The sequence below is a fragment of the Bos indicus genome, chromosome 27 (genome assembly GCF_029378745.1).
Source record: "Bos indicus isolate NIAB-ARS_2022 breed Sahiwal x Tharparkar chromosome 27, NIAB-ARS_B.indTharparkar_mat_pri_1.0, whole genome shotgun sequence".
Lineage (NCBI taxonomy): Eukaryota > Metazoa > Chordata > Mammalia > Artiodactyla > Bovidae > Bos > Bos indicus.
The window spans coordinates 35072710-35216888 of record NC_091786.1 but is presented as its reverse complement, the minus strand read 5'-3'; the positions used below and the strand labels follow the sequence as shown (position 1 = coordinate 35216888).

Genomic DNA, 144179 nt, shown 5'->3' with positions numbered 1-144179 from the left:
ATGCCTGGAGAAGGGAATGACAACCCACTCCAGTATTCTTTCCTGGTAAATTCCGTGGACAGAGGAGCCTGGCAGCCTACAGTCTATGGGGTTACAAAGACTCGAACATGACTGAGACACTAACAAAGTTCTAAAATAAATTATTTGCCTACAGGTTGGATTTTCTGGAAGTTTTAGTAAGAGAATGTCATAATTATTATCATAAAATGAAACCAGATATTATAGAGGTAGACATTTTGAAAATTATCCATAGAAATTGTTATCATAAAACTTCAAAATGTTTCCCTTTATAATCAAAGGAGAATAGAAGTGTGAATGGAAAATATTGCCTGCCCTATCAGCAAACAAAGGATGGTGAGGCCATCCAGCCCTCAGCCCTTGCGACTGCCAATGGTGAGCCTTGAGGGGACTCAGGATGGAGGCAAAACAGGCTGCCCAATGCCAAGCCCTCAGTTTCTGCAGTCATGCCCAGCTGTGCACCCTGCAGGGACTCAGGATGGGAAAGAACAGGATACAGGTTCCAGATAGCTGGTTTACAGATCAAAGGAATAATTTCAATGAGCCCAGACTCCTGCATCTTCCTCCATATAGAAGAGTTCCAAATTCCTTAACTAGAGAACATGGGGGGAAATGATAACATGTTTTTATGGAAGACTGACCTCCTTGGGACTTTTGATCTTGTAAAGGGAACAAGCATGCATGCATGTGTGCTCGGTCATGTCCAGCCTTTTGTGACCCCTTGGACTGTAGCCATCCAAGCTCCTCTGTCCGTGGAATTTTGCAGGGAAGAATACTGGAGTAGGGAGCCATTTCCTCCTCCAGGAGATCTTCCTGACCCAGGGATCAAACCTGTGTTTCCAGCGTCTCCTACATTGCAGGCGGATTCTTTACTACCTGAGCCAATGGGAATGAGATGTTTGGTTTTCTTTAATGAACAGTCATCTTTTGATGATCCAACTGCCTGGTTTTTGCTGCAAAAGCTCCTATATATCCTGGCTCCTTCCCTACCTCTTTGGAGCAGTCCCTCAGAGCTAGGTAAGTGTCTTGGGCTTAAGCCCTCAGAAAGTCTGCCTAATAAAACATAATTCTCAACTTACTTTTAGGTTGTGATTTTTTTTTCCCAGTTGACAGAAGCGTTCCTCATTTTCTCATCAGCCTTGGGGATCCTTCTGTGGAAAATTTTGAGAGGCATTAACCTAAGAGTAGAGGACAGACTCCCAGCCTGGTACCCAAAACTGTGAATAAGGCGGTCTCAATATTCCTCTTCGAATTTTTTCCACTGCCCTTGTGAGTGAAATCTGATCACCAGCCAGCCATGCACCTGCTCACTGGATTGTCACATCATACTCTACACAGGCCTCAACCAGCTCCTCCCAGGACTCTCTTTCTTCTTCTTCACTTAAGGTTCTCCCAAGTCAGCTCCATTCCCTGGGCTCAGCAGTAAAGAATCCACCTGCCAGTGCAGGAGACATGGGTTCGATCCCTGGATCGGGAAGATAACCATGGAGAATAAAATGGCAACCCAGTCCAGTATTCTTGCCTGGGAAATCCCATGGGAAGAGGAGCCTGGCAGGGCTACAGTCCACAGAGCCACAAAGAGTCAGACACGACTTAGTGACTAAACAGCAGCCTCTAGTCCCTTGGTTATCCTCTCTTCTACTCCGTGTCTATATATATATTTTCCCACATTGTTTGCAATTAGTGGCAAAATACATTACCTAGGTAAAATACACACAGCTTCTCATTGTCATCCTATTTACTGTCTTCCCAGTTTAGCCTGAATATCCCCAGAGGGGAAGACTTTTAATACTCTTCTTGACTCCCGATACACCACCAAACGCTTTGGAACATTGATGACAATACGTGGACAGCAATTTAGAAATCATTAAACTGAGTTTCTCCTTTTATAGATTAGAAAATAGAGACCAAAGATAGAAACAAATGGAAAGATCTGGAGGATAAGATAGAAGAGTGAGTTTCATTGAATGTCTCTCCTTTACTTCTGGTAGGGATTACTTTTACATGAAGTCTTACAGCAACTGAGAGAGAAAGAGAGAGAGGTTTCACTATAGCCTGTGACATATAGGTTAGGTCAGAAATATGGAATTTTGTCTAATAGAACGATTGCTTCATTCTGGCCTCTAGGGACCTTTCCTGTAGATCTGAAAGAAGTTCTGGTATTTCCTGAAAGCAGGAGGCATTGCATTCTTCACTCATCTCTCCCAAGCACATTTGGCCTTTCATTTTTAGCGTGGATTTGTATCTGTCTGGAGTTCTACCCATTCTGATGCAATGCCATTCACGCCCATCCTTTGAAACTTTCTCTACACTCATTTCCCGAGAGCCTTACGTCACCACTACCTGTGTTTGTTCAGGCGTGTCAAGCCTCTTTAGCTGGGGGGATGTCATTTGAGAGGTCGGCGGAGGGTGAGCGTTGAGAGCAGTGAGGATGCTGGAGACTGCAAATGAGACCTGTGGCTATTGCTACACAGCTTGAGAGAGGGGAAGGTGAGACGAGGGGAAAGAATTCCTTCCTCATTCTCTTTAGAAGAATAATAGCATTGGTGTATTATATTGGTATACACAATAATAGCATTGCTATATATGCCTATTGGTATATGCACCCTGTATTCTTCAGCTCATTGAATCCTCATAACAATCCTATAAGAGAGAAACTGGGGCCCAGAAAAGTTAGAACTCACCGAAGTAAGCCAGCAGAATAGCTGTCACCACCTGTATTTGAGCCCAGGAAGTCTGGAGCTATGCTTCCACCCTTGATACTGTTCATAGTAAATCTGAGGTTCTTTCTTTATCATGAAGAAATAAATAACATGAATAAATAAAATCAATTTAGAAGTTTAAGATGTAAGAAAATGTGTAGTCACTGAAGCTTAAAGTGGTAAAGGCAAAATTTATTACTGATTTAAATTATTTCTGTGCCCTGAACTGGTCATATATATATACACAACTTTGGAGAACTTTTGGAGAAGAAATTCATCTGTCAAAGCAAGTCACAGTTGAAGCATTTACCCAAGTCAAAAACTCGAATATTCCTGGCTCACCTAAGTAGACAGTATAAGAACCTTGTGGAAAGATAGACTATTCATCAATAAAAGAAACCTCAGATGATTGCTCATGAGTGAAGTTCCACATGTACCAAACATCAAGTATGAACTGTACTCCTTAAATGACCCAGATTCATATACCTTGCGTTTACATTTCCTGCAAGAAAGAGATTCTCAAGGAAGGAGTAGCAGGCAACCTGATGAAAGTTGATGTTTTCTGACCTGTAAGATGGATAGGATGTGAGTGAGGCCAAGACCTAGAAAAGGAACAGCCCAGCAGAAGACACTGCCAGGAATCCAGGGAAGATTTGGCACTCAGAGTAGATGGGAAAAAACATGGCCATGAAAGATGCATCGGAAATCTAGGACTGACCAGAAGTGAAAGTTGAAAAAAGGAGAAGTGAAAAATGACCCCAAGTTGGCAACCAGGGATGGAGTGTCAGTGACAGGAATAAGCTAGCGTGGGGCTGCGTGGACTGCGGGAGCTCTGAGGCTCGGAACTGTGAGCAAGTCATCTTTGTACCCCAGTTACCATCACTGAGTGATTTCCCAGTAAAAACTGAGTGTGAGAACGAAAGAATGAACTTGAAATCTTCTTTCTTGAGAAAGAGGAATCACTTTTAGGGGAAGGTGATGTGCTCAGTTTTGTGAAAGGACTTTGAGGCAAGAAGCATGTATTTCAGGCTGACGTACCACAGACTAGGTGGCTAAAAGGACAGACATCTGTTTTCTTACAGTTCTCGAAGGCAGAACTCCAAGAGCCAGGCGTTGACAGGTTTGGTTTCTTTGGAAGCCTCAGAAGGAAATGGCAACCCACTCCAGTGTTCTTGCCTGGAGAATCCCAGGGACGGGGGAGCCTGGTGGGCTGCCGCCTATGGGGTCGCACAGAGTTGGACACGACTGATGTGACTTAGCAGCAGCAGCTGCAGCAGCAGTCCTTGGGTTCAGAGGCTCGTCTTCTCCCTGCGTCTTTGCAAGTTCTTCCCTCTGTGTTGGTCTGTGTCCTAATTTCCTCTTTTTATAAGAATATCAGTCATACGGTATTAGAAAAACATCCATATGTATAAGAACACCACCCTCAGGACTTCATTTTACCGTAATTATCACTTTAAATGCCCTGTATCTAAATGCAGTCACATTCTGAAGGTATTGGAGGTTAAGAGAGACGGCTACCCCCACACATATTCCACAAGAATCTGGGAATTTAAGATTATAACCTGGGGAAGAGGACCAAGCTGAAGAGTGATTTGAAGAACATAAGAGTGGATTAATATATACAATAGAACATTACTCAGCTATAAAATAAAATGAAATAATGCCATTTGCAGCAACATGGATGGACCCAGAGATTATTTATACCAAGTGATGTAAGTCAAAGAAAAATATGGAATCTAAAAAAAAAAAGATACAAATGATTTTGTTACATGATAGAAAGGGTTTTATAATATAAATAAAATGTAATAATAAAGGTTATTTTACATTTTACAAAACTGTCTATGATTTATGGACTTTAAAAGCATCTTTTTTCCTGCCATGCTGTGCAGTGTGAAGGATCTTAGTTCCTGACCAGGAAGTGAACATACTTTCACTGCAGTGGAAGCATGGAGCCCTAACCATTGGGTCTCCAAGTGAAAGTCACTCAGTAGTGTCTGACTCTTTGTGAAACCATGGACTATACAGTCCTTGGGATTCTCCAGGCCAGGATACTGGAGTGGGTAGCCTTTCGCTTCTCCAGGGGATCTTCCCAACCCAGGGATCAAACCCAGGTATCCTGCATTGCAAGTGGATTCTTTACCAGCTAAGCCACAAAGGAAGCCCAAGAATACTGGAGTGGGTAGCCTATCCCTTCCCCAGTGGATCTTCTAGACCCAGGAATTGAACTGGGGTCTCCTGCATTGCAGGCAGATTCTTTACCAGCTGAGCTACCAGGGAAGCCCAGTTCAGTTCAGTTGCTCAGTCGTGTCCGACTCTTTGCAACCCCATGAACTGCAGCACACCAGGCCTCCCTGTCCATCACCAACTCCTAGAGTTCACCCAAACCCATGTCCATCGAGTTGGTGATGCCATCCAACTGTCTCATCCTCTGTCATCCCCTTCTCCTCCTGCCCTCAATCTTTCCCAGCACCAGGGTCTTTTCAAATGAGTCAGCTCTTCGCATCAGGTGGCCAAAGTATTGGAGTTTCAGCTTCAGCATCAGTCCTTCCAATGAATACCCAGGACTGATCTCCTTTAAGATGGACTGGTTGGATCTCCTTGCAGTCCAAGGAAGTCCCAAAACCATCTTTAAAGCCATTTCTAGTTGCGTTTTATTATAATCTGAAAAATTTTTTCCATATGATATTCTTTGAAATTTGTTGAGATTTGTCTTAAAGATAATAACATAATCTTCATTTGCAAATGTTCTATATGCTCTATAGCTTTGGCTTATAGTATTATAACTATGACAACTTCATCAGGTTTGCTAGTTATGCTATTCAAATTGTCCATATGCTCACTGAATTTTTTCTTTTGTAGATTAATCATTTACTGATGAACTCATGTTCAACTTTCTAACTATATAAAAAAAGGGTGGATGACACCATGAGACATATAGTCTTTCACATCAACCTGCTTGTAATAGAAAATATATGTGTGGGTGTATATATATGAATAAACATAGGAGTTTCTCAGATAAGATTTGGGATCCACTGAATCTAGGTGGGTCCAGGAAATAACTCAGAGAATGAGCTAAGTAATTACTAAACTCACAGTTTAAACAGTGTCTATCAGAGGAGTTCCCAACCTCTGCCCCGCTGCGTGGATTTCAGGACCATTACTCAGTCAAGCTACACCATGTTCCCAGGAAAAGACTCATAAAGCAAATGGATGCAGTGAGTTCCTGGACTACAAGAGAGATTTAGGTATGTGACTGCCACCTGAAATATTACTGGAACAAGACCGGCACTACTTTCTCCAAAGACCAATTTGTGGGGTTGTTGCCTCTCACAATCAAAGGCTTCCCAGGTTGTCCTAGTGCTAAAGAATCCACCTGCCAATACAGAAGACATAGGAGATGCAGGTTCAATCTCTGGGTCTAGACGATGCCCTGGAGTAGAAAATGGCAACCCACTCCACTATTCTCACCTGGAAAATTCCATGGACAGAGGAGCCTGGCAGATTACAGTCCACACAGTTACAAAGAGTCAGACTGAGTGACTGAGCACAGGCATACGCACAAAATCAGAGGCAGCTTGTAGTCTCTTCCATTCTGATGTCTTTCACTTTCCTCTCTGTTCTAATATGGCATTTGTAGAATGGAATCTGGTAGAATTGTACCAGCAGTGTTCTCCCAGCAACTAGCTCTCAGATTTGTGTCAGTCATGGCTGTTATCATGATGCCAGTGTTACAAAGTTACGATCAGTGATTTCTAGATTGGCTTAGTGATGAGGAAGAAAGGGGAAAAAGAGAAAAACCATAGTGGCATGCTGCTACCAGGAGAAGTTATAATGTTGATTTTCCTGTTTGAAGCAGTGCTGTTCCTTGGTCATGGTCTCAGGAAGGTGTAGGAATTAAATGTAAAATAAATACTCTGTAAAGGCTTCTCCTTACACAAGAGACCTTAAACAAAGACCTACAAACATGGCTTATTTTTTTGCATAATCTGGCCCTTGCTGACCTCTCCTGGACACCCCTGGCTTCTCAGCCCTAAATAGAGATGCTCCTGTCATCACCTGTCCCCCACCCCAGCCCATCCCATCTTACCAACTTCTACCATTCTGGAGATTTCAGCTCCAATATGATGTCACATATACTGTGAACAGACTCCTTGGAAAAGACCCTGATTCTAGGAAAGATTGAAGGCAGGAGGAGAAGGGGACAACAGAGGATGAGATGGTTGGATGGCATCACCGACTCAATGGTCATGAGTGTGAGCAAGCTCCAGAAGTTGATGATGGAGAGGGAAGCCTGGCGTGCTGCAGTCCACGGGGTCGCAAATAGTCGGACACAATTGAGCGACTGAACTGAACTGATGATGCCACAGTTGAAAGTCATACCAAGTAAGGTCCTTCTGCTTATATCCTTTTAGAACCCAAAGTTAATTTTCCTTCTTAGCTCTTGTTAAATATGACTGTTTGTTTAATACCTAGCAACTTCACAAGACCAGAAGCTCCACAAAGGACAGACATATTTACACTCTTGACCAATCTTTTCCCAGTGTCTAGATCAGTGCAGAATCTAACGACCACGGAATAAACACATAATTAGTGCAACTATTTCTTTGCCTGTAGGTATTTGATTTGTCTTTTTAGAATCTCAGGTTTGTATGTTTATTTTTAATAGAAAGTAGCACGAAATGGTGGAAAGACCACAGGTTATGGAACTAGACACATGAGTTGATATTGAACCACTAGATTTTATTTGTCTAGATTCAGATGAGAGAAATACCAGTAGTTGATAATCAGTTCTCATTCTCTTTGACCTTTTTGTTTTTAAAAAATACAGTTTATTTTTAAAGAGCCATATATGTACTTTTTTAAAAAATTTTATTTTATTTTTAAACTTTACATAATTGTATTAGTTTTGCCAAATATCAAAATGAATCCGCCACAGGTATACATGTGTTCCCCATCCTGAACCCTCCTCCCTCCTCCCTCCCAATACCATCCCTCTGGGTCGTCCCAGTGCACTAGCCCCAAGCATCCAGTATCGTGCATCGAACTTGGACTGGCAACTCGTTTCTTACATGATATTTTACATGTTTCCATGTCATTCTCCCAAATCTTCCCACCCTCTCCTTCTCCCACAGAGTCCATAAGACTGTTCTATACATCAGTGTCTCTTTTGCTGTCTCGTACACCGGGTTATTGTTACCATCTTTCTAAATTCCATATATATGCGTTAGTATACTATATTTATGTTTTTCCTTCTGGCTTACTTCACTCTGTATAATAGGCTCCAGTTTCATCCACCTCATTAGAACTGATTCAAATGTATTCTTTTTAATGGCTGAGTAATACTCCATTGTGTATATGTACCACAGCTTTCTTATCCATTCATCTGCTGATGGACATCTAGGTTGCTTCCATGTCCTGGCTATTATAAACAGTGCTGTGATGAACATTGGGGTACACGTGTCTCTTTCCCTTCTGGTTTCCTCAGTGTGTATGCCCAGCAGTGGGATTGCTGGATCATAAGGCAGTTCTATTTCCAGTTTTTTAAGGAATCTCCACACTGTTCTCCATAGTGGCTGTACTAGTTTGCATTCCCACCAACAGTGTAAGAGGGTTCCCTTTTCTCTACACCCTCTCCAGCATTTATTATTTGTAGACTTTTGGATCACAGCCATTCTGACTGGTGTGAAATGGTACCTCATAGTGGTTTTGATTTGCATTTCTCTGATAATGAGTGATGTTGAGCATCTTTTCATGTGTTTGTTTAAAGAGCCATATATGTACTTTTTTAAAGCATTCTGTTTTTTTAAAAGTCTTTATTGAATTTATTACAGTACTGCTTCTGTTTTATTTTTTTGTTTTTGTTGTTTTTGTTGTTGTTTTGCTTTGTTTTGTTTTTGCCCACAAGACTTGTGGCATCTAAATCCCTCAACCAGGGATGGAACCTGCATCGTCTGCATTGGAAGGTGACATCTTAACCACTGGACCACAAGGGAAGTCCCTGACCTTTTGACTGAGCATTCACTTTTACTTGAAATTATCCCCTTGGCTTTGTCGTCTCACTATCTTATATTCTCTTAAATATCTAACATTTCCTCAGTTTTCTTTCCTTTGTCCCCAGAATTCCATTCTGTGTTGTCTTTGCACTGGGCATCCTTTATACAGAGATCTCATTTTCCCTTGTAGTTTTAACATCCCTAATTTTCAACTGCCTCATTGATACCTTCATGAGAACACAATAAAAGGTATTGCAGTTAACCCCAGAACAATGCTCTATAGCTATTTGCCCATCACTTGTAATTCTGTATAGTTTGAAGCTTTAGGTAAACTTTTAGTGAATTACTTGTATTTTATTCCTAATTGCTATAGAAAATGTATTTTGCACAGTACTAATACAGGCTCACTTACTTTGTAACAAGGACAATTCCTGTGTGTTCAATATATAACATCTATTACAAAAATAAACATCTGATGTTTCGCTGAATTATCTCAGAGATCACAGATCTCTTCTAAATCATCCATTGGATTTTCTCAGGGTAAATACTCTTGAATCAGATAGTTAGACAACTTTTCAGGGCACTCAAATCCATAGGGAGGGAAGGATGTATTCTAAAAATAATTCCAATATAAGAAATGTCATCCGGACATATTTCTGTGTTATGGAAGACATCCCCAAACTTACTAAAACTCTCTGAAATGCAATAGCCTTTCTTGATGGGGAGGATAAAGAATTGACTGATAATGATCCAGCAAAAATCAAATATGCCATTCATCAAAGAGAAATGATTTTTATTTTGTTTGAGTAACTTCTGCTAAGTCAAGGCATTTTCTTTGATAAAAAATGTTAGTTACACTTTGAGCTTCACATTGCAAGCTTTGCAGTGAGCCAAAAGTTATAAGTAAATATGTTTTTAAGTTATTCTGTAGCCCTAGAGAGCAAGAAAGACAAAAACTAAACAGGCCACTGCTGTGGAGGGCACAGTTGGACACCTTAGGCACAGAGACTTGACATCCAAGGTACTCTGTGCTGTGCTGTGCTTAGTCACTCAGTTGTGTCCGACTCTTTGAGACTCTATGGACTGTAGTCCGCCAGGCTCCTCTGTCCATGGGGATTCTCCAGACAAGAATACTGGAGTGGGTTGCCATGCCCTCCTGCAGGTGATCTTCCCAATCGAGGTCTCCTGCATTGCAGGCGAATTTTTTTACCATCAGAGCACCACCAAAGCCCAAGAATACTGGAATGGGTAGCCCATCCCTTCTTCAGATGAACTTCCTGACCCAGGAATCGAACAGGGGTCTCCTGCATAGCAGGAGTATTCTTTACCAAGCTGAGCTACCAGGGAAGCCCCCAAGGTACCTGGCCCAACAATTTCCCCCTGTCGTCTCTAAGATCAGCTGCTACATGGAAATACCTGGAGACCAGGTAAATAAGAAGGCAAAATTTTTACTACGGCTCCTCTAAACACCTACACACCTAAAGTCATAAGACTAGATTTAAGCTAGACAAATACTAGAAAAACAGTTGTCTTCAAGGTTGAAACCTAACTTTTTTTCTAAATAGAAAAAAAAGAAAAAGAAGGAAAAGAAAAGAGAGAAAGAAATATTGAAAACAAGTTATACTTAATACTACCCCAAATCAGAAATCAGCTGTCCAACATAGTTACATACTGAGAACTTGGAAGCAAAGCCTCTGTGTAACTGTAAAGGAAGGTGCCTCCACTGAGATTCAACCACTTGACTTGTACACAAACCTTTTGGGCATTTATTCAAACCTATTTATTGTTATTTTATACCATATTAAATACGTTTTCATATTTGAAAGCTGAGCCAATATCAGTTTAAAATACAGACCTTAGGATAAAGTCAGGTCTCAGTTTCAAAAATGACGTAACTCATTTGAACCTATTTGACAGACAAAAGGAAAAACTACACCAAATCAGTCGTATCCCAAATAACACAGAACATGTGATATTAGGGAACAGACAGGGATCTTATCCTGAAACACAGGTGCTGAGGAAGCAATGTATGATAAACAGCATAACATATGATAAACAGGCCTGCCCATGATTAGGGAGGCCTGGTGTGCTGCAGTCCATGGGGTCGCAAAGAGTCGGGCACGACCGACTGACTGACTGAACTGAACTGCCCATCATAAGACACCAAGAAAAATTAAATGTAGAATCTTCTGTGAAAAAAGAGTGCAATTTAAAATTTTTATTTAAGATGAATGCAATTCGAAGTTTGGTGTTTAAAGAAGTCTTCAATAGGTCATAAGTTTGTCTGTGCTTTCCCAAGCACATCCTCTGCCCTCCGGTCTATAATGTTGGAGCCAGGGTTTCCCTTGCCATTTTACTTCTGATGAGCATCTGACAGTGGGAAGCAGTGGGAGACAGAATGGAAGAGGAAGGAAGAAGACAATTCTTCCTGTTTCCAGTGCCCATTAGCTTTGTTCAAGCAGCAACAATCATTGGTTGCAGCCTATTGATGCTCTTAGCACTCCTGGTGCCTGCCTCTGCTGGGTTCTTCCTCAATAACCAATTCACAAACTAGCACAATTAAGTGGCTGCTGTCCTGTTTCATTTGGGGATGACTTCTTGTGCAGCAATAGTAACCAGAACACCAGAGTCTTTTCTTTCTTCCCTTCTTTTTCTTCTTCCTTACCTTTTTCTCTCTTTTTGGCCACACCATGCATGGCATGTGGCGTGTGGTTTCCCAACCAGGGATCAGACACACAGTGCCTGCAGTAGAAGCATGGAGTCTTAACCACTGGACCACAAGGTAAGTCCCTCAGGACACCAGATCTTCAAAACTTGTCCTTCACAGAAGGTGCTCAAGTAATATTTTATTGAATAAAAGAATACATGCTGAGAAACTAGATGGCAGAATCTGGGGGCAGTACACCAATGGTATTCTCCACTTACTCCCAAAGTTTGCTTTACTTTGGCCCTAGAACGAAGAATCAATCCAGGAAACAGTTCAGAAGTCAAATTCCACTATACAAAGTAAGTTTTTTTTCTTTTCTTTTCTTTTTAATAAAGAGGAAGGCATTTGTCTTATCTTATGGCTGAGTATGCATACTTCTTAAATAATTCCCACATTTCTTATACTTTCTTATCCTATCACCTCAAATTTGCTTTTATTCTCCTCCATTCCCAAGACTAGGCTCGATTTTCATGCTATTTGAAGAATTTCTAGAAACTGGTGCTAATGAAGTGCTTATGCGATCTCATCATCCTGGAATTAGTAGTCTTCTGAAGGCTGATTATTAAACAAGCTTTCATTTTTAGTTGATTAGCATCAATATTCCAGATGAAACTCAGATTTTACATATTCACGTGAATAACAGCAGGGGGCACACCTAGCTCCCAGGTCTTGTTTTATAATATCTTTCTCCATCCAAAGAAACAAAAGGTCCCCGGAGAAATGGCTGATTGTTGGATTAAGGCAGGAAATGTATAAGATGAGTCTGGGTCATCTTACAGTTTCAGAAAGTAAACAACTGCTCAGAAGTTAAAAAGTCCAAACTGACGGAGGGATGTTGAAGGAAGATGAATGCAAAAGCAAAGAACTCCCAACAGGCACAGCTAGAGCAGTTTGAGCAGCAGAATAAATGCTGTAGTGCCTGTGTGCTTAGTCACTCAGTCATGTCCTGCTGTTTGCAACCCCATGGGCGATAGCCCGTCAGGCTCCTCTGTCCATGAAATTCTCCAAGCAAATACTGGAGCGGGTTGCCGTTTCCTCCTCTGGGGATCTTCCTGACCCTGGGGACTGAATCCACATCTCCTTTGTCTCTTGCATTACAGACAGATTCTTTACCACTGAGCCATCAGGGAAACCCCAAATAAAGTTGTATTGGATTATAATCAAAAAGTATAAAATAAATGTCCATGAATTCATACTTATTTAAATAAGTGGGTGGATAAATAAATAAATGGAGAGAATAGATGTTTCCTGTGCAGAGAAATTTCAAACACTAAGATAGATACCCCACCAACAAGCAATGTACTATACCTCCCGGTCCTTATGTGTGGTTTTCACAGAGCAATTTATTTCCAAGGAGGATAGTACAGAAAGAGATAGGAAAAAAAAAAAAAAGTAACTCGACAATGGTGAAAGAAATTAAAAAAATTAGTAAATAGAAAGAGATCCTATGTTCATGGATAGGAAGAATTAATACTGTTAAAATGGCAACACTACCAAAAGCTATCTATAATTTCAGTATGAACACTATCAAGCTTCCAGTGTCGTTTTCAACAGAAATGAAATAAATAAATAAATAAAAGCACTTCTAAAATGTATACCCTGAGCAGTAAAGAAATCCTGAGAAAGAAGAACAAAGGAGGAGGCATCACGTTTCCAGATTTCAAGCTATACTACAAAGTTATATTAATTAAAACAGTGTGGTACTGGCATAAAACCTGACAAATAGACCAATAGAACAGAATTGAATGCTTAGAAATAAACCCAAGTATGTAATCAACTAATATTTGATGAGAGAGCCAAGAATATTCAGTGGGAAATGACAGTCCTTCGATAAATGGGACTGGGAAAATTGGATATTCACATGTAAAAGAATGAACCTTAAAACCTGCCTTATACCACTTGTGAAAAGATAATCTACAGAATGGGAAGAAGTATTTGTAAACCATATTTCTGAATTGTAAACCATATTTGTAAACCATATATCTGATAAGTGATTAATATCCAAAATATATAAAGGGTTGACACAACTTAATAGCAAACAGCAACAACAAGAAAATGCCTAATTAAAGAATGAGCAAAGGACCTGAATAGACATTTTTACAAAGAAGATATACAAATGACTAACAGGTACATGAAAGAATGATGCTCAACATCACTAATTATTAGGGAAATGCAAATTAAAACCACAATAAGATATCACCTCCTGATTTTTAGAATGGCCATTATCTAAAAGACAAGAGATAATAAATGTTGAGATGGATATAGAGAAAATAGAGTCCTTGTACAGTTGGTGGGAATGTAAGTTGTGAAGCCACTGTGTAAGACAACATGGGTGTTCCTTAACAAATTAAAAATAGAGCTAGCATATGATCCAGCAATTCTACTTCTGGGAATATATCCAAAGGAAAGAAAAACATTGACTGGAAAAGATATGTGCACCCTCATATTTGCCACAATAGCTAAGACACAGAAATCATCTAAGTGTCCATCAATGAATGACTGGATAAAGAATATGTAATGTAATATTTTTCAGTCATTAAAAAAAATGAGAAAATCCTACTGTTTGTGACAATGCAAATTAACTTTGAGAACATTATGCTAAATGAAATAATTCAAAGGGACAGAGATGAATATTGGTATGTTAGGACTTTTATGTGAATCTTAAACAAAAACATAGAAAAAGATATCAGATTTGTGATTACCAGAGGTGTAGGGGTAGTGAAGAAAGGGAGGGTTGGAGAAGGTGGTCAAAAACTACAAATTTCCAGCTATAAGGTAAGTACTAAGGGTGTAATATACCACATGATAACTACAGTTAACACTCCTGACTGATACGTAGAAAAACTGTTAAGAGAATAGATCCTGAAGTTCCTATAACATAGAGAAAAAAGTCTTCTCTTTCCTCTTTCCTTTTTATTGTACTTACATGAGTTAGTGGATGCTAACTAAGTCTACTGAGAGAACATTTAATAATACATGCAAATCAAGCCATCATTCTGTACACAGGAACTTTAGGCAGGGATATATCTCAATTGTTTCTCAATAAAACTGGAAGAGAAAAAGAATAACTTTAGAACAAAGAAACTGGCATCCACTACTTGTGTGTGTGTGTGTCACTCAGTCGTGTCCAACTCTTTGCGACCACATGGACTGTAGCCCGCCAGTGTCCTCTGTCCATGGAATTTTCCAGACAAGAATACTGGAGTGGGTTGTCACTTCCTTCTCCAGGGGATCTTCCCAATCTAGGGATCGAACCTGGGTCTCCTGCATTGCAGGTGGATGCTTTACCATCTGCGCTATGAGGGAAGTCCAGTTGGTCAAGATTAATTTAACATCAGCATCATATTCACATGATACTTTGTACCCTCAACATGATATGATGAGAAGGACACTTTATCTCCACCATCTTTCCAGGAATTAGTCCAGCCTGTTGGAGACTGGACTATTCAATACAATGAATATCCAGCATGAGATCCTGGAATAGTAAAAGGAGATGAGGGAAAAGCTGAGGATGTCTGAATTAAGCATTTTCCATAATTAATAAAAATGTATCAATATCAGCTCATTAATTGTGACAGAGGCAGCATACCAATAAAATATCATAACCATAATGGAAAACAGGTTGGAGTCAATGGGACTTGTTTGTACTACCATCATAATAATTTTGTAACTCTAAAACTGTTCTGAAATAAAAAAGCTTATTTTAAAAAGGGTTCAAATAAAAAGATGTTGACAAAAGTTTTGATAACATAAAAAATAAATGTTGACAAAACTCAAAAGAGTATCTTCACCATGTGCACAGCTGTCTTGCTGACTGTCTTCTCGATGACTAGGTTTGCGAGTTGAGAATCTATATGTGTCTACTCAGCAAGGGTAACATTAAAATCCTGCCAGGTTTGGTGATGAATAGTCTGGAGGCTGCCATAGCTAGCCTGTTCCAAGAATTTAGAAAAAGGAACTTAGTTATCTGCCCACTCTTCTTCATTAAGTTTAATTTATGGACCGTGGGTTTCAGTAAAGTGAAATTTTGAAAACAACAGCAAATTGTTCTACAGGAAAGGGATGACATGGGGCTTCAGCCCACGATGCTCAGAAACAAAGGGGAAATACAATTACTGAAAGAGAATAAGGGCATTGCATTGTTGAGAAGGCCCAGCACAGAATAAATACACCTAACTATCCCCACCTCTTCCCACTTAGTCCAGTCCAAAGAGTAACCTCAAATGTACTAGACTTTAATGCTTGCATTAAGCTTTGTAAAACAAACAGCAACTAAAAAAAAAAAAAAAGGTTAAAGGAGAAACGTATCATGCAGTTGCAAGAATTCAAATAATTTTTCGATTGTAATATTTAAAATAAACTCCATAAAGAAAGCATAGTAAGTACTAACAGGAAAAGTGTATGCCCCTTTCCAGAAGTGACCTTGAAGACCATCTTTGTATCACTTGAGCCATATGTCTCTATTAGAGGACTGGAAAAATAAATGAAGACCTCATAACTGAGGAGGGGTGAAAGTCATCATTCAGTGTGACATTTTCATCATGGAGCTTTATGGCTTTACACTTACTCAGGTCGATTTGCTTAAAAGTAGGGTCCTGAAAATGAATCCAAGTGAACGATCAACTTATTCAACAAATTATTAAATTTATTAAATTTAACAAGTAATTTAATTAATTATGTAACAGTGGTCATGTATGGATGTGAGAGTTGGACTATGAAGAAAGCTAGCGCCAAAGAATTGATGCTTTTGAACTGTGGTGTTGGAGAAGACTCTTGAGAGTCCCTTGGACTGCAAGGAGATCCAACCAGTCCATTCTGAAGATCAGCCCTGGGATTTCTTTGGAAGGAATGATGCTAATGCTGAAACTCCAGTACTTTGGCCACCTCATACGAAGAGTTGACTCACTGGAAAAGACTCTGATGCTGGGAGGGATTGGGGGCAGGAGGAGAAGGGGACAACAGAGGATGAGATGGCTGGATGGCATCACTGACTCGATGGACGTGAGTCTGAGTGAACTCCGGGAGTTGGTGATGGACAGGGAGGCCTGGTGTGCTGCGATTCATAGGGTCGCAAAGAGTCGGACATGACTGCGCGACTGAACTGAACTAAACTGAACTAAACAGTTAAATATTTAATAGTTAATTTAGCAGTTAACTATTCAATAAACTATTTTTCAAAGTTTTCCTTTAACTTGAACCTTTTCCCCTGACTTCCGCAATCCTTTCCAGCAATGCTCACTTGCATCTGCTTCTACTCCAGCCTATTAATTTTTATGAAGGTGGTGGGATTTTCCTTTAATCACTGGCACAGAAAAAGTTATGGCATAGTGCCAGATCCTATAGAAGTGTAAAGTTTCTAATAACCTCTTGGGCTAAGGTAAGTACAGAATCGAAGGCAGTGGCAGGACTTAAATCCACAAAATAAGGAGACTAATAAGCACAAAAGGAAAGGCTTTCCATTGACAAACAAAACGGCAGGAACAGGAACAAGAGACAATGCTGAGGCAAATGCTGGATAGGGGCTGTATGTGAGTGTGTGTGTGTGTGAGTGTGTGTGTGTGTGTGTGCACGTGTGTGCACACGCGCGTGTATATGCTTAGTCACTCAGTTGCGTCTGATTCTTTGCAACGCCACGGACTGTTCCTTGCCAGGCTCTTCTGTCCACGGAATTTTCCAGGCAAGCACACTGAAGCAGGTTACCATGTCCTACCTCAAGGGATCATCTCAACTCAGGGATTGAACTCACGTCTCTTGGGTCTCCTGCATTGGCAGGGGGATTCTTTCCCACTGCACCACTTGGGAAGCCCCAGATAAGGGCTGAAACAATATCAAAACTTTGAAATACTCTCAATAACTGGCAAATAGGATTAAAAAAACCCTGATCTATTGGCGAAATGACTTTTTGCAAATTGACCACTGAGTTCTCTTTTGACAACATTATGCAGTCTCATCATGACACAAAACAGGACTCTCTGGGCTTTACCGAGAAGACATAAGAATTCATTGGGAAATAAATGTTCAAACTGCCATGCACATAATCCTATTTCTGACTTTTCTTCCAAGCTTACCGTATGCCTTGAGTAAGAGCCCAGAGTTGGTGAGTTTCAACATTTCTACCAATTTAAGGAAAGAAGAGGAGAGAGAGGACATTTTCTCAACTTCTGAGTAATATCACCTGACATATAATTAGTGCCTGCTTTTGTTGCTCAAAATGAACCCACTCTGACCCCAGAAACCTCTTTAAAATAATAATGGGACTAATTAGTTACCTATTTTGTTTATAGTCGGGTGTATATATCAATCTCAACCTCCCAATTTATCCCTCCTCCCCTTTTACCCCCTGGTAAACATAAGTGTGTTTTCTGTATCTGAGACTCTACTTCTGTTTTGTAAATAAGTTCACTTGTATTTTTTCAGATTCCACATATAAGCGATATCATGATATTTGTCTTTTTCTATCTGAGTTACGTCACTCATTATTATAATCTCTAGACCCATCCATGTTGCTACAAATGCCATTCTTTTGTTCCTTTTATGGCTGAGTAATATTCCATGGTATATATGTACATCTTCTTTACCCATTCCTCTGTTGATGGACATTTTCATTGCTTCTGTGTCCTGGCTATTGTGAGTAGCACTGCAGTGAACACTGGGGTGCATGTATCTTTTCAAATTATGAAGAAAACTAATAAGGACCTGCTGTATAGCACAGGGAACTCTACTCCTCAATAACAGCCTAGATGGGAAAAGAATCTAAAATAAGAGTCAACATGTATAACTGATTCACTGTGCTATAGCCCTGAAAATAACACAGCATTGTAAATCAACTATACTCCAGTAAAATATTTTTTAAAAAGAATAATGAGATTCTTTAGTTATAAAATCATCCAGGAACTGATAAAGACAGTGAAGGATATGTTAGGAATTTATGTATCACCATCCATACATGTTATAGGCTAAATTCCCACATTTTTAGAATAGTAACATGAAGTCTTATCTTGTTCTACCAACAGGATTCTGTTGGAAAGGAGAAAAGGCTGGAAGGAGATGAGGCAGAAGCAAAAAGAGGGGATGGAAGGACGTTGTGTTCCACTCTTGATACGGCCAGTGGGAGCCCAGCGTTGTGGCCGTGACAAGACATTTTCCCACTTTTTCCCACACTAGTCTCCCCCAGGAATAACCTCATCACTGTTTCCTAAACACACTGTCCTTCATCGGATCTCTCACCACAATTGCCTTTTCATTCTAACTTTCTGAATTCCATCTATTTTCAGGGTCCAGTTGAATGGTCCCTTTCCAAGCATTTCCCACCCAGTCTGGTATCGTCTTCTCTACCCCTTCCATAAAGTGGGTTTAGGAAAGAAACTCGTCTGAATTTTGACCCCGTTTAGTCTGCACAGGGGCTTCCCCAGTGGTTCAGTAGTCAAGGATTCGCCTGCAATGCAGAAACGCAGGAGGCACAGGTTCCATCTCTGGGTCGGGAAGATCCCCTGAAGAGGAAATGGCAACCCACCCCAGTATTCATGCCTGGAAAATTCCATGGACAGAGGAGCCTCACATGCTATAGTCTATGAGGTCGCAAAGAGTTAGACGCAGCTGAAGCGACTGAGCACGCACAGTCTGCATAACTTACTTGGAAACTGAGGAGCAACAAATGGACGGGACGTGATGCTTTTCTGTGTGTGTTATATAGACGTTCACTAAAGTACAATGTCTTGCAAGCCCGTTATGTTTCAACATAAAGGCTGGTTTATGTTGTGAACCACCCTTACAGCTGTGCTGGACGCATGCACACCTGCTCTGTGAACCCCTGCTGGGTGAACGTATAGGTTAATGAATAAAGGAACGCGTGAAAGGGTGCCCTGAGCCAACAGTTGCACATAAATGCAGGAAGCACGAGGATGCACAGCAAAGAATCTGAGCAGGAGCTTTCCCCTGGCCCAGCATGCTCCTTCCCACAGAGTTCTCAGCTTTCTTTAGAGACCTAAACTCAGGGTGTGGGGGGGTTCCCTGGTGACCAGTAGTTAAGAGTCCACCTGCCAGTGCAGGGGACATGGATGTGATCCCTGATCCGGGGAGGTCCCATGTGCTGCAGAGCAACTAAGCAACTAAGGTCATAACTACTGATCCCCTGGTGCTAAAGCCCGTGCTCTGCAACAGGAGAAACCACCGCAGTGAGAACCCAATGAAGCACCGTAATGAAGGGGAGACCCTGTGCACCACAATTAGAGAAAGCTCACATGCAGCAAAGAAGACCCAGCATCGCCATAAATAAATAGAATTAAAAAAAATTAATGTATTTGAAAAACTCAGTTGTTTCGAACTTGTCATGGCAGAGAAAGTGAGAGGACTTCAAAGGAAATATGAATGATTCCATAAACATGGATCCTCACATTAACAGCCCTTTATGGACAATAAAAAGTCACCGGAGGTAAATCTAAAATAAATTTCCTTTCCCAGAGCCCAAGAGAAAAATAACTCTTGAACATCTTTATTTAATTAAGTCTACATTCCTAGGAATGAGGAGCTCAAACGACTTCATTTCCTGTTTATGTAAAAATTTTTTGTCACTGGAAGCAGGGAAAAATATTCATCTTGTTGACCTTCTCATAAAGGTATCACCCACTCACCAATGGCCTATTCTTTCAAAGTATAATTCGTTAATGTCACCACCGGTCACCCAAAGATCAGATAAGGCAAATCTCAGGTTTTCTCTGTGTCCTGCAGTTTCACAAGGGGGAAGATTTCACTTGCCTGATATTTCATCTTGTTCCGTGTCTAAGGGTTTTGGAAAACACACTGTGAAGTTCCACCTGGCGTCTGTGTGAGTGATCCCTGGACTTGGACAGGTTCAGTCTATTTGTTTTACTTTTTCGTCACACCCTGTGGCATTCAGGATCTTAGTTCCCTGACCTCACCCACCTGCATTGGGAGGGGGAGTCTTAACCCCTGAAATGCCAGGGAAGTCCCTGGACAGGTTCAGTTTTCTGAAGCAAATCTGCCTGCCCTGTTAGTGACCTTCTTTGTTGTAAACTGAACCAAGATTAATAACTATTTACATGGCATTTGTTCATTGCCCGCTTTCAGCTGGTAAATGCCAGAACTGTGCATTTGTTCAAACTATACTCTTGTTCTGCCAACGCACTGCAGAGATAGTATCATCCAGAGCTGGCTGTTGTTCCCCCTGACTCCATCCTTCAGAGGACGGGACAGAATGTAATTCGAGTAATTTGCTCAAGACAGGACATTTATAACATGCATCCTTCTGCTTTCTGTGCCCAGAGAGATTACACACTATTTTACCAACATTGTATTTTTGAAGGAATTTGTCTTATCTGTTTTGTTTGGAAATAACTTTATACTTACTCCATGTTTATCATTCTCTCCCTCTTAATGTGTGTATGTAAATTCTTTTTTCAGCCATTTGAGAGTACGTTGCAAAAACAATGCCCTTTTCCCTCATGCTGTATTTCCTAAAAACAAGAGCATTCTCTTATAAATCTAGAGTATGTACAGTTTTCCAAATCAGAAAATTTACATCAGTACATTTATGTTATGTAAACTTCAGGCCTTCGGCAAGTTTTGTCATTTGTCTTACTACTTTATAGCACAAGGATTTTATACTTTTTCTCTGGTCCAGGAGTCAAGGCACGATTAATGTTGCTTTTGATTTCAGTTCAGTTCAGTCGCTCAGCTGTGTCTGACTCTTTGTGACCCCATGGACTGCAGCACTCCAGGCTTCCCTGTCCAGCACCAACTCTAGGGGCTTGCTCAGACTCATGTCCATCAAGTCTGTGATGCCATCCAACCATTTCATTCTCTGCTATCCCCTTCTCTTCCCACCTTCAACCTTTCCCAGCATCAGGGTCTTTTCAAATGAGTCAGCTCTTCGCATCAGGTGGCCAAAGTATTGGAGTTTCAGCTTCAGCATTAGTCCTTCCAAAGAATATTCAGGACTGATTTTCTTTAGGATTGACTGGGTTGATCTCCTTGCAGTTCAAGGGACTCTTAAGAGTCTTCTCCAGCACCACAGTTCAAAAACATCAGTTTTTCAGAGCTCAGATTTCTTTATGGTCCAACTCTCACATCCATACATGACTACTGAAAAAACCATAACTTTGACTAGACAGACCTTTGTTGGCAAAGTAATGCCTCTGCTTTTTAATATGATGTCTAGGTTGGTCATAGTTTTTCTTCCAAGGAACAAGTGCCTTTTAATTTCATAGCTGCAGTTACCATCTGCAGTGATTTTGGAACCAATAAAAATAAAATCTGTCACTGCTTCCATTGTTTCCCCATCTATTTGCCATGAAGTGATGGGACCAGATGCCATAATCTTAGTTTCCTGAATGTTGAGTTTTAAGCCAGCTTTTTCACTCTCCTCTTTCACTTTCATCAAGAGGCTCTTCAGTTCTTCTTAGCTTTCTTCCATAAGGGTGGTGTCATCTGCATATCTGAGGTTATTGATATTTCTCTTGGCAATCTTGATTCCAGCTTTAATTCATCCAGCCAGGAATTTCTCATGATGTACTCTGCATATAAGTTAAATAATCAGGGTGACAATATACAGCCTTGATATACTACTTTCCCAATTTGGAACCAGTTCATTGTTCCATGTCTGGTTCTAACTATTGTTTTTTAACCTGTATATAGATTTCTCAGGAGGCAGGTAAGGTGGTCTGGTATTCCCATCTCTTTAAGAATTTTCAAACTAGATTTAGGAAATGCTTTGGTTTACTTGTGTCTTTATGCTCTATAATTCAAAATAGTTCCTAGCTTCTCATGGTCTTTCATGACTCTAATAGTTTTGAAGAGTAGTGGCTATTTATTTGAAGAATACTCCTTAATTGGGAATTTTCTGAAGCCTCTCTATGTTTAGATTGACAGAACACCCATCAGGAGGTATCTGCTGCTGCTAAGTCACTTTAGTCGTGTCCGTCTCTGTGCGACCCCATAGACGGCAGCCCACCAGGCTCCCCCATCCCTGGGATTATCCAGGCAAGAACACTGGAGTGGGTTCCCACTTCCTTCTCCAATGCATGAAAGTGAAAAGTGAAAGTGAAGTCGCTCAGCTGTGTCCGACTCTTAGCAACCCCATGGACTGCAGCCTACCAGGCTCCTCCATCCATGGGATTCTCCAGGCAAGAATACTGGAGTGGGGTGCCATTGCCTTCTCCAATCAGGAGGTATCTACTTGTCTCATTAATGGTGATGCGAATTTCATTCACTTTGTTAAGGTTTCTCATCAAATTTTCACCCACTGGTTTAGTATCCACTGATGATTCTTGACTAAAACAATTATTACCATGGTGTCAAATAGGGGTTTTCTGACTTTATCATGCCATCTATATTTGTTATTTGCCTTTCTACTTTTGAAAAGGACTTTCCCATAGACCTGGAACTATCACACCATTGTTAATAAGCTATGCTCCAATAAAAAATAAAGAGTTAAAAAAAAGGTTTTCCCCTCGTTTCTTTTTTTTTTCCTCTTGTTTCTTTATTACCAGTGTATGTATTAATATTCATATTTAATATGGATTTGTGACTTCCCATTTTGCGTGTCAAAACCGAATTATTGTTTGACACCCAAATTATGTCAGTTTTGGTTGGAAACTGTCTAAGCAGGCTCCTGCGTCCTTCTGATAATCCCATTATTCTTTGAGCACTTCCTACTTTTTGATATTGTCGACTTAAAAATTAGTCACAGCCTCAAAGTAGAGAGTGTGTTATTGGGTGGGAAAATCTTAGGACTTAGGTAGCCCTGAGATACTGCTCTGAGGAGGTGGGAGAGGGAGTCATATTATATGTGTATGCTCAGTCGTGTCTGATTCTTTGCGACCCCATGGACTGTAGCCCACCAGGCTCCTCTGTCCATGGGGATTCTCCAGGCAAGAATACTGGAGTGGGTTGCCATGCCCTCCTCCAGGGGATCTTCCCAAGCCAGGGATCTAACCCATTTCTCCCCCATTGCTGGCAGATTCTTTACCATCTGAGCCACCAGGGAAGCCCAGGCTATATACAAGTTTGCAACAAAGTGGGCAGGCAGTCTGAACATCAAGTGTTAGACACCCAGTCGTGTCTGACTCTCTTGCAACCTCATGGATTGTAGCCCGCCAGGCTCCTCTGTCCATGGGATTCTCCAGGCCAGAATACTGGAGTGGGTTGCCGTTTCAGTAGAGGATCCTCACAGCCCAGGTATCGAAAGTGGGTTTTATCACACTGCAGGCAAACTCATTACCATTTGAGCCACCAGGGACATCAGAAATTATTTTATGTAAGGAAAACCAGATATCAAGTTAAGGAATTTAGTGTTCTTCTATGTATGGGAAAATACAAGAGTCTGGGATTATTGAAGTCATTCTTTTCATATGCATCTTAGCTATCTGGGGCCAGCATCCTGTTTTTTGATTTCTCACATACTCCCCCACCCCAAGCTCTTCAGCAATCACCATGGAGTCAGGTGGTGTGGGGGGAGAGTGGCATCTGCCAGATCACAGGTACTGTTTTCCCTTTGAGGAGGCTCCATTCATTTTTGGATACATAAAATCTCTGATGTCTGTTACATCCTCATTCTCTGATATGGCAGGAGATTCCATTTCACAGTTTAAAATACCAAACTTATTAAAGATAAGTTTGAAATATATTTTTATACCAAAAAGTAAGGAGGTGCTCAAAGAAGAATGGGATGTATTAGAAGGACACAGGATCCTGCTTGAACAGGTTCCAAGGGGCCTTAGGGGTTTCTCAGGTGGCCCAGTGGTAAAGAATCCACCTGTCAATGTGGGAGATGCAAGAGATGCAATTTTGATTTCTGGGTCAGGAAGATCCCCTGAAGAAGGGAATGGCAACCCACTCCAATATTCTTGCCTGGAAAATTCCATAGACAGAAGGAAACTGATGGGCTGCAATCCATGAGGCTGCTAAGAGTCGAACATGACTGAGCGACTGCACACACAATGCAACATAAGGGAACTTGATGTTTTTATTAGTAAGCAGTACTTAAAATCCAAGATCTGGAGCTAAATGTGCTAATTGGCAATGTAACTGTTCTAAGAAGCTCTCAGTGGACAGAGTTAAGAAAGATGTATGTGTGTGTATACACAAATTTTCATTATATTTATTTAAAAATCTATGCATTACGCTTCAAAAACTGAGTTCTAACCAATAACCTCATTTTCAATCCAAGATATGAGTTCTCTAAATGAAAGTCCTAAAGAATCCCAAGCAAGATAAATGAAACGTTCATTTTTAAAATGTTCAATTCAATTAATATCAATTAGAATTTTTCAGCACATGAATTAGAAACTCAAAATGGAATTTGATACAATGCCTGGAAAAATAAGAATATAATTAGATTTAAAAAAGAAGTTATTTGGGCTTGAAGTTCCATACCCAGGAAAGATATGTACTTTAAGGTTAATAATATGAATAAATCTTTGGCAACTGTGATCAAAAGAGAGGCAAAAATCATGAATAAAAGGGGAATTTTCATGGAACTTGGGACACTATTTCTAAAATTCAAGTGAAAGAGAAATGTGTAAGGATAATTAAGACAGCTTTGAAAAAAAGAGAGAGAGAGAGAGGATTTCTTGTCCTAACAAATATCATGATGTATTATAAGCTTTTAAATATCAAAGCAGTGTGTCAGTTGAACAAATAAACACAAATAGGACAATAGAAAAAAATATCAGAGTCCAGAAGCAGCAATTATGTATACAAGGGAATTTCTTACATGATAAATGCTGTCTTTATATTGAAGAGAAATGCTAAGACATTAGATGGTATTGTAAAAACTAGTCACACATCTGGGAAAATATTAATCAGTAGTTTTCAACATTCACAGAAATACATTTTATATGGATTTTAGACCTTCATGTAAGAAAGTATGCAAATACAAGAAAAAAATGTGAAATAATATATTTACCAACATAGGGCATGGTTGTCCTTAAATTGGGTACATAAAGCAATTGATGTAATGAAAACTATTGAGTTCAATAAAACTTCAAATTTTGTAAGATAAAACACAAGGCAAAAATAAAAGAATTATAAGTCATAGACTATAGGAAATATTGGTTGTAGTACTGTAATAAAAATTATTTTCTCACAAATACAAAAATCAAATAAACAATGTGTAATTCGTAGGAAAACTAGTAATCTATATTAAGAAGAAATTCAAAAGGAGAAAAAAACATAAATGGTCATTAAACATAAAAACAACAACAAAAAAATGTTTAGCCTCTCTAGTAATCAAGAAAAAATGCAAATGAAAATAGAAATGAACATTTTCTGTCCAACAGTATGGCTACACATGAAGTTTGATAATATTGGGTTGACTAAAAATTTTGTTTGGGTTTCCCCATAAGATGTTATGAAAAACTCAAACTTTTTGACCAAACCAGCAGAACATATTGGCAGATCCATGGAAACTGGTTGCCATAGGTGGGACATTGCCATGGCCTTTCTACTGAAAATTTAACAGTATTAAAAGAAAAAAAATGTACATCTTAAGTGTCAGCAATTTCACTTTCAAGAGAATTATTTGCAATGTTCTGATAACATATACAGCGATATCAGTTGCAGATTTATTGTTGTGAGGAAATATTAGAAAAATCCAGTGTCCATCAATATGGGAATTGCTATCAAACACTATATACAGTTAACATGTATCTGTAAGGTATATTGTTTAGTGAAAAACAAAAGCAGATTTCAGAGTGAAATATATAATAATCTACTTCAAGAAGAATTTAACCAATACAAATTTTATGGATCGAACCGATACATGTCAATATACAGAAACTTTTTTAAAGAATACATCTCACACAGTTATAAAACCTGGGAATGGATTAAGGTGTGCATGTGTGTGCCTAGTCGCTCAGCTGTGTCTGACTTTTTGCGACCCTGTGGACTGAAGCCCGCTAGGCTCCTCTGTCCATGGGAATCTCCAGACAAGAATACTGGAATGGGTTGCCATTCCCTCTCCAGATCATCTTCCCAACCCAGGGATTGAACTCAGGTCTCTTGCATTGCAGGTGGATTCTCTATCATCTGAGCCACCAGGGAATCCCCATATATTAAAATATCATAAAGTTTCATTTACCATGTAGCAGATCTTAGTGAAGGTCTGCATTCAAGAAGAAATGAGGGATGGCATCACCCGTAAGAAACTCATACCTCAGTTTAAATGTATTGGTTTTACAGGCTCTCTTGTATTTTTGAGTCCCACACAAGATTCCCCTCCACCACCATCAACTTTCCAAGAATTATTTTGAAATCCATAAGGTTTTTAAAAAGCAAAACCAACAACAAACAATATATGTTGCATATGATTTATTTTCCTTATCCAGATGTTGACAACTTTCCTTTTCCCATCAGAGCTTAAGCTCCACAATGAAGACAGAGACTTTTTTATTTTCACCAATTTATTCCCAAAGCCTAGAAGACAGACAGGTGCACTCATAAAAGTTTGTCTCCCATTTATGAATTTCAAAAGAGATAACCTTGATAAATCATTATCATTATAGTGATAGTCCATATTATTAGTGACCCTGCATCTCTGAGAGATGACAGAATTTCTTTTGTACCCATTTTTTCAGATCATCTGGCTTTCCAAGAACAGCTGGAAATGCCACTTCTCTCAAGAAATCAGTGATAAATCTGTGTCATGGAAAAGAAGGTCCCTTCACATGCATTTCAGGTGCTGTCACTGCCTCTTGTTGAAGGGTTGTTGAGGGCCAGATAAGGCCCATCAGGGGTTACTGGTAGAACAACAAGGAGTCCATAATACATATTTGAAGCCAATCCCAACACACCTTTTGAAAAGAGAAGAGATAATAAAACCAGATATGCAATTTGAAAGCAAGGGCAGTCAGAGTAAATAAAGTAAAATATATACATAAAGAGAAATTTTGATATCCATTTGAAAAAAAAAGATGGTCCCAGTATAATATTCCTTCAGAAAGACATATAAGAACATGATATTTAATACAGATAAAAGCATCCTGACATTTGTTCAAGGGAAAAAACACTGCAGTTTCTTTAATATTTATCTATTGATGACAGGGACACATAGATGCAGCCAGACACTCCATATTTAATGGAGCTTGGCACTGTTCTGAAAGTTAACAACTTAATTGACAAAGCTCTAAAATGATTTTTGTTTGAATTTTATGGTCAAGAGACTCATCTGCTTGGACTAAAGGAGACTGTGTCTATTCAGTTTTTTTGTTGATTTTAAATTTTATATTGGAGAAGGGAAAGGCTACCCACTCCAGTATCCTTGCCTGGAGAATTCCATGGACAGAGGAACCTGGTGGGCTACAGTTCATGGGGTTGCGGCGTCTGACTGAGTGACTAACATTTTCACAATAGATTCACAAGGTTGTGTTAGCTTCAGGTGTACAGCAGAGTTACTCAGTTATACACATACATATATCTATTCTTTTTAAAATTCTTCTCCCATATAGATTTTTACGGAATACTGAGTGGAGTTCCCTGTGCTATAGAGTAGGTCCTTGTTGATTACCTGTTTTATTTATGTGTTGTTATCATTGTTTTTCAATCACTCAGTCTTGTCTGACTCTTTTGTAACCCCATGGACTGCAGCCTGCCAGGTTCCTCTGTCCATAGGATTTTCCAGGCAAGAATACTGGAGTGGGTTGCCATTTCCTTCTTCAGGGGATCTTCCCCACCCAGAGATCAAACCTGAGTGTCCTGCACTGCCGGTTGTCTCCTGCATTGCAGGTGGATTCTGTATCCTGAGTCACCAGGGAAGACTAAGGTTTAATATATAATAATGTGTATATGTTAATCCTCGACTATCTGTTTGTTTTAAATTAACCCTTGTATGATCCAGCTGTTTCTGGGAAAGAAGTGGAACCAAAACCAAAAAAACTTCTTAGTACCTAAAGAGGGTGGAATTCCCTAAGCTTTTTTCATCATCAGTCAGAGAGAATAATGAAAACAAAACTTTTAGAGGACCGCAGAGGACAAAGGTGAAGGGAGCCCAAGCTCTCCCTGGAACCTAATTAAGGAACATTCCAAACATTCCATACTCCCCAGATAGGGGACCTCTAAATATATTCTCCCCTTGGCATTTAGGAATTTCTGCAGACCTCTGCCAACTATGTGTTTCCCATTTTTCCTCTCTCAGAAAAGCAGAACTTAGTCTGATTTCCTGCTCCTCTTCTTCTCCTGTATATTGGCTGCATGTGTTAAGAAAGGTCGGGTGGGTTTGCTTTCTGCCTCCTAAATCTCTGCATCAAGAAGTCCCCAATTTGGACCAGAGGATTTACTGGCTTGATCTCCTTGCTGTCCAAGGGACTCTCAAGAATCTTCTCAGTTCAGTTCAGTCCCTCAGTCGTGTCTGAGTCTTTGCAACCCCATGGACTGCAGCACACTAAGCTTCCCTGTCCATCACCAACTCCCAGAATTGCTCAAACTCATGTCCATCAAGTAGGTGATGCCATCCAACCATCTCATTCTCTGTTGTCCCCTTCTCCTCCTGCTTAAAATGTTTCCCAGCATCAGGGTCTTTCCCAATAAGTCAGTTCTTCGCATCAGGTGGCCAAAATATTGGAGCTTCAACTTCAACATCAGTCCTTTCAGAGAATATTCAAGAATCTTCTACAGCACCGTAATTTCAGAGCATCAATTCCTTGGTGTTCAGTCCTCTTTATGGTCCAGCTCTCACACCTGTACATGACTACTGGGAAAACCATAGCTTTGACTGTAAGGACCTCTGTTGGCAAAGTGATGTCTCTGCTTTTTAATACACTGTCTAGGTTGTCATAGCTTTCCTCCCAAGGAGAAAACATCTTTGAATTTCATGGCTGCAGTCACCATCTGCAATGATTTTGGAAACCAAGAAAATAAAATTTTGCCACTACTTCCAGTTTTTCCCCATCTATTTGCCATAAAGTGATGGGACAGTATGCCATGATCTTAGTTTTATGAGTGCTGAGTTTCAAGCCAGCCTTTTCTCTCCTCTTTCACTCTCATCAAGAGGCTCTATAGTTCCTTTTCACCTTCTGCCATTAGAGTGGTATCATCTTCATGTCTCAGGTTGTTGATATTTCTCCTGTCAATCTTGATTCCAGCTTGTGATTCATATAACCTGGCATTTCACATGATATACTCTGCACAGAAAGTAAATGAGAAATTAAATTAAATATACAGCCTTGACTTACTCCTTTCCCAATTCTGAACCAGTCAATTGTTCCATGTCCAGTTCTAACTGCTGCTTCTTGACCTGCATACAAGTTTCTCAGGAGACAGGTAAGATGGTCTGGTATTCCCATGTCTTTAAGAATTTTCCACATTTGGTTGTATCCATACAGTCAAAGGCTTTAGCATAGTCAACGAAGCAGAAGTAGATATTTTTCTGGAATTTCCTTGCTTTCTCTATGATCCAGCTAGTGTTGACAATTTGATCTCTGGTTCCTCTGCCTTTTCTAAACCCAGCTTGTACGTCTAGAAGTTCTTGGTTCACATACTGCTAAAGCCTAGCTTGAAGGATTTTGAGTATAATCTTACTAGCATGTGAAATTAGTGCAATTGTACCGTGTTTTGAACATTCTTTGGCATTTCCTTCTTTGGGATTGGAATGAAAACTGGCTTTTTCCAGTTCTGTGGCCACTGCTGAGTTTTCCAAATTTGCTGAAGTATTGAGTGCAGCATTTAACAGTATCATCTTTCAGGATTTGAAATAGCTCAGCTCGAATTCCATCATGTCCACTAGCTTTGTCTGTATAATACCTCCTAAGGACCACTTGACTTCACACTCCAGGATGCCCAGCTCTAGCTGGGTGACCATACCATTGTGGTTAGCTGGGGCATTAAGACTTTTTTCGCATAGCTCTTCTGTGTATTCTTACCACCTTTTCTTAATCTCTTCTGCTTCTGTTAGATCCTTATTGTTCCTGTTCTTTATCATGCCCATCCTTGCATGAAATATTCCCTTGATATCTCCAATTTTCATAAAGTGATCTCTAGTCTTTCCCATTCTGTTGCTTTCCTCTTTTTCCCTTTCATGGATCATAATCTTGCCATTGCAGAGGGCTTGCATAATTGAATGTTACCTTTATGGCTATTTTATTTGATTAATTAATTTATTGAATATTTACTCTTGCCAGTGTCAGGTTGTAGTTGCTGCATGCAGGCTTACCTCTAGTTGTGTTCGTAGACTCTAGCTGTGGCATGCCAGGGTGCACTGTGGCGTGTGGGATCTTAGTTCCCTGACCAGGGATCAAACAGGTGTCCCCTGCATTGGAAACCAGATTCTTAACCGCTGGATTACCAGGGAAGTCCCTATAGTTACTTTTTCTTTTTTTTAAGAGACGATCAGAGAGATGTCTTGGGCTTCCCAGGTGGTACTAGTGGTTAAGAATCCACCTATCAATGCAGGAGGTATAAGAGATGAGAGTTCCATCCCAGAATTGGAAAGATCCCCTGGAGCAGGACATAGCAACCCACTCCAGTATTCTCGCCTGGAGAATCCCATGGACAGAGGAACCTGGCGGGCTATAGTCTAGAGGGTCTCACAGAGTGGGATGTGACTGAAGCGACTTAGCAGGGCACACATAGAGTGACGTCTAGGAGAAGTGAATTAGAAGGAGAAAATGCAGGGCATGGCAATCTGTGGGAGCTTTTCTAGGGAAGGACCTGGCAATATGGGATTTAGCTCAAGCTGCTCTGTGACATTTTCACGGTCATCCAAAAATAACTAATTTAGCCTTCTGTGCAGCAGGTCATGTGCACAGGAACTTCCTATAACCCACTGAGCTGGGAAGATGGGGAAAGCAAAACACTAGTCAAATCTCAAAATAACAAGGGTGAGTTCTTGGACTTTTTCTGACTTAACAAGTCTTTGTGGTTCAACATTAGAAAAATGGATTTTCTCTCTTTTCTCACTATCAGCAAGAAATTCTGGGAGACAGGAGTGAACAAAATCTTACTTATACATTCCTCTGCCAGTAATGTCAATAAATTGTTATTAAGTGGAAAAACAAATGTGAAAGGGCTGATAATTAAATGAAATCTGTATCAATAGTTTGGACTAAAGACATACCATTTAGAGTATGTGTAACTAAACTCGTTTCTTGGTAGCCAAGTGGAGGATATCCTATACACACATATGTGTAGGCATTTAGTTCTTTCAGAAGGCTATTGATTCCATCACTTACACACCTCACACTCCCCTATTGTCCAATTCTTGGGGCTTAATTTGGAAACTCATTATCTCTTGCTTAGACAATGTCCATCACTGGCTAATTGGACTACAACTCTCCTCCTTTACCTTGCAATCTGTCTCTTACAGCCCAATGCATGCAAAGCAGACTAAGCTGCTTTCCTACTAAAAAACATTTTCAGTTTCAGATGAAACAATCAACTTTGACTCCTCAGCAGGCTAAAGGAAACTTTATCTGTGTCTACTTACATTGTTCAGTGAAATTTTAACTCATTCTGGGCCATGCACTAAATTTACTGCCTCACTTACTGCTTTTTCTTCAGCATGTTGCAAATGCGTGTGAACTCTGTCACTGGGAATACTATTCCTTTAGCAAAGACCTATCCTGAAGCTGCCCTGTGTGCTCTGTGTTAAGTTGCTTCAGTCGCGTCTGACTCTGCAACCCTACGGACTGTAGCCCCCCGGGCTCCTCTGTCCATGGGGATTCTCCAGGCAAGAACATTGGAGTGGGTTGCCATGCCCTCCTCCAGAGGATCTTCTGGATCCAGGCATCAAACCCTAGTCTCATGTCTCCTGCATTGGCAGGTGGATTCTTTGCCACTAGTGCCATCTGGGACACCTCAAAGGTACCCTACTTAGGACAAGACAGAATGCCAGCCCACTACAGCTATTTATTAAGTGTTTACTATGTCCCAGGCAACGTGCTATATGATACATATATATTCTACTTTTTAATTCCCACAACCACTTGAGACAAATATCATTAAGGGAATTGGACAGTGAAGAAACTGATGCTTAGAGATAAGGAATAAACTCACCTAGCATCACACAGCTATTAATAATAGATCTGAGACGTCACGTAGTCCCTGGGCTGACTCTAAGTCCATTAACCACTATGTGATACTACCTCAGACCAAGCTCAGATGCTAACTCCTGTCTCTTACTACCTTTCTTGGCACCTAGAGGCAAAGTTAGCCATACATTTTGACCAAAATTCTCTTATAGAATGTAATACATTATAGCTATTTGTTACACATCTCTCTCTCTCTAAGTAGACTATGAGTTCTTGAAAGTAGGTAATACATTGTATTAAACTTTGAAATTTCTTTTTGGACATCACCATTGAGTATCCTGGCTAGGCAAGAGAACATAACAAGTGCTTGGGAAAAGAAAAGTGGAGAAAGTGTGAGAGCAGAAGTCTGTTTGCAACACACAGAGAGAAAAAGAAATATGCACAATTTCAAAAAAATTGTACAAACACTATAACTCTCTTTGGATATGAAGACAGTGTTTTATAGAGACACTCTGTGTTCTCAAAGGAAGAAGATGTAATGCAGAGATGAGAAATGACAATATAGGAAGTTACAGAGTTGACACACTTGGGCATTCTTTGACTTGGACTCTTTTAAAAAATATTTATTTTTATTTATTTGTCTGCACTGGGTCATAGGTAGAGCATGCAGGATCTTGGGTTGTGGCATGCGGGATCATTAGGTGCTGCATGTGGAATCTACTTATAGTCCCCTGACCGGGGTTTGAACCTGGACCCCCTACATTGGGAGCACTGAGTCTTAGCACTGGACTCTTTTTATAAATACATTTTTGCAGATGGTATAGCCTTCAATGGTTGCCACTTTAATGGAGTTCTGCTAGTCAAAATCATAAGGAGATTCAAAACAGGTATAAACAAAAGAGTCATGCAGTCATTCCAGTAGTTATGTATGGATGTGAGAATTGGACCATAAAGAAAACTGAACATCAAAGAATTACTGCTTTTGAACTGTGGTGTTGGAAAAGACTCTTGAGAGTCCCTTGGACTACAAGGAGATCAGTCTATCCTAAAGGAAATCAGTCCTGAATATTCATTGGAAGAACTGATGCTGAAGCTGAAGCTCCAATACTTTGGCCACCTGATGCGAAGAACTGACTCCATGGAAAAGATCCTGATGCTGGAAAGATTGGAGGCAGGAGGAGAAGGGGATGACAGAGGACGAAATGGTTGGATGACATCACCGACTCGATGGACATGAGTTTGAGCAAGCTCTGGGAGTTGGTGATGGACAGGGAGGCCTGGCGTGCTGCAGTCCATGGGGTCGCAAAGAGTCAGACACGACTGAGCAACTGACCTAAACTAAACTGAAACAGAAGAGATTGCCAATGAAGCAAGCCAAACAGGAGAACAGAAATTTAAGATTCAGAACTAAGGGTGCCAATAACTTGCAGAGGGAAATAATAATAACATATCGATTCCTAGCAAAGTTTCTTTGGATAAATCATTAGTCAAGAGAGCAATTCAAGTAATTTAAGGATGACATTAGATACCTCAGGAATGTCTGTGTGTGTGTGTCAGTCACTCAGTCATGTCCAACTCTTTGTAACCCCATGGACTGTAGCCTGCCAGGCTTCTCTGTCCATGGAATTCTCCAGGCAAGTGGATTGCCATTCCCTTCTCCAGAAGAACTTCCCAACCCAGGGATCTTCCCAACCCAGGGATCTTCCCAACCCAGGGATCAAACCCTGGTTGCTCAAGGAGTATTTTCACAACTGGAAGTCTTTCCGTCACTGAATTGTTGTTTATTTGCTAACTCACATCCAGCTCTTTGCAACCCCTTGGGTGGCAGTGCACCAGGCTTCCCTGTCCTTCGCTGTCTCCTGCAGCTTGCTCAGACTCATGTCCATTGAGTCAGTGAGGCCATCCAACCATCTCATCCTCTGCCTCCCCTTCTCCTCCCGCCTTCAATCTTTCCCAGCTTCAGGGTCTTTTCCAATGAGTTGGCTCTTTGCATCAGGTGGCCAAAGATTCAGCATCAGTTCTTCCAATGAATATTCAGGGTTGATTTCCTTTAGGATTGACAGGTTGGATCTCCTTGCTGTCCAAGGGACTCTCAAGAGTCTTCTCCAACATTACAGTTCAAAAGCATCAATTCTTCAGTGCTCAGCCTTATTTATGATCCAACTCTCGAAGCCATATATGATTACTGGAAAAATCATAGCTTTGACTATACAGACCTCTGTCGGCAGGGTGATATCTCTGCTTTTTAATATGCTGTCTAGGTTTGTCAGAGCTTTCCTTCCAAGGAGAGAGTCTTTTAATTTTATGGCTGCAGTAGCCATCCACAGTGATTTCTAACCAAGAAAACAAAATCTGTCACTGTTTCCACTTTTCCCCCTTCTGTTTGCCGTGAAATGATGGTACTGGATGCCGTGATCTTAGTTTTTTGAATGTTGACTTTTAAGCCAGCTTTTTCACTCTCCTCTTTCAGCCTCATCAAGAGGATCTTTAGTTCTCTTGGCTTTCTGCCATAAGGGTGGTATCATCTGCATATCTGAGGTTTTTGGTATTTCTCCCAATAATCTTGATTTCAGCTTATGATTGATCCAGCTTGTCATTTTGTATGATGTACTTTGCATTGAAGTTAAATAAGCAGGGTGACAATATACAACCTTGATGTACCCCTTTCCCAGTTTTGAACCAGTCCATTGTTCCATGTTCAATTCTAACTGTTGCTTTTTGATTCACATACAGGTCAAACATCAAGAAGAGAGACTAAATAGAATATTCATTAATTTAAAGACATCCTAGCAGTGAGAGTATGTACCAAAGCACACCTAACATGGAAAGCTAGGGCAGAGGTATCCTCTATACAATTTGCTGAAAGACTCCAACTAGAAAGTTGGCATTTGCTGCAGGCATTGCCTTCTACCTCTATAAGAATTCAATCAAGTGCCTCTGAAGTTGCTGACCTTCAACGCCCCTGAAAGCAATTCAGGGTGGAGAGCAGAAATGAGGCACTCTGTGCTCTGGGAAAAACTGGCAGAACAGGCCTTTAAATAGTCAGATATTTTCAGGAGCTGATTTTATGAGCCCAATTCTTGTATCTCCTCATATCTAGAAAAGCATTAACATCCTTCACAGTGACGACTGTTCGTTGTGACTAACAGGAGGCCTCACGAGAAGAGCAGAAACTTTCTGGAAAAACATGTGCTTGATTGCATGTACTTTCCCTTCACAAAATCACATATATACTGTCCTTTCCCCCTGTCTCTTTGGAGCCGTTTCTCAGAACTATCTGCGGTGTTGTCTCAGGCTGCAGTCCTCATTTTGCCCCAAGGAAAACTTCACCAGCAACTCTCATGTTGTGCACTTTTTTCACGTTGAGAGACAAACCAACAATAAAGCCAGAATCATCTGGTGCATCCACCCAATCTGGTTCCAGGAAATTAACCAAATGTGATAGAAACAGTTAAAAGCAGGAAGCATCTCCAATCCAAATGTTTTCAACCCAGTTCACTTTCAAATAATCATGACTCTACAAGTGAAAAAGAGAAGCAGGAAGATGTCTTTGTTTTGTGCAGACTGGCTTCAGGGGCCATGGAATACCCCCCAAGAAGGCAAATGGCATCACTGTGAGAACCAGACAGCTACTGTAAGTGGTAGGGACCATTTCAGAAGCCCTGGGTTATGCTTGAAAAGGAAATTTTGCTTTGTGGAATTCTCAGCAGGGGGAAAGGCGTCCAAGGTTACGCAGAGCCGGTTGGAGAGAAATATTAGCTGAACATGTGAGGAGAGAGAGAGATGCCTAGAGTCAGCAAACATCCCAGACTTTTCAAAGGAAGCTTTTTTAAAGCTCAATTTGTGCAAACTTTCTCATCTGTTTTGCTACCAAGTAGAGTGAAAAGACGGAGAAGGCAATGGCACCCCACTCCAGTACTCTTGCCTGGAAAATCCCACGGACGGAGGAGCCTGGTAGCCTGCAGTCCATGGGGTCGCTAAGAGTCGGACATGACTGAGCGACTTCACTTGCACTTTTCACTTTCATGCATTGGAGAAGGAAATGGCAACCCACTCCAGTATTCTTGCCTGGAGAATCCCAGGGATGGGGGAGCCTGGTGGGCTGCCGTCTATGGTGTTGCACAGAGTCGGACACAACTGAAGTGACTTAGCACAGTGAAAAGAGGGCTTCCCAGGTGGTGCTAGTGGTAAAGAATCCCTCTGTCAATGCAAGAGATGTGAGACACTGGTTCGATCCCTGGGTCGGGAAGATCCCTTGAAGGAAGGCATGGAAACCCATCCAGTATTCTTGCCTAGAGAATCCCTTGGATGAGGAGCCTGGTCACAAAGACCAGGGTCTTTGTGGGGGTCACACTTCTAGGTCACAAAAACTCAGACCTAACTGGGGTGACTCAGCACACATGCATGCAGAGTGAAATGAAGGCCACCAGCTTTCTTTTCCTAATGCAACACCCAGGAAATCAATTTTATAACTAAAGGAACACCTGTTAGGCATTTTCTGAATTAATACAGTTTGATTTGGTTGATTATGCTTTAACACCAGATTGTAAATGGCTCAATAAAACGTATTTACCGAAGAGGACCCACAATGCACAATCAGTAGGTGCCTGCAGTAAGAGCCAGAGTTTGATGTGCATGTTTAAGAATATGTTGTGGTGGGTAATTTTATCACATTACCGGGTGCATCAGTCTTTCTTCAGAAGAAGAAAAATGTGAATGTTAGGTTGTAAAGGAACTTTTCTAGTTCTCAACCTCCTGCAGCCTCATTAAAATACACACAAACATTTCTGAAGCGTGTTTTCTTGCTGACTTTACTTCCTCATCTCCAACTTATTCTTTTTTTTCAGCTTTTCTTTTATCTTTATTTTATGATAGAGTATAGTTGATTTAGGGCTTCCCAGGTGGCTCAGTGGTAAAACATCTTCCTGTTAATGCAGAAGACATAGGAGATGCATGTTCAATCCCTGGGTGTGGAAGATCCCCTGGAGGAGGGCATGGCAACCCACTCCAGTATTCTTGCCTAGAAAATTTCATGGACAGAGGAGCTTGGCAGGTTACAGTCCATGGAGTCACAAAGAGTCATACATAACTGAGCACAAATGTTTTTACTGTTTGTCCCTTATTTTTTTCTTCTAGAGTTCTTATTAGATACAATTACTTTTATTCTACCTGCCATGACATTCAATCTTTACTTTTTCCATATCCCACTGAGTGATTATTTCCTATAGTACTTGCTGCAGACTATTTTTTCAGCTCACTGATTCTTTAATCATTTGTGTTCAAGATTCGTTATTTAATTGTGTTCAACATGATGTTTAACCAAAATTTTGGACATTTAATTTTGCTGATTATATTTTTGTTTCTTAAAATTAGTTTTGTTTTTCTTTCAGAAAAACATTATTTTTAAAATGTTGCCCTTTATTATAATTTATTATATCTTTAAATCTTTAACAATTTTAAGCATACTTTATGATTTTTCTATTTCTTGTAACTTTTGAAAATTTATTCCTAGTATTACTTTTTAAGCAGATTTCCCCTCAGGATAGATTATTTTCTTGAGTGGTTTGTAATTTTTGTGTGTTCCTATATATTTAGCTGACATATGTGTATGTATGTGTGTGCGTGCGTTTGCATATTTATGCTGGGAGAAAAATCCTCCCAAGTAACAGTTGGTTTAGTTATCTGCTTTAGCTACCTTTCGGGGCCAAAGGTACCTCAGACGGTAAAGCGTCTGCCTACAATGCGGGAGACCTGGGTTAGATCCCTGGGTTGGGAAGATCCCCTGGAGAAGGAAATGGCAGCCCACTCCAGTATTCTTGCCTGGAGAATCCCATGGACTGAGAAGCCTGGTGTACTATAATCCATGGGGTTGCAAAGGGTCAGACGTGACCGAGGGACTTCACTTTCACTTTAGTTATCTACTTAAATCAGGATCTTAGTACATCTTTATGGGACCAATATTTATGCCAGCTTTTCCTCCCATTTTTTCTAGAGCATAGACTGGGGCTTCCATTTCCCAAAGAGCATTTTTCCCCAGTTATATTTCCAGGAAGTAGTCAGGATCTTTGCTCCTTTAAGGATGGATATGTTTTCATTTTCCTTTCAGTCAGTGAGCAGTCAGTCAGTCTTCCCCTGTTCTGGACTTTGTTCAGGAGTCTGAAAGACATACTGCTTTTTCAAACATGCCTGAAGTCAGGAATCCCTTGGCCAGGCAGGCGCCATTGTCCTACCACCAAGATTGACTCATCTCTGCATTGCGTTCCCTCCCGGCCGCCAGAGCGGCACTCAGGTGCTTTGCCTTTGTTGACCCCAACCCCAGCCTCTCCTCCTCTCCCCAGATTTACAGTAAGGCTGCTATTCTCACGTCACTCCAGTCTTCTTTCAGGTTCTCATGCTTTTTCCTTCCTCGAGGTCCTCAGGATGTGGGTTCTTGGGTCTGGAATGCTTTTCCCTCCTTCCTTTGCCCACTAACTCCCACTTAGTTCTCCAATATCCGCTTCACCACACCTTCTTCAGAGATGCCATCTCTGATCTGATGAAGGAACTACAAAACCTATATTTTCATTGTGTATCACACAATGGGCTTTCTTTTTAAAATGTCAGTCCCATTTATTAGGGGAAATGTCTACCTCATGCATCATTATTTACGCAGAGCCCAACATGTATTAGGTACTTAATAAATACATATGGCCAGATGAATGGCAAAATAATTTAATACATAAGATAGCTGACTTCAAAAGTCGAGTTGAACCATTAAACTGCTGATTATCTAGCTTTTCATTTCTAGAAACCCTGCTTTCTCACTGTTACTTTTGAACCTGTCACTTTGACCTTTAATGATGGTCTGGGATGTGCACACCAGAAATCATTCTTAATCTTGTGTTATTCTGATATATATTGTCCTAGAGAGAGCTCTCAGAGGAGCCTAGGGAATAACTTCCGGATTCTGGGACTCTACTGCTCACCAAGGGTGAATCACATTATAAAAGTGAAGAGATGGTGCGTTCCTGGTGGTCCAGTGGTTAAGACTCTGCCTTGCAAAGCCGGGGATGCAGATTGGATCCTTGGTCAGGGAACTAAGATCCCACATGCTGTGGGGCAACTTAGCTCATGGCAACTAAGCCCCAACTACTGAGCTCGAGGGCCACAACTAGAGACTCGATGTGCTGCAACGGAAGATCCCGCATGCTGCTACAAGGCCTGAAACAGCCAAATCAATTCAATAAAGAACTGTTGAAAACCAAAAAAGCTTAAAAGATCACAACGAATTATACTTCAGATCAGCAAGCCCAGGGAGGCTGGGCTGCTACTACTAATACCAACAAAAACATCTTCATGTATTCAGTAGTGCCCATGTATCTGTCATTTTATGTATAATTTCATGCACTTCTTTTATTTCATCCCCTTACTTCAGCTAACTGGGAGTTAAATAGTATGCTGGATGTTTTTGTTTTCAGTGTTACTATCTGAAAAAATGAGGAAAACAATACCAGATGAGACAGCTGAGCTTCAGAGCAGTTGATTGCATGGTAGGATTTGAACAGAGAGGGATCTGACTCAAGGGTTCATGACCCTTGACTTTAGGACGCTGTCCAGAATTCTAATCCAGGTCCTGCCCTAGCTGCCTACACATTCACACAATACATACACGTATGACAAGCATCTAAAAAAGGCGTGCAAAATAAAATTCATATCTTTTGGCAAAACAAGAAGTCAAACAAAGAAAAAGATCTCTGCCCTTTGGCCTCCTCTCTCACCCTACTGCACATCATGTATCCATATTAGGCATCACCAAACCTCACCCTTTGGCAGAAATATTTGCTCAATCATAAAGAGCAACATTCTCCTGCCATCAACAAGACAACTCCTTAAAGATAACATTCCTTCTTGAGCTTGTAAGGAGGGGGTCACATGACCCACCACCATGCTGCTTAGGTCTATATTATGTGAACTGTCAATAATACATCGTTTGATGTACAGCCCTCTGTCTCAGAACACTTACATAATGGGCAGAACAGTTCTCAGAGCCTTCTGAGATGCTCTCGCTGGGTTATAATCCTCAAATTTGGCTCCAGTAAAATTTCTCATTTCTTTCTTAGATCAGTTGATTAATCTTTCGTCCACAGGCTACAACCTAAGGGATATCATAAACTCTCTAACGTATGACTTGTCACATCTGTTACTAAAAGAAGCGTCATCTGGAATTGTGGGAGGAGAGAATCATTTCTAAGTCTCACCACTCTTTGTTCTTCCTCACCTGGCTCTTTTTCAGAGCCTGGAACTATTGACATGCTTCATTGCATGTTGTATATTGCAGCAATATATTACGATTCTGTGCTCAGAAGAGCGAATTTTGAGGGAACGGGGCATTTTCCTTTTGGAGACTTCAGGAAGATATCTAACATTCATTTTCCCTTTCTAAGTGTCTCTACTAAGGTCTGGGAATGGAAAGCCCCATGCTTCCCTGAACGAATATCACAGTTAGCTGGCCCTTCCTGAAGTGAAAGGCACTCTGGTGGAAGAATCACCAGGCTGAGTCACCTGCTATTTGCACTTTCTAAAAGGAAGTAAGTAGCTGCAGACAGAGGGCTGTGGTTTTGATGTGTGATTTTTGGGTTTTTTTTTAATATTGAAGTTGGAGTGACAAAGTGGCCACATATTTCCGCCTTGCAAAGTTATTTCCCAAGAGTTGAACAAAGCTCCCCTTGATTTGTTTCTTACCTTAGAGACTAAGATTTACTAACCTTTCGAGAAAGTTCATTACCCACACATTTTGGTTGTGTGATGGTGATTTCTGGTTCCATCAAACATTGACAGAAAGTAGACCAATGTTTTCTAGAGGCTGAAAGTATTTTTAAACTATTCAACATCGAGTTTGCAGGATGCCCATCTCCAAATAAAATCATGTGTTTTATATTCTGATAACCAAGTACTATGTTTAAATGCCTCATTCCATGAAAGATTCAAGCCATTTGCCAAATGGCAAGGGAAAGTTTTGATAGGAATATAAGATTGAGCTTGTGGGGAGAGTTAGAAGACAGTCTTGTGGGTTATGGGAGAGGGGAATGTGTCTTGGCTAAAAAGCCTGTACAGAAATGAGGCAGGATCTCTGAAAAAACCCTCCCCAGGCTTTACTGGACTAAGGCAGGACTACGGGAAGGGTCACCTTCTGTGTCTCTTCCTCTCCACCCCAAAAGTGTGTCCCAAATTAATGAGATGACTTTGGGAGCCTGTGTCAAGGGGCCACATGAGTCCTGAGTCACCCAGACCTGGGGCTGTGCCTGCAGCAAGGTGGGTGGAGGCCCCTCCACAGCCGCGTTATCTCTGCCTCAGGTCGGGGGGGGTCAGGATGCCCCCAGTTGGTTCAGTCCTGATGTCCCAGCCACCTCACTCATTCCCTTGCTGACTCCTGGACCTGTGAATTCAAAATAACTCACTAAATGCCTATAAGAGTAATAGCCACTATTTTTTTTTTTAACACCACTGTTTAGGTGTTGAGTTCCTAAACTACATTGGTTATAAACACATTGTGTAATTACTGTTGTGTACCTGTTCTGCGTGCTAAGCCACTCAGTCATGTCCGACTCCGTGTGGCACTATGGTATGGACTGCAGGCCACCAGGCTCCTCTGTCCATGGCATTCTCCAGACAAGAATAATGGAATAGGTTGCCATGCCGTCCTCCAGGGAATCTCCCTGACTCAGGGATGGAACACATGTCTCTTATGTCTCCTGTATTGGCAGGAGGATCCTCTATCACTAGAGCCACCTGGGAAGCCCCAGGATGGAAGCCCCATCACACTTAGTTCCTCATTTCAGTTCAGTTCAGTCTCTCAGTTGTGTCTGACTCTTTGCGACCACATGGACTGCAGCACGCCAGGCCTCCCTGTCCATCACCAACTCCCGGAGTTTACCCAAAGTCATGTCCATTGAGTTGGTGATGCCATCCAATCATCTCATCCTCTGTCGTCCCCTTCTCCACCTGCACTCATTCTTTCCCAGCATCAGGGTCTTTTCAAATGAGTCAGCTCTTCACATCAGGTGGCCAAAGTATTGGAGTTTCAGCTTCAACGTCAGTCTTTCCAAGAATATTCAGGACCGATTGCCTTTAGGATGGACTGGTTGGATCTCCTTGCAGTCCAAGAGACTCTCAAGAGTCTTCTCCAGCACCACAGTTCAAAAGCATCAATTCGTCAGCGCTCAGCTTTCTTTACAGTCCAACTCTCACATCCATACATAACTACTGGAAAAACCATAGCCTTGACTAGATGGACCTTTGTTGGCAAAGTAATGTCTCTTCTTTTTAATATGCTGTCTAGGTTGGTCATAACTTTCCTTCCAATGAGTAAACCTCTTTTAATTTCATGGCTGCAGTCACCATCTGCAGTGATTTTGGAGCCCCAAAAAATAAAGTCAGCCACTGTTTCCTCATCTAGTTGCCATGAAGTGATGGGACTGGATGCCACGGTGTTAGTTTTCTGAATGTTGAGCTTTAAGCCACCTTTTTCACTCTCCTCTTTCACTTTCATCAAGAGGCCCTTTAGTTCTTCCTCACTTTCTGCCATAAGAGTTTTGTCATCTGCATATCTGAGGTTATTGATATTTCTCCCGGCAATCTTGATTCCAGCTTGTGCTTCATCCAGTCCAGTCTTTCTCATGATGTACTCTGCATAGAAGTTAAATAAGCAAGGTAACAATATACAGCCTTGACATACTCCTTTTCCTATTTGGAACCAGTCTGTTGTTCCATGTCCAGTTCTAACTGTTGCTTCGTGACCTGCATATAGGTTTCTGAAGAGGCAGGTCAGGTGGTCTGGTATTCCCATCTCTTTCAGAATTTTCCACAGTTTATTGTGATCCACACAGTCAAAGGCTTTGGCATAGTCAATAAAGCAAAAATAGGTGTTTATCTGGAACTCTCTTGCTTTTTCAGTGATCCAGTGGATGTTGGCAATTTGGTGTCTGGTTCCTCTGCCTTTTCTAAAACCAGCTTGAACATCTGGAAGTTCACGGTGCATGTATTGCTGAAGCCTGACTTGCAGAATTTTGAGCATTGCTCTACTAGCGTGTGCTGCTGCTGCGTCGCTTCCATGTGAGATGCGTGTAATTGTGTGGTAGTCTGAGCATTCTTTGGCATTACCTTTCTTTGGGATTGGAATGAAAACTGACCTTTTCCAGTTCTGTGGTTATAGCCTTCTTATTTTAAAGAACAATAAGCTAAGACTTCCCTGGTGGCTCTGGGCTTCTCTGGTGACTCAGATGGTAAAGAATCTGCCTGCAATGCAGGAGACCTGGGCTCGATCCCTGGGTCTGGAAGATACCTTGGAGAATGGAATGGCTACCCACTCCAGTATTCTTGCCTGGAGAATTCCACAGACAGAGGAGCTGGGCAGGCTTCAGTCCATGTGGTCACACAGAGCCGGAGATGACTGAGTGACTTAGAAGCTGAGACTTAAAGAGCAAGATGAGTTGCTTAGTTCTACACAATTAATACGTGGAAGCGCTAGAAGTGGAACCACGTGTCATCTACACTCTCCTTATTCTACATGCCTGCTGGGAAAACAGGATTGACAGGGATTTTGATGAACACTCCCAACAGGAAGAGAACTCTGTCTACTGCAAGATCCTCCATATTCTCCAGTAAAGAAGAAAAGATATGCATTTCCATGTGGAAACTGGTCAAAAACAACGAATGGCAAGAGATCGAGGTTTCAGAATTGACATCAGGGACTCACCTATGTTCACAGTGGCATCTTTCTCAGCAGCCAAAGCTGAGTGCAAAAGCTGTCCCTGAGCTGACGAATAGATAGAGGGATAATCAAAATGTGGTCTGTGCACACAATTGGATATTACTCATCCTTTCTAAGGAAGGGAAGTTTGACAAACGCTCCAGCGTGAGCAAACCTTGCCATGCTAAGAGCAGTAAGTCAGTCATGAAAGAGCAAATACTGGATGATTTCACCCATGTGAGTAATTAAAGTCATAAAGACAGAAAGGACCTGGGTGGGGGAAGAAAATGGGGAGCTATTGTTTAATAGGTACAGTAAGTCCCCTGCATACAAACCTTCAAGTTGTGAACTTTTGAAGTTGCGAACTTTTGAAGTTGCGAACATGCGTTCCGTCAACATTGGGCACGAGTGAGGTTGCAGCTTGCCCTCCTATTGCTGACAACCCATCAGCTCCACCATCTCCCATCTTCTTTCCCCTCCTCAAGTCCATAACTCTTCTTGCCTATTCATTTGATGCCAGTTCTGTACACCAGCTGTTGTCCTGTACTACCGTACTGGTGAAGGAACTGTACAGTAAGATTAAAATTATTTTATTTTTTGCATTCATGTATTATTTGTGTGAAAACTATTATAAACTTTTCACAGTATAGTACTATATAGCCAATTGTATTTGTTGGGTACCTAGGCTAAATTGTTGGACTTACCAACAAGTTTGACTTCTGTACCAAGGTGCTCTCGGTACAGAACTCAGTTGTACATAGGAGACCTTCTGCAGAGAGGTTCAGTTTTGCAAGATGAAAAGAGATCTATGGATTGATGGTGGTGATCATTATACAACAATATACACTTAAAAATGGTTAAGATGGTAAACGTGATGTGTGTATTGTACCATAATTAAAAAAAAAATGAGCTCATATAGCAAAGGCAAAGATCTGGGTTGGTGAGAGGTCTGTGGAGGGGATGGGGGCCCGATGTTGGAGGAGACCCTTGGCAGGAGATAGTTGTGGTCTGTGCTTCTCCAGTTCCAGTAGGGGCTTGGTGCAAAGCCCTAGGACCAGGACAGTCACATCCATGATCAGCTTTCCCTTTGCCAGCAGCCAGGCTGATCTTTCTGTTCTGCCAAACATGATCATACCTTGTCTCTCTAAAACATGACCTTGAGTCCCTATTCCCTCCAGATGAACTCACAGCCCCTAACACAGCTCCAAGATCTGTCGTCGGAACCCCAGGGACCTCTAGTGCTTGCCTTTGCCACCCCTCACTCCCTAACTTCTCACTCCGGCCCTCCTGGACTGTGTTCACATCCTGTCGTCCCTCATTCATTTAGACCTCTGCTGGGCCTGTGCCTACTTCACACCCTCTTTCTCCCCATAGCTCTCTATCAGCCCTTATTGAAACACTCCTCTCCCCATTCACCAGGTTAACTTAAAAAAAAAAAAAAAAGGTTATTTATTTAGTTGCCTCATGGGGTCCGAGTTGCAGCAGACAGGGTCTCTAATCTTCATTGCAGCATGTGGGCTGTTTCAGTTGTGGAACAGGACGCTTAGTTGCAGCATCAGGATCCAGTTCCTGACCAAGGATGAAACCCAGGTCCCCTGTACTGGGAGCACGGAGTCTTAACCACTAGACCACCTGGGAAGTCCCATCACAAGGCTAACCCTTTATCTTCCTCCAGGACTCTGCCTAGACATCACATCTTCCAGGAAGCTTTTCTTGAGCTCCCTTCAGTCAGTTCACTTCAGTTCAGTCGCTCAGTCGTGTCTGACTCTTTGTGACCCCATGGATCGCAGCACACCAGGCCTACCTGTCCATCGCCAACTCCTGGAGTTTACTCAAACTCATATCCATTGAGTCGGTGATGCCATCCAACCATCTCATCCTCTGTCATCCCCTTCCTTTCCTGCTCGCAATCCCTCCCAGCATCAGGGTCTTTTCAAATGAGTCAGCTCTTCGCATCAGGTGGCCAAAATATTGGAGTTTCAGCTTCAACATCAGTCCTTCCAGTGAGCAATCAGAAGTGATTTCTTAAGCCTCCTTTATGCTCCTATTTGCATTCCTATAGCACCTTGTACTTATTCCTTTATGGTGGCTACACTCCCATTATCACTACTCTTCATTAAACTTCCTCTTTTTTTTTTTTTTTTCTATATCCCTCAATAGGTACTAGCTTTGCGAGAACAGGAACATCATTGGTCTTATTCACTTTGCTATCTTTAATGCTTGAGACTTCCCTGGTGGTTCAGTATAGGTCTTGACCTCCAGTATGCAGGCATCTGATAACGTTGGTGGAATAAAGAAATTCAGGGTATAATACTCTTTTCATGTTAGTTTCTCAGTTGTGTCTGACCCTTTGCGACCCCATGGACTGCAGCCCATCAGGCTTCTCTATCCATGGGGTTTTCCAGGCAAGAATACTGGAGTAGACTGCCATGCCTTCCTCCAGGGAATCTTCCCAACCCAGGGATCCTCCCGCATTGCAGTCAGATTCTTTACCATGAGTCAACATTTGGTTCTATGCAAATATCTGCACAAGCACTTTCTCATTTTGCTCTCTTACAACTTCTGCCAGCAAGATGGAACCGATCTCACAGATGTGGTTTCACAGATATGCAGATTGAGATCTCTAAAAATTCAGGCAACCGTGGAGGGCCACAAAGGAAGTGATGGGGTAACCTCTCATTGGAGCCTTTGTTGATGTCGCAAGGCCTCACGTCTTGGCGTCCTCTTTCATATAAAGGAGATTCCTTCTCTCTAGGCATGTCTTCACTGATTTCTCTCCAAATGCAAACACTGTGTCTGTTGACTGCATCTGACACGGCTGATGCCCTACCCCTTGTCTGCATGGCCCACCCCTGAGTCTGCCTGTGGCGCCAATAGACAGCTTCCAGAATGTGGGGAACTTCCCACCTCAAGCCCCTCCAGGAGGGTGGGATGAATCGGGAGATCGGGATTGACATGTATATACTGCTATGTATAAAACAGATAACTAACGAGAACCTACTCTACGGAACACAAAACTCTACTCAATTCTCTGCAGGGACGTACAAGGGAAGAGAATCCAAAAAGAAGGGGATATAAATACATGTATAGGCTTCCCAAGTGGCTCTAGTGGTAAAGAACCTGCCTGCCAATGCAGGAGACGTGAGAGATGTGGTTTGAGCCCTGGGTTGGGAAGATTCCCAGGAGGAGGGCACGGCAACCCGCTTCAGCATTCTGGCCTGGAGAATCCCCATGAATAGAGGAGCCTGGCGGGCTACAGTCCATGGGGTCACAAAGAGTCAGACATGACTGAGGCGACTTAGCATGGCTCAGCATAAATATATATACTTCCTGCTGATTCACTTTGCTGTACTGCAGAAACTAACACATTGTAGAGCAACTATATTGCAATAAAAATTAATTTAAAAATGAAAAGCCCCTCCATGCCTCTTCCCCTCTGCTCTGGGTTTTCCCAGCACGACCTGTACCTGCTCCCCTGCACGCCAGTGCAACCCAGCAGTGTGGGGAGGGGGTTTTGATGACCTGGGAAGCAGTCCCCGATGAATGGGGATGGGGGTTGTTGGATGAGTCACACCACACTCTCTGGCAGCACAGGTATGAGGTAGGTTCCCTCCTCACGGTTCCTCGCAGGGTCTCCATTACTGGGGTGGAGCCCCAGCTTGCTGCAGAGCTGGGCTGCTCAAGAGCACACCTTGGAATGGATTTCCCCCCTCCCTGATCCGCAGTCATCACTCTCTCATTTGTGCACGGAGAGGCACCATCACAGGTAAATTGCTCCCACCCGAGTCTTTGTCTTGGGAACTTCTTTTGGAGAAGATATTGACAAACCCATAACAAGTATGAAAAGCCAGGGAAAGGAGGCCACCCTCCTGCCGTGTTCCCCACCTGCCTCCTCAGCCAATGATCCTTCAGGGTCCCTTTCATTTCCAAGAAGTCTCCCATGCTACCTTGGGCCCTCCCCACTTTGTCCACCAAATGCCAAGCTTGGATAAAACTGTCCTTCCCAATGCTGGGTTCTTATACCTGCTCAGGGCACTGACCTGTGGCAGCCTGGTAACTGGCACAGAGCAAGAAATTTCCAACCTCTGTGCCAGTTCCCTGTGTCCTTTGTTTATCCAAACTGGCTGGAATTACCACCTAGAAGCCGTGAAGGGAGGATAGACATTGCAAATAACCTCGGCCATCACCAGTTCATGAGCTGGGCAGACCGAGCCAGCAGCACGAGACAGGGTTAACTTCCAGAGGTGCACATTTAATTGCAGACAGTCTGTGAACAAGAGTGGAGACTGTACAGGAGAAAAAACCATCCCACACAGCAAAACGCCCAGGAACGGCACACCAACCGCCCCAGGTCAACTCTTGCACAACGAGTTTCTGAAACCCGTTCTCCCAGAGTTGCTGAAATGTTTGTTTGTTCAAGGGGCATTTCTCTAAATTCCAAAGGTCAGTTCCACTGATGCATGTCGGTGCCACCTCTGCCCTGATATGTGTGCTTCTGATTCCAGTCCTCTCAGCTCTCCCCCAGGAGAAGGGTGGCTCCATGCTTAGTGTCCCTGGGCATGACTTAACTCTTTTCCCCTTTCTCTATGACCTTAGCCCGACCCCCAGAATCCTTTCCCACCACCCCATCAGGAAGAACTCACAGGTGCTAAAAAGCAAATATGTTTCACAGGCAGTATGTTGGATCAAACTCTGGGCATCTGAGTAACTTTCTCTTATTTATCTTCATATCCGTTTCCTAAGTAGAGGGTCTGGCACTTAGGAGATGCTCATTAAATTCGCATTGAGTCTGTGGATGCACACAGGAATGGATTAATGAATGTATGCCTAATTCTTTCAGTTTGAAGGATTGAGGCTAATGCGATGCATATCTTTCCTGAATAATTAGCTTTGTGCATAGTGGATGCTCTATAAATGTGAATTAATGGATCAATAATGTGCCTAGAAAAGAATAAATCTCTACGGAAACCAGAGGATCTGCCTCCCACCTTGCTGTTGGTAGATTTTATGCTGTAATCCCTGAGTGAGTGTAGTCTCGTAGAAGTGATTTTTGTGGCAGTTTGCACTCCTGAGGCTGGTAAGACATCATTTGAATTGTGCTTTTGCTTTTGGCATATGCCCTTTTCCCATATTCTGTTTTATATTAGTCTTTTGAGGCATCTAGGAAGAATTAGGTAGTGGGGGAGAAGATCAGGGTTATAATTAGGTTCCAGACAAATTCCATAATTGAGTAAGAGTTTGTCTGTGATCTTAAGTGTAGGCAAATAGTCCCCATGGGCAAGTACCAGCTCTGTTATCTATAGTACACTGTGGGCATGCAATACATTTTATAAGACCATAATAGAGTAATAGGGGCAATCAGTCATTGTTATCTTTATCCATTTCAAGCTGTTTAAAAGCGCTATATCAAATAAAGCTTATTTTTTCACTTTAGAATCATATTGTAGAACTGAGACAAATTTTCCTACTCTCATATAGCACTATTTCCAGAAAGTTGTATAGCTTGAGTCAACATCTCTTATGTAATAATAATAATAATATAATAATAGTGGGGATAGGCACCATCTTTGAGCATTTTCTATATGTTAGTGTGCATACATGAATGCATGCTCCATCATGTCGGACTCTTTGTCATCCAGCAGTCTATATATAGCCTTCCAGGCTTCTCTGTCCATGGGATTTTCCAGGCAAGAATATTGGAGTGGGTTGCCATTTCCTACTCCAGCGGATCTTCCTGACCCAGGGATCAAACCCATGTCTCCTGCATTGGCAGACAGATTCTTTACCACTGAGCTACCTGGGAAGCCTTCTAAGTCTTAGACTCTACTAAACGCTTTATATGCATAATCTTATTTATTCCTTGAATTAAGTTTTTGAAGCATTTGTTATTTTCAGTTTATGTTCAAAGAATGGGAATTTAGAGAGGTAAGTAATTTGATCAGTGTCTTATAGATGGTAAATAGAAGTCTGTTTGATTCACATTCTTTGCTCTTAATTACTTTACTAGCATGCATGAAGGAATACTCTACAGAAGGCTGAAATTAGTACCCTCATTTAAAAAACTGAGACTTGGACTAATAGCAGCTATCTTAAGATGCTATGTTGTAATATAAGTTGTCTCATGTAAAATTTAGGCTGTGTACCTAATAAGTTAGGTACGCTAGCCCCTTTATATAGATGAGAAAATCGGAGCTCCTAAAGGTCGTGTGATTTGCTATAAACAATCAGCAACTAGGTGGTAGAACTCTGACCAACACCCACTCTCTCTGCGCTTGCAGCCAGCTGCACAACACACTGCTTACACTCTACTGCAGCTAATAAGGTGGAAACTCCCAGGGCTAATACAAGTCTACCATTACCTTGTCTGCAAGGCATCTGTTTCCCCCTTCTTATCAGCATCTTGATTTGGCATTATTTGGGAGCAGGGGTTTGGGAGGGATTACCTCTTGTGTCTGGAGTTGGGATAGTGAACCCCATGGTTCTACCTTTTACTAAAGAAACTACAGGGATCAGATTTTACCTTCAGTTGACTCATGTTGACAAAATGCAGACCGACCATCTAACTTGACAATTAGAGTACATTTATTTTTTCCAGGAACTTGAATCTTTTTTATAATTTTTTTAAATTAGAGGATAATTGCTTTACAATATTGTGTTGGTTTTTTCCATACAACAGCATGAATCCACCATAAGTATTCATGTGTCCCCTCCCTCCTGAGCCTCCTTCCCACCCCCCACCCCATCCCATCTCACTTCTCTAGGTTGTCACTTGAATGCTGACGATCTGAGGCAGGTGGTGGAGATATGATTAGAATTTGTTAATCTCAGTCTCTTCCATCAGGTTCTCTTGCTATGAGATTATACTTGTAATTCCCACATCACTCTAACCTCACTCAGGCATAGTCCTGAAGCATAATGAAGAAAGAAAATTCTTTCGTGAGCCAAATTCTAAAAAGTGCATTTCACCACCTTTGCATAGGAGAGAAGGTCAGAGACAAGACCTTCCCTTCATCCTGGGCAGCGGCAGATAGTCAGCTTAGAGGATGAGGATCTTAGAAGAATCCTGATGAAGGAATTGATGACAAGGATGTTTAGAGAAGTATGTGGATGGATCCTGATGAATGGATCCTCATATATACATATTCAGGATAAGTTTCAGCTTACTACAACAGAAAATCTTACAGAACAGTAACTAAACAGGATGCAAAGTCATTTTTCCGTTTGCTTTGTTTTCTGTTCACATGTAAAGAAGTTGTATCTGCGTATGCAGGACTAATAGAACTACTCCATGGCCGTCCTGGTTACTTCCTGGTCCAAGATGTCTGCTGGAACTCCACCTATCATGTCAGAAAGGAAGAAGACAGGAAGACAGAAGCAAAAAATGGAGTACCTCTCAGCTAAGTCAGAAATCTTCCTGAATATTCCATATGGTACTTCCATTTACAACTCTTTGGCCAGAATTTAGTTACATGGCTACGATTAGATACAATGCCAGCTAGAAAGTAGAGCTTTATTTTTTTTAGGTAGATGATTTGATACTCTAAATAAACTCAACCTTCTATTTCATATGCAATATCACCAGCAGTTCAAAGGGGAATCTTAATAATCAGGTGGACAAACATGCTTACAGAAAAACATCTATTTCTGCTTTATTGACTATGCCAAAGTCTTTGTGTGGATTACAATAAACTGTGGAAAATTCTGAAAGAGATGGGAATACCAGACCACCTGACCTGCCTCTTGAGAAACCTATATGCAGGTCAGGAAGCAACAGTTAGAACTAGACGTGGAACAACAGACTGGTTCCAAATAGGAAAAGGAGTACGTCAAGGCTGTATATTGTCACCCTGCTTATTTAACTTCTATGCAGAATACATCATGAGAAACGCTGGGCTGGAGGAAGCACAAGCTGGAATCAAGATTGCTGGGAGAAATATCAATAACCTCAGATATGCAGATGACACCACCCTTATGGCAGAAAGTGAAGAGGAACTCAAAAGCCTCTTGATGAAAGTGAAAGAGGAGAGTGAAAAAGGTGGCTTAAAACTCAACATTCAGAAAACGAAGATCATGGCATCTGGTCCCATCGCTTCATGGGAAATAGATGGGAAAACAGGGAAACAGTGTCAGACTTTATTTTTCTGGGCTCCAAAATCACTGCAGATGGTGACTGCAGCCATGACATTAAAAGACACTTACTCTTTGGAAGGAAAGTTATGACCAACCTAGATAGCATATTCAAAAGCAGAGACATTACTTTGCCAACAAAGGTCCGTCTAGTCAAGGCTATGGTTTTTCCAGGGGTCATGTGTGGATGTGAGAGTTGGACTGTGAAGAAAGCTGAGCACCGAAGAATTAATGCTTTTGAACTATGGTGTTGGAGAAGACTCTTGAGAGTCCCTTGGACTGCAAGGAGATCCAACCAGTCCATTCTAATGGAGATCAGTCCTGGGTGTTATTTGGAAGGAATGATGCTAAAGCTGAAACTCCAATACTTTGGCCACCTCATGTGAAGAATTGACTCATTGGAAAAGACTCTGATGCTGGAAGGAATTGGGGGCAGGAGGAAAAGGGGATGACAGAGGATGAGATGGCTGGATGGCATCACCAACTCAATGGACATGAGTTTGGGTGAACTCTGGGAGTTGGTGATGGACAGGGAGGCCTGGTGTGCTGTGATTCACGGGGTTGCAAAGAGTCGGACACGACTGAGTGACTGAACTGAACTGAAGCCAGGTTGTGTTAAATTTGACTTGTGTTCTTTTTGCTGAATACAGTGATACATTTTACACACACCCCCTCACTACCAAATCCCATCAAGTGCCGCCCTTCTTCATCTGTTGTGAAAATCAGAGTCATCTTTACATTTGGTAAGGAGACACTACACTTTTTCCCCCCACTAATTTTATAGCACTTGCTGAACATATTAATACATGGTTGCCCGGGGCAGAAAGTCACCAAGCCAGGTAAGCACCAGGAGTTTAGTTGGGAATATTAATTTCTTTCATGTAGAGTAGCTTGGGAAAAGGGCTTTCCATAATTATTCAAAATCAGGATCTACAAACTGAATGTTTTGACTCAAAGTGGTTTTTCATGGACTTTCTTTGAAATAGTCCAGTGTTCCTCCTTCAGCCTGAGTCAACTGTTGAAAATGCAGGTGTTTCTCCCTGGCTTTTCTGCGGTCGCCTGTTTGACTCTGGCTCCCAAGAGGACAGAGTAACACAGTATAAAACATGGCCCATTAGTAGTGGGGATTGTACGTGGAGCAGATTTCCTTAGAAGGGAATGTGAACTGAACAGGAAATGACCAACATTGTGAATGTGGCTTTGCCCAGAGGAGCCTGGGAAAGCTTCCAAATCCGCTGACCTGTCTCACTTCTTGATATCGCATCGGCACTCCTTTCCAGTGTAACACATCTTGGGTTTCAGAATGCAAACGTCTGGCTAAAGTACTAATATGGACATGCTCCTTCCATTAGGGTATTTTCTTTTCAAGGGTTACCTGATACTCTGAATGGGGATTCAATCCCATCTGTCTATACATAGATATGATCTGTGTGCTTTCAAGACAAGTAAGAAAAGCAAAGACAATTAAGATGAGACAGAATGTGGATACACTGGTGGGCTTAAATGGGCTGAGGTCACGGAATGAGTGAGACTGTAAAACTTACTTATGAAGCAAAATCAAAGCCAAGGGCATGGTCAGCAGGAGAATCCTGCTTACCTCAAGTTCAGTTCAGTTCAGTCACTCAGTTGTGTGTGACTCTTTGTGACCCCATGGACTGCAGCACACCGGGCTTTCCTGTCCATCACCAACTCCAGGAGCTTGTTCAAACTCATGTCCATGGAGTCAGTGATGCCACTCAACTCATCCTCTATCGTTCCCTTCTCGGCTTGCCTTCAATCTTTCCCAGCATCAGGGTCTTTTCTAATGAGTCAGTTCTTTGCATCAGGTGGCCAAAGTAATAGAATCAAAGCTACAGCATCAGCCCTTCCAGTGAATATTCAGGACTGATTTCCTTTAGGATGGACTGGTTGGATCTCCTTGCAGTCCAAGGGACTCTCAAGAGCCTTCTCTAACACCACATTTCAAAACCATCAGTTACTCAGTGTTCAGCTTTCTTTATGGTCCAACTCTCACATTCACACCTGACTACTGGAAAAACCATAGCTTTGACCAGATGGACCTTTGTTGGCAAAGCAATGTCTCTGATTTTTAATACACTGTCTAGGTTGCTCATAGCTTTTCTTCCAAGGAGCAAGTGTCTTTTAATTTCATGGCTGCAGTAACCATCTGCAGTAATTTTGGAGCCCCCCAAAAATAGAGTCTCTCACTCGTTTCCACTGTTTCCCCATCTATTTGCCATGAAGTGATGGGACCGGATGCCATGATCTTAGTTTTCTAATGTTGAGTTTTAAGCCAGCTTTTTCACTCTCCTCTTTCACCTTCATCAACAGGCTCTTTAGTTCCTCTTCGCCTTCCGCCAGGGAGGGCATGAAATCTTATCTGGAAATCTGTGAGTGTGAAATTCTGTTGATAGCTTTGAGGTCACATCTAGCCAGGTTCACATTCCAGAACAGGTAACACAATGAGGACAAATGGTCACAGACAACAGTTCATTGTGTCTAGGCTCTTTTTTAAAAACATTTAATGTACTTTATTGGCTTAGGTAACAGGAAAGCCCAATGGCAGAGCTCGCCTCAGTGGCTCTGCCTTGGAAGGTGTTTTCTCAGCTGGTTCTCTTGCCCTGCCCTCTCTTTCACGCCCCATCTCTCCCACTCTCGACTCCGCTCCCTGTTTCTGTTGGTTTTGTCCTCAGATTAGACTCTTTAAACAGTCATCCCTAGACAGACTTTCCCATGGATTTCTCTCGGCACCCAGATATCTGAAATAAGAGTCCATTGACCCGGCGGTCCCTTGTTTATCCCTATGGCGAGGGTAACAAAGCACTCTGTTTAAATGTGATGATGTCACCTACTCACCTTGTGAGCAGAAGAATTGGACCTGGGCCCACTGCAATATCTGAAATGGAAAAAAAGCCATTCTCACCTTGACCCTAAAGGACTCAGACGACTGGAAGGTACTCTTACAGGTAAAATGAGCTAGGCGGGTGAGGAATTAGGACTTGGGCATAAAAGCATTTGCATGCTTGAAGGATGGCATAAAAGTAAACATAGATGCAGGAGGGTGGTGCAGACAAGAAGCATTTACTTCAGAGTTTTGTCAGAAAAGATGTGCCTGGGAGGAGACCACACATAGAACAATTTTAACATACAGATGCCACATTGGCATAGCGACATGGAAGGTCAAAGGAGGAAACATGGGAGCTTCTGAATTTCCATGTATCTACACCAGGCTGTCTATGCACTTAGCAGTTGTCCCTGCTGCTGCTAAGTCACTTCAGTTGTGTCTGACTCTGTGCAACCCCATAGATGGCAGCCCATCAGGCTCCCCCACCCCTGGGATTCTCCAAGCAAGAACACTGGATTGGGTTGCCATTTCCTTTTCCAATGCATGAAAGTGAAAAGTGAAAGTGAAGTCGCTCAGTCATGTCGGACTCTTAACAACCCCATGGACTGCAGCCTACCAGGCTCCTCCATCCATGGGATTTTCCAGGCAAAAGTACTGGAGTGGGGTGCCATCAACTTCTAGGGAGTGCTTAAGTGGAGTAAAAGTCATGTAACTCAGGAAGAAATGGAAAATGGATGTGCTAAGCCAATCTGGAATCCTCCTCAGCACTTGAATGAAAAAAATGGAAAATCTGGGCCCTGGAATAGCTTTTGGTGTTGGTGGTTTAGTTGCTAAGTTGTGTCAGATTCTTGCAAGCCCATGGACTGTAGCCTGCCAGGCTCCTCTGTCCATGGGATTATCCAGGCAAGAATATCGGAGTGGTTGGCCATTTCCTTATCTAGGGGATCTTCCCAACCCAGGAATCAAACCTGAGTCTCCTTCATTGCAGGCAGATGCTTTACCAACTGAGCTATGAGGGAAGCCCCAATTCAGTTCAGTTCAGTTGCTCAGTCATGTCTGACTCTTTGAGACCCCCTGGACTGCAGCACGCCAGACCTCCCTGTCCATCACCAACTCAAACCTGGGTCTCCTGAATTGCAGACAGATGATTTACCAACTGAACTATGAGGGAAGCCCCAATAGCTTTTAGCTATATTTAAAACATGAGGAGAAATAGCATAGCAACAGGCCAGGGATATAGCTCATAGAGCAAGTCCTATTAAAATACTTAAGTATTCATAGACTGATGGATGTTTTGAAGCTTTTCATCTGGTAGCAGCACCATAGGCTAAAATATCATTTTATGCCTGAAACTCATGGTCTTTAGATACTAGGAAAAGGACAGAGTTAGTTCTTATGTTTTGAAAGGTGCCCCATAACACTTGCAGTTGATCCACACTCTTCATCTGGCTTTCTGGTAGGATCACAGTGCTTTGAAGACATGCCTTGAGACCACTGTATATGTATAGAGTATAGAGTGTATATAATCTAGTGCTTGACATATAAAATTTGCTCTAAAAATTATCATAAGATGGTTTAGAAGTGAATACTCTAAAGACAGGAATCTGAAGTATGTCCTTGGCTTGGAAGCATAAAATCCAGTGTCTACTGCTTTTATCCCATTCTGAAATCACTAAATGATTTTACTGGCTCTCGATGAAAGATTATATGCTGACTCTGATTGAGTCCCTTAGCTGTAAGCAGCACCCACATCAGACAGCTCTTTGACTGTGTTGCTGAGAATTCCATCTAGCTATCCTTCTGTGCTCAGGACAGGAAATCAGACGTTCTTTCCTCTTTGGACAAAAAAATCAAGGTATATAGCTTTTCAAAAACACTTTTGAAAAGTATTTCAAAACTAACTAATACATTAGGGTTTCAGAAATGAGCACTAAATGAAACCAAGCAGGACCCTGTGGGGCTTCTGGGCACGGAAGCCTTTCAAGCTGTTGCTAATCAGGGAAGGGAGGGGATGCAGAGACAAAGGAGGGGCGCAAGAAACAGCAGTGCAGCCTTGGGGCAGGGTCCTAGCTCCACCCAAGGGACACACAGAATGCTATCTTTGAGTGTTTTTTACAGAACTATCAAACCAGTCAATCCTAAAGGAAATTGGTCCTGAATATTCATTGAAAGGACTAATACTGAAGCTGAAGCTCCAATACTTTGGCCAGCTGATTTGAACTGACTCATTGAAAAAGCCTCTGATGCTGAGAAAGATTGAAGGCAGGAAGAGAAGGGGATGACAGAGGATGAGATGGTTGGATGGCATCACTGACTCAATGGACATGAGTTTGAGCAAGCTGGGAGTTAGTGATGGACAGGGAGGCCTGGCCTGCTGTGGTCCATGGGGTCACAAAGAGTTGAACACAACTGATCAACTGAATTGAACTTAGAGGGTGTCCCTGGTGGCTCAGATGGTAAAGAATCTGCCTGCCAAGAAGGAGACCTGGGTTCGATCCCTGGGTCCGGAAGATCCCCTGGAGGAGGGCATGGCAACCCACTCAAGTATTCTTGCCTGAGGAATCCTCTGGATGGCGGACCCTGGCAGCCACAGTCCGTGGGATGGCAAAGAGTTGGACATTACTGAAAATGAATGGAAGATGTTTCAGAGAGAAGGTCATAGTTTGTTAACCTCAAGGGATGCTTCAGGAGACCACCTGAGGCTGGATAAAAGGGCTATCAGCCTTGTGCACCCAGATCCCTATCAGCAACCTGTCCTTGAACCATTGCTATTATTATATATATTAGTGAAGTCGCTTAGTCGGGTCCTACTCTTTTGCGACCCCAGGACTGTAGCCCGCCAGACTCCTCTGTCCATGGGATTTTCCAGGCAAGGATACTGGAGTAGGTTGCCATTTCCATCTCCAGGGGATCTTCCTGACTCAGGGATAGAACTCTAGTCTCCTGCATTGCAGGCAGACTCTTTACCCTCTGAGCCACCACTGCTATGAATCTCATCACATCCTCCTGGGGTTGGAGGCACATGGTTTTGAGAGGCACCACCCCACCGTGTCCCCCTTTGCCTGGCAAAACATTAAAGCTGTTCTTTTCTGCTTCACCCAAAACTCTGTCTCCAAGATTCAATTTGGCACCGGTGTGCAGAGGCTGAGTCTTTGGCATTATAAAGAAGCCCCAAACCAGATCATCTTCTGCTTTCTCTACCCAGGGCAGCTCTGCTGAAAGCTGGGGAAGATATTTCAAAGCCACATCTGTGGAATTCCTCTGTCCTTGCTTCAATAAAGGGTGACTGATGAGGATCCCTGCCCCTGGGTACATCCCAGAGCTAGGAGGACAGACTGCAAATGTATTTTGTATTACTCCTTCTCTCACCATCGAGAAGTCCTGGAGGCGATTGTGAGGATGGGCATGATGGAGAAGATGCTATATGAGCGGTGATCTTCAGTGAGAACAAAAAGGAACCTCTGCATCCATTTCCTGTTCTCTTTTCTCTCTGTGAGGGGACTTCTGGCGATTGGTGTCGCCATTGCTCCTAGCTTTCCTCTTGCCCTTGTTGCTGGCTTTTTAATGAAAGACTTCCAAAGTGACTGGTGCTGTTTATGGAACATGAATTATAGATGGAGTTGAGTGGCCTGACTCACTGGTGATTGACAGGTGGCTCACTGCAGGGGACTCACTCCCCAAAGCGCTTGGTGCAGAGTCATCAATTAGGGCCATCATCTTTGTGTTTCTGCAACCAAAGCAGCAGACTCTCGGGGATGGACACTGGGACAGGAGAAAGCTACAGAAAGCTGAGGCTAAAGGACTGAGTCTGGTGACCACTTGGGAGGGAAGGAGTTAGACTGGTTTACAGCTCGCTCTTCCTTCAACCTCCCCCAACCCCCAGGCAACATACATCCAGTTTTTGAAATCACTTATCTTTCGTGAAAGAACTATGAAAGAACTACTTCATGAAAGAACCATACAGAGACCATTGCATTTGGAGCCAAAAAACCTGGGTTGAGCTTCCGGTTCAATCAGAGCTTGAAAAGTGAAAATGTTAGTTGCTTAGTCATGTCCAACTCTTTGTGACCCCATCAATTGTAGTCTGCCAGGCTCCTCTGTCCATGTGATTCTCCAGGTAAGAATACTGGAGTAGACTGACATTTCCTTCTCCAGTGGATCTTCCCAACCCAGGGACTGCCTGGGTCTCCTGCACTGCAGGTGGGTTCTTTACTGTGAGCCACCAAGGTAGCTTGATTAACTCCTTTGAGTAGCCTTTTCTTTACTAGCCCAAACTGGGGAAACAGTAGCATTCACCTTACCAGTCTGTGGTCAGATCTCAGTGAAAGAATGTTTGTGAGGGCATATCAGGAATCACACCCGTGTTATCATCATTGTTGTACACCCTGAACACTTCTGACCTAAGCCCTCACAGTGTTAGTACAAATTCAAGTACGATTTGATGGGTTTGAATGTGTATTGAGAGAAAGACTCACAAAGTAATTTGCCCCAAGATACAGATTCTAGAATGATAAGTAGACTCCTGTTTCTGGGAAGGGCATTTTCCCCCTTAGACCAGATGTTCAGACTGTGTTTGCATCACTGGCTGCCTCGAGTGGGCTCCCTCTACAACCTCTCTGAGCTTCTTCATTCATTCCTTCATTCATTCCAAGGATATGGACATGAGGGACACAGAGGTGAATTCATGGGGCTCATAGTGGAGTGGAGGATATGGTCTCAGGTGGCCTTGGCTTGAAGCAGGGCTTGGGTTCTCAGCCAGAGATTGAGAATCCAGTCAATTTGGTGAGAACACCAAATCCTGGCCACTAGACCAGTGGTCAGTGACGAGCCCCAGCCCTTGGGCTTTGCAGAAAAGAATTTCCACAGAGACGGAAGGTAGTGAAGCAAGTAAAGCATTTATTAAGAGGAGAAAGAGTACAGTACCTGTGGATAGGCACATGGCAGACTCAGAGAGAGTCCCTGAGTCACACCCCTGCGGCAGTTTAAATCACTTACATGGGGTACATCTTCCAGGTTTCCTTTGGCAAATCATTTGGTTTGCCTGGTTCATAATCTGTATTTAGCATCTCTCAGGACCTTCCATGTGTGTGTGTGTGTGTACGCATGCCTCTCTTAGACAAGATGGGTTCTACCACAAAGGCCTGTGGGTAGCCTGGCATTAGTTAACATCACTCGCCTTTGACTGCTGTGGAACCTTTCTGTGCATGTGTGGTCGGGGAGGTCTCCTGACTTCGAGCATGTGAAATACGTGGTGGTTTGGGCAGGGCCCAGCCTCCTCCCCCAATTGTCCTGCTATTCTCTTCTTGGAGTTTCAATCACAGGGAATGAACCTCCAATCACTTCACCGGGGGGGCGGGTGGGGAGGAGGGGGGAATCGACCTCCTGCCTCAGAAGCAGCTGTAGAACAGAAAATTACAAGCAAATCCAGCATGAGGGCAAACCCAAGGTGTTAAGCAACACATAGGCTGGTTGAGCGAGGAGGCGGAGAAACAGGAGCTGGTAGCTGATTAAGTCTCTGGGGTTTGTAGGACCTTACCAGGAAGAGACAGGAGGGGAGGTATCCAGGGAGTGTCAGGCTCTCCCACTATGGGGGTGGAATGACTTGGTTAACTATCCTAAATTATGAGGAGTTCAGATAACGTGATTTAAAATAGCAATAACCATGCTGATGTGCTCTGATATTGTTTGGAAAGAGCAGACAGCCATGGTCCAGGGAGGGCTTATTCCATGGAGATGGTGGTCATGGGGGTGGGCAATTTTGGGTAAGAAAAAAAAAATGGGTTTCTCGGGCACCTTTTGCTGTTGAAATAGGATTAATTGGTCTATTATTTCACACGCTATTTTTGATAAATATCGCCTGTGTTTATTGCAAACAGGCAGGGGCTAGCCCAAATGGCAACAGCTTCGAATACGTGTTGATTGACCGCAGAAAGACAGTTAATTCCACATGTACTCAGCACTGACTCATCAACTGCACACTCATCAGAGGATCACTGAATGTTAGAAAAGAAAGAAACCTCACAGAGCCTCCAGCCCAGCTCACTCTCTTCAAGACTGAGGATTCTGAGTTTCAGTGAGGAGGTGTGAACGATCTACAATGGGCAGGCAGAGGAAAGGAACACAACCATCCCACCGTTTCGTTCTATGTTTGTTTGCAGAAGAATCCAGATTTGTATGAAACATTTTTCCAGTGCTCTCTTTTCTCACGAACTTTTTAAAACATTTTATTTGATGTTGGAGTACAGTTAATATACAATGGTGCATTTGCTTCAAGTGTGCTTCCTGGAGGCTCAGTTGATAAAAAATCCACCTGCAATGCAGGAGACCTGGGTTTGATCCCTGGGTTGGAAAGATCCCCTAGAGAAGGGAACTGGCTACCCACTCCGGTATCCTGGCCTGGAGAATTCCATGGACCGTGTAGTCCATGGGGCCACAAAGAGTCGAACGTGACTTTCACCTTTTTTCAAGTGTACAGCAAAGGGATTCAATTACACATGTGAAAGTAAAAGTCACTCAGTTGTGTCTGACTCTTTTTGATGTGATTTCTATGTGATGTTAGCATCACTTAGAAATATGCAAAACCACACAATGTAGCAAATCAACTATATTTCAATAAAAATTAAAAAGAAAAACAAAAAGAAACACACCAAACTAGTTTCAAGTCCCAGAAACAGTCTCCCCTCAGATAAAATCCTGGTTAGTCAGCAGCCTGTTTGGAATTTTGCCATCTGTCTCCTTTCCTGTGTCTTTTGGCCCAAACCATCCTGAATTTTTTAGTATGTCCTTCGTTTAACAGTAGTAATGTTGCTGTTTTTTCTCCTGAAACCTGAATTTGTGTTCTATTTCAGTTGAAACTTACTGATCCAAGAGAATGATCAAAAAGAGCATTTCCCTTTGTAATAAAGACAAACAATTTTATGCAAGTTTTTGGAGAGGGATGGGTAGGCAGGCCTTCAAAACAGCCTTAGACTTTTTTTCTTCATATTCAGATGATAATAAAGAGCTTAAGTTTTCCCCTCCAGAAAGCAAAGCTCTTTTTCATTGAATGTGAGGTGAATTATAGGTTATGTCTCACAGTATCCTTGCTAACAAGAGAAAGAAGAAAATGCCATGAACCAGTGGATCTCAAACTTTAGCTTGTAATGCCACCACCTGGGAACTTGTTAGAAAAGCAAATGTTCAGGTCCACCCTGAAATCTACAAGTCAGAAATTCTGGGAGTCCTCCAATCTGTGTTTTATCAAATAATTCTGATATAAGCCTGAAGTTTGAGATATAGGTTGCTGGAAACTTAAAGAATGCAACCCATTTAAGAATTTACTACTGACTATGAGAACAGGTCGAATTTCTTCCAGTCTGAGAGCTGGTATTTTGATCGAGGCAGGACTGTTTCCGGATCACTGTGGCTGCAAGTTGAAGATAACATATTGTTTAGAGCAGGCTGCCCTGCACAAGCTGAGGAGTAAGTTGCCCGTGTGATGTGATCTTATACTCTGCTCCCATCAGCCTCTGCTCCCCGCATTTGCCTCTCCCCTGCCTGAAATTTCACTAATAATGCTTAATAACTATACTGAAGGACTTAATCCTATTATACCTCAAATTCCTTAGGCAGGTTAATACTTTCATCCTTTATCAGTCTCTTATACAATGGACTGAGTTTTGGATTCCTTCTGGAGGAAAAGTTTTGAGAACCTTGAAAGGCACAGAGAAAATTAGACTATTTAAGGAAGGTACAATAAAAATTTGTTTTCTTGTCTACCTCAAAATGCATACATGGCCTTCTTCTTCTTCTTCTTCTTTTTTTTTTTTTTAACAGAACTCTATTTTTTGCTAGGGGCTTCCCTGGTGGCTCAGAGGATAAAGCATCTGCCTGCGATGTGGGAGACCCGAGTTTAATTCCTGGGTTGGGAAGATCCTCTGGAGAAGGAAATGGCAACCCACTCCAGTACCCTTGCCAGGAAAATCCCATGGACGGTGAAGCCTGGTAGGCAACAGTCCATGGTGTCGCAAAGGGTCAGACACTGCTGAGAGACTTTACTTTCACTTTCACTTTCATGGCTGTTCTGCCTCCATTGTAGCTAAGAAGCCTATGTGATTAAGATATAGTCAGTAGAAAGTAAAAGATATGCAGAAAAATTTTTGGAAGCCTTTTAAAATAAAAACAAAATTGTCTGTATTTCCCCTTATCTTCCCATCACCTGGAAGGCAGATATAAAGGCTGGCGCTCCAGCAGCCATATTAAGTCATGAGGTAGAAGACTCTTACTGAGATGCCAGGGCAGAGAGAGAACAACTTGAGTCATTAGTGACTGATGGGAACCACCTTTCTATTCCCAGATATTTTAAAACATGAGAGATAAACAAGCATCTTTCCTTGGCATTTTCTTTTTTTATTATACAAAATGCAACATTCTCCTGATAGAAGAGATGGCACCAAGACAGGGATGGACAGCACAGAAAGGGGAGATTAGAAGTGTGGAAGCTGGACTTCCCTACTTTACAGCTTAACTAATCCTGTGAAGCAGCAGGATAATACATTCTTTCTTCCAGTTATCCTGCTTCCCGACACACCTATGAGTCCTTAGTGAGTCTTTAGTTCCAGTTTTTTTTTTTTTTTTTTCCTGAAATCTATAGTATCTCCATTTCCCTCAAAGAGTGTTGTAAGGTTTCACAACAACAATGACATGATTTTAGTTACATATTTTAGAACTGGTCATTTTATAGTGTTTAGAATCTAGAATTAGAGACAGTCTTTTATAGTGAACAAGACAGTAATCAAGCAATGTCAGAAAAATATCTCTCTAAGAAGATGACCATGTAATATTATAGAAATTTCTCAGTTTTCCCCATGGCCTTCCTCTGGGGTTCTTAGAGTATAAATTCCCTTCTAGGTGAAGCCTGAAAGGACAGAAATGAGCCGGACTCATCTTGACTCTATGCCTTAGGTTCAGGAATGCATGATTGAAATTTTATACACTACTATGTGTAAAATAGATAACTAATGAGAATCTACACTATAGCACAGGGGACTCTACTCAGTGCTCTGTGGTGACCGAAATGGGAAGGAAATCCCAAAGAGAGAGCATATATATATATATATATATATATACACACACACACACACATATTCACTTTGCTGTACATCAGAACCTAACACAACATTGTAAAGCAACTATACTCCAATAAAATTTTTTTTAAAAAAGAATTTCCGTCTACACTGTTCAATTGTGTGTCTACCAGTCTCTGGAAATTACTGATAGCAACAATCACAGCAGTAAATAGTTTCATAGTGTTTGATCTTTGTAGTTACTGGTCTAAATGATGTATATATATACATTAATATTAGCTCACATAATCATCATACCCTGTAAGGTAAGCATCATTATCAGTCTGAAAATGACCCACAAAAATGTCACAAGTGTATTGACTAGAAGAGCTGGGATTTGTACCCAGACCAGTGACATAGAAAGGAGGATGCTATGAGTAGATGTCTGGGGGCTTCATGCTCTGTGTTGAGAGTGCTAATCCCTAATTTGTGTAATAGTGGCTACAGGGCAGTTTTGCAATGTAGAGTCTACATTTATTGTTTCATTCGTTTCATATCAGGGTTTTTTAATTTTCTGTTTTAATTTCTGTATCGGAAATTAATGGACTAGGGAGATGATAAATAAGGATGCTTTGCGTTTGTTTTCTTTTTAGGCTTGTTTTGTATTTTAGAAGAAGGTTGAAAGTGGTGATGATGAGCAGATGGGTGAGCTGTCACATTGCCTGTTCTTTCTCATGCCTCCGTTCACCAGAACGCTCCCCTTCCAACTATGAATATGACTTCAGGGGTTGCCCTGGTAGGACATCTTTATGCGGACCATCTGTTTGCAAGTATGGACTCCACCACTAACCTCTTCCCATGGCAGGAGTTCCACAGGAGTCACTTACAGGTGAGGATGCAGCGGCTCTGAATGGAGGTGCCTGGGGGAATGAGGACAGAACTATTTACCAGTGATGACATCTGTCTTTCCTTCTAGGTGAAGCCCCAACTAATGTCTTTCTAAGCCCAAGGCAGTGCCTGGCCTTTCCTGTTTGTAGTATTTATGTGCTCTTTCTTTTCGATCTTAAGTTCTGTTACCAATCTTCCTTTCACAATTTGCCAGCATTTAAGCTTCCCTGACAGTAAAGATTCCCAGATAACACTGGTCACTGAGGCAGGAGGAAGATTTCCTCTCCAACTTTTAAAACAACAGGGATCAGTGTTTTTCTTTTTAATAAGGAAAGCTCTAAAAAAGAGGAATACAAGTTATCCACAGCTCTACCACCAAAAATATCCTTGTTAACATTTACAAATAAAATAGGATTCGCTTTTAGACACAGACAGACCTATCAGGATGGATAACTGTGATTCTGTCTGGAGGAAGAGTGATAACCTCTTCCTGGGTGATAACCTCCCAACATTCCTCAGTCCTACCACAAAGAGAGATAATTCTATTTCTTTTATTCATCAGAATACTTTTATTAGTACTCTGTCATTTATGTAGAAAAGTTCGACATTTCTCCCAAGGAAGCAATCAATAATTCCCCAGCAGTCCAGTGGTTAGGGCTCTGCACTTTAAATTAAAATTTTAGAAAATAAGCAGGAATCACACCACTAGAGAGATAATTCTGGAAAACAGAAAGAACATTTGACCCTGGAGATGATTGGGAAGCTACATCTTGCTTAGGCGGGTGCTATCTTGCAGGTCACTGTTGCCCTCTAGTGGTCACAGCGCAGACTTGCAAGCAAAGGTAAAATGCAAAAGTGTTCTGCAATACTTTTCTTTTTATAATGTGCTATTTAATGTTTTGTGTATCATGAAAACTCACGAATCTGCTCAAATTATGACCCCTACTCTCAAGAAAAAAGATATGCCTTCTTATGCAAATTCTGAAAATAATTTTAGGAGATTCACTGATGCCCAGCCACTCAATCATGAACTCTTAAGTTATAGCCTCATGATATTCTTGATAGGGATAATGAAAAAAAAAAAAAAATTACATGTGAAGAAATAAAGAAAACAGAAAAAAAAGCCAGCAAACACACACACACACACACACAACAACTTCAGGTCTGAAGCAATCCCTACCCCTGATTCTGCCAGGGCCTTTCCTTGTAAATGAACATCCACTTGCCATGTCTGCTGCTGCTGCTGCTGCTAAGTCGCTTCAGTCGTGTCTGACTCTGTGCAACCCATAGACGGCAGCCCACCAGGCTTCCCGTCCCTGGGATTCTCCAGGCAAGAACACTGGAGTGGGTTGCCATTTCCTTCTCCAATGCATGAAAGTGAAAAGTGAAAGTGAAGTCACTTAGTCGTGTCTGACTCTTGCCATGTCTACACATATTTAAAAGCAATAAATCAAGAGAGCAAATTATTAAATATAAAGGTGTTCCATCATCACACTTAGGAAAAAAAAAACTTGTGTAATAACCTGGAAGCCCACCTTCAGGTTAAACTTCCCAGACCCCTGAGAATCCTATATGAAAGCTAGAGGCCTGGAGACAGTGGGATTCAGGCATAGCTCTCAATTCCCAGGTCTGCTCTGTTGCACACCTCCGGGGACCATGCCCTCCTGCCCACAACACCCCAGTCTCCTGGCAGAGCACCAGCCGCGTCCCAGCTCTGCAACAAGGAGCCCCTGCTCCCTACACACTTGCTGTGGGCCCAGGGAATGAACAGCACAGGCTCCAGCAGGAGCAACTCCAGGAGAGAGGGCTGTGCAGGTTTCAGAAGCCAGCTTGGGACCATTTATGCAAGGATTCTGGGCCCCGAGTACCCAGAGCAAGATCTAGAAGGTGGTGGTGGTGGTGGAGGTGGCGTGAGCTCTTGCGGGGTTAGTTAGGGTGGCCCGACTGGGTTGCTGCATTCTGTCCTGCTCTCAGCAAAGGGCAAGTTCCATGTCTTGGGAAACCCTTCATTAGGACATAAAAGATCTCACTTTTCAATCTTGTGTTCATAGATTACTGGAAAAGTGAAAAATCCTCATGACAGACCCCCAAACAGGAGCTGAAGGTAATAGTGTTTTCAGTGTCAAATGGATGTGATACAGGATTTCCTGACTGGTCCGCTTGTTAAGACGCTGCCTTCCAGTGCAAATGGGCATGGGTTGGATCCCTGACTGCGGTACTAAGATTACATATACCTCGGGGTGTGGCCACCCTTTTTTAAAAAAACAGATCTAATGTAGATTACCTCTCTTCCATAGTCACAGCCACTGGTCCCCGATGTTGGCAATCGTGGTTTGTGGTCCCCCACTGATGCTCACCCCAGAGACTGCCTTTCACTCCCAAGTTCACAATCTCTCCAACCTTACCTGTGGGTTGACTATGGTGCTTTCTTTGTATGGAGACAGTGCAAGTTTGATTTTTCGCTTTGTGACGATTGCGATCATGTCCGACCCCTTTTGAAAAGTTCGGAAAATTAAATTGAAGACAAGAACACAGTGTTGGTTTATTTAGTCCTGTTCTTAACCACTACTGATGCCAGGGTTAACTAGTCAATTGTTTTATTTAAATAATAGCATTTGTGTAACAGAAAAGTAAAGCCGAATATAAAAATATAATGTCAAGTACAGATTTATGTTTTAATATTCCAATGATAAATTAACAACACTATGTGGATAATTATTGTTTATTTTCATTATTAGTTTTATCACTGTTGTTATTTGTCTGATGAAACACCATAAATCAAACACCATAAATTACAGCGGGGAATGGAATCTAGCTTTCTGAATGACTGCCAATGGCTGGAAGTTAGTTTGAATTTGGCCCCATGGGAAACAGGAGATAACAGAGAGCCAGGCAGAAAAATGTATCCTCCTCTCTCTAATTCATGGAGAGAGGGCTGTGCAGGTTTAAGAGGCCATCTTGGGGCCTTTTATGCAAGAATTCTGGGCTCCAAGTACCCAGAGCATGATCTAGAAGGTGGCTGTAAGGTAAATGGTTGTGGGTTCTTGGGGTGCAACTAGGGTGACCCAAATGGGTTGCCCATTTGGTTCTCTAGATATTTGGTTACCCTGAAGGCCAACCATGCTTGTTCCAGTTCTCCTTTCCTTGTGAGGTGGGAGGTGGCCTGTGAAAGGTCAAAGTGAAGTCTCACGTTATACTGAAAATGCTTCCCCAAAAGACACAGCCCAATCTCCGACTGATACCTTTAGGAAGGAGAAGAAGAAGAAAAAAAAAAACCTAGTTATAGACAATGAAAGGAAAATACATAATCGAGTTTGGTTTGGAATCTGTATACAGCTATAGAACCATGTGAACCAACAGATTTGTGAGTTTACAAAGGAAATGACTTTGCAAAAAAAATAATTTATTTTTGACAATGCTCGTATTCAAGAGCTCAGTTTTTTAATGTTGCTGGCAAACAGATGCTAAACTGCAAAAATTAACTAGCAATGGCATTTCAGAAAGCGATGATATCCGACTTCTTTATTAAGTTTACTGTTAAGTGAACAAAGAAAGAGAAAAACATTTCTTCCATTAGCAAAGCAAATAGAACATCTGCGCACAAGAAAATGAAACACACGATTTGGTGGGTGCAGTCCAGTGTCATGGAAGGAACAACTGGTTTGTAGGTACAGAAAGTTTTCTGTCCCAAATCTTAAACTGGATAAGATCTCCCAGGTTTTAAGCATGCTTTTGTTGTGGTGGTTTTCATTTTGACTTTAACCCCGGTTTGGAAACTACAGAAAGTGAATTAGAGACTCATAGTGAGAAAGGGGAACCCCGTCTCTGAGCTCCGTTGTGCTTGATGTCCTATAAACTGAGAGGTCTTTGTGTTCAGGTTTGACCTGAAGGCAGCTTGGGAATCCTGATGGTGTGAGGCTTGCAAGCCTACAGAGAGAGCCTGACACGTTAGCTCTGCCATCTGCAGGTTTTTCCTTTGTACTTTTTGGTTGTCTTCTTTTAAAATCATCCAAACTTTCAAGTCCTACCCAACTTTTAGGGCACCGTTGCAGCTCTTTCTTCTGTAGAAGGTGAAGAAAACTAAGTCTTGCCCTGGATAAATGCATCATTTTGAATAAAACAGTGACTAATCCCTCATGCCCCAATTGTGCTTAGTTGCTCAGTCCTGGCCAACTCTTCGCCACCCCATGGACTGTATAGCCTGCCAGGCTTCTCTGTCCATGGGGATTCTCTAGGCAAGAATACCAGCGTGGGTAGCTTTTCCCTTTACCAGGGGATCTTCCCAACCCAGGGATCAAACCCAGGTCTCCCGCATTGCAGGCGGTTTCTTAACTGTCTGGGCCAGCAGGGAAGCCCTAAGGCTTTGTCTAAACAAAGACACTCATTTTTCAAAAATAAAAAATAAAACTGTCATGACAAAAATAAATAACCAACTCCCCCGCCCCACCCCCCGGAGACAAAACTTCCTATAGTCTGAAAGCCTGAATCTTTAAATTCTTGGAAAAATTACTAAACTCATCCTAGCTGGACAAGAGCAGAGGATAGAAGGGACTCCGTGCTTCCTTGTCACCAACAGTGGTGGGTGGTGGGGGCCCCCAGGGAGAAGGTGAATCTACAGGGTTTTGGACTTAACACCTTGTTCCTCCTTCTCAGGTTTGGTAAAGAAACCGATACAGGAAGAAAGACTTGTCCTACATTCTCAGCCTCAGAGCAGTGGGATTTTATCACTATTAAGAGAGACAGTGGTTCCTTTGCACATGGATCCCCAGCATAATGAGCTTTCAGATGTGAACGAGGTCAGCTTTTTCTGGGTGGGCCTCCTTGATTTTCCTGGTGGCATCTGCCCCTTCACTACTTCACCCCTTCCCTGCCTCTCTTAGAGGATGGCTCAACTTTGTGACATTTTTTTTACCTCCTCTCCGTCATTACAGAGGAAGATTCTTCCGCTAGTGAAGAGCATGGGGAGAGTATGTGTTAGACTCCATAATTTCTCAAAGAAGTTTGGGATGACTAATTTAATTGATCCCTTTGGCCAGATGCCCAGATATTTGGTCAAACACTACTTTATGGATGTTTCTGTGAGGGTGTTGGGGATGAAACGAACACTTAGGTCTGTGGACTTGGAGTAAAACGGGTTGCCCAACCCTAGGTGAGGCGGGTGTGTGCTAACTTGCCTCTTTGTGACCCCATGCCCTGTAACACACCAGGCTCCTCTGTCCATGGGATTCTCCAGGCAAGAATACTGGAGTGAGTTGCCACGCCCTCCTCCAGGGGATCTTCCCGACTCAGGAACTGAGCCTGTGTCTCTCACATCTCCTGCATTGGCAGGCAGGTTCTTTGCCACTAGTGCCACCTGGGAAGCCCCACCTTAGGTGGGTGGGTCTCATCTAATCAGGTGAAGGCCTGAATAGAACCAAAAGGCTCATCCTCCCATGAGAAGGAAAGAATTCTCCAGCACACAGCTTTCAGACTTGAACCACAGCATTGGCTCTCCCTGGGTCTTCCTCTTGGGATAGGTATGGATGTAGATGTAGGTACAGACATAAGTATAGACACATACAGATACAGAGAGAGTGTCTGAGCCTACATGTCAAGCCTATACTTTGACTTTTTCTTCAAGCTTGTGCTAACATCCTCATACCATCATCATCACATCATTTCAATCATACAATAAGTCATTTTCGCCCACTAATGTGGACACCCTTTATCTTTAGAATTCTTGGGGGGAAATGTGTTCTTTTTTGTTATGGAAGCTTTGTTTTCTCTACTCTGCCATAAAGCTGAAAATGGAACTCACTTGGCTATAGACATCAAACCTTGAACATGAATTAGGAGTTGGTTCCTTGGCAAAGAAACTCTTTGGTTTGCACTGATTTCATCCTTGTATAATGAAAACAAACAAAACATTCTGAAAGCTTTGAGGGTCACACTTTATTCACTTCCCTTCCCGCTTCCTTCAGTCTACCTGGTTTTCTAGTTATTCAACATTTATTGAAAACCTGCTCAGAATCAAGCCCTGTGGTCTCTTTGTGTGGGCTTGGATCTGTGGAAAGGATTCCAGGGAAGACGAGTCTTTGTGAATCTGGTCACTCTCAGGGGAAAAACATTTTTTCATTGATATAAGCCTAGATTCAAAACCTAGACTGAACTGGTATTCTTTTTTAAGTTCTCAAAGCCCTTCATTACTCCCCACTCAGGCCTACTTATTTCAAGAAAATTCCAGGTTCTGTCTCACTTTCCTTGCCTGTTTTGAGGCCATGTTACCTGTTTCCTTTACCAAGTGCAGGATAGAGACAGGTCCAACTTTCCTTCTAGGAAGCCAGAGCTTCCTGACAACTAGACATGGCTCCCCCTAGTTCAAGGTCACATAATAAAATACCATAACCAACAGTTTTTCACTCACTCTCTAGTTCAGCTCCCCTCAAGTGAGTGAACTATGGCTCTGAAAGATTAAATAATGTATTTGCCTGTCGTGAAATGTAACAAAACTGGAATACGGACCCAGGTTTTTTCCTCTCTTTAAGTCCACGCTTTGGTCACTTTCTACTTCCTAGGATCCCTAAATGATAAATGGTCATTTTTATTGCCAAGCAGACTCTGAATCCAAGAAGCTGGAGGAATACCGTGTTCTCTCTTGCACTGGTGTCTGCACGATGCTCTGAGCCTCATCCCGCAACCATGCAAACTTTCATTCATGACAAGAACTATAACGTTTGTGACTTATAACCACCCTGAGACCAATCTTGATTATGAAAGATCATCTCGACTGTGTAAGAAACAGGAATTGAGACTATTTACAACAGCTAGGATATGGAAGCAACTTAGATGTCCCTCAGCAGATGAATGGATAAGGAAGTTGTGGTGCTTATACACAGCGGACTATTACTCAGCTATAAAAAGAAATGCCTTTGAGTCAGTTCTAATGAGGTGGATGAAACTAAAGCCTATTATACAGAAGGAGGTAAGTGAGAAAGAAAGACAAATATCGTATATTAATGCATATATATGAAATCTAGAAAGATGGTACCAATGATCCTATATGCAGGGCAGCAAAGGAGACACGGACTTAAAGAACAGACTTTTGGACTCAGTGGGAGAAGGAGAGGGTGGGATGATTTGAGAGAAAAGCACTGAAATGTATAATTGCCATATGTAAAATAGATAGCCAGTGGGAGTTTGATGTGTGATGCAGGGAACCCAAGGCCAGTGCTCTGTGACAACCTAGAGGGATGGGGTGGGGAGGGGAGTGGAGGGGGCTTCAGGATGGGGGGACACATGTCTGCCTATGGCTGATTCATGCTGATGTATGGCAAAAGCCATCACAATATTGGAAAGCAGTTATCCTCCAATTAAAATAAACAAATAAATTTTTTAAGGAAAGAAAGTGCATTAAAAAAAAAAAACAGGAAGCTGAGAATGAAGGATATTCTAAATTTGGTCAATGTATCTATATTCACCCATAGATATATGTATAACAGAATCACATTGCTGTACACCTGAGACTAACACAATATTGTAAATCAACTCTACATCAATTAAGCAAACCAAATTTTAAAAATGGAGAAGTCAGAATTCAAAGACAGAATTCAGACATATTTTAAATGTTACTTTCTTTTTGAACAAGAATGACAGCAACAATGGGCGATGGTGTTCCTACTTGATCCGCCTCCTTGGACCCAGTGTACAAGCAGTCTGGGTTTATTGATACCAAGCTAGAGCAGTTAGGAGAGCAGATCGAAGAGAAATAAATATATCCAAGTACAATTCCATAAGTTTTACAATCCACTTGTCAAGCACAAGGACGGTATATGGAGAGAAAAGGCTTTATGAGTGATGAGAGCCTCTGTCTTCTGAGCCGAGACTCTGACCTAAGCTGTAGACAGAGAGGACACCATCAGAGTTTTTCTTGGTCCACTCAGACCACATGCTCTTGGCTTCATCATCCACACTTTCCTTTTTTTTTTTTTTTTTTTGGCAAGACCAAGTCCTTGGATGATGTAGGGACTTCCTGGCACCCCCAAAGATTGTACTGGTTTCTTATTAAGGGTCTTGGGCATTGAGAGTCCATAAGGATCAATTCATTCACTTTACAAATACAAACTTTCAGCATAAGAAGAAAGAATCATTCTTTTAAAAATAAAGAAAGAAACCGAACTAGAAAGTACAAACTTCTGAAGCGTGTGGCTACGCCTCATCTGTTCCTGTAACATTAACTACCCATTTCCATGCTGGTGATTTTAGTCTTGTCTTCCACTTTCTCTTCCCTTCTCATATCCCCTGGAGCATTTCCAATTTTCTGCCCCCAAATTCTGCACATGCAGGGAGAGAGTGATAGCCTGGGGCCTGAAAAAGCCCTGCTGTAATCGCTAAGCCAGACTTCCCTGGTAGCTCAGCTGGTAAAGAATCTGCCTGCAATTCAGGAGACCCCGGTTTGATTCCTGGGTTGGGAAGATCCCCTGGAGAAGGGGATGGCTACCCACTGAAGTATTAATGGGCTTTCCTGATGGCTCAGATGTTAAAGAATCTGCTCATAATGCAAGAGACCTGGGTTCAATCCCTGGTTGGGAAGATCCCCTGGAGTAGGGCATGGCAACCCACTCTAGTATTCTTGCCTGGAAAATGCCTATGGACAGAGGATCCTGGGGGGCTACAGTCCATAGCCTTGCAAAGAGTCAGACATGACTGAACAACTAAGCACAGCACAGCACGACCCCTAAGCCAGGACTCAGTAAGAACTTAGTAAGTTGGTGAGTAAATGAATGGATGCAGGAAAGTTTTGTTTTTGTTTTTTGAGAAATCAGCAAGGTGATCCGTGCATAAGCAATTTTATTTGATTAGTGAAATGTAGATTGGGTTTCTATAGTTTGACAAACAGAGTAGGGGTACACTTGCTCCCGGGGGCGGGGGTGGTTCTAAAGGGGTAATCCAGAGCTGTTTGCTATAAAACAGTAACTAGAGAGGGAATAATGAGTTTCAGGCCATGAAAACTCTCTTCTGTGAATAGCTCTCAGTAAAAGAAAAGGTGGTGTTCTGGGGAGCAAGGACGCGAATGGCACTGAGGTCCCTTTCAGATTATTCCAGACAGAATAGTCCCATTCTGCAGGTCTGCCCACTGTCCAGCGAGAGGAGAACAAGGACAGACCCCTGCGGTTGCTGGGTTTGCGCTGCCGGTGAGAGGGCGGTCCCTCAGCCGCTTGGGTGGAGCAGTGTCTCCAGCGTCTTGTCCCTGACACTCTTCAGGAAGCTCACGACGGCCGTTCCCCCGGTGCCCCTCTCCTCTAGGGCCTGAGGGGGCCTTGGGAGGTGGCTCGTCCTCTGGGCCTTTGCTCTGGATGCAGCTGTGATGAGGTACTTGGTCACCAGGGCCAGGTGGTAGGTGCGCAGGGCTGCCAGGCTCTCCACACACTGGTTATAGGCCGTCAGAAGCTGGCTGTTCCCAGAGGACATGATGTGGGTCCTCAGGGAAGGAGCCACGCAAATTTCTTCTAGGAAGGCCCTGTGTGAAGGAGGCATGTAATCCCTCATCCTGTGCAGAAAATCAGCTGAAAGAAAGATCGCAGGACAAGGCTGTAACTCCCTGTGGAAAGATAAGCAAACCAGTCTACTTGTCAAGACATCATGCCGCCCTGATCCTCATTACTCATCCTAACGTATCCAGGCAACTTGGCTGGCTCTTGTGCTTACAGACATCACATCCTCCAAAGCCTTTTCTCTTTTTTAATTATTTATTTATTTATTTTTAATATTTTTGCTCCCTCACTTAGCATGTGGGAACTTAGTTCCCTGGCCAGAGACTGAAGCTCCACCCACGTATTGGAAGCACAGGGTCTTAATTACCAGGGAATTCCCAAAGCCTCCAAATGTTGATTGGAAATGAGGAAGGGAAAAGAAGCAAGCCCCATTTCAGATAACTAACCTGGAACCAGCTCTACCAGCCAATGTATAAATAGTTATCATCTCTGAAATGTGGGCTGAAATATCTCCCTCGTCACACAAGGTGGATCCACAAAGGTAAGGCATGGACCCTTAAATGGAGGAGCTAAATATTCTGCTGAATTTTGTCTCTCAAGTGCTTCATTTTAGAGGGAGTGCTAAGGAAGAGGAAAGTGATATAAGTTTCTGAGGGCAAGAAGATAAAGAATGAATAATTGTTTTAGTAATAGCCTCAAAGTCAAATTGTTTAAAAATCGGGTCAATAGATAAGTATGGGAAATATAGATAGAAGAGAGATCATCTATAGGAAATTCATTATGGGATTAATATTAATCATGGTACATCATTAACATCATCAAATCAGAAGCCCATGGAATATTATTCAGTTATGAAAAAGAAGAGTATTAGATCATTTGCAGAGATGTGGATGGGCTCTGAGTCTGTCACACAGAGTGAAATAAGTCAGAATGACAAAAAAATATCATATATTAACACATACATATGGAATCTAGAAAAATGGTACAGATGAGCCTGTTTTCAGGGCAAGAGTAGAGACACCGACATGTGGACAAGTTGGGAGAGAAGGACTGACGCATGTAGATTACTGTGTACAGAATAGATAGCTAGTGGGAACCTGCTGTAGAGCACAGGGAGCTCAGCTCGGTGCTCTGTGATGACCTAGAAGTGGGATGGGGCAGCGAATGGGAGGGAAGTCCAAGAGGAAGTGGATATATGTGTGTATGTGGCAGATTCACTTCATTGTACAGCAGAAACTAACACAGTATTGTAAAGCATTATACTTCCCCCACCCGCGCCCCCAGAAAAAAAATAAAAAAGCCCATGAAAATTGATCATAGTTCTAGAGAACTGCCTTTTGTGGGTGAGACTAGATTCTTCCCTGGTGGCTCAGACGGTAAACCGTCTGCCTACAGTGCCTACCATGTGGGAGACCCGGGTTCAATCCCTGGGTGGGAAGATTTCCTGGAGAAGGAAATGGCAACCCACTCCAGTATTCTTGCCTGGAAAATCCCACGGATAGCGGAACCTGGTAGGCTACAGTCCATGGGGTCACAAAGAGTCGGACACGACTGAGCAACTTCACTTTCTTTCTTTCTAGATTCTATGACCAAATTCTAGTCGGTTTTTTTCTTTTTCTTTTTTTTTATTCCAGCTTAGAAACTTTGCACTAGGAAATGTCTTTTTGCAGCTGTTGAGCATTTGGCTTGATGATGGCAGGTAAGGAAAGGCACCCTTTCAAGCTTGCAAGATGGCAGAACCCTGTTCGGGTCTAGAGGGGTGTGGGTTGAGGCTGCACTATTTTTATGGGGACAGGCTTCAGTGGAGGAACCCACATCTATCAGCAGCTACATCCTGACTTGTCAACACAGGGTCTGGGCCTCAGTCTCCAGACCACTCCCCCACTCTAGAAAAAGCAATCTACTGCCTGCTGCTGCTGCTGCTGCTAAGTCGCTTCACTCGTGTCCGACTCTGTGTGACCCCATAGACGGCAGCCCTCCAGGCTCCCCCATCCCTGGGATTCTCCAGGCAAGAACACTGGAGTGGGTTGCCACTTCCTTCTCCAATGCATGAAAGTGAAAAGTGAAAGTGAATTCACTCAATCATGTCCGACTCTTCATGACCCCATGGCCTGCAGCCTACCAGGCTCCTCTGCCCATGGGATTTTCCAGGCAAGAGTACTGCAGTGAGGTGCCATTGCCTTCTCCAAATCTAAGGATCCAAATAAAGTTACAGGGGACTGCTGGAAATTCAGCAGTGTTTTAAAGTTTGGAAGTAAAACCCAACATTCAGTTGAGCTCTGATACGAATTGGCTGGATACAATCACAGATGGCAGGCACACAGTCTCCTGGTTAATCGGGAGGAGTGCAGACTTTCTGACTTATAGTTGGACTTACCAACTGGTGAAAACAGCTCTGCTCTTCCTCTCTGATAAGGAAAAAAACAAGAAAAAAGAAAAATGACTGATTTACCACTCTCCTTGCTGTGACGGACGCCCAAGAACTCATCAAAGGCATGCAGTATTGTGCTCTGAGCAGCGCTTCCTCCAGAGTAACTCAGGGGCTCTTTGGAGACACCTTCGTATACCAAGCCCGCAGGCAGTGCTGGGTTATCCTTCCATCTAGGTAAGAACAAAAGTCAGATGGAAGTGCATACTAGGATTTAAGAGTGTCTTTTCTGATCAGGATACAGATCAAGCAAGAAAGGGAACACCCTTTCCTATCTTCTTTTCTCTCCTCTTCTTTCACCCTGATTCCACGTCTTCATCTTTTTTGTCTGAGTCTCCCTTTTTCTGAGTCCCCCAACCATTTTACTCATTTCATTTACTCATTTACTCATTTTACTCATTTCTGATATTTTAGGGGGTCTTGAACATTCTTGGCGTGTATGTGAGTAACTCCACAATGAGACAGAATCAGCAACCCCAAGAATATGCTGTGTGTGTGTGTGTGTGTGTGTGTGTGTTAGTCACTCAGTCATGTCCAACTCTGTGACCCCATGGCCTGTAGCCTGGCGGGCTCCTTTTTCCACGGAATTCTCCAGGCGAGAATATAGTTTACATATCAAATTCCCCTACATTTTCTCACTTATTCTTCCTGGAGTAGATCCAGGCATTTTAAAACCCATTTAATACAGAAGCAGTCTCAAGGCGCTGTCTCCAGGACCACCATTCTTAGTGCAGCAACTAGAACTTGACCCCTAAATTTGTAATTCTCTAGTTTTACTTCCCAAGACCCCACCCACCCACGTGTTAATTTCTTTTGCTGAGAACAAAATATTCTTCTCTTATTGCTGGGAACCCTGTTGTTAAGGCTTTAAATAGCAGATGGCAGACTTACGTTGATGTCTGCCGTCCTTCCTGTAATTCTAAAAATCATTTTGCTCAAGAGAAGGGAAACACACACATCACGCACATACAGAAGCCTCAGACAGACTGCTCAGCTGGCATCCATGACCTTTTTCAAATACCTCCCTGAATAGGAAACACGCTTATTTTCTTTGGGGGCTGTTTTGCATCAGCTGTTCTGCAGTTTTGCTGGATGAATATCATAGTGGCCTTTGCATTTGGAGAAATATCACCACACAAGGAGATGACACACAGAAGAGCCGGGAGTGAATGGGAGGAGCCCAGGGAGGGTCTGAGTCTAAGATCAAAACCTGCTGTGGCTCTTAGGAGAAAGGACTCTGTCTTAGGCAGATGTGGAATTGAGTCTCAGCTTTGATACTTAGTAACTCTGAGCCTTGGCTGAGTTAATTCACTTCCCAAGCCTCAGTTTCTTAATTGGAATAATATTAGTATCAATCTTATTGGGTTGTTGGGAGAACTAATTAAAATAATAGCTGCCCAGTGTCTGAAAAATATTGTGTTCAATAAATATCAGCCATTTTATCATACTATTCACACTGAATTGTAACCTCAGCTCCCTCCTTTCATTTTTTGGTAACTTTATACAAGCCCTTCTTAGTCTCAGTTCTCCTGACCTGTGCATATGAGCTCAGTCACTCAGTGTCAGACTCTGCAACCCCATGGACTGTAGCCTACTCAACTCCTCAGTCTATGGGATTTTCCAGACAAGAATACTGGAGTGGGTTCCCATTTCCTCCTCCAGGGGATCTTCCTGACCCAGGGATGGAACCCACATCTCCTTCGTCTCCTGCCTTGGCAGGTGGGTTCTTTACCACTAAGCCACCTGTGAAGTCCCTCCTGACTTGTACCTAGTACCTAGAGCGGCTGAAAGCATCAAGTGCATTCCAGAAAGTTCTGATGACTCATCAGAGTTTGGGACATTGGTCCAATAAAACTTCTAAACAACATTTTATGGGGCAGAAATGTTGAAGCCCGGACTGCTATTGTGTGATAAGTGGACCAAACATTGGCAGTATTGGTTTGGATTGTTCTCTGTAATCCTGTTGATGGTCTCATTTGGTCTCTGGGCTCGTTCCCTAGCCCCTTCCCTTCATGACCGCTCCTAAGTGCTGGACACGCTCAGGACTTAGTCCATGCACCTCTCACTACTCTCATTCCCACATCATCTCATCTCACCTCGTGGATTTCAAAGCCAGCTATACTAGACTATTGACAAATGTGCACGTGGACCTCAGCCTCTTCCTTATATTCCAGATACATGTGTTCAGCTGCCTACTAGACATCTCCATAGGAAGGGCTTCACCCCAAAGTGACCTCTCCACTCCCCCTTCCTTTTGCCAGGTCGGCTCCTCCCATGTCTCTACCGTCGGAGAAAAGCCAATGGTGGCTCCATCCTTTCCACAGGTCCAGCCATAAACCTAGAGTCCTCTCTGATGGACCTCTTTCTCTTCCATTCTATGTGTGATCCAAGAGCAGATCCTGTCAACCTTCCCTTCAATCCATATCCATTCAGAACTGACCGTTTCTCAGTGTCTCTACTGCCCCCATCCAAGCCCAAGCCACCACCCTATCTTGCGGTCAGAGCTTCTTAAGTGCTTTCCTGGGCCCCATCTATTCCCCCACTCAGAAGATAAGAGTGACAACCTGAAACTTGAGACAGCTCATGTCACTTTTCTCAGAACTTGCCCGCGCTGTTCATCACACTCAGAAAGGAAACCAAGGAACCTCTACATGGTCTGGACCCCATCAGTTGTTTTCCTCATTCTCCCCGCCTTTCCTCCTTGGGAGCACTTCTGGGCTCAGGGCAGCTCTTCCTTCAACAGTCCTCCCACGCCTGGGTCACTGTGACGTTGCTCCTTTTGCACGGAGCAGGTACCTGAGTAGCTTACTCCTCACTTCTTTCCTGCATCTTCTAAAACATCCTTTAGGAACATGGCATTCACAGACCACAATAAATAAATAAGAACTTTGGCTACCACTCCTAACATTCCATAATGCTCTTATTCTACTTCTATAGCTTTTATTGCTGTAACACATAGAGTATGATACTTGCCTTCCTTATATTTATTCATTCATATTAATAAAATAAATATGTTTATTTTATTCACCAAATATAAATGTATTTATAATTATAATAAATTATAATTATGCTATTTATTCATTAATTATTCACATATTAATAAACATGTGCTATGATTAACATGTAGGCTCCACAGGAATGAACTGGTTGTTTGTTCTACTGCTTCATTCCCAGCACCTATTAATAGAACCATGCCTGGCATTGACATAGCCCTCACTAAGTATTTGATCAATGAAAGGATGAAAAAATAGCATTACATAATTAAGCATTAAATATCTAGAATATGTAAAATGTTAGTCACTCAGTCATGTTTGACTCTTTGTGATCCTATTGACTATACAGCCCAGCCCACCAGGCTCCTCTGTCCATGGAATTCTCTAGGCAAGAATACTGGAGTGGGTTGCCATTTCCTTCTCCAGGGGATCTTCCCGACACAGCGATCAAACCTGGGTCTCCTGCATTGCAGGCAGATTCTTTATCGTATGAACCATCAGAGAAGCCCCAGAATATGTAAATCCAAGTGTACTTCTTGAAAGGACCTGGCCAGCTTAACAGAAGATAATAGATAAAAGAAAAACAGCGTGAAAGTTAAAAATAAATAAAAAGAAGGCGTCTATTTTCAAAACCCATATTCCCCATCTTCGATGAGATTAATCTGAGGAAGAAAAACTGGGTTCCTCTCAATAGCCCAAGAATTGCTCCCATGCATTCTTAGGCCCAAATTGTTCTTGGTGAAGAAAAGGAATAATTTTCAAGTCTCTATAGGCAAGTTTATTTTTAGCCCTTTTTGTAGCATATTTCTAGTAAACCTCAGAGAAGGGGATGTTTAAACAGAAAAAAAGAAAGAAATGCAATGACATTGTTTTCCAAAGGGACTGATAGCTTCCCTGAGAAATTTAACATGAGTGAGAAATAAAGGAAACTGTTTCATTTACAGATGGACTCTCTCCAAACTTTTAAGTAAATTTAAGTCAACAGAAATAATAAATCAAGCATAGGACAAATCAAGAACACAGGGACAGATTTAGATTTTTCAAGACAAGTCTACTAGGAACGTTCAACAATCCAGATGTTCTTGGCCACCAGCATGTTTAGGAATGGCTCCTGGCCACTTGGTTTATTTAACTATGTGGGGAATAATTTTGAGGCTCAGAAACAGAAAGCAGGCATTTATGTAGATCAGAGACAAAGGGCATCACTGACCCAGAAACCTATTTTAATGAAAATGAAGTTACCCTCTGGTGTCCATTTAATCACAACATAGGAAGTCCCCTACATAGGAACCCTGCAGTTACAAACTTTCAAAGACGCTGCAACTTTCCCTCTGTTTCCTATTTGCTGATGACCCTTCAGCTCTACCATCCCCTCCTTCCTCCCTCTCCCCCAGTCAGTAACTCTTCTTATCTGTTCAATGGATGCCAGCCCCTGGATGCCAGCTGCTGTGCTGTACTACTGTACTTTTCAAGGTACTGTACTGAAAGATTGAATTTTTTAAAATTTTGTGTGTGTGTTTTTATGTATTATCTGTGTGAAAAGTATTATAAGCCTATTCAGTATGGTACCATATACTGGATGGTGTTAATTGTGTATCTAGAGAAGGCAATGGCACCCCACTCCAGTACTCTTGCCTGGAACATCCCATGGATGGAGGAGCCTGGTAGGCTGCAGTCCATGGGGTCACACAGAGTTGGACACGACTGAAGTGACTTAGCAGAAGCAGGCAAACTTTATTGGATTTAGGACTGGATTCTCAGAATGGACTCGTTCATATGTAGGGGACTTACTGGAGATGGAATTCTAAAAACGTTGCCCCAAGATTCCCATTCTAACTCCAAGAACTGTTAATGTTGTAAGACAGCATGCCTGTGGATATGATATATGGCAAGCAAAAGGAACCCTGAAGGTGTAATTAAGGCCACTAACTAGTGACTTTAATATAGGCAGTTATCCTGGATTACCTAGAGGAGATTAATCACACAAGACCTTAAAAGCAGGGCGTTTTCTCTGGTTGGTGGCAGAAGGGGACCTCTGAGAGGTCTGAATTATGAGACGAGTCAGGAGTGCCATTGCTAAATAGCAGGGGCCTTTTGCTACTTCCCAGGAGCTGCAGTGGTAAAGAATCTACCTGTCGATACAGGAGATATAGGAGATGAGGGTTCAATCCCTGGGTCAGGAAGATCCCCTGAAGAAGGAAATGGCAATCTACTCCAGTATTCTTGCCTGGAAAATTCAGTGGACAGAAGAGCCCAGCAGGCTACAGTCCATAGGGTTGCAAAGAGTCGGACACAACTGAGTGACTGAGCAAGCACAGAAACACACGTGTGTGACAAGGGACTCCTCTGGAGGCTTCTAGAAGCTGAGAGCAGACTCTGCCAGGAAAGAAAGAGACTTCAGTTCCCAAACCACAATAAGCTGATCCTGCTGAACACTTGAATGAGTTTGGAAGTGAATCTTCCTCAGATTCTCAGGATCAGGGCTCAAGCCCAGCAGACCCTCTGACTTCAGCCTTTTGAGGTCCCAAGCAGTGAAGCAAGCTGAGCCTACCTGGCCTTGTGACCCATAGGAAGGTGCCTTGCTAAACTGTGTTAATTTGTTAGGGAATGGTGGAGACCAACACATAATCAAAGGGAAACGTGAAGCACAAAGAGATTTTCCAGAATTAGGTCTTCCTAAATCCCAGGCTATTTCACACATTGTTTTTTAATGGCCCTTTCTTCTCCCTTCTAATCCTACCAAAGCTTCTCTACATGTTTTGCTTAATATTTATTGCTGGAATCTATTCTACAATCAGATCTTTGTCTTAACCTTTGTGTGTGTGTGCTCAGTAGCTCAGTCATGTCCAACTCTTGGCAACTTCATAGAATTAACCTTTGGAGAAGGCAATGGCACCCCACTCCAGTACTCTTGCCTGGAAAATCCCATGGACGGAGAAGCCTGGTAGGGCGCAGTCCATGGGGTCACTAAGAGTCGGACACGGCTGAGCGACTTCACTTTCACTTTTCACTTTCATGCATTGGAGAAGGAAATGGCAACCCACTCCAGTGTTCTTGCCTGGCGAATCCCAGGGATGGAGGAGCCTGGTGGGCTGCTGTCTATGGGGTCGCACAGAGTCGGAAACTACTGAAGCGACTTAGCAGCAGAATTAACCTACCAGGCTACTCTGCTTATAGGATTTTCCAGGCCAGAATACTGGAGTGGGTTGCCATTTCCTCCTCCAGGGGATCTTCCCGATCCAGAGGTCAAACCTGAGTCTCTTCCTACATTGGCAGGTGACTTCTTAACCACAAGTGCCACCTGGGAAGCCTCCCTGGTGATGCTACATGCTAAAGATGGAGAGCAAGAAAAGTCTTCAGCTCTTAACCAAAAGATTGGTGGTTCGAGTCCACCCAGGGATGACTGTCCCTGTGACCTCTTTAAGGACATAGTTTAAGGGTTTGCAGTGGCTCAGATGGTAAAGAATCTGCCTGCAATATGGGACACCTGGGTTTGATCCCTGGGTTGGGATGATCCCCTGGAGAAGGAAATGGCAACCCACTCCAGTATCCTGGCCTGGAGAATTCCATGGACAGAGGAGCCTGGGTACAGTCCGTGCGGTTGCAAAGAGTGGGACACAACTGAGTGACTGAGCAGACACAAAAACACACTGTGTGACAAGGGACTCTGGAGGCTTCTAGAAGCTGAGAGCAGACTCTGCCAGGAGAGAAAGAGACCTCAGTTCCCAAACCACAATGAGCTGATTCTGCTGAACACCTGAATGAGTTTGGAAGTGAATCTTCCCCAGATTCTCAGGAAACCGAGCCGCTAACACTTTCACTTTCCCAGGATGGATAATCCCTTTGTGGGGGTTTCAGGAGTAAAGGGTACACAGGGAAAGTCTGAATTCTGAGATACACTCTCAATTCCATTCCTTTGCTCTTCCCCTGTCCTTCTCTTTTCCCCATAATCCAGGTACCTGTTACTCTCAAATTATTCTCTAGAAAACTTGCTTCCACTCTCTGTCCCTACAGTAAGGGGTCCACACCCAGGCTGGCCTTCCCCAAAACTGTCTCACAGCACACACTCACGCAATCTAGAGAAAATACTTAACACACATTTTGACTCCATGCACTAAAGCTATTGATGAATCAGTACATCTATTGATGTTGGTATTAGGTATGACTCTTGCTACACCCAGACACAGCTTAACATTCTTCCAACAGTGCCTCAGGCACCTTCTAGTTATCAAGATGGTCTCTAGGTGATGACTATTTTACATTTACCTCTTTCATCCACTGCTCCCACCTTTCACTCTTCATCCTTAAAATCTTCCTTTCTCTCAGTTGATGTGAATAGGAAGCCATCTCATTAAAATATGTCAAATTATGGCTAATATATTATAAATAAGAAATGTATCTAATTGTGAAGAATACCAATAATATGAAAAACTGTCATGGGGTAGCTATTTCAGGAATATTAGAAGGAAGCTTTTCAGCTAAGGCCTTTGCCTTCACCAGCCTGGATAATGGGGAGGCGGGGGGAGGGAAAAGGGATATAAATAGTAGAGCTTTGGGGTGGCACGCTGAGCTTTTTCTCCCTCCTCCCTCCAGGTGGTTTTCTAAGAAAGGTGAATACAAATTGAATCTAAAGGGATGGCCTCAGGACAATTACTCTAAATAGTCACCCTTCAGGGTCATTTGCCACGCAGAGCAGATGGCACCCCATTCCCCATTGCTTTTATCCAAGAGTGAATCTCTGGGTGATTCCTTTGTTATGGAGAGTTATTTGGTATCTTTCTTTCTCTGGGAAGTTTCTGCCTGTTTCTCCCCTCATAAGCCTGGGAAAGGCTACAAACGTCTCAAGCCAGAGAAGAGCTGAACTGTACTTACCCAGAGAGGAAGATCCGGATGACTGCATAAAATATGTCTGGATCTACGTAATCTAGAGGAGCAATCAAAATGTGAACTTTACTACAGGCAACGAAAGCAAAATAGGTTCCATGTGCTCGGGCTCCGAAGCCCTCCCGGGCGCCTCCCCTATCTGATCTGCAGAGAAATCTGGAAGGAGCCCCGCAGCAGGAGCGGGAGGAATGTCCCTTCTGTCGCCCCCTCGCTGGTGCTTCCAGGAGTGTTAAACAGCTGCACAACTGGCCTTTTCCATCTGGGGTTCTTCCCTGTTCTGAACAACAACCAAAAAGGGAGATCAAGCCCATCTTTAAAACATTTAGTGTCATCTTTTTAAAGAGACATGATATTTGAGAGAACGTGGGAAGCGGAAAGGAGAAAAGCAGAGAGGATCTGCTCTCTGACCCCTCGGTGTCCAGGCAGAGCGTGGAGAGCTTCCCCCCAGGCTCTGCCGCACCTGGCTGGACACGGGCTCGCCGGCCTATATTCACTAGTCTGTGCAGTTTGCTCTGAACTGAAGTCAGGGAGTGGTGCTCACTGATTTCATTAGTTCATTAACTGGTATGCAAGGAAGCACGTCCTCACATTTGTACTGAGCTCCTTCGGGTTTCTTTTTTATCCATTTTATTTTTATATGGACCATTTTTAAAGTCTGTGCGGATTGGTTGCAATATTGCTTCTGGTTTATGCTTTGGGTTTTTTTTGGCCGAGAGAGACACGTGAGATCTTAGCTCCCCAACCAGGGCACCCACACCCGTGGCACTGGGAGGTGAAGGCTTAACCACTAGACCGCCAGGGAAGTCCCTTTTGACCATCCTCTTTTGACCTTGATTCTCTCTTCTTCATGCTTGTGACCCTCTGGGATCTGACATGTTTCTTTCTGTGTTTCTGTTATCCAGATTCCTGTCTATGTTTCTTTGTTTCTGAGCAAAAAAAAAAAAAAAAAAAAAAAAAACGGAAACTTTTTTTTTTTGGTGAGACCCAAATAATGACATCAGTTTGGGTCATCTGTATATCAGTGACATCTGTATATCATCAATTTACCTTTTCCACGGTCATTCCTGGGTTCTGGTCCTCTATCTCTGTTTTCTCTGAAGCCCCTGGGGCCCAGGTAACTCATGTCTTGGATCAGCCTCAGGGCTCCCCAGGGCTTCTGAGGGCTGCCACAGCCTCCCTGCTCATCTGCAACAAGGTGCCATGTGCTGGACTTTTCTTTGGGCCCTATTTCTGGGTCTTCTCCATTCGGTGCTCTGTTCCCACAGATACGCTAAGTACTATGCAAAACTTTTTGCTTAAGCAATAATGACTGGAGGTAGTTTAATGTGTTACCCATCTCGTCATATTTAAGGAGGGAAAGTCAAATGAGTATTTCAACAACATGAGATAATTTGTTTTTCTATTTCTCACTATGCCCCACAGCTTGTAAAATCTTAGTTCCCAGACCAGGGATTGAACCTACATCCTCTGCAGTGAAAGCACAGAATCCTAGCCACTGGACCATTAGGCAATTCCCAAATGTGAGATAATTTTAATATAAAAATTTCCAAGATATAAATAATCCATTCATGATTAAAACAAACACAAAAATTAGCTAATTTGGAATAGGCAGGAAAATCCTCCTTAAACTGATAAAAGGAATCCAGAGAAAGCCTTCAGGACATATTATACTTAATAGTGAGATATTAAAAATATCTTTTAAAATGTGAGACAAAACCAAGTATCGGCACTTCCATTCAACACTATGTTAGGCACCACCTCGCCTGAAGAATAAGAACAAAAATTAAAAGAAAGAAATGTTATAAGGATGGTAAATGAAAAAACAAAACAATGTTATTCTCAAATAATATGATGTCTATGTAGAAAATCTAGATAGTCAACAAATCATTATTAGAATTAATGAGTAGTTATCAAAGTGCTAGATTCAAGCTTCATATTAAATATCAATTTCATCCTAAACTAGGAACAAAGAGAGATCCAAAGATACTATCAGTTCAGTTCAGTTCAGTTGCTCAGTCGTGTCCGACTCTTTGCGACCCCATGGACTGCAGCACGCCAGGCCTCCCTGTCCATCACCAACCCCTGGAGTCCACCCAAGCCCATGTCCATTGAGTCAGTGATGCCATCCAACCATCTCATCCTCTGTCGTCCCCTTCTCCTCCTGCCCTCAATCTTTCCCAACATCAGGGTCTTTTCAAATGACTCAACTCTTCGCATCAGGTGGCCAAAGTATTGGAGTTTCAGCTTCAACATCAGTCCTTCCAAAGAACACTCAGGCTGATCTCCTTTATGATGGACTGGCTGGATCTCCTTGCAGTCCAAGGGACTCTCAAGAGTCTTCTCCCACACCACAGTTCAAAAGCATCAATTCTTCAGTGCTCAGCTTTCTTTATAGTCCAACTCTCACATCCATACATGACCACTGGAAAAACCATAGCATTGACTAAATGGACCTTTGTTGACAAAGTAATGTCTCTGCTTTTTAATATGCTGCCTAGGTTGGTCATCACTTTCCTTCCAAGGATTAAGTGTCTTTTAATTTCATGGCTGCAATCCCCATCTGCAGTGATTTTGGAGCCCCCCAAAATAAAGTCAGCCACTGTTTCCCCATCTATTTTCCATGAAGTGATGGGACCAGATGCCATGATCTTAGTTTTCTGAATGTTGAGCTTTAAGCCAGCTTTTTCACTCTCCTCTTTCACTTTCATCAAGAGGCTTTTGAGTTCCTCTTCACTTTCTGCCATAAGGGTGGTATCATCTGCATATCTGAGGTTATTGATATTTCTCCCAGCAATCTTGATTCCAGCTTGTGCTTCTTCCAGCCCAGCGTTTTTCATGATGCACTCTGCATATAAATTAAATAAGCAGGGTGACAATATACAGCCTTGACATACTCCTTTTCCTATTTGGAACCAGTCTGTTGTTCCATGTCCAGTTCTAACTGTTGCCTCCTGACCTGCATATAGGTTTCTCAAGAGGCAGGTCAGGTGGTCTGGTATTCCCATCTCTTTCAGAATTTTCCACAGTTTACTGTGATCCACCCAGTCAAAGGCTTTGGCATAGTCAAGAAGGCAGAAATAGATGTTTTTCTGGAACTATCTTCCTTTTTCAATGATCCAGCAGATGTTGGCAATTTGATCTCTGGTTCCTCTGCCTTTTCTAAAACCAGCTTGAATATCTGGAAGTTCACAGTTCACATATTGCTGAAGCCTGGCTTGGAGAAGTTTGAGCATTTACTTTACTAGCGTGTGAAATGAGTGCAATTGTGTGGTAGTTTGGCATTCTTTGGCATTGCCTTTCTTTGGGATTGGAATGAAAACTGACCTTTTCCAGTCCTGTGGCCACTGCTGAGTTTTCCAAATTTGCTGGCATATTGAGTTCAGCACTTTCACAACATCATCTTTTAGGATTTGAAATAGTTCAACTGGAATGCCATCACCTCCACTAGCTTTGTTCATAGTGATACTTCCTAAGGCCCCCTTGACTTCACATTCCAGGATGTCTGGTTCTAGGTGAGTTGAGTGATCACACCATCGTGATTATCTGGGTCGTGAAAATCTTTTTTGTACAGTTCTTCTGTGTATTCTTGCCACCTCTTCTTAATATCTTCTGCTTCTGTTATGTCCATACTATTTCCATCCTTTATTGAGCCCATCTTTGCATGAAATATTCCCTTGGTATCTCTCATTGTCTTGAAGAGATCTCTAGTCTTTCCCATTCTATTGTTTTCCTTTATTTCTTTGCATTGATCATTGAGGAAGGCTTTCTTATCTCTTCTTGCTATTCTTTGGAACTCTGCATTCAGATGCTTATATCTTTCCTTTTCTCCTTTGCTTTTTGCTTTTCTTCTTTTCACAGCTATTTGTACGGCCTCCTCAGACAGCCATTTTGCTTTTTTGCATTTCTTTTTCTTGAGGATGGTCTTGATCCCTGTCTCCCGTACAAGTCACGAACCTCTGTCCATAGATCATCAGGTACTCTGTCTATCAGATCTAGTCCCTTAAATCTATTTCTCACTTGCACTGTATGGTCATAAGGGATTTGATTTAGGTCACGCCTAAATGGTCTAGTGGTTTTCTCCACTTTCTTCAATTTAAGTCTGAATTTGGCAATAAGGAGTTCATGATCTGAGCCACAGTCAGCTCCTGGTCTTGTTTTTGCTGACTGTATAGAGACTCTCCATCTTTGGCTGCAAAGAATACAATCAATCTGATTTTGGAGTTGGCCATCTGGTGATGTCCATGTTCTTTACTATGCCCAGTGGGTTCTCTTGGCAAAACTCTATTAGCCTTTGTCCTGCTTCATTCTCTACTCCAAAGTCAAAATTTCCTGTTACTCCAGGTGTTTCTTGACTTCCTACTTTTGCATTCTAGTCTCCTTTAATGAAAAGGACATCTTTTTTGGGTGTTAGTTCTAAAAGGTCTTGTAGGTCTTCATAGAACCATTTAACTTCAGCATCTTCAGCATTACTGGTCAGGGCATAGACTTGGATTACTGGATTTGCCTTGAAATGAATGGTTGGCCTTGAAAATGAATAGAGATTATTCTGTCATTTTTGAGATGCATCCAAGTGCTTCATTTCAGATTCTTTTGTTGACTATCATGGCCACTCCATTTCTTCTAAGGGATTCCTGCCCACAGTAGTAGATTTAATGGACTATATTATATCAAATTCAAAGATAATATTCATTAGCAGCAAAAACATAGAGTAATTATGAATAAGGTAGAAGATATCTAAATCTCTTATATCTTGAAAGAATTCAAAGAAGTTTAAGAAATGTCTTTGTTGATGGGAAATAAAATCTGTATCAACATCTAGAAGAAGAAATGTATCTAAAGAAGAGTTCTCTGAGTAAATTTTAGGCCCTGTGACAATAGAGGAATACCCAGCAATATAAAGATATGAATGGGGAGAACATTAATGCAGGGGTCCCCAACCCCTGGGCCACAGGTGCAGGTCAGTGGCCTCTTAGGAACCGGGCTCCATAGTAGGAGGTAAGTGGCAGATGATCCAGTGAAGCTTCACCTGTATTTATGGCCACTCCTCATTGCTAGCATCTCCCCGGCCTGTGTAAAAATTGTCTTCCATGAACCAGTTCCTGATGCCAAAATTGTTGGGACTGTTGACATCATGTGTTCAGTCTCCACCTCTCCACCTGCCCTGGTCAGAAGGACCAGAGAGAATATCAAAATCATGTAATTTTTCTCCAAATTATAGAATATAGGTTTAATGAAATTTGATCAAAGTCCTTAACAGGTTTTTAAAAAATTGGGGTCTGACAAGCTGATGAAAGGCAAAGTGTCAAAGATAAGACAAGCATCCCTGGAGAAGAAAAGCAAAGGTGTGGGGGGTGGGGGTGGGGGAAGGGAGTAGTTCTTTACCTGAAAATGAGAAATATTGTGAAGCTACAATTCTCTTATGACAGGTGGTTTTGGTATGGGGAAAGACAAAGAAACAATGAAACAGAATAGGGAGCCTGGAAAGAGATCCATTCATTTAAGAAAATCTGGTGTACAACGATGCTAATATTGCAGATTAGTGATGAGTCACAGAAGGGAAATTGAAAGTATTTCCTATGTCATACTCTATAGAGATAATCATTAAATGCGTATTAAGGGCTGAAGGGTGAGAGATAAACAATTTCAGAAGAAAACATAGAAAAATAGATTTATGACCTCTGATTATTAAATTATATCTTACATAAGACTTCCTAAAAATAGACTGCTGTAAAAGAAAGGGCAAATACTCTGGCTTATTTAAATTAAGAACTTCTGCTTTCAAAAGGCAGAATAAGACAATCCAAAACATTTGAAACATGTAACTAACAAAAATCACCGTCCAGAGTGTACCCAAAAGCTGACTAAAAGCAATGAGTAAAAGATAAAAAGACATTTCCAAAATTAAGGAAAGCCATGCATTTCACGAAACATGGACATGTGCGGTGAACACACAAAAGCACGGGCCCCTCTACCCCTCCGCCCCAGATACATAGAGAGTTAACTCATTACAAATCAGGGAAATGCAAGAGTGATGCCATTCTCATGGCTGAATAAGAGTTTTCTTCTCTCTTCCCCACAAAGAATGTTGATTTAGACAGTCACCCATGGATAAGATGGGCTTCCTAGGTGGCTCGGTGGGTAAAGGATCCCACTGCAATGCAGGAGACCCAGGTTTGATCCCTGGGTGAGAAAGATTCCCTGGAGAAGGAAATGGCAACCCACTCCAGTATTCTTGCCTGGAGAATCCCATGGACAGAGAAGCCTGGTGGGCTACAGTCCACAGGGTCAGTCAAAAAAGTCAGACACGACAGAAGCAACTGAGCACACACAGTACTGTGGACAAGACAGCCTTTGCACAAGTACAGGAGTCCTTGGAGGTTCTAGAGCACCATAGGAGCAAAAATTCTAGGATTGGATGCATCGAAGAGGATAAGAAGAATATTTCACTTTATCCACATCATCCCTTCCCAAGGGTAGCTCAGCTCAGGACCAAGAGAGATCTTCTTGGCAACACTCCTGAGTGTGAAAAGAGTGGGCCCAGATAGTGAGCAGGTGGAGTGGGACTCTGTGGCGTTGGGAGAAAGTAAACACACTCCACCATCTAGCTAAGGGGCTTCCCAGGTGGTGCTAGGGGTAAAAAATCCACCTGTCAATACAGGAGATGAGGGTTCCATCCCTGGGATGGGAAAATCCCCTGGAGGAGGAAATGGCAACCCACTCCAGCATCCTTGGCTGGAGAATCCCATGGACAGAAGAGCCTGGTGGGCTACAGTCCATGGGACTTCAGAATGTCAGGCACAACTGAGCAACTGAAGGGGCACACACACACACACACACAGAGAGAATATCAGCTAAAGAAGAATATCAGCTCCAGGCCTGGCTTTGGGAGATTAAAAGAAGGCAGGCACAATGCTAAAGGAATTCTGCCACAAGAGGGAGCAACAAGACTGGAGCAGGTGTATCCATAGCCAATGCAGAAAAGCCTTAGAATCCCTACCAAGGCTGATGGACGGTATTTCTCTCTACACCAGATGGAGACCATCTATTAACACGGGACTGGTGAGGGATGAAAGCCATGTAAATAGTCTTACTTCTGGACCATATGTGCGTACGCTTGCACGAAGAAGGGTAGTTCCTGAAAGCCAGTGACATTATCCTACAGGGAGCACAGAAGATCCAAGGACACAGCTGAGTTAAGCCTCCCCCGTGTCCTTCCCTGTGTCTTCCTAGAAGAGCAGAGATATGACCTGTGGACTGCAGCTTCTGCCTGATGGCCAAGCTCAGGTGTGTTTAGTGAATGGGGGTGATGTCTTTCAAAGCTTCCCTTGTTGTTGTTCTGAAAAACACAAACCATTTTGGTTGAGTATCTTGTTCTTTTGCATTTAAGTGAATGTGAAGAGAAATACAATGTCTGTTCTTGATTAGTTCACACTCATTTCATGAAAATTTTATCATATTTTTGTTTTGCTTGGAAAACCAAAGGGAACTTGCTATTTCAATGTTTCAGAGGCAGAGGATTTAGGTTTTATACAGAGAAGGGGCCTTTAAAAAAAAACAAAATTCAGCAAATCCTTGCTTTGGGTCAGTCCCAAAACCACAGGCCCAGAATCACTGCAGCATTTTCACATGACGTTATTAATGCTCATGATGATCCCACACAGGTCGGTAAGGGGCTTCCCAGGTGGCACTAGTGGTAAAGAACTCGCTTGCCAATGCAAGAGACGGAGACCTAAGAGACGTTGGTTCAATCCCTGGGTCAGGAAGATCCCCTGGAGGAGGACATGGTAATTCACTCCAGTATTCTTGCCTGGAGAATCCCATGGACAGAGGAGCCTGGTGGGCTACAGTCCATAGGGTTGCAGAGAGTCAGACACGACTGAAACAACTTAGAAAAGAAAGCACCTGTTACCAACATCTAAAACAAAGCACTGTAGATGCATAACTGAACTATCCATCTGAACTGTATCTTTTTTTGTGTGCAGTTCCCACAGGGATCGAACTCACGTCTCCTGCATCACCAGGTGGAATCTTTATCACTGAACCACCTGCGAAGCCTGATGGTCACATGTAGTTTTAAATTTTCTACTAGAGATACTTTGAAAGGTTAAAAAAAAAAAGAAAAAATTAATACCAATACCATGTTTTAGCTAATATTATCATTTCAAATGTGTCCAACACAAAATTATTAATGAGGTTTCTAAAAATAATTATTTGAGATTCTGTGTACATTCTTATAGACTTAAAATTTATTTTATACTTAGAGTGTATTTTAATTTGGATGCTAAATTTTCAACAATTAGGTGAAAGTCAATCTTTCTAACACTAAAGCTGTGTCTAATAGAAAAGTATTTTATACTGATTCAGTTTTTTTGAATTTCAATTTCAATTAATTAAAATTAAATGCAGCTAAAAATTTAACTCCTCGGTTGCACCAGCCATGTAGCAAGTGTTCAGTGGCTACAGGTTGCCATATTGGACTGTTCTTGGAGAGAAACTGAAGAGTTTTCAGAACTAAAGTGACACAATCTGATTTGCACTCCTAAACATCAATTCAGGCTTCTGTATAGAGTGTGGATTAGACTAGGAAAAAGGCAGTTGAGAGACAAGATGTAGAAGGCTACTGCAGGGGTCCTGGCAAGAGATGATGACAGCCAGGTGCAGAGGAACTGATGGCAGAAACACAAGGGAAGGAAGAGATGCAAACAGTCCTCTTGAAAAAGACTTCCCTTTGTGGTAACAGAATGCTGTTTTACTTGGACCTATCCTTCCACTGAAAACAAACAAACAAACAGGAAAAGCTGGATAAATATGAAAGTAACCAAAAGAAAATTGAACAGCCAAAAAGACAGCAAGGAGCCATTAGGCAAAAATGCAAAGAAAGCAGAAACTCAGGGATGCAGAAAACCGAACTGGAGAGACACTTTTCCCTGAAAGCATTTGTCAATTCAGATTCATCCGGGCTCTGGTTTAGTGGCTATGGTAGGAGCCCTGGTTCCAGCCTTGGTGAGGAATTTTACTCCACACTCTCCTCATCTTATCCAGGGAGCCCCAGATGCTATACCCTCAACTTCTGTATGAGTCAGGCCTTCAATTCACCCCTGCTTGCCATAGGAGAAGGCATCAGAGCTAACTTTGGCACCAAGAAAAACAGGACTTAAAAAAAAGAAAAGAAAAATCTGTTCCTGAGAAGTTGGGATCATTGTTTTTGTACACTTTTAGCCCAGGTTCAACTGTCAGATCAACATATGGGTCTTTACTTGCTCAAGTTGATCTAAGATGATAATCCAGAATTTTAGTGCTCCCAAGAGCCAGAAAGAATCATATACAAATATTTCTCTATTCTAGTCCCAAAAGCCTACCTACAAATGATATTGCAAGAACAGTAAACATTACAAAGTGGAAAAACAAAACAAAACAGGTCAAACATAGAAAAAAAGAGACACAACAACCACTGTGAGAAAAGAGAACAGAAGTGCCAAATATTAAAACTCTCACACAACAACCACTGTGAGAAAAGAGAAACAGAAGTGCCAAATATTAAAACTCTCACACTTATCTCACCTACCGATTATAAAAAACCACATGCACATTTCAGCTTGAAAACATTTATAGGAAACAGAAAGTTAAATAAAACAGAGTTGAAAAGAATAACAGCTTCTGAAAGTGAAAAACCAAGCAATCTACTCAGGGTGTGTCTTTAATAGTAGGTAAGAAGCAGTTTGAAGAGTAAAGGATTTAATTAGATTGGAAGAAGTAATCCAAAATGCAGCCCAAAGAAAGAGATGGAAAACAGCAGCAAGATTTTAGGAAAATGAAAGGCAAAGAGGAATGGCCTAACATCCGGAATTAAAGTTCCGGTAGGAAGTACATGTAGAGAGTAGACTTGTGGACACAGAGAGGGAGTGAGGGAGTGGGATAATTGAGAAAGTAGCATCAACAGAGATACACTGTTAGGTGTAAGATGGCTGACAGGAAGTTACTGCGTAGCACAGGAAGTCCAGTCTGGTGCTCTGTTACGACCTGAAGAGATGCGATGGGTGGTGGGGGAGGTTACTGAGGGAGGGAGGGGATGTATGCATTAATATAATTGTAGCTGATTTGCATTATTGTAGGGCAGAAACACGGAGAAGGCAATGGCGCCCAACTCCAGTACTCTTGCCTGGAAAATCCCATGGACAGAAGAGCCTGGTGGGCTGCAGTCCATGGGGTCGCTAAGAGTCAGACACGACTGAGTGACTTCATTTTCACTTTTCACTTTCATGCTGCTTTGGAAAAGGAAATGGCAACCCACTCCAGTGTTCTTGCCTGGAGAATCCCAAGGATGGGGAGCCTGGTGGGCTGCCGTCTATGGGTCGCACAGGGTCGGACACGACTGAAGCGACTTAGCAGCAGCAGCAGGGCAGAAACAACACAACATTGTAAAAATTCTTTAGATATATTTAAAGAAAGGAAAAGAGTTCCAGTAGGAGGCAGAAAGGGAGTGAGGTAGGCAGTTTGTGAGGGTTTCATGGCTGAGGATTTTCTAGGGTAATGAATCATAACAAGTAAAGAAGCATAATATTGTCAAGGGGTAATAAACTGAACAACACAGAAAACAGGCAGACAAAAGAAGACAAGTAGGGAGAAGGCTTCCCTGGTGGCTCAGTAGAAAAGAATCTGCCTGCCAAGCAGAAGACAGGGGTTCAATCCCTGGGTCAGGAATATCCCGTGAGGAGGAAATGGCAACCCACTCCAGTACTCTTGCCTGGAGAATTCCATGGACAGAGGAGCCTGGCAGGCTGCAGTCTACAGGGTCACAGAAAGAGTTGGACATGACTGAGTGACTAAATGACAGGACAGGGAAGAAGACAGGAGACAGACTTCTCAGAAGCAACAATGGAAACTAGTACTGATCTACTCAACACCTAAGAATATGGTCGCTAGCAAAAATGAAAGATATAAATAAACATAAAAATAATAAAATATAAATAAATAAAAGGAAAAAAAAAGGCATTTTCTAGATGAGTTTCCCAGCAACAGAGACTCTCACTAGAGGAAATCCTACAGGCAAAAAAATAAATGTATACGTAGGAGTGAAGAGCAAGGGTTATAAATAACAGTTCAGTAATTAAGGCTCTGCACTTCCAGTGCAGAGGCCTCGGGTTCAGTCCCTGGTTGGGAAACTGAGATTCCACATACAGTGCAACCAAAAAAAAAACACATGCTTTTAATTAAAAAAAAAAAATATATATATATATATATATATATATAAGCAAGTCTAAGTGAGCCTTCACCATATAAAACAGTAATGATCACTGTAGATTTTTAGGTATCTTCGATGTATGATGTGCATGTTTCTGCTTACAGCCCTAAGAAATCTTCTGTGAAGATTTGTAAAACTGTTCAATATCCTGTGTATATATGTGTATGCTTGCCTTCAGATGTGCTGCACTCACAGGATGAAATTAGATTTAAAGGAAGAGATGATGGCTCAGATAATTTGGGTTTATTCAGATTACTGTGTGTCACTAGTCCATGAGCAAAAACAACTTTAGAAATGTGAACTTGGTCCCTTGGTCATATAATTGTATGCTATTTGAAGAGAAGGTTGACAGTGTTCATTCTCTTCCAACTGGATTTAGACTAAGTTCACAAGTTGACGACCTAGAGGACTAGGATAGGTGGGGAGAGGGAGGCTCAAGAGAGAGAGGATATATATACATTGCTGTTTTGGGGGCTTCCCAGGTGGCACTGCTGCTAAGTCGCTTCAGTCGTGTCCGACTCTTAGCGACCCCATGGACTGCAGCCTACCAGGCTCCTCCATCCATGGGATTTTCCAGGCAAGAGTACTGGAGTGGGGTGCCATTGCCTTCTCCTCCCAGGTGGCACTAGTGGTAAAGAACTCGCTTGCCAATGCAAGAGACGGAGACCTAAGAGACGTTGGTTCAATCCCTGGGTCAGGAAGATCCCCTGGAGGAGGACATGGTAATTCACTCCAGTATTCTTGCCTGGAGAATCCCATGGACAGAGGAGCCTGGTGGGCTACAGTCCATAGGGTTGCAGAGAGTCAGACACGACTGAAACAACTTAGAAAAGAAAGCACCTGTTACCAACATCTAAAACAAAGCACTGTAGATGCATAACTGAACTATCCATCTGAACTGTATCTTTTTTTGTGTGCAGTTCCCACAGGGATCGAACTCACGTCTCCTGCATCACCAGGTGGAATCTTTATCACTGAACCACCTGCGAAGCCTGATGGTCACATGTAGTTTTAAATTTTCTACTAGAGATACTTTGAAAGGTTAAAAAAAAAAAGAAAAAATTAATACCAATACTATGTTTTAGCTAATATTATCATTTCAAATGTGTCCAACACAAAATTATTAATGAGGTTTCTAAAAATAATTATTTGAGATTCTGTGTACATTCTTATAGACTTAAAATTTATTTTATACTTAGAGTGTATTTTAATTTGGATGCTAAATTTTCAACAATTAGGTGAAAGTCAATCTTTCTAACACTAAAGCTGTGTCTAATAGAAAAGTATTTTATACTGATTCAGTTTTTTTGAATTTCAATTTCAATTAATTAAAATTAAATGCAGCTAAAAATTTAACTCCTTGGTTGCACCAGCCATGTAGCAAGTGTTCAGTGGCTACAGGTTGCCATATTGGACTGTTCTTGGAGAGAAACTGAAGAGTTTTCAGAACTAAAGTGACACAATCTGATTTGCACTCCTAAACATCAATTCAGGCTTCTGTATAGAGTGTGGATTAGACTAGGAAAAAGGCAGTTGAGAGACAAGATGTAGAAGGCTACTGCAGGGGTCCTGGCAAGAGATGATGACAGCCAGGTGCAGAGGAACTGATGGCAGAAACACAAGGGAAGGAAGAGATGCAAACAGTCCTCTTGAAAAAGACTTCCCTTTGTGGTAACAGAATGCTGTTTTACTTGGACCTATCCTTCCACTGAAAACAAACAAACAAACAGGAAAAGCTGGATAAATATGAAAGTAACCAAAAGAAAATTGAACAGCCAAAAAGACAGCAAGGAGCCATTAGGCAAAAATGCAAAGAAAGCAGAAACTCAGGGATGCAGAAAACCGAACTGGAGAGACACTTTTCCCTGAAAGCATTTGTCAATTCAGATTCATCCGGGCTCTGGTTTAGCAGCTATGGTAGGAGCCCTGGTTCCAGCCTTGGTGAGGAATTTTACTCCACACTCTCCTCATCTTATCCAGGGAGCCCCAGATGCTATACCCTCAACTTCTGTATGAGTCAGGCCTTCAATTCACCCCTGCTTGCCATAGGAGAAGGCATCAGAGCTAACTTTGGCACCAAGAAAAACAGGACTTAAAAAAAAGAAAAGAAAAATCTGTTCCTGAGAAGTTGGGATCATTGTTTTTGTACATTTTTAGCCCAGGTTCAACTGTCAGATCAACATATGGGTCTTTACTTGCTCAAGTTGATCTAAGATAATAATCCAGAATTTTAGTGCTCCCAAGAGCCAGAAAGAATCATATACAAATATTTCTCTATTCTAGTCCCAAAAGCCTGCCTACAAATGATATTGCAAGAACAGTAAACATTACAAAGTGGAAAAACAAAACAAAACAGGTCAAACATAGAAAAAAAGAGACACAACAACCACTGTGAGAAAAGAGAAACAGAAGTGCCAAATATTAAAACTCTCACACTTATCTCACCTACCGATTATAAAGAACCACATGCACATTTCAGCTTGAAAACATTTATAGGAAACAGAAAGTTAAATAAAACAGAGTTGAAAAGAATAACAGCTTCTGAAAGTGAAAAACCAAGCAATCTACTCAGGGTGTGTCTTTAATAGTAGGTAAGAAGCAGTTGGAAGAGTAAAGGATTTAATTAGATTGGAAGAAGTAATCCAAAATGCAGCCCAAAGAAAGAGATGGAAAACAGCAGCAAGATTTTAGGAAAATGAAAGGCAAAGAGGAATGGCCTAACATCCGGAATTAAAGTTCCGGTAGGAAGTACATGTAGAGAGTAGACTTGTGGACACAGAGAGGGAGTGAGGGAGTGGGATAATTGAGAAAGTAGCATCAACAGAGATACACTGTTAGGTGTAAGATGGCCGACAGGAAGTTATTGCGTAGCACAGGAAGTCCAGTCTGGTGCTCTGTTACGACCTGAAGAGATGCGATGGGTGGTGGGGGAGGTTACTGAGGGAGGGAGGGGATGTATGCATTAATATAATTGTAGTTGATTTGCATTATTGTAGGGCAGAAACACGGAGAAGGCAATGGCGCCCCACTCCAGTACTCTTGCCTGGAAAATCCCATGGACAGAAGAGCCTGGTGGGCTGCAGTCCATGGGGTCGCTAAGAGTCAGACACGACTGAGTGACTTCATTTTCACTTTTCACTTTCATGCTGCTTTGGAAAAGGAAATGGCAACCCACTCCAGTGTTCTTGCCTGGAGAATCCCAAGGATGGGGAGCCTGGTGGGCTGCCGTCTATGGGTCGCACAGGGTCGGACACGACTGAAGCGACTTAGCAGCAGCAGCAGGGCAGAAACAACACAACATTGTAAAAATTCTTTAGATATATTTAAAGAAAGGAAAAGAGTTCCAGTAGGAGGCAGAAAGGGAGTGAGGTAGGCAGTTTGTGAGGGTTTCATGGCTGAGGATTTTCTAGGGTAATGAATCATAACAAGTAAAGAAGCATAATATTGTCAAGGGGTAATAAACTGAACAACACAGAAAACAGGCAGACAAAAGAAGACAAGTAGGGAGAAGGCTTCCCTGGTGGCTCAGTAGAAAAGAATCTGCCTGCCAAGCAGAAGACAGGGGTTCAATCCCTGGGTCAGGAATATCCCGTGAGGAGGAAATGGCAACCCACTCCAGTACTCTTGCCTGGAGAATTCCATGGACAGAGGAGCCTGGCAGGCTGCAGTCTACAGGGTCACAGAAAGAGTTGGACATGACTGAGTGACTAAATGACAGGACAGGGAAGAAGACAGGAGACAGACTTCTCAGAAGCAACAATGGAAACTAGTACTGATCTACTCAACACCTAAGAATATGGTCGCTAGCAAAAATGAAAGATATAAATAAACATAAAAATAATAAAATATAAATAAATAAAAGGAAAAAAAAAAGGCATTTTTTAGATGAGTTTCCCAGCAACAGAGACTCTCACTAGAGGAAATCCTACAGGCAAAAAAATGTATGTATACATAGGAGTGAAGAGCAAGGGTTATAAATAACAGTCCAGTAATTAAGGCTCTGCACTTCCAGTGCAGAGGCCTCGGGTTCAGTCCCTGGTTGGGAAACTGAGATTCCACATACAGTGCAACCAAAAAAAAAAATGTTTTTAATTAAAAAAAAAAAAAATATATATATATATATAAGCAAGTCTAAGTGAGCCTTCACCATATAAAACAGTAATGATCACTGTAGATTTTTAGGTATCTTCAATGTATGATGTGCATGTTTCTGCTTACAGCCCTAAGAAATCTTCTGTGAAGATTTGTAAAACTGTTCAATATCCTGTGTATATATGTGTATGCTTGCCTTCAGACGTGCTGCACTCACAGGATGAAATTAGATTTAAGGGAAGAGATGATGGCTCAGATAATTTGGGTTTATTCAGATTACTGTATGTCACTAGTCCATGAGCAAAAACAACTTTAGAAATGTGAACTTGGTCCCTTGGTCATATAATTGTATGGTATTTGAAGAGAAGGTTGACAGTGTTCATTCTCTTCCAACTGGATTTAGACAAAGTAAGTTCACAAGTTGACGACCTAGAGGACTAGGATAGGTGGGGAGAGGGAGGCTCAAGAGAGACAGGATATATATACATTGCTGTTTTGGGGGCTTCCCAGGTGGCGCTGCTGCTAAGTCACTTCAGTCGTGTCTGACTCTGTGCGACCCCATAGATAGCAGCCCACCAGGCTCTCCCATCCCTGGGATTCTCCAGGCAAGAACACTGGAGTGGGTTGCCATTTCCTTCTCCAGTGCATCAAAGTGAAAAGTGAAAGTGAAGTCGCTCAGTCATGTCCGACTCTTAGCGACCCCCTGGACTGCAGCCTACCAGGCTCCTCCGTCCATGGGATTTTCCAGGCAAGAGTACTGGAGTGGGGTGCCATTGCCTTCTCCTCCCAGGTGGCACTAGTAGTAAATAAAAAGTAAAAGAACATGTGATATCAGTGATGGTGAAAGTTGCTCAGTGTCCGACTCTGCGACCCCATGCACTATACAGTCCACGGAATTCTCCAGGCCAGAATACTGGAGTGGGTAGCCGTTCCCTTCTCCAGGGGATCTTCCCAACCCAAGGATTGAACCCAGGTCTCTTGCATTGCAGATGGATTCTTTACCAACTGAGCTATCAGAGAAGCCCAAGTGGTAAAGGACCCACCTGCTAATGCAGGAGACAGACACTGGTTCAGTCCCTGGGTTGGGAAGATCCCCTGGGGGAGGGCATGGCGACCCACTCCAGTATTTTGCCTGGAGAATCCCATGGACAGTGGAACCTGGTGGGCTACAGTCCATAGGGTTGCAGAGTCAGATACAACTGAAGCAACTTAGCATGCCGGCACACTGTTGTTGTTTAGTCGCTAAGTCGTGCCTGACTCTTTTGCAACCCTATGGACTGTAGCTGTGGGATTTTCCAGGCAAGAATACTGTAGTGGTTTACCATTTTCTCCTCCAGGGAATCTTTCTGACCCAGGGTTTGAACCCGCATCTCCTGCATTGCAGGTGGATTCTCTATGGCTAAGCCACCGGGGAAGCCCATATCTATATATAAATAATTATGAATGATTGGTGGTGTTGTACAGCAGAAACCAACATAACACACTCTAAGGCAATTATCCTCTAATTTAAAAAATAAGTAAAATTTTAAAGTATAAAAATTAAAAAAATAAGTTCAGAAGTTAAGAAGGAAAATATCTTAGACAAAACTAAGTGAAGTAATCAGAAGTAATCAATAATGTGAAGGGCATTCACACTTACCAAACTGTCAGAAGCAAACATTTTGACCCCTCATCACTAATAAAAGAACAATCCCTACAGCTACTAAGGTGTCGACCAAAAAAAATATATATATATATATACAACTAGAGAGTTGTGAGTTAAGTTTTATTTGGGGCAAAATGAGGACTGCAGACAGGGAGGCAGTACCTCAGATACCTGAGAGACTGCTCCAAAGTGGCAGTGGGGGAAAGTCAATATATAAGGTTTCAGTGAAGGGGGAGTTCAATGTCATGAAGCACCCATTTTACAAAAGGTTTTTTGTTAGTCATGAGGATCTGATGTCACCATGAAGGGATTTAGTGCTTCTCTAGATGTGAGAGAGAATATGTTATGACCAACCTAGATAGCATATTGAAAAGCAGAGACATTGCTTTGTCAACAAAGGTCCGTCTAGTCAAGGCTATGGTTTTTCCAGTGGTCATGTATGGATGTGAGAGTTGGACTGTGAAGAAAGCTGAGCGCCGAAGAATTGATGCTTTTGAACTGTGGTGTTGGAGAAGACTCTTGAGAGTCCCTTGGACTGCAAGGAGATCCAACCAGTCCATTCTGAAGGAGATCAGCCCTGGGATTTCTTTGGAAGGAATGATGCTAAGGCTGAAACTCCAGTACTTTGGCCACCTCATGCGAAGAGTTGACTCATTGGAAAAGACTCTGATGCTGGGAGGGATTGGGGGCAGGAGGAGAAGGGGATGACAGAGGATGAGATGGCTGGATGGCATCACCGACTTGATGGACGTGAGTCTGAGTGAACTCCGGGAGTTGCTGATGGACAGGGAGGCCCGGTGTGCTGCGATTCATGGGGTCACAAAGAGTCGGACACGACTGAGCGACTGAACTGAACTGAACTGAACTAGATATGAGGAGATACAACGATTTAGATCATAAAATCTGTTCCTAAAAACATCCAACTATCTAAAGACCTGTCTCACCAGATTCCCTGGAGCACAGAGTGCCTCACTCCACCCTGAACTCCCTTTGGGGTTGTTGAAGGTCGATAGCTGTAGCAGCATGGGGTTCAATCTCCATAGAGGCAGATGGCAAATGCCTTTTTTGTTCACTCTTTGGCAATGCTCTTGGTAAGTGCCAGTTTGTAGTTGACAAAGGGTAAGCCAGAAATGGTGTTGCGTCAGAAGAAAATACAAGGCAACAGTTTTCACGGCTTTTCAGAGAGAATAATTATCCCTCAGCTTTTCTGAGAAAATAAACTCAGAGAACAAGGGCCCTTAATAATCACACAGGCTTGAAATCCAGACTTACTCATATTTTGGATGCCTGGAAATCCTAGCACAGCTTAGCCTTCCAACGGAGCCCAAAGCTCTGACCTGGTTGATTTGCTTGTTTACCACCAAAACAGGAGAGCTGAACCTGGGTCCTGCAGGTGTGCAGTGTGAAGGTCCCCATGTGTGACGTGGTGATGGACTTCTGTTTTGGGGGGAGTCAGGCTATGGGAATAGAATTGTCTGGGTTTGATTTCCAGTCAGCAGTGAGAACTGGGTAAAACTGTCAAGTGGAAATCCTGTGTGAGCTGGACTGAGATTATGTGACAAAGTTCACTGCAGGGTGGTTCTCTTATGTCAACTGCAGCCCTAGAGCAAAGAGGCTCTGCCTTGGCCCTGCCTCCTCCTCTGCCTTGGGCACTCCTTCAGGCATGACTCCAGATCAGAAAATTCCTGGAAAGGAGGACTTTGTGGGGAAAAGGAAGAAACAATTCGTGCTAAAGCTGAGCTCAGAAAGAAGGAATCTTGGAAAGCTCCATTTAGGGGAGGAAAGCAGTGAAGCTGAGCTCTATTTATCAAGCAGACGAAATTCAACTACCAAAGAAATTCAACCAATGACTAAAACATTCATGTGATTCCTTACACCTTGAACTTTCTATTATCTATCATTTTTATAATGTCACTTTTCTGGTTACCATGGTTAAGTAACAAACCACTCAGATTCAGTAGCATAGAATAACCATTGTATTGTGAGCACGGCCCTGCAGGGCAGGAATCAGGGCCAGACTCAGCAGAGATGGCTATCTGCTTCACAGTGCTTGGATCCTCAGCTGAGGAGATGGAACTGAAGGTGCCTGGGCAGTGGGAACTTAAGACTCTCCCAGGGGCTTATTCACCCCTGTGCCAAGTGCCCAATGGGGCCCCTACACTTGGCCTCTCTGTGTGGTCTGACATCCTTTTTGATGCCCTGGTGACCCCAGTTGACTTTTCTCATTGTGACTCAGAGCACAGCATGGCAGCTGCATCAGATTTTCTCAACCTGCCTGGGAAGTCATGCTGTGCCACTTCTGCTGAGTTCTACTGGTCACAGGCATGTCACAAGCCCACATACGTCACACAGGCTTCACCCTTTGATGAGAGAATTCAGGCCACATGGTTAAGGAGCATAGAGGGTGGAAGATGCTGTTGGGGTTGCTTTTGAAAGTTGCAGGCAGAGACGGTCATGTCTCTTACTGCAGTGACTAGTAGTCACTTTTTATAGTAGACACCTGTATAGGATGTCTGTGTGGGCAAATTTGCCTTGGGGTGACACAAGAGAAATCATCCCATCACCTTCCCAGGCCATCAGACCTCCTGCACGGTATAAGGAAGAAAGCTAAAGGTTGGCCCAGGCTGTAGAAGTGACTTGGAGAATGAGAACTAGGGAAATGTGTGAGAGCCAGACAGGGCTAAGGCCACCTTGCCGGGACATACCTGTGACAGGGTGGAGGGCCTCCCATGACCTTCTGAACCACTCACTTCTGCTCATTCATATGATCTGGACACCTGCAACGTCTCTCTAGTGGTCCTGACATCCTGAGTAACACACTCTGGGCACCTTGGCCAAACTAAAATCCATCTCACTAAGCTGGGAGAGCTGGTTTGGCAAGAGACCTACTCGTGATTGGGAGGGCTTTAAAATTAAAATGGCAAAACCAATACAATATTGTAAAGTTAAAAAAAATGAAAATAAAAAAATAAAATTTCTTTTTCCAACTTAAAAAAAATTAAATTAAAATTCAGGGAAATGGGGAGATGTGACTCTGACATGTAAAAAGAGGCCTTTGAATGAAAGAGTATGTAATCAGATGAATTTTGCAGAGTCTGCAATGACAATCTATCCTTTTAATGAAAGGATAAAACTGAGCTCCATCCAGTTTCCAGCTCCCTCCCTCCTGCTCCATTTCCTATAAACACTCTCTTTTACTAGAATCTATTTTGTTTTGCAGAAGTAACAGACGTTCAGCTCCTTTTCCTTTATTAAAAAGATCAGGCCCTTTTCCATTTCAGTTTTGGAGTTTTTCCTGAGAGAGGAAGTTGAGTAGCTGCCCAGAAATTGCCAAGTGATGTGATCACCAGAATAATACTTAGGCAGTTGGCGAAGGGTGTGACCTTTAAGTGGCCACTCCTAGGACAACCTATCCCTTCGCTGGCCACAGAAAAGAACTGAAGAAGCCAAGATCAGTCATGTTCTCTGGGACCAGGGTCATTGCTGGATAAAGCGGGTATAAGCCATATGTGTGCCCCTCCCCTCTTCCCAAGCTTCACGTGAGACCTCAACACACAGAAACGCAATGGCCGAAAATAGGAAATCACCCTAACTGCAAGTAAATGGAAAGGAGGGCAAAAGCATGAAAATATCCCTGCCAACCGAGAGCTCATTTTCCAATAGTCTGAACAGCAGTTACCTTAAAACCAGGCTAACACAGCAGCACCATCCCCTGGATTCTGCCCAGCCTTCAGGCCCTTTTCCCCACCAGGAGAGCCCTCAGGCATCAGAAGCATGTACCGTGCATTTGTCCCAAGGCTCCGGTGATGTCCTGGATGGAGACCCTCAGTCGCTGCAGGGCTTGAAGCAAGGAGTCTGGGCTGGACTGCAAGATGGCATTCACGGCCTGAACCAGGGCCTGGAGACAAGATTCAGTCCCTCAGTGCATTCACTTACGATCCACTGAGGTGGGGAGTCCAGGAAGGGCAGCCCTCTGCCTGCTCCCCTGGGGAGCGCTCCTCACTGGATTGGCCGTGAGATCCTCCTGACAGGACAGTCTCTCTGGTCACCAGCTGGATGGACCTGGTTAGGTCTTTCTGGATCTTTCCACTGGCTGCTCCTTCTTGTCCCTCTCAAGGGCCTCCCTCCCTCATTTCCCTCCTTCCTTCTTCTGGAGTTATCACACATGAGCATCCTTCCTACTTCTATGCCTTGAATTGGGACACCTTCACTCCTCAACTCTGTCTTACAGAAAATCAGAATCTGTGGAGCCCTCAGCTCCAGAGCCCCCTTCATTAGCAGCCTCCGCTTTGTCTGAACCCCTTACCAGTATTTTATTTTGTTTCCATAATAAACACACAGAATAAACACATGGATGAGGAGTAAAGTGACCACACAGTTTTACAGTGAAGGAGGGAGCAGTAATAATGGTAGCCCAATCTGGTCACCCCACTCTTGACACAGAAGGCACCCAAAATATGCTTATCAGGGAAGGTGGTGAAAACAGAAATCTAACTCCAACATCTCTAGGCAAGACGTGGATGCTCTGTGGACATCTGACCTTCTTGGGACCTGCCTGAGCCTTAAAGGGATTCAAGTTTAAAACCCCAAAGGGCTAGGTGACCTCAAGGATGATACATTTTTAGTTTAGCTAGTTTTTTTTAAATTTTTTTAACTTTTCATTTTATATTGACGGTATAGCTAATTAACAATGTTGTGATAGTTTCAGGTGGACAGCGAAGGGATTCAACCATACATACACGTGTGTCTAGTTCCCCGTGCTATACAGTAGGTCTTGGTTGGTTCTCAAGGATGGTTCATTTGAACTCAGAGCCTTTGTATGGCGTCTCCTTCTGCCAGAGATCAGCCTCTGTCTCTCCATCTCTGTCTCTCTGTCTACATTACTCAGGGATTAACTTTCAGATCTGTTATTTCCCGTGGGGAGTTTTGCCCAACCTGTTGAGTCTGAATTAGATTTTAGATGTCTTTACATGAAACTCAGCATTCTTTTTCTCATTACACCCTATATCAGCTCACCTTCCCCCACTGGATCCTGAGCCTCAGTTGGAGGCCAGAGCAATGTCTTTCTTATTCCCCCAGATCTCCCATTGCCTAGAACAATGTTTGTTTGTTGATGGGCAAGTGGTCAATTCTAAGCTTTATGGTAGTTGAGGAAAGGGAGCTAGAACGTATATCTCTTTGCTTAACTAACCAAAACAGGAGTCTATATTGATTCAGTCACTGCAGGGAAAGGGTCTGGGTGGGAAGGAAAGCTCAGACAGATTTCTCATTTAGGAAAAAAAAAGTGCTTTGGGTGGAAAGATACCTTAATCCCAGGCACAGCTGCTTTCTCCACCAGAACAGTCACCAGTATAAAACCACGCAGGCTTTCTCCCCCAGGGAATGAGATGATGGTGTCCAAGTTCCTTGGGAGGGACAGATGACCACGTGGTTAGAGAGGTTTGGGCACAGTGAGTATGCAGGGCCCAGCAGTGGCCTTGAGTCAGGTAACTGCTAGTCCAAGGTGGAACCAGCAGCTAACCTTCTCAGCTCTGCAAGATGACTGAGGACAAACAGCTCTTCAGCAACATTCAGGAAGGAAAGGGAAACATCTGCTGCAGTCCAAGTTCACCTGAGCTGAGCTCCCAAAGTCTGGCACAGCCTTGATGGTCCCAGACCATCACTTCCACCTCAGGAAACCACTAAAGCACAAGTGGATGAGTAGGGCTGATTTTTCACACACCCTTCCTGTTAGGAATACAGAGTCATAGAGCTCCAGGAAGCATAAAATGATAGTTGCTCTGTCATGTCCGAATCTTTGGGACTCCATGAACTGTGGCCTACCAGGCTCCACTGTCCATGGGATTTCCCAGGCAAGAATACTGGATTGGGTTGCCGTGCCCTTCTCCAGGGGATCTTCCCAATCCAGGGACTGAACTGAACCTGTGTCTGCCACACTGCAGGCAGGTTCTTTACCATCTGAGCCACCTGGAAGGCCCAGGCCATGGCTAACTCCACACCCCTTTTCTACAGACAGAAAAATATGGCCCAAAGAAGCAAACTCACTTGCCCAAGTTCATCCAGTTGCTTAGTCACTGGACCTGTTATGAAACTGAGAGCTGTTTCATAACTCAGGCTGGGACTCTCTCTAATCAGTCTCCCCCCCGCCCCATCCCCCACCAAATTCTGTATTATAGTAGTGAAAGCTGAAGACTAATAGATGATCATTTTTTTAAATTTTATTTTATTTTTAAACTTTACATAATTGTATTAGTTAGATTATCATTCTTAAATGACCTATTATCACATGGATTCAAATACCCCAGAGCTGGATCCAGTCTATGAAGCATGCAAACTTCATTCCATAAATCACGTCTGCCTCTAACATTTTAAAAACAAGAAGAAATGAAAAACACAAAAGAAAACTAAGTCAGGGACCCCCATAGTTTCAGCAGAGTCACATTTCTGTGCAAAATGGGGTCTTCACCCTTCATCTCTCCATCTTCCGAGCTAAAGCTTTTATGCTGAACCCCTTATTGAGCTGAGGTTTGTTGATTAGAGAGGCAATGTCAACTTAGAGGTTAACTGTGCTCTCTAGTGAAAGAGGAGTTTAAAAATGTCTCAACCAGACTTGTCCTGCAAGCTCCAGTCTCTGTAATATTTCAAAGGGATTCTGTAGCTGTAGCAGCCACAACCTGCCCTTTGTCCTTTCATAGAAGTTATGGTGAGACCAGAGATCTTTTTCAGATTTCGCGTGCATGTGTGCTAAGTTGGTTCAGTTGTGTCCGACTCTGTGCAACCCCATGGACTGTAGCCTGCCAGTCTCCTCTGTCTGTGGGATTCTCCAGGCAAGAGTAATGGAGTGGGTTGCCATGCGCTCCTACAGGGTATCTTCCTGGCCCAGGGATCAAACCCATGTCTCTTACTTCTGCATTGCTGCATTGCAGGCGGGTTCTTTACCACTAGATCATTAGACTTGAAAAAAATCACAAAGAATTAGAGAACTGGTGAAGCTTTGGTGTTTAAGGGGTGGTGAGTAGTAGTTTGTTTGTTTTCTCTTCTTGCGTTGCCTTTTACTTTTTTTTAAATGTACAAACTGGAAAATGTAGCAAAGAAAATTAATTCCTTAATTTACACATAGCAGAGACAACTATTGTTAACATTTGGGCTGTTGATTTGAGGCATATGTTCTAGTCTTTTTTGTGTGTGTGCATTTCTATAATTTATATATTATACATGCAATATGGGATGCTTTCTTTTTTGTGTGTTTATTTTATTGTAAGTTTTTACAGTTAGGAAAATCCTAAAGTGAGTCTGGGGTCTCAAAGAGTCAGATACAACTGAGTGACTGAACTGAACTAAAGTGAGTGAAGGGTTTCTGATAGCTTACCTGATTTCCAGGGGTCTAGTCCAAGTTCAGTGATTGAGAAAAGAAAAAGAAAAGAAAGGAACAAATCAGTTTGCAAACTTGATATGCCTTCCAGGGTCATGTGTACACAAGTCTTGTGCATTTGTGAGCAAATGAACCGCAGACACACACACACACACACACACACACACACACACACACAGTTTGGATGTCAAGGGCTGTGACTAGACTATGGACCCGAGGGCAGGAGAATGCACCATCCCAAATACACCACTTTGGTGGATTATTTTCAATTAAAGGTACTTGAGAAACAGCAGATGCCAAAAGGACACGCTGACCTCTTTGTGCCCCTGAAAGGAGGAAGTAAATCTTCCAGGTGAAGGGCGTCCTCCCTGTACCAGGAGGTAGAGAGATAGTCTTATCACCAGAGACAAGGAGTCAGGGCAGTGGGGCTTGTAGAAACAAGCCTTGCTACCTCTCCCCTAATTAGCTACCCCAAGCCTAAACCCCAGTGTCTTGTCAAGTTTTTACAAATGTACTGCTTCCTTGTCTAGAAGGTATAAAAGCTGCCCGCTTCAGTCACATCTTCAGCTTCATATTTTTATGGAGTTCCAACATGTGCAAATTAAATTTGTTTTTCCTCTGTTCATCTGTGCGTACATGAGTGCTAAGTCGCTTCAGGCGTGTCTCTCTGTTTGTAACCCTATGGACCATAGCCAACCAGGCTCCTCTGCCCATGGGATTCTCCAGGCTAGAATACTGGAGTGGGTTGCCATGCCCTCCTCCAGGGGATCTTCCCGACCCAGGGGACTGAATTCGCATCTCTTACATCTTCTGCTTGGGCAGGCAGGTTCTTTACCGCCAGCACCATCTGGGAAGCCCCCTCTGTTCATCTGTCTTGTGTCAGTTTGATGATTAGACTAGCCAAGGAGCCTAGATGTGAAGAAGGGCAAAGTTTTCTTCCCTACAGGTCTTGGTGTAACAGAGTGAGCCAAATCTCAATATACATATCAGACTCAAAACACTGAGACTGTGGCCATGCAGAAAATTTATCTTGTTCCTTTTATATCTTTGTAACAACCTGTCCCAGTGTGTTCAGAGTGGGTTGAGAGGAAACTCCTGTGAACTATGAATTTTGAACTTGTGTTTAAGTTCACCCCTTCTTTGGCACCACAAGTGTGTTAGTCACTCAGTCGTGTCTGACTCCTTGTGACCACATGGATTGTAGCATGCCAGGCTCCTCTGTTTATGGAATTTCCTAGGCTAGAATACTGGAGTGGGTGGCCATTTCCTTCTCCAGGGGATCTTCTGGACCCAGGGATCGAACCTGGGTCTCCACATTGCAGGCAGATTCTTTAATATCTGAGCCACGAGGGAAGGCCCCAGGTAATAAATATGAGCATCCCTTATCCAAAAGAGCTGACAAAGTTTGGACTTTTCCTGTAGCAAGAGAAATCACAAACCTCTCCCTTATCCGGTTTTCATTTGTTCAGATCCCAAGCACCCTCTCCTGTCTTACCCTCCTGGGTTCCTAGTAGCCCAGTTGGCCAGCACCAAGTCCGAGTGAACAAGGATAGGAGGGAGCCCCAGGTTCCTGGAGACCTCAACAAAGGGCAAGGCAAGGTTTCTTGGCAGAATCTTGCGGACATAAATGCAGACAGTTAGCACATTATAGAAAGAATGCAATGGAGGACACAATCTGTCTCTTTTCTTTTTATTGGCATATAATTGTTTTACAATGCTGTGTTAGTTTCTGTATAATTAGCTCCTGTGTAGTTAGTACAGGAAAGTGAATCAGCTACATGTGTACATACATCCCCTTTTTTTCGGATTTTTTTTAGGTCACCACAGAGCACTGAGTAGAGTTCCCTGTGCTATATACTAGGTTCTCATTTGTTATCTATTTTATACATGGTATCAATAGTGTATGAGCTTCCCAGGTGGTACTAGCAGTAAAGAGCCTACCTGCCAATGCAGGAGGCATAAGAGATGTGGGTTCCATCCCTGGGTCAGGAAGATCCCCTGGAGGAGGGCATGGCAACTCGCTCCAGTATCCTTGCCCAGAGCATCCCCTGGACAGAGGAGCCTGACAAAGCCCCAGTTCATGGGGTCTCAAAGAGTTGGACATGACTGAGCAACTATGTCAATCTGTTTTTAATTCCTAAAAATTGTGTGGTAAAGAAACAACCTGAGAATAAAAATGGAATTATATGAGTGATCCATATAATTAATCCATGTAATTAATGTATATAATTAATTAACATATATCCATATAATTAATACAAGTATAACACACAATTCACTCTCATATTTATTCTTTAACAACCTAGTGGATGTATTATTTATGAGTATGGTCTGAAATATATGTGAAAAGTACAAAATTGGAACATGCATGTACATATATAGTATAAAATAATCTCTGAAAATTGTACAATGCAGAGCATGAACAAATGTTGAGGTGTAAGTGGGGATTGAGTTCATGAGCAGTGGGAAAATATCCCTCTTTCTCTCTGTATATATATGTATTTATATATATCCAGATACATAATATAGATAAATGCATACAAGTGTTTTGTGTACAGTCTTAGTTTTAGGAACAAATATGTGTATATACTTGTATATATATGTGTGTGTGTGTGTCCTTTCCTCAGAGAGATGGATGGGAAGACTAGAACATTTCATCATACCCAATAGCAACTTCAAGTAAGTCACCTTAGGACAGTCCCCATTCAATCCCTGAGTAATCTGAGGGCCACTCTAAAGAACTCTATTTGTCCAAATATCCAGAAAAATTACCAGGACCCATGGGGATGGGAGTGGGGGGCTCTAACCATCAACAAAGCTAAATAGATCCAAAAGAATTCTTATGCCTCCTCTTTCCCACTTCCAACTTCCTTCCCCCTTAAAGTAAAAATATCTATTCATAGAAAGTGGAGAGGACCCAAAGAGCCTCTTGATGAGGATGAAAGAGAGCTGGCTTAAAACTCAGCATTCGTAAAACTAGGATCATGACATCCAGTCCCATCACTTCATGGCAAATAGATGGGGAAAAAGTGGAAGCAGTGACAGATTTTATTTTCTTGGGCTCCAAAATCACTGCAGTGGCTGCAGCCACAAAATTAAAAAGACATTTGCTCCTTGGAAGGAAAGCTATGACAAGGGTAGACAGCATATTAAAAATCTGAGACAAAGGTCCGTATAGTCAAAGTTATGATTTTTCAGTAGTCATATATGGGTGTGAAAGTTGGACCATAAAGAAAGCTGAGCACTGAAGATGCTTTCAAACTGTGGTGCTGGAGAATACTCTTGAGACTCCCTTGGACTGCAAGGAGATCCAACCAGTCCATCCTAAAGGAAATCAGTCCTGAATATTCATTGGAAGGACTGATGCTAAAGCTGAAGCAGTCCTTTGGCCACCTGATGTGAAGAACTGACTCACTGGAAAAGACCCTGATGCTGGGAAAGATGGAGGGCAGGAGAAGGGAGGGACAGACAGTGCAGAAATGAGGTGTCTCTATAGTAAGAAAAGTTAAAGGAGGAAATACAGGGAAAGTAGAGATGGTTTGAGGTTGCATGTGGGAATGGGCGTAGGGAGCTCAGTGGTGATCTGGAAGGTCGTAGACACACCAGAAGCTGGTGTCTTCCTCCCTTGTCACCTACTTCATCCCTTCCCCAATTGAGGATGCTGGTCTGGAGAACAGAAAGAGGAGGAAAAATCCATTGGGGTGTTCCATCATGTGTGCCTAGACTTCAAACTTTCCAACATCAGACACATGACTCTGAAGTTAGATGTCCTGACATTAAAACAGTCTGCAGCAGCTCTCTGCTTACGTCCTGTCTCTTATCTCACTTTGCTTTGCTTTCATCACTGGGAGTCTCCTCTATTTACTTGAGATACAAATGGTAGAATAAACCTAGGCAAACAAATTAAGAACAGGTAGCTCACTCAAGCTTGGAGGAGCAAAACAAGGGTAACATCCTGATTTCTGTAAAAGGTCCATTTATAAAAAAGTGAAACCAATAGTAATTTATACTGAGGTAAGTGAAACTCAAAGACTTCATGTTCTGAGATTCAGATAAAAACTGTAAAAAGTTATGCAAGGAGTCAGAAGAGATTTGCATGAAATTTTAAGAGACAGACCAGCATGTGGTAGATAACAAGCAACATCAAAAAAATAAGCATAGTGTTATAAACGGTAATGTGTGTCTCTGGGGAATGAAGGCTGCATTAGGGAAATCAGAAGGTCTGGGTTGTGACCCTGGCTTTTCCACAAACTTGCTACCTAGCCTTGGGCCAGAAATTTACCTTCTGTAGTCCTTGGCGGTCTGTAAAATGGGTACGGCATTGCTATACTTAGTGTATGAGGTTGTGAACACTGTGGTTACTGATGTGTGTAAGAGCACAAAATGCTGTAAAACGGAAGTCATTCAGTGTTTCCTAATATCTTATGACTTGCCTTCAAATGCAACAGTTTAAAATTCCTAGAAGAAGGTGAGTGTCAGAAAGAAAAATAAAAAGAAAATGCCAAAACAAATGAAAGGGCTTCCAGTTCCAAAGAAAATTAACTGCCTGGCCAGGTGGGGAGAAATGGTCTTTCATTTAAATGGGCCTTTTGCACTTCATTTTACTGCTGCTCTTGGGTAATAGCTAAGTCATGTCTGACTCTTTGAGACCCCCACGGACTGTAGGCCCCCAGTCTCCTCTGTTCCTGGGCTTTCTCAGGCAAAAATACTGGAGTGGGTTGCCATTTCTTTTTCCAGGAGATCCTCCCAACCCAGGGATTGACCTCATCTCTCCTGTATTGCAGGCAGATTATTTACCACTGACCCACCTGGGAAGCCTTTGTGCTTCCTTCATCTCAGACCCAAAGGGAAGAACATGAAAGGACACATTTACCAGGAAAACAGTGTGGACAGTGTTCTCCAGGTACAGGGAACCTCCATATGACAAGACAGGAGTCCCTTTGTCCCTACCTCTTTGGGCTGCGTCTCTCCATCCTGCCAGACATATCCCATGGTGATAAAGCTCAGGACTAGGCGTGCCAGGCGCCACTCTCGGTAACCTGTAAGGAACTGGCAGTTCAAGAGCGGCATCTGTTCAGGAGAAATGTCCAGAGGTTACCAGTTGCAACTGGTTCCAAATAGGAAAAGGAGTACATCAGGGCTGTATATTGTCACCCTGCTTATTTAACTTCTATGCAGAGTACATCATGAGAAACACTGGACTGGAAGAAACACAAGCTGGAATCAAGATTTCTGGGAGAAATATCAATAACCTCACATATGCAGATGACACCGCCCTTATGGCAGAAAGTGAAGAGGAACTCAAAAGCCTCTTGATGAAAGTGAAAGAGGAGAGTGAAAAAGTTGGCTTAAAGCTCAACATTCAGAAAATGAAGATCATGACATCCAGTCCCATCACTTCATGGGAAATAGATGGGGAAAGAGTGGAAACAGTGTCAGACTTTATTTTGGGGGGCTCCAAAATCACTGCAGATGGTGACTGCAGCCATGAAATTAAAAGACGCTTACTCCTTGGAAGGAAAGTTATGACCAACCTAGATAGCATATTGAAAAGCAGAGACGTTACTTTACCAACAAAGGTCTGTCTAGTTAAGGCTATGTTTTTTCCTGTGGTCATATATAGATGTGAGAGTTGGACTGTGAAGAAGGCTGAGCACCGAAGAATTGATGCTTTTGAACTGTGGTGTTGGAGAAGACTCTTGAGAGTCCCTTGGACTGCAAGGAGATCTAACCAGTCCATTCTGAAGGAGATCAGCCCTGGGATTTCTTTGGAAGGAATGATATGAAGCTGAAACTCCAGTACTTTGGCCACCCCATGCGAAGAGTTGACTCATTGGAAAAGACCCTGACGCTGGGAGGGTTGGGGGCAGGAGGAGAAGGGGACGACAGAAGATGAGATGGCTGGATGGCATCACTGACTTGATGGACATGAGTCTGGGTGAACTCTGGGAGTTGGTGATGGACAGGGAGGCCTGGCGTGCTGTGATTCATGGGGTCGCAAAGAGTTGGACACGACTGAGCGACTGAACTGAACTGAAATGAACTAAATGGCCGTGGGAGTTTTGTGGTTTGAAGGGTCCTTTGGGTATAACTGGTAGGTTATCTTTTAGTTAAGGTGATCCTCACACACTCATTTCTGCCCTGATCTTAGGACACTGCAGTAAGAGAGGTCTTTCACATGATGTTGTTCATGAAATACCAATACTTATATCCCATGCAAGCCCCCAAATTGTCCCCATGGTAATGCCTGGACACTGGTCACCATTACTGAAGTGGCAGCTTGATTGGAGTGTTCTATAAACAGAATAAAGTAGTCCCAAGACTGACATCATGTATCAAATGTGGAGTCTCCCAGGGCAAGTTTTACAATCCTGCCTTATCAAACACCTTCTGCTTAATGGGTACCATTGTACTCTAGTAACAGCCCAGCTGCTGTGGGCGTGACTCTTTTGCTGTAATTCCTAGATGAAAAGGTAAACAGAGCCCAACGGAATTAGGAATCCACCCAACAAACTCCCTCCTAGGAGGTGGTTGGGGGAGCCCAAAGGCCGTTCAGTCCTTGTCCTAACCCTCCAGGTGACCCTGGGTGGGTCTTTACACTTCTCCACTGGCTTCCTCTTCAAGATGAGTCATAGGGAAGTGTGAAGGTCATGTTGCTGCTGAAATCATCACCCTGTACACAAATATGTTATCACTGACAGCCCTTCCTATGCAAACAGTACCAGTTTCTTGGTTTAGTTCTGGCCAGTCCTGCCTTTTTCGGTTGACACCAATAGCCTCTGAGCTCTAATTTCCCTGCACATCCCTGCTGGGTTTCCTCGGTGCCCCCCAATCCTGCCCCTAGTTCTAGACATAGTCAGATCTAGATCCTTCCAGGTGCCCCTCTCTGGGATCCCAAGCGCCAGAAGGGCGGCTGTGGACACGGCATGTGTCTCTTTGAGAGAGGAGTGGGATGGGACCAGGGGTCCTATCGCCCACCGCCTCGCAGAGGCTTCTGTCCCTGGGATGGGACTCCGTCCTCCGTGGTCTGCTGGGGGCAGCCTTTCCCTGTCTTCTGCTTTGTACCAGATTCCACATTTCACCCTAAAAATTGGCTGAGATACAATCTTGAAAGTTCTGTGCGTTAGAGGGGTGTGGGCGGGGGAGGGAGGGAAGAGGGGAAAGGCGGGGTTGGGGGGACCAGTGACATATTGCATTTTAACAAGAACCAGCCTGAAAATTACAACCACAGTTATTTATTCAGTACTTATGCTAAGGCAGATACTAAACTGTCCAAGCCTTGATGCTAAAAGCTTCTCACTCAGGTTGGTATCCTGTTTTCTCCCAAGACCCGTAGGCCAGAACCGAGTATCAGCGAGGGTAAGATATTCACCCAAGGTTACAGAACCAGGAGGGACTGAGCCAGGGTTCCAGTTCAGTTCTGCTGGCCACTGCCCTGTGCTATGAAGTCCGCTCTGCCAGATGGAAATCTGAAAGCCATATGTGTCATTTTACATTTTCTATCAGCCACATTTTGAAAATAGGAAAGAAAAAACAAAACAAAACAAAAAAAACACTAAAGTGGAATTAGTTTTAATAACATTTTATCAAGGTTAATATATGCAAAATGTTAACACGTGATCAATATTTAAAATATTGAGATATTTCACACTCTCCTTTTATAGTAAGTCTTCAAAATCCAATGGATATCTGACATGTTAATTTGTCCCAGTCATATTTCAAAGGCTCAGTGGCCATGAGTGGCTACTGGGTACCTATCCTGCAGCCTCAAGGTAAAGGAATAAAGTTCCAAGATGTTCTGGGGTCGCCTTTTGTTTTTCCTAGCTCAAGATTTATAATCAACTCTTTTTCTCCAAGGAGCCCTACTTCCGTTGATTGGAAAAGAGTTCAAATAAATGGGCACTGGGTTTGCTCTTTGCTACTGGAATGCCACTGTTTCTAGATCCTCACAGTGGGCAAAGTTAGGGAATAGTGCATGTGTATGGGGGTGGGGGTGTGCCCTGGTGGCTCAGGGGTAAAGAATCTGCCTGCAATGCAAAGAACCCAATGGACCTGGGTTCCATCCCTGGGTCGGGAAGATCCCTTGGAGGAGGGCATAGGAATCCACTCCTTGGAGGAGGGCAGAGGAATCCACTCCAGTATTAATGCCTAGAGAATCCAATGGACAGAGGAGCCTCGCAGGCTACAGTCCATGTGGTTGCAAAGAGTCTGACACGACTGGATGAATAAGCAGCAAGTTGTGTGTGTGTATACCTGTTATGCTGCCGCTGCTGTTTAGTCCCTAAACCATGTCCAACTCTTTTGCAATCCCATGGACTATAGCCCGCCAAGCTCCTTTGTCAATGGGATTTCCCAAGCAAGAATACTGAAGTGGGCTGCCATTTCGTTCTCCAGGGTATTTCCTTACCTAGGGATAGAACTCGCATCTCCTGCTTGACAGGAAGATTCTTTACCACTGAGCTACCTGGCAAGCCCGTACACCTATTATATACACTGTCTATCCACACAAATGTATTTGTCCATCTATGTATCAGTGTGCATGTGTGTGTATATAAGGGCGTCCCAGGTGGCACTAGTGGTAAAGAACCCACATGGTGATGGTGGCTTAGTCGCTGAGTCATGTCCGATGCATGCGACCCCATGGACTGTAGCCTGCCAGGTTCCTCTGTCCGTGGGATTCTCCAGGCAACAATACGGGAGTGGGTTGCCATTTCCTTCTCCAAAGAACCCACATAAATGATGCTAAAATGCTAAACATATCAGATGTCTCCAACTCTAACCTGGTGTCACAGGTTGATCTTATTTTCCTCCCTTGCTAATGTATAACTTGCATCTCTGACAGTGAAATATCATCCACAATTCATTTATTTATTTGCTCAGCTAGTGTGTGTGTACACACACACACACACACACACAGACACACGCACAGCGGTTTCAGAACTGTTCAACTGTACTGCTTTGCAAAACAAATTCACCAACTTGAGCGCAGTGATTACAAATGTTCTTTTTTAATCCAGCACCAGTCACAGCATCACTTTCCTGAGTAACCTAGGTCACCTCCTTTTCCCTACCCTCTTCCCTAAAATGATGTCACGCATCTGTAGGACAGCTAGATTCACCTAGGTGTTATTGTCTGCATTCCATTCCAGCATCTCCCAATATTCTGGTTAATATTTTAAAACTTGCAGACACTTCACTATGTGATACACAATTCTATGGGTTTCACAAATGCATAGAATCACATATCCACCACTAGAACACCATAGATAACAGTTATGTTATCCTAAAATCCTCCTTTAGTAATCATTCCTCCTCAGTCCCTCATCACCATTGACCCCTGTGTTCTGTCCTTATAGTGTTCACCTTCTCTGCAATGTCACATGAATGGAATCAGGATGTGTAACCTTTTGGTTGTGACATGTTTCATTTAGCAAAATGTACATAAAGTTTATCCATATTGTTGAATAAACCAATAGCTTATTCATTTTTGCCATTGAATAGCATTCCATCATATGAAGACAACTCAGTGTCTTCCAGACTGCTGTAACAAAGTACCATAGGCTAGATGGCTTATGAACAACGGAAATTTAATTATTTTGATTTTGGAAGCTGGCAGTCCAAGATCAGGGTGCCAGCATGATTGGGTTCTATTGAGAACCATCTTGCTGTCTTCTTGCTGTATCTTCCCATGACAGCAACAGAGTGTCATAGAGCCCTGGGGTCACTTTGATAAGGGCACTCATCCTATTTATAACTATCCCCTTCTTCTCTCATGATCTGATTACCTTGGGTGATGGTTGATTTGATGCATCAGTTTGACTAGGCTAAGAGAAGCCCAGATGGCTGGTAAACATTTTGGGGTGTGTCTCTGAGAGATTCTGGAAGAGGTTCTGGAAGAGATGAGGACTGAGTAAGGAACCTCACCTCACCAGCTCATGTGGAATCACTGCTCTGTTTAGGACCTGAATAGAACAAAACAGTGGAGAAAGGGTGACGTTGCTCTGTTTCAGCTGGGACAGCCACTTCCCCTGATCCCTAGGATTAGCACTCCTAGTTCTTAGATCTTCAGACTCAGACTGGAACTTGCACACTGGCTCCCTGGATTCTCAGCTTTCCTGGGCCTCCTCCAACTAGCAGGTGGCAGACTGTGGGACTTCTCAGCCTAGGTAATCATGTGAGTCAATCCCTCCTAATAAGTCTCTTTCTATATAGATAGGGGAAAACAAACAAAAAAAGAGTCTTTCTCAGGAGATCTCTGACTAATCACCTTCAAAGGCTCTGCCTCCTAACACCATCACATTGGGGATTAGGGTTTCAATGTATGAATTTGGGAACCACAATGTTCAGGCCTTTGTACTCAGTTTAAAATTCCCCTGTTGAGGGACCTCTTGGTGGTTTCTGGTTTAGATAATCACTTACACATCAGCTTTTGCATGAACACAAAATTTTGGTTTACTTGGGTAAATATTTAGTAATGTGATTGCTGGGTCATATGGTAATTCTTGATTTGAATCTGCCACCTGGATGGAAGGGGAGTTTGGGAATGGACACATGTATGTGTACGGTTAAGTCTCTTCCCTGTTTACTGGAAACTATCATAACATTGTTAATTGGCTATGAGTGAAAGTGAAAGTGTTAGTCAGTTGTGTCTGACTCTTTGAGACTCCTTGGACTGTAGCCTGCCAGGCTCCTCTGTCCATATAATTCTCTAGGCAAGAATACTGGGAGTGGGTAGCTATTCCTTTCTCCAGGGGCTCTTCCCAACCCAGGGACAAAACCTCGGTCTCCCCCATTGCAGGCAAAGGTCTTTCTGAGCCATCAGAGCCATACCTTAACACAAAATTATACATTTTTTTTTTTAAAGAACCTGCCAGGGTAGCTGTGATATTTTGAAGGCCTTCTTCCAGGGTAGCTGTAATATTTTGCATTCCCATCAGCAATGTGAATGAGAGTCTCTTTGCATATATTATCACCAGTGTTTGCTATCTCCAGATTTTTAAAAAATGTTAGCTGTTCAAATAGGTGTTAAATTACCTTTTAGTACTTATTATCATAGATAAATAGTCCTATATTCCTCTGTAAGTCCCCTGCTGCTAACTGCTGCTAAGTTGCTTCAGTCGTGTCCGACTCTGTGCGAGCCCATAGATGGCAGCCCACCAGGCCCCACCGTCCCTGGGATTCTCCAGGCAAGAACAGTGGAGTGGGTTGCCATTTCCTCCTCCAATGCATGAAAGTGAAAGTGAAAGTGAAGTTGCCCAGTCATGTCCGACTCTTAGCGACCCCATGGACTGCAGCCTACCAGGCTCCTTCATCCATATGATTTTCCAGGCAAGAGTACTGGAGTGGGGTGCCATTGCCTTCTCCGGTAAGTCCCCTAGTTTCGTTGTTATTCCTTCCTGATTAAGGCTTATCAACGATTTCTGAAGAATCTGCTAACACTGGCTGTATAACTGAGAAAGTCTCTTGGCTCAATTCTTTTATAGGACTCCAACAATAAATCAGTGTGACTTCATGCAGAGGGAGAGGAACCCTAACCATGGGGCTTCTGAGAATTCCATGCCTATTCTGACCCAGCTACATCTTATCCATCAATTTCCTGACAATTCTCAACCAGATTGCCTTCTTTATTTAAAGAACAAATATTTGTTGAGTGCTTAATATAATATAGTCCAGGAATTTTTCTGTGTAGGCTCTGGAAATTTTAGGGAAACACATATCATACCAGAAGCAAGTGTTATTCCACTCATCACCAAGGGTGAGATTATTTTAGTTCTGTGGATAAAGTCACCATAGTCAGTGGTCAGCTGACCCATGTCTACAATGTTGAGAAAGAAAAGTGGTGAGAGGATGAAAATAGGGTAGTGAGAAAGGGTCAAGGAGAAGAACACAAGATGTTGTACCTCGTTTACTTGAGCTCGAAGCTGGCGGCTCTCAATCAACTGGGGAAGTCTGTTGGCAATTTCCATCCAAGGACTATAGTGACCAGGGAGTTCTCTCTGCATTCAGAAAATTCAAATGTCTCAGTATTTTACACCTTTTTGTGAAGCAGCCTCATTGCTACTTTCAGATTTCAGTCTTAAGGCAGAATTCAGATCAATTCTATTCAACAAATACTGAGAATTCACTGAATCCAATGTGAGGCACTACAGATACCCAGGTGACTAAAATGCAGTGCTTGCAGTTAGGAGCACGTGACTCCTAAGGGATAAGTAAAGTGTCATCAGACGTAACCCATGCAGTATAATATGTTTGATTATGGATGTGTGTAAGCTTAAGAAAGGGCTCCCCCAGGGGCTCAGTGGTAAAGAATCTGCCTACAATGCAGGAGCCACAGGAGACGTGGGTTTGATCCCTGGGTTGGGAAGATCCCTTGGAGAAAGGCATGGCAACCCACTCCAGTATTCTTGTCTGGAGAATTCCCATGGACAGAGGAGCCTGGAGGGTTGCAGTCCATGTGGTCACAAAGAGTTGGACACTACTAAAGTGACTTAGCATGGCATAGTAAGCTTAATAACTAGGAGAGGAGGGAGTGGTTAATTGCGTTATTCTAGAGGATTAAAGGGAAATGGTCATAGAAACATGACTGTGGGGGCCGGTAATAGGGTCTGAAAGTGACATTTCTAGTTGGCAATTTGAAGATGAGAAGGCATGTTTTCAAACAGAGCAGATGATGGATAAATCATCTGTTCTTGGGATTATAGTTCATTCCGTATTACTCAAATCTAAAGTTTAAGAGACATGACAAATTAATGACAAATGACTCATAACAAATGTGAGTCACTCATTCATTAGTGAGGTGGATGAACCCAGAGCCTGTTATACAGAATGAAGTAAGTCAGAAAGAGAAAAAGAGCTATCATATATTAACTCATATATAAGAAATCTAAAAAGGTGGTACTGATAAACCCATTTGCAGGACAGGAATAGAAACACAGAGAATGGACCTGTAGACACAGCAGGGGAAGGAGTGGGTGGGACGAATTGAGAGAGTAACATTGATATTTATACATTGCTGCTGCTACTGCTGCTGCTAAGTCGCTTTCAGTCGTGTCCGACTCTGTGTGACCCCATAGACAGCAGCCCACCAGGCTCCCTCTGTCCCTGGGATTCTCCAGGCGAGAACACTGGAGTGGGTTGCCATTTCCTCCTCCAATGCATGAAAGTGAAAAGTCAAAGTGAAGTCGCTCAGTCATGTCCGACTTCTGGCGACCCCATGGACTGCAGCCCACCAGGCTCCTCGGTCCATGGGATTTTCCAGGCAAGAGTATACATTACTCTGCATAACATAGAAAGCTAGTAGGAAGCTTCTATATAACACAAGGAGCCCAGCCCGGCACACTGTGATGACCTAGGGGGTGGGATGGAGCGGGGGAGGTTCAAAGGAGAGGGGATATATGTATGCTTATGGCTGTATCACCATAGGTAGGCTCACATTCCCTACCTATGGTGATATAGGTGTCTTCCTGTCTCCACATGCAAGCAGGGCATCTTTCATAGGAGAGATTTATTTCCTGCTTCTAGGGAGACAGAGAAGAAGGTCAAAGTTCCGTTTGAATTTACTGTTTCTTTCTGTTTTTAAATGGCCTTTTTATTTTATTTTTTTTAATTTATTTATTTTTAATTGGAGGATAATTGCTTTATAATATTGTGTTGGTTTCTACCATATGTCAACATGAATCAGCCATAGGTATATATATATATATATCCCTTCCCTCTTGAACCTCCCTCCCACTCCCACCCTGACTGTTTCTTTAGTAACTTTAGTTCAATATAATCAATATGAAGGATTTCCCTGCTGGCCCAGTGGTTGGGATTTTGCCTTCCAATGCAGGTGGTGTGGGTTCAATCCCTTGTTGGGAAATGAAGATTCTACAAGCTTTGTAGTCAAAGAGTCAAAACGTAAAACAGAAGCAATATGATAACAAAATTAAAGAAAGACTTTAAAAGTAGTCCACATCAAAAAAAAAAAAGAAAGAAAGAAAGAATGTAAAGAACAGAAGACAAAATAATCAATATGATTGAGGCATATTCAGGGGTGACTTTCCTAGGGCCCCAACAATATGGGTATTCACAAAGAAGAAATTGTACCATTTTCTCCTCATGTATTCTTCACTCAGTCCCTAAGTTTCTCAAGGTAGAGTCCACTGCACTCCCCTAGTCTCTCAGAGTAAAAGTCATTTATAAGCATAATGGTCATTTCCCCTAGCAGTGATGCAGAGTTGAAGAAAGCTGATAACTGACCCAAGTTTGGGGATTTACAGAGTGGTGGCGGGGTCAACCATGCTCACACTCACAGGGGCAGAGAGATTTACAGTTAACTGACTCTGAACTGGCAATTCGTTTTTCTGCTGTTTTACAAACAACAATTGAATGCAGCAACAGAGACAAGGGAATATAATATTTTCAAAGGAAATCACAGAAGGAGACTCATAGTATTCAGGAGGTCTTTTTAAAATGGGTTTGAGAAAAAGCTGTAAGTAAGTCATCACCTCTGGCTTTCTTTCTTTGGTACCCAGAAAAGGGATCATATTCTGAGAATTAAAGCACCCTGGGGAATTCCCTGTGGTTAGGACTTGGTACTTTCACATTGGTGGCCTGAGTTCAATGCCTGATATGGGAACTGCTGCTGCTAAGTCGCTTCAGTGGTGTCCGACTCTGTGCGACCCCACAGACAGCAGCCCACCAGGATCCCCCGTCCCTGGGATTCTCCAGGCAAGAACACTGGAGTGGGTTGCCATTTCCTTCTCCAATGCAGGAAAGTGAAAAGTGAAAGTGAAGTCGCTCAGTCGTGTCCGACTCTTAGCGACCCCATGGACAGCAGCCTACCAGGCTCCTCCATCCATGGGATTTTCCAGGCAAGAGTAGTGGAGTGGGGTGCCATTGCCTTCTCCAATATGGGAACTACAATCCCACAAACCATGTGACACAGCCAAAGGATTTATGTTTCTGGGCTTACATGGAAATCTTTAAATACTCCAGTGTTCCTCAATCTAAGCCACCCTCTATTCTTTAATATCTCCTTTCCCCTTAGACTCCTAGATGCTTCTTACCCTTCTTCCTCTTTTTCATCCACTCCATTCTTTAAACAGTTCAAGTGTTTGGACTCTGGTATCACACCACAAGTATAAGAAAACAGTGAGCTTTGAGAACCTCTGGGTTCTCCAAGTGCAGTCCCCATCCGGCAGCATTGGGATGATGTGGAAACTTGTTAGATATGCAAATTTGGAGGGCTTCTCCCCAGACATATTGAACCCAAAACTCAGGGCTGGGGCCCAGCTTCTGTGTTTTAGCAAGCCCTGTAGGTGAAACTAATGTAACCAAAAGATTGAAAACCACTGATATGGCGACCTCAAAAGCGAAGGGAAAAAGGATGTTAAAGCTAGTTCACAATCCATTAAAAATGTACCCACCAGGGTTTCCTTGGTGGTCTAGTGGTTGAGAATCCACCTGTTAATACAGGGGGCATGGGTTTGATTGCTGATCCGGGAATATTCCACATGCTGAGGAGCATCTGAGCTGGTGCCCTGTGACTGCTGAAGCCCGGGTGCCTAGAGTCTGTGTTCCGCAACAATAGAAGCCACCATGATAGGAAGTCAGCACCCTTCGAGGAAGGATAGTTCCCCACTCCCCGAAACTAGAGGAAGCCTACGCACAGCAATGAAGACCCAGAGCAACCAAAAATAAAGCTTAAATAAACAAATAACTCTTTTTTTTAAGTACCCACCCTTCCTGTGGGCTTTTCCTCTATGAGCTGAATAAAATATTGAATTATGTTCATTACTTTCTGACTGCCAGATTATTTTTTAAATTACAGTGTCGGGGCAGGTTGAGCTGATGAGTATTTCTCTACACAGCATCCTTTTCGGTGTTAGACACCTGCAGAGAATCCTAATGTGCTATGAATGAATATTGGTAATTGCTTACAATTTTTGGCTATCATTAACAAATCTGAAATAGTCATTCTTATACGTGCATTTTTAGGTATTGTCTCATTAACAGGATAAATTTATAAATATGGATTTATTGAGTGAAAGATTTTTGCTTGTGGAATGGTTGAGAGCTACTTCTTGGTTTTCTTACAGAAAAGTTACATGAATTGATAGTTGCATTTATATAATACATAACATATAATGGGAGTGCCAGTTTATTTATGATTCTAACAAGGTTGAGCATTACCAAACTTTTTTGTTGTTATTTTTAAAGATACATACATTGGATTCTTTGCACTAAAATTCTATAGTTATTTTAATATTCAATAATAAAATAAACATCCAAAAATATTCCTTTCTCAAAAATGATGATTAAAATAATGTAGTCAATGTTGATGGCAAGACAGTCAAAAAGCATAGAATTTGGAAGGTGGAAAGTAAAATTACTCTTGTTCTCATCCTCTCATCTAGCAGTAATGACCCTCAGAAGTTTGTGTGGTTTTCCAGAAATTTTGTACGTTATCATTGTATTGTTTACATTTCTGTGATTTTTGATGAGTTTGAATATCTTGTCTTATGCTTTGTCATTGCATTTTGGGTGCAGGTGTGAAACTGCCATTCATATCAGGGTAGTCAAATGAGCCAGCATTTTCATTTATGCATTGGGTTTTTGGTTATACTTAGAAAGTTTTCTTGTCCAAATATTACTTCTTTTTAGAATATTTCTAGTTTAACTGTTGATGCTTACTTCTCTAATCTATCTACACTTGTGTTGTGAGTTAGGATAGATTATCTCATCAGTGCTCTTTCAAAATAGAGGAAGTTCAAGCCAGAGAAATTAAGAAACTTTCTCAAGGTTACACATCTCGTTGGTGGTCAGGCCAAATCACTTCTGACTCAAAGTTCAGTGTACTTTCCAGCACCTCCTGAGAGTAAACACACAAGTTCCTTCAAAAGCACTTGATATACTGAAGTGTTTAGAGTTGTTTTTTTTTTTTTAATTTTATTTTTAAACTTTACAATATTATATTAGTTTTGCCAAATATCGAAATGAATCTGCCACAGGTATACCTGTGTTCCCCATCCTGAACCCTCCTCCCTCCTCCCTCCCCATACCCTCCCTCTGGGTCGTCCCAGTGCACTAGCCCCAAGCATCCAGTATCGTGCATCGAACCTGGACTGGCGACTCGTTTCATACATGATATTATACATGTTTCAATTCCATTCTCCCAAATCTTCCCACCCTCTCCCTCTCCCACAGAGTCCATAAGACTGATCTATACATCAGTGTCTCTTTTGCTGTCTCATACACAGGGTTATTGTTAGCATCTTTCTAAATTCCATATATATGCGTTAGTATTCTGTATTGGTGTTTTTCTTTCTGGCTTACTTCACTCTGTATAATAGGTTCCAGTTTCATCCATCTCATTAGAACTGATTCAAATGTATTCTTTTTAATGGCTGAGTAATACTCCATTGTGTATATATACCACAGCTTTCTTATCCATTCATCTGCTGATGGGCATCTAGGTTGCTTCCATGTCCTGGCTATTATAAACAGTGCTGCGATGAACATTGGGGTACACGTGTCTCTTTCCCTTCTGGTTTCCTCAGTGTGTATGCCCAGCAGTGGGATTGCTGGGTCATAAGGCAGTTCTATTTCCAGTTTTTTAAGGAATGAACACTAAAAAATTAATTTCTATGTTAAAAGACATGGTAATGGGTTAATGTCTTATGTGGCACAACCATCACAAACTTTAGGGTTATATTTTCTACTCAAAAGAAATCACTTGCAGCTCTTTTGAACAAAATTTTGCAAGTTAACACATAGTTTCAGAGATTCAGTCCTACTCAATAGTAAGTAGCATGTCAAAAAAGAAGCATAGTTCTTAAGGAAGGTAATTAAGTAATCCTAAAGTGAAACTGCTAGTTAGACAGGGCTCCAGGTGATATTGACTAAAACTCAGCCGTCCTTTTGCTCTGCTTTGGATAGTTCTTCTCAATACATTTATAATCTAAAAAAGAACAGATTTTATAGGAGTCATGTATTTTATAGAAACACTAAACTGTATTATACTGGTTCATGAAATCAGCTTCTGGTTAAGAAAATAGTACAGAAAGCTAAAAAAAAAAAAAAAAAATTAAAAGTTTAAGTGAAATTAAACCAGTCAAATGTCAATACGGAAAAGTTGGATGATAATGTTAGTATCATAAAAATTAGAATGTGATCTATTGGACTGAGTAGAATTTGAAAGAGATGATTTTTAGCGAAATAAAAGACTGGAAAAATGCGAAGAGGCTGGTGTGACATAGCTGCCAAGTAAAGAGGAGACAGAAATATTAGATGACTTTGAAGAGATGGGTAGGCAGCACGAGCAGTCCCTAAGGATACACCTTACCAAAGTATAGGATTTTGTTCTAAAGAGAGGAGTTATGTGGTTTGATTTTTTTTTTTTTTTAATTTAAGGGTCACTCTGACTGCCATGCAGGGAGTGTATTATAGTTGGGCAAGAGGGGAAATAAAGACAGATTACAAAGCAACAGTCCAGGAAGAAATGGTGGTGGATTGCACTAGGGTGGAAAAAGAAAGGTGGGCAGCCAAGAGCTAGATTTCAGAGACAGGGATGAATTCATTCACAGGAGTCATTGGAGAATAATAAAGATTACTGCAAGACTCAATTACAAAATACGTAGTTAAGGTTAACACAGGTCTAGTACAAAGTGAACACTGACTAAATAATATTTAATAACTATATATTATAAAGGGGTTATTATAGGAACTAAAAATTCCATTCTCAATGAAATATAGAAGAATGATATCAATTAATTTTGCTAATACTTTGAAAATCTGAATTGAAACCCCAATTGAAAAACTGTAAAAGGTCGTTCTTTGTTTGTTCTTTTTTCACCTAGAAGTGTGAAATCTTCTAGGTGAAATAAGCTTCTAGGCCAATAAGCATAGAGGAAATGAAAAATATGATTAAAAACGTATCACCTAAAATCTGTCCTTTCTTAAGAATGATGATATATTATCTGTTCCAGAGCACAGATGAAGATGAGAAAGCACTTAATGCAATTTGTGAAGATAACAGACCCTCAGGACTAACCCCTGAAACTCTAACACTACTGTGGTGTATGAATACAAAAATGTAATTCTTAAATAAAATGTTATCAAACTGAATTCACTAGTATAAAAGACCAACCCATGTTTGGCATTACTGTGAGCATATTTTGACATTGGAAAGTTGTTGTTGTCTTTTAGTTGCTAAGATGTATCCAACTCTTTTGCAACCCATGAACTGGAGCCCGTCAAGTTCCTTTGTCTGTGAGATTTCCCAGACAAGAAGACTAGAGTGAGTTATCGTTCCCTCTTCCACTGGATCTTCCCCACCCAGAGACTGAACCCACGTCTCCTGCATTGCAGGTGGATTCTTTATCACTGAGCTGCCAGGGAGGCCCCTGGAAAGTTGTTACGATACGTAAAATCAGAAAAGCCAAGAAAAAGTATAGAAAATGTTTAGAAAGAATATTTTGATAAGTTGTTTGAGGGCATGCCAAAGTTTATGATTCTAACAATGTGCTTAGTCGCTCAGTTGTGTCCGACTCTTTGCCACCCCCTGGATTGTAGCCCACCAGGCTCCTCTGTCCATGGGGATTCTGCAGGCAAGAATACTGGAATGGGTTGCCATTCCCTTCTCCAGGGGATCTTCCCAATCCAGGGATCAAATCTAGGTCTCGCACACTGCAGGTGGATTCTTTACCATCTGAGCTACCAGGGATGCCCCAAAGTAACAGTAAATGGAGGTTAAAATGCCCTCCAAGGTGGAACTTGGCAACGATAAATTTTCTTTCTTTTTTTTTTTTTTTTTTAACTGTTTCTTTTTGTTTGTCTTTTTTTCTGGAGGATGTAAACAGATTTGGGACTAAGGTTCTGTAGCTTTGGACAGCAGCTACTACAGAGAGGGGTTCACCATCTCTGCCTACTTGTCTCCATTTAGAATAAGAGCGCAGGAGTTTCTATGATGAAGATTGGACAAGCATTAAAATTTTTCATTGGTGACAAACTGATTCATCCACCTAGGGGAACTACATCTTTTGTTCTGGTCTCATCCTCTATCAAAATTGTTTTCTAGGCTGGGAGCAGAGAGTTCACATTAATTCACATCTGTAAACTAAGTGTTCTGAAACATTAAAAGTAGTGCAAAAATATGCAGTGGACTGAAACGATAAAAAAAATTCCAGCAAAAAATTGAAGAAATAGCGAATCAGGGGAGGTACATTAATCTGACACTAGAGAGAGTGAATGCCCAGAGGTTAGAATGAAGAATGGGGAAGCATCCTAAGCAAACGTCCTCAAAATTAGCTCACGATTACAAGTTAATTTTAGGAACAAGATAAGCAATTTTTGTGGGAATGACTTGGTTGGTTTGAATTAAACCATCAGAAGTTTCATATATTGGTTGTATTTATAGAGGGAAAATTAACCAAAATGTCTAATGCCATTAAATTGGAATGTTTTATCATGCAAATAGGATTTAATGAAACCATTAAAATTATATTGTTAAGACTGATTAATTTCAGGCAGTTTTATTTTATAGCATTGAGTTAAAAACACACAATGCAGGTTTGGATATGCAATAGAATTACAACTTTGCAGCTTTGCAAACACATAGACACACATATATACACAGACAAATACATAGCCAAACAGACACACCCTTAGATAAATTATCCCCAGATACCTAAGGTATATTGATTTTATGGTAGAGTTATGAATAATCAATTTCCTACTTTTAAGAATCTTCCAATGTGAACTTGATATGAATTTATTAAGTTGGTAACAAAATACTCACATTTAGATTTTTTTCATAAAAAATTTTGTCGCTAATGATGTGCCACTGAATTTTAGTAGTCTCCTAATTTCTAAAGATTAATAATAAAATAAATATTCAATAAAAGGAGTTTGAAGTAAGATTTCAAGCAGAGGATGGTCAATTTATAGTACACATTAACCTGATATTATATATAACTGAAAGAATTTTTTTAATCAATAATGGGGTCTTAAGTTGTGATTACAGAGAAGGCAATGGCACCCCACTCCAGTACTCTTGCCTGGAAAATCCCGTGGATGGAAGAGCCTGGTAGGCTGCAGTCCAAGTGGGCCCCTAAGAGTCGGACACGACTGAGCGACTTCACTTTCACTTTTCACTGTCATGCATTGAAGAAGGAAATGGCAACCCACTCCAGTGTTGTTGCCTGGAGAATCCCAGGGACAGAGGAGCCTGGTGGGCTGCCCTCTATGGGGTCGCACAGAGTCGGATATGACTGAAGTGACTTAGCAGCAGCAGGAAGTTGTGATTAAAAGCAGTTGGGAGACAATTATGGTAATTATATACTATAAAATCAAATTAGGACATAATTTGATAAATATTGACATAATTATGGTATGAAATGTCATAACATATTCCTTCTCAAATTGGTCATGATTTAGAAAATCTATATTATATAGTAGTAACTTATCCTGTTGTTAACAGGACCTGGACCTGGGCCTGGCTTAGTCTTTAGTTTCAGACTGAAATCACAGAGTGTCAGCATAATGAGGGGTTTTCTTAATTTGATCCTCCTCATACATGACATGTTATCCTCACACAAGTAAAGTAGGTAAAAAGAGAGCAAATATGACTTGCTAGTTTTAAAACTAGTAAGAGATTTATCTAGACTTCAAATTCAAATCAATGTGGCTATTATAGTGTTGTCAGTGCTGTGAACCAGAATTTGTAATATTAATCATCTACTGTTTCTCAACTAGAGGAATATATAAAATTGACTTTAAGGAATAATTTTCATGAATCCCAGAGAATAATTTCCCATAGATTCAAAAACCTGAGTTGGAAAAAAGAAGGAAACTAAAATCTTTTTTATGGAAAATGTTTTTTCATTGCACATTATCTCCATGATATAAAACATTTCTTTCTATATCTAGTCAGAGATTAAAACACAATACTAAACATCTCAGCATTTATGCACCCATAGGAGCATATCTTTACTCCTCTTCCATCTCCCCACTCCACAACCCACAGTTTCAGAAACATGATTCTAGATTATCCTTTTAGATTTATACAGGTCAATATTGGAAAAACAAAAAAATCCAATTAAAAAATGACTGGAAGACCTAAACATACATTTTTCCAAAGAAGACATACAGTTGGCCAACAAAAACATGAAAAGATATACATTGTTTATTATGAGAAATGCGAACGACAACTACAATGATGTATCACCTCACACTGTTCAGAATGGCCATCATCAAAAAATCTGCAAAAAATAAATGCTGGAGAGCATGTGGAGAAAAGGGAGCCCTCTTACACTGTTAGTGGGAATGTAAATTGATACTGCCAATATGCAGAACAATATGGAGGTTCCTTAAAAAACTAGGAATAAAACAACTGTATGATCCAGCAATCCCATTACTCAACATATACCCTGAGAAAATCATAATTCAAAAACATATGTACCCCAATGTTCACTGCAGCACTATTTACAATAGCCAGGACATGGAACCAGCCTAGATGTCCATTGACAGATGAATGGATAAAGAAATTGTGGTACATATATACAATGGAATATTACTCAGCCATAAAAAGAAACAAATATGAGTCAGATAAACAGACATGCAAGAATATAGAATCTATTATACAGAGTGAAGTAAGTCAGGAAAACAAATATAGTATATTAAAATGTATGTACGGAATCTAGAAGAATGGTACTGACGAACTTACTTGCAGGGAAGGAATAGAGATACAGATGCAGAGAATGGACTTTGGGACACAGCAGGGGAAGGAGGATGGGAAAAATTGAGAAAGTAAGACTGACATATATATATACTGCTATGTGTAAAATAGATAGCTAGTGGAAGCTGCTGTATAGCACAGGGTGCCCAACCCCGTGTTCTATGATGACCTAGAGGGGTGAGATGGGGGCATGTGAGGGAAGCTCTAAAGGAATGGGACATATATGCATACACACACACACACACACACATATATATACACACATACATACATATATATGTATAATTTGCATTTTTGTACTGCAGAAACTAACACAACATTGCAATGCAATTATATTCCAATACAATATTTATACAGGACAGTTCAGTTCAGTTCAGTTGCTCAGTCATGTCTGACTCTTTGTGACCCCATGAACTGCAGCACGCCAGGCCTCCCTGTCCATTACCAACTCCCAGAGCTTACCCAAACTCATGTTCATTGAGTCGGTGATGCCATCCAACCATTTCATCCTCTGTTGTCCCCTTCTCCTCCTGCCTTCAGTCTTTCCCAACATCAGGGTCTTTTCAAATGAGTCAGCTCTTCTCATCAGGTGGCCAAAGTATTGGAGTTTCAGCTTCAACATCAGTCCTTCCAATGAACACCCAGGACTGATTTCCTTTAGAATGGACTGGTTGGATCTCCTTGCAGTCCAAGGGAATCTCAAGAGTCTTCTCCAACACCACAGTTCAAAAGCATCAATTCTTATGCACTCAGCTTTCTTTATAGTCCAACTCTCATATCCACACATGACTACTGTAAAAACCGTAGCCTTGACTAGACAGACCTTTGTTGACAAAGTAATGTATCTGCTTTTTAATATGCTATCTAGGTTGGTCATAACTTTCCTGCCAAGGAGTAAGCGTCTTTTAATTTCATGGCTGCAATCACCATCTGCAGTGATTTTGGAGCCCCCCCAAAATAAAGTCAACAACTGTTTCCACAGTTTCCCCATCTATTTGCCATGAAGTGATGGGGCTGGATGCCATGACCTTAGTTTTATGAATGTTGAGTTTTAAGCCAACTTTTTCACTCTCCTCTTTCACTTTCATCAAGAGGCTTTTTAGTTCTTCTTCACTTTCTGCCATAAGACTGGTGTCATCTGCGTATCTGAGGTTATTGATATTTCTCCCGGAAATCTTGATTTCCGCTTGTGCTTCATCCAGCTTGACATTTCTCATGATATACTCTGCATATAAGTTAAATGAGCAGGGTGACAATATACAACCTTGACGTACTCTGTTCTCTATTTGGAACCAGTCTGTTGTTCCATGTCCAGTCTGTTGTTCCAACCAGTCTGTTGCTTCCTGACCTGCATACAAGTTTCTCAAGCAGCAGGTCAGGTGGTCTGGTATTCCCATCTCTTTCAGAATTTTCCACAGTTTGTTGTGATCAGCACAGTCAAAGGGTTTGGCATAGTCAATAAAGCAGAAATAGATGATTTTCTGGAACTCTCTTGCTTTTTCGATGATCCAGCAGATGTTGGCAATTTGATCTCTGGTTCCTCTGCCTTTTCTAAAACCAGCTTGAACATCTGGAAGTTCACGGTTCACGTATTGCTGAGGCCTGGCTTGGAGAATTTTGAGCATTACTTTACTAGCGTGTGAGATGAACGCAATTGTGCGGTAGTCTGAGCATTCTTTGGCATTGTCTTTCTTTGGGATTGGAATGAAAACTGACCTTTTCCAGTTCTGCGCCCATTGCTGAGTTTTCCAAATTTGCTGACATTGAGACTGCTTTCCCATATAACTGTGGTTATGTAATTACTGTGCTCACATTTGAAAAACAAGGCTGGACTTTGAGCTCATGTGAGCTAGCTAAGCTGTCTACCCTTTGCTCATGAGGTGTTTTCTCATATTCCAGCTTTTCTCTGATCTTAAAGCTACAATTTTCAGCAGAGCATGTGAATGTTCTTCAGTTTTTTCAGAACATTGAGATCAGAGAGTGGTGAACACAAGTTAATAATATGCTGACAAAACCGGTCAATATTTAACAGTCCCCTTGTACTTCCTTGATCATTTTGTGCTTTGCACCATCACGTTTTATTGCCCTTTACCCTCCTGTCTGGTCAGCTCTGGGGGTCTCAGGGCAAAACAAACCTTTGGGGCTTCCCTGGTGGCTCCTTGGTAAAGAATGCATCTGCCAATGCAGGAGACATGGGTTCAGTTCTTGGTCTGGGAAGATCCCACATGCCGTGACACAGCTAAGCCTGTGCACCACAACTGTTGAGCCTGTGCTCCAGATGCTGTGGACTGCAAGTATGAAGCCTGAGCACCCTAGAGCCTGTGTTCAGGTAGAGAGGCCACCGCAAGGAGAAACCCACTTGCCACAGCTAAAGAAAAGCTCTCACAGCAGTGAAGACCCACTGCAGCCCCCCCCAAAATCAATTGATCAATAATTGTTAAAAAAAAACTAACAAGGCTTTGGTTTCCATCTCCCAGGATCTCCCTTTCTCTAACTGTTCATCTTTCTGCCTCACTTCCTATAGTGAGCCGAATGGCTTGTGTCAACCCTTTTCTCCCCAAAAGACATGTCTGCTTGGAAACTGTGAATGTGACCTTAATTGGAAATGGGTCTCTGCTGATATCATTTAGTTAGTCACCACAAGATAAGAACACCTTGGATTAGCATGGATGTGATGATGTGTGCTAAGTCACTTCAGTCGTGTCTGAGTCTTTTGCGACGATGTGGATGGTAGCCCGCCAGGCTCCTCTGTCCATGAGATTCTCCAGGTGAGAATACTGGAGTGGGCAGACTGCCATGCCCTTCTCCAGGGGATCGTCCCAACCCAGGGGATCAAACCCACGTCTCTTATGTCTCCTGCATTGGCAGGCAGGTTCTTTACCACTAACGCTACCTGGGAAGCCTGGATGTGATGACATGTGTCCTTATAAGAGAAGACAGAGAGAGAGGGAGGAAGATTGCAGAGCAGAGAAGAAGGCCATGTGAAGATGGAGCAGAGAGTGGAGTCCTTCTGCTGGGAGCAAGGACGCCAGGAGCCACAAGAAGATGGAAGAGGCCAAGAAGGATTCTCCCGGAGAGACTTTGCTGGGGCAGGAGTATGCTGCCAACACCCTCATTTCAGACTTCTTCCCTCCAGAAGTCTAAAAAAGTACATTTCTCTTGCTTTAAGCCACCAACATATTTTTGGTAATTTTGACATCAGCCCTAGGAAATTAATTCACTTCCAGAGCCTCATTTTGACTGAGAATAGCAGATATGTAATTTCCATGATGCATGATTTTTTCATCCTTTCTTAGATGACTCAGCTCAGCTCTCCCCGTGTTGTCTTAAGCTTTTCTACAGCTTCGATACCCTGAGGGTGAAAAACTCTGAGCGGATTCATTGTTTCGGATTCCAGTTTCTAGGACCATCTTGGCCTCTTTTTCCCCATTTTTATCCCCATTGTCCAACCACTTCCCCATTGGCTTGCCTCACATTTCTCTTGGTTTCTTAACTTTGGCACGGAAATCCACATCCTGTCCAACCCTCCCCACCCCCAAACTCACCTTTCTTTATTAATCTACACTCAGGGTTCTGAAATCTGATCTCTTTGTGTGTATCTCTGCAATATAGTAGATATAATAATAATAATATATCTATTGGTGATATACCCATTTATATGGCTATGTAGTGTGTAATAAACCATGTATATATATGTAATATAATATTTAATAAATAAAATAAAGCATGGATATGTGTTTGAGCAAGCTTTGGGAGTTGGTGATGGACAGGAAAGCCTGGCGTGCTGCAGTCCATAGTGTCCCAAAGAGTTGGACATGACTGAGCGATTAAACTAAACTAAATATAGCCATCGTTGCCTCAAATCTCATTTGACATGGTCAGGCATATAGCTCAGATACTAGTAAATAATGGTAGTTTTTTCTCAAGGAAATATTAGATTTCTTCCTACCTCTACTTTTCATTAGAAAACTATAGTCTTCTGTGTTAATAATTTTTCTACTCTTCCTTCTAAACAGCTGGAGTCCACTGCTTCTCACAAGTGCTTTGAATTTTTACAGGAGAGTATATGTATATTTATTTTTCTTAAAAGACCTAGGTTTGGTCCCTGGGTCCAGAATATCCCCTGGAGAAGGGCACGACAACCCACTCCAGTACTCTTGCCTGGAGAATCCCATGGACAGAGGAGCCTGGTGGGCTACAGTCCATGGGGTTGCAAAGAGTCAGACACGACTGAAGTGACTTAGTATACACGCAAGCCCTTCTCACTGTTTCTCATAGTTAGGAACACATTTCTTTCCAAAAACAACCTTCAAAAACTCTCATTGCTCATGTGAACCTCCACTGTCTTTTACAGATTCTGTTACTTACAAGTATTGAGCTAGTTAGCCTAGAGGTTCCGATTTAACTACTGGCTAGGGTTCTAGCATCAGTATTTATTTAGGCTCCCCAGCTAATTTTAGCACACAATCCAGCAATCACTGTCAGAACATTGCCTGCACTTAACCTGCTAGGAATACATTTACACGCCATTGCAGAAGACATTTACCAGATGTGTGAAATGCAAATTCCTGAGCCTAACATTTGAGTCCCCTTGGTCTCACCCCAATCTAATCTGCTATCGTCTATCTTGGTCCCTCCTCTCCTGCCCAGCTGATTTGCTCAAATTCTTTAAAGAAAAATTTCTCCCCACCCACCTACCCAAACACATGCACGCACAGATTACATGACTGGCAAGCAATTTTTGTGGCTTTCCTGTGGGACTAAAAGAGACACATTTTCCTCACTGAAATGTTAGACCCTACAGATGTTTGAGAGTTTATACAAACAGAAGGGTAGAGTATGTTAAACCAGGTCAGCCCTTTCCCGCAGAGCCAGAATGATTGCTTATTCATTAGTTTGACTGTGCTTTCTTTTCTTCTTTGTTACTGATAAAAATCAGAACCATTTCTTGTGTTTATTAGCTTTACCTAAAAATGCTATTAAAATCATTGGAACATAATGATCTTTGCTACCGTGGTACATAATTATGCTCACATGCTCTAAGTATTTATGGTAAACAACCAAGCTTGCTGGAAGGGCATCTTTGGTCTGATTGACATAATGGAAGAGCCACCCCATCACTTTCCTAAAAGCAAACAAAGCCCTTAGCAAAACCAGGCTGATATTTCTCGATTTGTGACCTGTTGTGACAACACTGCTATTTATTTGGTGATGAGTGAGGGCTTCTCTTCTGGTCAGCTGAATAACCTGAGACAGATTCTGGTTTCAACACTCTTCCCCTACCTCTTCCCAGAAAGGGAGGTGTTTGGGGGAGAAAACTAAAACTGAAACAAAGACTTGCAATCTTTAAAACTCTGACAAATGACTGTGAGAACAGATCCAGTTTGCCAGGAAATTTCTATCTGAGTTCCAGAATGGAAATTTCTATCTGAGTTCCAGAATGGAAATTTCTTCTAAGGAGTATGCATCAACCAGACCACAGGGCAGATGGGGTCTTGTATTGTCTCAGAAAGTCACAATCACTTGATGTTGTTACTGTTTCCCATCTGGTTTTCTTATTTATAAGAAAGGAAACTGCAAAGAATGGGAACACAATCATGGTGGCCCCACCCAATGTTCACACATAAAATGTTATCAAAAAACCCGAAAACGCTTTTCAGCCAACCCAATAATTTTAATAGTATTTTTCTCAGTTCAGTGTATATATTTAATCCCAATAAGAGAGTGTTGGCCTGTAGATTGGCTCTTTCTTGTGAACTAGAGATGATCTGAATGTGCCTAAATCAAGTTATATACACAAAATGAAATTTTGAATAAGCTCTGGACTGAGGGTCAGGCAAATTGGCTTCTAGCAGTCCACTGGATTTATGAAAGTGCTTCCATGCTCCATAGCAGTCCAGTGGGAGTGGGGCTAGATCTCTTCCAGTGCCTGTGAAAACTGAGGGTCAGGCAATGCTGATGATTCATTGTAGGTCACAAGAGTTAGTAAGCAAAACTTTGGATGACTCAAGTATCTGGTTTGTTCAGGATTTTCCTGGCTTAGCACAGAAAATCCTGCTTCTTGGAATCCCCTTTGGCCTCTAGCAAATGGACATTCTTGGTCACCCTAGTGGCAGGGTCAGAGAACACAGTCCAATGTTTTGGGCCACAACTGTCATCTAACACCCTGGAGTCATTACTGTTAGTGCTCAAGTTTCTTGCAGATCTGTGACTTGATTTCAAAACTAACAGCTCTACAGAGTAGCACTTGGGGATCAGCAAATAGATCCTATCTTCATCTGTATTCCTCTATCACACTCCATAAGAGTTAATTAAATTCTAGGTCAATCATTAATCATGATTAAATCACCAATTAGGTCCGTAGAAGGAAAAATTGGATCTAATAAATGATTGCAGTGATTGTAACATTGGATCTCTAGATTTTTAGCTGAGTAGTCTTGGCCCTAATTTATAACATAGTAGAAAAAAAGAAATAAAGAGTCCTGAGTACTTCTGCTTTTTCCAGTAATATGACTTTGGGCAAACCACTTCTGGTCTTCAGTTTCTAATAACTCTTGCAGTTTTAACATTTTCCATCTCAACCACATTCAAAGATTTAAACAATGTTGAAAAGGAACTGCATTAAGAACAAATAAGAAATAGTTTCAGTTTGTTCTCAAAGGTTTTTTCCTCTTCACGGCAATATCTGTGAATATCTAATCCCTCCTGCTATCCTCAAGGACACCTGAGGTCCACCTGTGTTCTCTTTTCTCTACCACTAGCCAGGCAAGATCAGAGAAGGCAATGGCACCCTACTCCAGTACTCTTGCCTGGAAAATCCCATGGACGGAGGAGCCTGGTGGGCTGCAGTCCATGGGGTCGCTAAGAATAGGACATGACTGAACAACTTCACTTTGACTTTTCACTTTAATGCATTGGAGAAGGAAATGACAACCCACTCCAGTGTTCTTGCCTGGAGAATCCCAGGGACGGGGGAGCCTGCTGGGCTGCATCTATGGGGTCGCTCAGAGTCGGACACGACTGAAGTTACTTAGCAGCAGCAGCAGCAGCCAGGCAAGGTAAACTGAATTTCTTGCCTTAGTGCTTAGTCACTTGGTCATGTCTGATTCTGTGTGACCTTTTAACTGGGGTAGCCCACGAGGCTCCTCTGTCCATGGGACTCTCCAGGCAAGGATACTGGAGGGATAGCCATTCCCTTCTCCAGGGGATCTTCCAGACCCAGGGATCATATAATTGATCTTTATCTAATTCTCTCTCTCTTTTTGATAACTGCACATTTGCTCACAAATCACTGGAATGACTGGAAATCTATTTAAAAAACAAACAAACAAAAACATGACATTCAAACATTTCACTTGCTCTCTTGCTGCTGTAGCTGTCACTTGCCTTTGCTGGTAATCACCCCGTGCCTTATTTGTACTGTTGGTAAAGAATCCGCCTGCAGTGCAGGAGACCCTGGTTCAACCCCTGAGTCAGGAAGACCCACTGGAGAAGGGACAGGCTACCCACTCCACTATTGTTGGGCTTCCCTGGTAGCTCAGCTGGTAAAGAATCCACCTGCAGTGCGGGAGACCTGGGTTTGATCCCTGGGTTGGGAAGATCCCCTAGAGAAGGGAGAGGCTACCCACTCCAGTATTCTGGCTTAGAGAATTCCATGGACTGTACAGTCCATGGGGTCACAGAGTTGGACATGAGTGAGCAACTTGCACTTATTTGTATTATCCATCCCACATCACAGACTTGGCATTTATGCTGCATCTCTCTTAATGACTACATCATTAAACAAACAAACACACAAATCAGCATCTCAAGAAAACTATACTGATTTGCTCTAAGACCCTAGCCTTACCAGAGGATTTGGGAGAAGAAAGCCATAATCTTCAGAAATGTGAAATCTTCCTAAAGTCAAGAACGGTGCTGTCTTCAAATTCTGACTTTGAGGCTCCATAATGTTGTTTGAAGTATCTGTGCCGAGACTGCTGCTGAAGAGACAACTGCTTCAAATATGTCAAAGACACAGGGAGCTTCAGAATAGCATCTCTTCCTCGCAGTTAGTTGTCCGGTTGTCTCAGGAACAGGGGAGAACCTTGTTCTGAGGTTAAATTCCACACTACCACGGGACTTTCTCCGACACAAAGCTGAGTAAACAGTTAAAGACTGCTGGTTAAAACAAACAAGGCAAACAAAACCACGTCACTCACACACACACACAAATTCTTTTCATACATGTGAATATAAGAAGATTGATTTTAAACCCAGAGACAAATCTGTTCTTCTTTAGAAAAAGGGAAATAAACAAGAGTTTTTGTTGATCTCAAACACTCTGACAGAACCTGGTCCATGATGAACTTTGACAACTGGGTCTTGGGCATAAACTATTAAAACCAGAAGTTAGTACTTTCAGACAGACATGTCAGTGATTGACATGAGTAGAGGGGGACAAGGACTCTGTGGGCATATCAGAACCTCTGAAGGGTTCTGTGTGTAGTTTGAACAGCATATTCCAAGATTATAATTACTTTGAGTGACATTAAGAAATACTGTTTAATTTTTTTAAAAACTTCAATGACACTCAGAGAATATATGTTTCATGAAGTTTCATAAACAAGGTAGCAGATATTAACAAATTCAAGAAAAACCTAATGTATCATCTGTTTAACCCTCTATGTTTATTAAACATATTTTGACAATCCACCTCTAAAATGGGTGATTTTACCTATGAACCAGGTACTACCAGATCTACTTTACAGATTAGTAAACTGAAGTACATACATGTAAATAACCCTGTCCACTGCCTCTCCACTAATTATGGACTAAAGCTGAGCTATCTTTATCTCCAAGCTATTTCTCTGTTCACTTGATCAGGCTGCAAGGCTGTCTGTAAAAGGTGCCATGATGGTTTGAATTCACTGAAACAGGGAGCCCAGTAATAAGTTCCAGATGATAGATTTGCACTGTGAAAATTCCAAAGATTCTACGTTTTGGTCCAGTTGGACCCTGAACTTAGGTCACCAGGTTGTCAACAAACTTATTTGGAGGCTGACTTGTACTTAGACATCTTCTCCTTCCTCCCTTTCTCTACGATAAGTCCAAAAGCTGAGAGTAGGAAGTGCTCTGATAATTCATGTAACAATTTCCGGAAGATCCCACGTGCCTCAGAGCTGTTAAGCCCATGAACCACAACTACTGAGCCTGAGTGCTGCAATTACTGAAGCCCGCATACCTTGCTGCTGCTGCTGTTGCTGCTTCGCTTCAGTCGTGTCCGACTCTGTGCGACCCCATAGACCGCAGGCCACCAGGCTCCCCCGTCCCCGGGATTCTCCAGGCAAGAACACTGGAGTGGGTTGCCATTTCCTTCTCCAATGCATGAAAGTGAAAAGTCAAAGTGAAGTCGCTCAGTCGTGTCCGACTCCCAGCGACCCCATGGACTGCAGCCCACCAGGCTCCTCCATCCATGGGATTTTCCAGACAAGAATACTGGAGTGGGGTGCCATTGCTTCTCTGCCGAATACCTTACAGCTTGGCAATAAGAGAAGCATCTGCAATGAGAAGCCTGCGCACCACAGCAAAAAGTAGGTCCTGCTGGCAGCAATTAGAGAAAGCCCGCAAGCAGAAATGAAGACCCAGCACAGCTAAAAAAAAAAAAAAAAAAAAATTAGATGAATAAATAAATTAAGTAATTTTTAGAAACTATTTTACTTCCCTGGTGGCTCAGACGGTAAAAGCATCTGCCCACATGTGGAAGACCCAGGTTCTATCCCTGGGTCAGGAAGAAACCCTGGAGAAGGGAATGGCAACCCACTCCAGTACTCTTGCCTGGAAAATCCCACGGATGGAGGAGCCTGGTAGGCTATGGAGTCACCGAGAGTTGGACACCGCTGAGTGACTTCACTTTCCTTTCCTTTAAAACTATCTACTTTCCTGGTGGCTCAGACCGTAAAGTGTCTGTCTACAATAAGGGAGACCTGGGTTCGATTCCTGGGTTGGGAAGATCCCCTGGAGAAGGAAATAGCAATCCACTCCAGGACTATTGCCTGGAAAATCCCATGGACAGAGGAGCCTGGTAGGCTACAGTCTATGGGGTCACAAAGAGAAGGACACGACTGAGCGACTTCACTCACTCACTCACTCACTCACTTCCTCTTAGACCAATATCCATCCAGTTTTGAAGATCAGTTTCTTATGCCTCCTAAATGCAATTTATCAAATTGTATATGTTGAATCATCTTCTTGCTCTTTCGTTCAATCTCAGATTAAAAAGAAGGAACAGGTTTTTGTTTGTTTGTTTTTTATGCTGGTCTAGCTATTTTTCATCCATTCTCTCTGTATTCTCATAAGAATTTATTGTAACATTATTAAAGCTTGGCATCAAAATGCCCAAAGTGAAAAGAACATTATAGACTACATAATCTAATTCAAACTCTCAGGAAACATAAGATATCCTGAGGTTGGTGAGAGGGAAGTGACTTAGCAAATGTCATTCTGGTGGGGCTGCCATCAGAATTGGTCTAGAATTTGGACTTGCTGCCTCTCAGCCCAGAATTTTCCACTCTTCCCAATCACCAGGACTCCCTGAGTGGGAATTTCTATCTCATCTCTTATTAGCTTATGTGGCTATTCTAACAAGTGGCTTAAAATTCTAAGCTTCTGTTTCTACATCTGCAGGAAATAGTAGTGTTAATCTCAGTGGGTAAATGAGGAACATTAACTGAAGCCCTTATCAGATGGGTAACAGTAAATGCTATTTTCTTCATGTTCTCCCCCCTTTCTAGAAATCCATTTTTAATACGATATTTTTTGTAGCTTTCTTCCCTCTCTTCCTGACTGGATCTTTTCTTTTTTAGTTGCTGACTTCTTTTCCCACTTCAGACCAAGGTGTATAGATATTTGCAGTATTACTGTCAGCACTTCCCCACCTCAGTATTCTTATGAATTTCCACCTGATCTTAACCATGAGTTCTATGTGCATGTACTCCAGTCTGCATGTTCAGTCTTGACCGTTCTTACTTCCAAGGTCTAGGCCCATGCAACCTGTAGGTCACTGAACATCTCAGGTTCTGCCGCAAAATCATTAAGAACTCCTCACTGTAAGTCAAAGTTCAAATGCCCTTGGCCTGGCGTTCAAGGATGTCCTTCACCTGACCTCTAAATACCCTCTAGCTGTGCAAAATTCTACTATCACCTTGAACCTCTTTTACGTCATGTTTCAAGCATCATGGCAAACCTGGTTTGACAGCTACTAACATCCAAACATTGTATTTATCTAATCTTTTCTATCAGATTGTAAGTTCCTTGACCAAGCCATATTTAACCTAACTTTGTATTTTCCTTTAGCAGCAAGCCCAGTGTCTAGAGTTCAATAAATGTTTATGAAATGAATTCTCTCTCCTGGCATCTCATTTTTGGATTTGGTGTCTTGATGCCAAGTAGAAGTTTGTGCTGTTCTGTAACTCCACTGTACTCCCAGACCAGAGGTGTACTCTGAAGCAGGGAACACAGTGACCTCATGAAGATTTGTTTAACATGTTTCTTATTTACCAAGAGGAAACTGTGTTCAAGAACTTCCTTTCCTAATAGTTAGGCTTGTCATTTCAGAGTCCTGGGTTCTATAATCAGCTTTTGGGTGAATTATTATAATTTCAGTATACAACAAAGTTTCCCCTTTTCTTAAACTGGGTGTTAGGGTCTTTTGGAAATGCACCAAGAAATATTCAGAAAAAGAAGAAGAGCATTCACAATGGAAGTATTTAGGATATCATTTACTTGTTTTCCGGTACAATTTCAGTTATACTTAGTTTTAGTTTCAAGTTGATTAAGTCCAAAACCTGAGTTATCAAACTCCATCAGCCCAAACAGCAGTACACTGAGGTTATTCTGTACAGCTCATTAATTACTTCTTTGTTCATAAATTCAATGGAATTTCCTAGTCCTTTCTGATTAACAATTCAAGTGTATCACATTTTGCTTTACTAATTTTTTTAAAACTCTCTTCTCCTTTTGAACTTTCCTATGAAATGCTTGCTCCTTGGGAAAAAAGCTATGACCAACCTAGATAGCATATTAAAAAGCAGAAGCATTACTTTACCAACAAAGGTCCATCTAGTCAAAGTTATGGTTTTTCCAGTAGTCATGTATGGATGTGAGAGTTGGACTATAAAGAAAGCTGAGCACTGAAGAATTGATCTTTTGAACTGTGGTGTTAGAGAAGACTCTTGAGAGTCCCTTGGACTGCAAGGAGGTCAAACCAGTCTATCCTAAAGGAAATCAGTCCTGAATATTCACTGGAAAGACTGATGCTGAAAC

At 42.2% G+C, this 144179-nt stretch overlaps 1 protein-coding gene and 1 long non-coding RNA gene across 5 annotated transcripts; one reads left to right on the top strand and one right to left on the bottom strand.

The window, feature by feature from the left end:
• The first annotated feature begins 54906 nt into the window (after positions 1-54906).
• Positions 54907-67633, top strand: LOC139180130 (uncharacterized). The gene is made up of 4 exons (XR_011564443.1): positions 54907-55219; positions 64796-65031; positions 67082-67134; positions 67328-67633. It is a non-coding gene; the product is annotated as an uncharacterized lncRNA (long non-coding RNA).
• Positions 67634-73839: 6206 nt separating this feature from the next.
• Positions 73840-140012, bottom strand: IDO2 (indoleamine 2,3-dioxygenase 2). 4 transcript variants are annotated; one of them, XM_070781468.1, is made up of 11 exons: positions 139726-140011; positions 124567-124711; positions 121057-121152; positions 114107-114226; positions 110652-110770; positions 109154-109168; positions 107090-107189; positions 105565-105682; positions 84794-84845; positions 76953-77101; positions 73840-74572 (listed from the first exon to the last, which is right to left on the bottom strand). In XM_070781468.1, exons 3-11 carry the CDS (start codon positions 121120-121122, stop codon positions 74217-74219), a joined length of 1095 nt encoding a protein of 364 aa, XP_070637569.1. In that variant the 5' UTR covers positions 121123-121152; positions 124567-124711; positions 139726-140011; the 3' UTR covers positions 73840-74216. The 4 variants fall into 4 exon arrangements, with proteins under 4 accessions (XP_070637569.1, XP_019809159.2, XP_019809160.2 ...); XM_019953600.2 differs by lacking the exon at positions 124567-124711 and having other exon boundaries at positions 139726-140009; XM_019953601.2 differs by lacking the exons at positions 121057-121152; positions 124567-124711 and having other exon boundaries at positions 139726-140012.
• Between the last annotated feature and the right edge of the window lie 4167 nt (positions 140013-144179).

Coding starts and splice junctions, on each gene's coding strand:
- IDO2 (XM_019953600.2), bottom strand. CDS start 139,824: ATGGAGCCTCAAAGTCAGAATTTGAAGACAGCACCGTTCTTGACTTTA. Junction 105,683..107,089: donor CAGCTGTGCCTGGGATTAAG/GTATCTTTCCAC, acceptor TCTTGTCTCCAG/GCCCTGGTTCAGGCCGTGAA. Junction 77,102..84,793: donor ATCCGGATCTTCCTCTCTGG/GTAAGTACAGTT, acceptor GTTCTTACCTAG/ATGGAAGGATAACCCAGCAC.